This window comes from Manis pentadactyla, chromosome 3, assembly GCF_030020395.1.
Source record: "Manis pentadactyla isolate mManPen7 chromosome 3, mManPen7.hap1, whole genome shotgun sequence".
Lineage (NCBI taxonomy): Eukaryota > Metazoa > Chordata > Mammalia > Pholidota > Manidae > Manis > Manis pentadactyla.
In genome coordinates this window covers 158,930,403-159,074,581 of record NC_080021.1, presented here as the reverse complement: position 1 = coordinate 159,074,581, position 144,179 = coordinate 158,930,403, and the positions used below count along the sequence as shown (strand labels likewise).

The 144,179-nt window shown below is 40.0% G+C and overlaps 1 protein-coding gene across 5 annotated transcripts; it reads right to left on the bottom strand.

Annotated features, from left to right (window-relative positions):
* Positions 1 to 44,385: 44,385 nt before the first annotated feature.
* RCL1 (RNA terminal phosphate cyclase like 1) lies at positions 44,386 to 120,431 on the bottom strand. 5 transcript variants are annotated; one of them, XM_036928389.2, is made up of 10 exons: positions 120,107 to 120,429; positions 102,091 to 102,162; positions 93,532 to 93,707; positions 88,425 to 88,499; positions 87,510 to 87,634; positions 68,277 to 68,402; positions 64,348 to 64,504; positions 60,066 to 60,169; positions 57,638 to 57,675; positions 44,386 to 49,034 (listed from the first exon to the last, which is right to left on the bottom strand). In XM_036928389.2, the coding sequence occupies exons 1-9, from the start codon at positions 120,240 to 120,242 to the stop codon at positions 57,669 to 57,671; spliced, it is 978 nt and encodes a 325-aa protein (XP_036784284.1). In that variant the 5' UTR covers positions 120,243 to 120,429; the 3' UTR covers positions 44,386 to 49,034; positions 57,638 to 57,668. The 5 variants fall into 5 exon arrangements, with proteins under 5 accessions (XP_036784284.1, XP_036784282.1, XP_057354624.1 ...); XM_036928388.2 differs by lacking the exon at positions 44,386 to 49,034 and adding an exon at positions 49,918 to 50,046; XM_036928387.2 differs by lacking the exon at positions 57,638 to 57,675 and having other exon boundaries at positions 44,386 to 50,046; positions 120,107 to 120,425.
* Between the last annotated feature and the right edge of the window lie 23,748 nt (positions 120,432 to 144,179).

Here is a 144,179-nt window from a genome sequence, read left to right as displayed (position 1 = left end):
AGTCTAACATCACAATTATCAAAATTGGAAAAAGAAGAACAAATGAGGCCTAAAGTCAGCAGAAGGAGGGACATAATAAAGATCAGAGAAGAAATAAACAAAATTGAGAAGAATAAAACAATACAAAAAAAATCAATGAAACCAACAGTGGTTCTTTGAGAAAATAAACAAAATAGATAAGCCTCTAACCAGAGTTATTAAGAAAAAAAGAGAATCAACACACATCAACAGAATCAGAAACAAGAAAGGAAACATCACGACGGACCTAACAGAAATACAAAGAATAATTAGAGACCACTATGAAAACCTGTATGGTAAGAAGCTGGAAAACCTAGAAGAAATGGACAACTTCCTAGAAAAATACAACCTTCCAGGACTGACCAAGGAAGAAACACAAAATCTAAACAAACCAATTACCAGCAAAGAAATTGAAGCGGTAATCAAAAAACTACCAAGAAAACAAACCCCAGGCGAGATGGATTTACATTGGAATTTTATCAGACATACACAGAAGACATAATACCCATTCTCCTTAAAGTTTTCCAAAAAATAGAAGAAGAGGGAATACTCCCAAACTCATTCTACGAAGCCAACATCACCCTAATACCAAAACCAGGCAAAGACCCAACCAAAAAAGAAAATTACAGACCAATAACCCTGATGAACATAGATACAAAAATACTCAACAAAATATTAGCAACCCGAATTCAAAAATATATCAAAAGGATCATACAGCACGACCAAGTGGGATTCATCCCAGGGATGCAAGGATGGTACAACATCGAAAAATCCATCAACGTCAACCACCACATAAACAAAAAGAAGGACAAAAACCACATGATCATCTCCATAGATGCTGAAAAAGCATTCGACAAAATTCAACATCCATTCATGATAAAAACTCTCAACAAAATGGGTATAGAGGGTAAGTACCTCAACATAATAAAGGCCATATATGATAAACCCACAGCCAACATCATACTTTGGGCAGGATGAAAGCTTTTCCTCTGAGATTGGGAACAAGACAGGGGTGCCCACTCTCCCCTCTGTTATTCAACATAGTACTGGAGGTCCTGGCCGCGGCAATTAGACAAAACAAAGAAATACAAGGAATCCAAATTGGTAAAGAAGAAGTTAAACTGTCACTATTTGAAGATGACATGATATTGTACATAAGAAATTCTAAAGACTCCACTCCAAAACTACGAGAACTGATATCGGAATACAGCAAAGTTGCAGGATACAAAATTAATACACAGAAATCTGTGGCTTTCCGATACACTATCAATGAACTAATAGAAAGAGAGTTCAGGAAAACAATTCCATTCACAATGGTATAAAAAAGAATAAAATACTTATGAATAAACCTTACCAAGGAAATGCAAGATCTATACCCTGAAAACTATAAGACACTCTTATGAGAAATTAAAGAGGACACTAACAAATGAAAACTCATTCCATGCTCTTGGCTAGGAAGAATTAGTTTCATCAAAATGGTCATCCTGCACAAAGAAATATACAGATTTGATGCAATCCCTATCAAATTACCAACAACATTCTTCAACGAACTAGAAAATTCATATGGAAACACCAAAGACCTCGAATAGCCAAAGCAATCCTGAGAAGGAAGAAGAAAGTTGGGGGGATCTCGCTCCCCAACTTCAAGTTCTACTACAAAGCCATAGTAATCAAGACAATTTGGTACTGGCACAGGAACAGAGCCACAGACCAATGGAACAGACTAGAGAATCCAGACATTAACCGAGACATAAATGGTCAATTAATATTTGATAAAGGAGCCATGGACATACAATGGCAAAATGACAGTCTCTTCAACAGATGGTGCTGGCAAAACTGGACTACATGTAGGAAAATGAAACTGGACCATTGTCTAACCCCATATACAAAAGTAAACTCAAAATGGATCAAAGACCTGAATGTAAGTCACGAAACCATTAAACTCTTGGAAGAAAACATAGGCAAAAACCTCTTAGACATAAACATGAGTGACCTCTTCTTGAACATATCTCCCCGGGCAAGGAAAACAACAGCAAAAATGAACAAGTGGGACTATATTAAGCTGAAAAGCTTCTGTACAGCAAAAGACACCATCAATAGAACAAAACGGAACCCTACAGTATGGGAGAATATATTTGAAAATGACACATCCGATAAAGGCTTGACGCCCAGAATATATAAAGAGCTCACGCACCTCAACAAACAAAAAACAAATAACCCAATTAAAAAATGGGCAGCGGAACTGAACAGACGGTTCTCCAAAAAAGAAATACAGATGGCCAACAGACACATGAAAAGATGCTCCACATCGCTAATTATCAGAGCAATGCAAATTAAAACTACAATGAGGTATCACCTCACACCAGTAAGGATGGCTGAAATCCAAAACACAAACAACAACAAATGTTGGCAAGGCTGTGGATAAAGGGGAACCATCCTACACTGCTGGTGGGAATGTAAATTAGTTTAACCATTGTGGAAAGCAGTATGGAGGTACATCAAAATGCTCAAAACAGACTTACCATTTGACCCAGGAATTGCACTCCTAGGAATTTACCCTAAGAATGCAGCAATCAAGTTTGACAAAGACCAATGCACCCCTATGTTTATTGCAGCACTATTTACAATAGCCAGGAATTGGAAGCAACCTAAATGTCCATCGATAGATGAATGGATAAAGAAGATGTGGTACATATACACAATGGAATACTACTCAGCCATAAGAAAAGGGCAAATCCTACCATTTGCAGCAACATGGATGGAGCTGGAGGGTATTATGCTCAGTGAAATACGCCAAGTGGAGAAAGAGAAATACCAAATGATTTCACTCATCTGTGGAATATAAGTACAAAGGAAAAACTGAAGGAACAAAACAGCAGCAGAATCACAGAACTCAAGAATGGACTAACAGGTACCAAAGGGAAAGGGACTGGGGAGGATGGGTGGGTAGGGAGGGATAAGGGGGGGAAGAAGAAGGGGGGTATTAAGATTAGCATGCATGGGGGGTAGGAGAAAGGGGAGGGCTGTACAACACAGAGAAGGCAAGTAGTGATTCTACAACATTTTGCTATGCTGATGGACAATGACTGTAAAGGGGTTTATAGGGGGGACCTGGTATAGGGGAGAGCCTATTAAACATAATATTCATCATGTAAGTGTAGATTAATGATACCAAAAAAAAAAAAAAAGCCAGTCCCTATGTGGTGACCTCCAATGAGTTCTACACAAGGGTATAAAGGGCATATAAAAGTGTAGGCAAAGGGCCTGTTTGTGTTTATACAGAGGATCAAAGCCTAATTTGGCTACCCCAAAAATCAACTAAGATATGATATGAAAAAGAACTTCCAACATCAGCACTCTCTGGAAGACTCATGCCAGAAGATGATCATCAAAAAACCACAACAAAGATCCACGCACTGCTACAGGTGCAGATGCACTCATCCCACCAGTTCCTGGACTCGCCATGGGAATGAGGAAGGAGATATCTAAGCTGGCCTGTGCATACAGTAAAACAACAAATTTGACTGGATCTATACTGTTGGAACTCAACCAAGAATTAGGAGAAGTGCAAATTGTAGCACTCCAAAATCTTACAACTATAGACTATCTACTGTTAAAAGAACATATGGGATGTGAACAGTCCCAGGAATGGGTTGTTTTAATTTGTCTGATTTCTCTCAGACTGTTCAAGTTGAGTTGGACAATATCCACCATATCATAGATAAGTTTTCACAATTGCCTAAGGTGCCTTAATGGTTTTCTTGGTTTCACTGGAGATGGCTGGTAATTACAGGTATGCTTTGGTTATGTAACTATACTCCTATTATGTTAATGTGTGTGCGCAATTTAATTAGTAGTTTAAAACCTATACATGCTGAAGTTACTCTACAAGAAGATATGTCAAAGAAATAATCAATCTTCCCATGTTTTCTTCTGCCTGCTACTTCTATAGCTTTTCTTCTTCCTTCCTAATTACAACCCTTAAATAGAATTCGTGCCTCATATCAAATTTACCGAGTATTATAATTCTTCCAAGTGGTAAAGATACCTCAAGACAAATGCTGGGCATAGAAGCCACAGGGCATAAATATGCAAAGAAGTAAAAAGCTAACCTTTTCAAACAATAAGGCTTCTCTCTCACTTACCAACTTTACATTTCCCTGTATGGCCCCGGAAGATGACTGGTTAGCCAGAGACGGGTAAGATTCCTCAAGGGAGGAACAACCTAAGACAGGCACAGTCGCAGGGGGGCCATCAGGTGAGAAATTGGGGATCAACAGAGGTGAGGCTTAGAACCTCACCCCCCCTGTTCTGAGAGAAATCTTCTGCATACGTGGATGTTTTATTGCCCTTGTCTAGCTTGGATTAACACATAGTCTACAGGCACACACCTGATCATCTACATTTGCTCTCTTGCAACACTAAACTATGTTTTCTACCTTTATCTTGTATCTACCTACCACTTCAGCATTTTATTAAAAATAATAATAATAAAGAGAGAAATGTGGTATCCACATATAAATCAAGTATAAAAATCAAATAATTATTCATATTTGAACTGACTGTTTAGAGTTCATAATGCATGAGCAAAACTGAAAGTTTCTGTGATGACTGCCCTTGTACTGTTCACCATGTAACTTATTCACTATGTAAGAATTTGTTCTCCATGTAAGAACTTGTTCGTTATGCTTCAGAAGATTGGAGACTGACGAAAATTAGGCTTGGGGTGGATTAATGATTGTACATTGAGCATTGACTCCCCTATACAGAATTTTATTGTTATTAACAACCATTTGATCAATAAATATGAGAGATGCCCTCACAAAAAAAAAAAAAAAAAAAAAAGTACACACTTCCAATTGTAAAATAAATAAGTAACCGGATGTAATGTATAGCATAAAGAATATAGTCAAAATATTGTAACAACTTGGTATGGTGATAGCTGCTACCTAGAATTATCATGTATATAAATGTTGAATCACTGTGTTGTACACCTGAAACTAATGTAATGTAATACTGTGTGTCAACTACCCTTCAATAAAAAATAATTATCTACAAAAAAAAAAAAAAATATATATATATATATATATATATATATATATATATATATATAGTAGAGATGACTCCATATAATACAGAGAAAATTTCCTCATTCATTTGTATAATGGTTATGAGACATCTTTTTGAAACACACATATCAGATGATGGGGATTCAATCTTTTTAAAGGCTTCTCATTGAACCTAGAATAAGATCTAGACTCCTGACCATAGTTCTCAAAGCCTTATTTATATGGACCTGCTAGTAACTGCTAACTCCCCTCATTGTCTGCTCCCTCTACACCCTACTGTTTCTCAACCCTACCTATACATTAGAATCATCTGGGTTAAAGAAAAAATTTCTCTGGCCTCAAGACCAATTAAATCAGAACCTCTGGAGGGTAAGACTTAGGCATTAGAATGTTTTAAAACAATAGTTCTCACATTTTAACATATATCAGAATTACTTGAAAGGCTTGTGAAACAGATTCCTAGATCCCACCACCAGAGATTATGATTTAGCAGAGCTAGGACCTAAGAATTTGTATTTCTAAAGTTCTTAAAATACCACAAAATTAGATGTAACCCACTATACCAACAAGCTAAGTGAATGAAAAATTCACATGAGCATATCAATTGATGCAGAAAAAGCACTTGACAAAATCTAACACCTATTTTTAAAAACTCAGCAAACTAGCAATAGAGAAACTTCCTCATGTGATAAACAACATTTGCAAAAAATCTACATCCAACATAATACCTGATGGTGAGAAACTAGATGCTTTTCCCCAAAGACAAAAACAAGGCAAGGATGTCCTTTCTCTTTGGTCCTATTCAACATAGTACTGGAAGTTCTAGGTTTTGGAATAGATAAGAAAAGGAAATGAAAGTCATACTGGGAAGGAATAGAGGAAAAAAACCTGTCTTTATTCACAGATGTCATGATTGTTTATATAGAAAATCAGAAAGAATAAAAAACAACAAAAAACTGAAATTAGTGAGTGATTAATGCAAGGTTGCCAGATATAAGGTTAATATGCAAAATGCAATTGCTTTCTGTATTCATCAATGAACAAACAAGTAGAATTTGGAATTAAAAAGTCAGTACCATTTACAGTAGCACCCCAAAAATGAAATACTTAAGTATAAATTTAACAAAATCTGTATGAGAAAAAACACAAAACTCAGACAAATTAAATCAAAGAACTAAATAAATGGAAAGATAGTCTATGTTTATGTACAGTTATCATCAAGATATCAGTTCTTCACAACTTGATCTATAGATTCAATGCAATCTCAATAAGCTCCCATAAGTTATTTTGTAGCTATCAACAAAGTGATCCTAAAGTTTATATGGAGAGGCAAAAAAACCCAGAACAGCCAACATAACTTTGAAGTAACAGAATAAAGTCAGAGAACCAACATTACCTGATATCAAAACTTACTATAAAGCTATAGTAATTGAGACAGTGTGGCACTAACAAAAGAGTAGACAACTATATCAATGGACTAGAATAGAAAGCCCAGAAATAGACCCACATAAACATAGGCAACTAATTTTGGCAAAGGGACAAGTTAAAACAATGGAGAAAAGATAATCTTTGCAACAAATGGTGCCAGAACAACTTGATATCCACATGCCAAAAAATGACTCTAGACACAGACTTTAGATCCTTCATAAAATAACTCAAAATATGTCACACACCTAAATATAAAACTGTAAAATTACATAAATCCTAGAAGATAACATAGGAGGAAAAAAAGATGAACTTGGTTTAGATAAAATACCAAATGCACAATCCATAAAAGTAACAATTGATAAGCTTATCTTCTTTAAATTAAAAACTTCTACTGTGTGAAAGACTCTTTCAAGGGAATGAGAAGAGAAGCCACACTGGAAGAAAATATTTGCAAAAGACATAACTGATAAAGGATAATCATCCGAAGTATGCAAAGAACTCTTAAAACTCAACAGTATGGAAACAATCCAATTAAAAACGGACAAAGAATCTGCATAGGCACCTCTCATGAAAGACAATATGGTAAAAATGCATATGCAAATATGTTCAACATTATTCATCATTAGGAAATTGGAAATTGAAAAATATAATAAGGTATACTACATACCTAATAGAATGGCCAAAATTAAAAAAAAATCCAACAATACCAAATGGTGATGAGAATGTAAAGCAAAGGAAACACTTATTAATTGCTAATGGAAACATAAAATGGCACTTTGGAAGACAATTTGGCAGGGACTTACAAAAGCAAATAGTCTTATCATGCAATCCAACAATCATGGTCCTAGTTACTTACACAACTGATTTGAAAACTTGTGTGCACACAAAATGTGAATGTGAATATTTAGAGCAGCTTTATTCATAATAGCTAAAAATTTGAAGTAGTCAAGATGTCCTTCAAGAGATGAATGGATAAACAAACTGTGGCACATACATACAATGGAATGGAATTCAGCAATAAAAAGAAATGAGCTATCAAATATGAAAAGATATAGATGAATCTTAAACACATATTGCTAAGGGAAAGAGGCCGGTCTGCAAAGGCTATATACTGTATGGCCCCTTATATGACATTCTAGAAAAGCCAAAATAAAAATTTTTTTTTTCAGTGGTTCACAGAAATTCCAAAGGGAGGGGAAGGATATTTGAATAGATGAAGCACAGGGGACTTTTTGGGGTAAAATTATTCTGTATGATATAGTAATTCTCGATATATAACATTATGCATATATCAAAATCTACTGACTTACACAGCACAAATAATTAATCTTAATGTATTCAAATTACAAAAATCATTTAGGAGGTCAAGGGAGTCCCAGAACATAATGCAGAATGTGACAAAAACATCTGCTATGTTATAAATCTGTGAAACAACTTGACTGAAGCAAATGGAGGAAAGGTACTGTCAAAACTACTTTGGAAATGACTAGAGTCTGTAAAAGTAAGAGGAAAAGAACCTATATATAGCACTGAACTCTGATCGTTAAAATTATATTCCATGGGGCATGGGTTAACAATTCTAATACTGTTATACATGTATACTGTAATTGAACAATTAAGGAAATGGATGGCAAATGGTGGGAATCCAGACAGATAAACAAGGGGGGCAAGCTAGAATGCTAGATCTAAGAAGACTAAGTGTGATTTGGTCTCCTGGATGGGATTCTGGAAAAGTAAGAGGACATTAGATAAAAACTAAGGAAATTTTAATAAAGTTAGTTAATGGACTTTAGTCAATAATGATTTATCAATACTGGCTCATTAATTTTAACAAATGTAGCACACTAATATAAGATGTTAATGATAGGAGAAACTAAGAGAGTATATGGGATTTCTGTATTTTCATTGCAATCCTTATGTAAATCTAGAACTGTTCTAAAAATTAAATTTATTGAAAAAAATTTTATACCCATATAGTTATAAATTTTTAAATATTATTTTAAATAACTTTGGGCAAAAGAGAATATGGAAAGAATAATTACAAACAATTTAGAAACACAACCTAAACATACTATCTCTAAGATCTGCAAAATGGACAAAGCAATACGCAGAGAAAAATTTAAACTTATAGCCTTAAATGCTTTAGAAAGTAATAAATTTTGAAATTAATTAAGCATAGAATTGAAGAAAAAGAGTAATATAAAGTAATATATGAAATAAATAAATAAATATAAAATTAATGTAATATAAAGAATATAAAAGGAAGGAAAAAGAAAAACCTAAAGAAAATAAAACTCTGCAAAATCACTGGAGTTTTGGTCAATAAAACTATGTTTTTAAAAACCAGTAACTATAGGCAACTATGAATTTAAAAAGAAAGCATAAAAAGATACCATATTAGAAAGAAAAATGGAGATTTAACTGCAGGTACAGAGAGATTTTTGCAATTATAAGAGAATTCTCTGTATTATCTCTACCCGTACATTGAAATTTTAGGAAGTTTGTTAGTCAAGACTGCTTTGGCCATAAATGATGGGCACTCAATTCAAACTAGATAAAGCAAAAGAAGATGCTATAGTGACACATATACCTGAGAAGCCCATAGGGTGGTGCTGGCTCCAACACGGTTGAGTCCAAGTGCTCAGTATCTCTCCCACTACCTCCCCAGCTCAGCTTCTCTCTCAGCTCATGCAGGTTCTTTTCATGTGTCAGAAAAAATGGCCACAAACAGCCATAAAAAATCTCATCTTCTTAGTTTATAACCCAAAGTAGAAAAAGGAAAATTTCTCCTTTTGAAGTATTGTATATCAATCCAGGGGAAGATTCTGATTGGCTCTATTAAGGTCTTGTGTCTATCCCTGTGATCAAATGGTGAGCAGGACCACTGGATTAGAAGCCATTCTGGTACCACTATGAATGGAAAGGCAGCTTCCTAAAGGATGTGAGGGCATTAAGCAAAAACAAATCACCAATTACCACAACAAAAATGTGATTTATCAAAATTGCCTTAGAAAATCTGAATAGGCCACTAACTATGAACTAAACTGAAAAAGCTATCAGTTACCTGCTACTTCTAAAATGCACCAGTCCTAGACTGTTCAAACAACTTATAAAGAATATATCATTCCTCTGTTATTTAAATTGCTACAGATGATAGGAAAAAGAAAGAGTATGTTATTCAACAAGATTAGCCTTGTTCTACCGCCAAAACCGAACAAGAAGGAGGAGGGGAGGAGATTATAAACAAATCTAGCTTATGCAGAGAAATATAACAAATCCTTAATAAGATATTAGCAAATTGAATCCAGAAAAGTATTAAAAGAATAATACAGAATAATACAACATAATCAAGTAACATTTATCCTAATATATTATTAAAGAATCTTAATACAATTCACTAATTTAATAGATAAAAGGAACTATTTTGAACATTGCAATAATTTCCAGAATGTTTTTATTAAATTCAATACCCAAACATGATGTTTTTTTTCTTTTAAGTTCTTAGTAAGCTAGAAAGAGAATGACACTTTCTTAATATGGTAAAGAGAGTCAGAAAAATAAACATCACATTTAATACTTAATCACTATAAGTATTTCTTTTAAACAAACAAGAGGATGTACTCATCACTATCTTTGAACACTGTAGTAGAGTTAATAGTCAATGTAATAAGACAAGAAAAGGTAAATATTGTGGAGGAAAAAAATTTATTAATTGCAAATATCAAACTTTTAAAAATCTAAGAGAATTAACTGAAAAAGTATCTACACTGATTAAATAACTTAATGAAATAGCAAGATTCAAGACAAGCAATATAAAAATTACTAGTTTTTCCCTACACTAGCAATAACCAATATGGATATAAAATTAAGTCAGTTTGCAGGACTCAAGATTGGTCACCATAACAAGCAATACAAAACTGTTATGTTTTATTATGATTAGCATGTATAATGTGGAGTGGGGGCACAGGGAGGGCTGTACAACACAGAGAAGACAAGTAGTGATTCTACAGCATCTTACTATGCTGATGGACAGTGACTGTAATGGGGTATGTGGGGGGGACTTGGTGATGGGGGAGTCTAGTAAACATAATGTTCCTCATGTAATTGTAGATTAACAATACCAAAAAAAAAGTTTTATGTTTTACGAAAATTTAGATTTGAAATACCTCTACTTACCTCACTGCCACTACCAGCATCTGCCACACTTTGACTTGTCACCAAAACCTCATTGTCAATTAGCTTATTTAGATCTTTATCCCCTTTGGTAGGGAGAGATTCCTAACAATAATCACAGCATATCCTATCCCTATTTAATTGTCCCATTATTTTTTGCATCAAAATTGTTTGTGTGAGTACTCTTATTTCCTCTACTAGATGACCTGTTAACTTCCTCTTTGCACTCCATCCCCACAATACCTTGTATACAGTAGCTACACAATGATTACTGACTTGAATATAGTCAGAAGGTATGGAAAGTGAAAGAAAAGGAGAACAAATTAAAGAGGAGAAGAATAATAAGAAGTTAGAAAAGATTGGTGGACACAAGTAACTGGAGCCTTTCCATTCACTCCTTTCCATGGGTTAATCATCATTATTTGAATTCCTTTAATTTCAAAATGGTAAAAATTCTAGAGCAGAGTATTCAATATTCGAGGAATTTCCAGTGACTAGGAACTAACTATCCCCCATATAATATAGCTCAAGTATGGAGAGCACTCCTGATTTTTTTCAGGATTTGAATTTAATTCTTCCTTTCCCATTCTCCACAAATACTCACAAATATCCCCTTTCTCTTTCCTTGGCCTCATCTCTGTTTTGCTTTTCTTCTCTTCTGTTTCCTTCACCTCCTTCTTTCTTCTCTCCTAAAACTAGAGGTTCCTCCCTCCTCTTCAATTAAGCCTGTTGTCACAGGGGGCTGAGGAGGCCCTGCATTTTGTGTGTAACTTGGCCATGTCATCTGTGGTATAGGAATGAAGGAGTCAGAAGTGACTAGATATTTACTGAGCACATCCCATGTCTGTAATGAGTGAACATTTGGAAATTAAATAGAACAGGGCTGAAATCAGCTTCCACACTTATAATCTCTGAGCCTCAGTGTTTTCATGAGGAAAATGAGGCCAGCTTCTTTAGAGAGTTTTATGGATTAAATAAGATATTGTTTGTACAATGCCCAGTTCAAAGTACACACTCAGCAAATAATACCTATTAGGGAACTATGGTCAAGAAACAAGAGAGGGAGTAGGAACTTTTTTCTCCCACTTTTCTCCCCTCTAACCTAAAATAATTGTAGTAGGGAGAAGAAAGAAGGTGGGAAGGTGAGTGTGTGGGCAAAGCAATACTAAATCTTAAATCTTGAACCTGAATTTAGCTGCTGGATTAAAATCAAAGATATTGACATAACAGTTTTATTTCCTATGCCTGATGTTATCATTTATTCCAGAAAAATTATCTAAAAGCACTAATTTACCATATTTAGAATAAAAAATCTCAAAGATGAAAATGCTCTTAGACCAGAACTCCAGAGAAACTGACACACCCAGATTACTCACTGGCTTCTCAAGAGAAACAAAAATCTAATGATGTCATTTATCCCCTTGCCCACTTCAATATCAATAAAGTTCCAAATCCTCATAAGGTAAAAAAGTTATTGTCTTTCACCCAATAAGTAAACAAGGCAAACCCCACAAAGTTCATAGGGGTACTGTGCTTAAAGGAGAGGCAATTTTATCTACTTAGTCATTTTCTGGATATTTTATATTTGTTCTGCATAAAAAATATGAATGTCTGTTGTAGATCATTTATTCCTAGTGGTAAGTAATCATAACTCACTTGGAAAGCATCTTCAATCAGGTAGACACATTTTTCAAAACATCAAACTACTGTATAAATATTGCTATACTTATATTATCATTCCTCTGATGAAAAAAAGCAGGGAGCAAGTTTCATCACAGTCCTCTAAGAAAACGCTTCATTTCCCTGTCACCATTCAGCCTTGGCCATATCTGATTTTGGTGTTAGTGAATCTACTGCACTTTTAAATAATAAAAGAAAAGAACACATTCTGATTACTGCTGAGAAGATATTTCATCACTCTTCCTGTTAATATGAGTCACTGCAGAGAAGAATTTGATGATCTGCAAGAAGAAACCACAGTCCACTAATAAGCACTGCAAGCTTTTATGTCACAAGAGAATGGAATCAGCAACAATATTTACTCTACATTTTTCTTTGAATGCGTACTGTGTACTAGCACTGTTTCAGGATTTATGAACACTCTTTAAAACAAATACAGAATATAGTGTCTGACTTAAGGAGTCCATAACCCAAAATTTTCTTTATAGGAAATCATTATTCCTTTTATGAGTTCTCTGAAGTCAAGATTAAATAGACAATCCAAAGAGCTCAGCTTTCACTCACCTTTAGGACAATAATAATAATACCCAAATGTCATCAGCTCCAAGCCTCCCATTTGCTTGCTCACAGGAAGTCCAATCTTGCAGACTCTCCCCTTCAAAGTCATTTCCTGGAGCCTGCAAAGGTGCCTACAAACTTCCACAAACCTTGAGGCTGCCAATGGCTTCTCTGAGTCTCCATAATGAACCTCTAGTGCATTAATGGTCTCTATAAAGATCCCTCCCCAGTACAAAGGAGAGACAAGGTCCTGGGAAGGAGAACTAAAAAACTTTGTGCTGTCTTCACAAAAGCAGCAGTTCCCAAAAACTTGAATCCAAATGTACCAGAATCTCTGGGGAGCTTTTCAGACATAGATTCTTGTGCCCTTTATATAGACAGTTATTAGGTAAATATTCTAACTTGGTAGGTCTGAGATAGGGCTTAGAAATCTATATATTTTTTAATGATGGGCAGTATGCATACAGAAAAATATAAAAATTATGTATGCATAGCTTGAAGAATTTTTCACATAGTGAACATACCTAGTTAACTGATAGTATCAAGAATAGAACATACTAGCATACCAGAATCTCTTTCATGTTCTTTTTCCAGACTGCCTCTTCCCCCGAGCATTAACTGACAGTATCTTGACTTCCAACAGCACAGATTGGCTTTGCCTTTTCTCGAGCTTCATACAAATGGAACTATACAATATATGCTTTTCTGTCTGGCTTTCTTTCCTCAACATCACGTTTGTGAAATGTATGTAGTCACTGTATTTTTGGTTTGTTCATTCTCAATGTTCTGTTGGACATTGAGGTTCTTTCCAGTTAGGGGCTATTACAAATAGCACTGCATGAGCATTCATCTATATGTCTTTTGGCACACACATTTTTGCATTTCTGTTGAGTACATATCTAGGAACAAAATTGCTGGACCAAAGAATAGTCATACATTTAGCATTAGTAGATAGTGTCAAACAGGTTTTAAATATGGTTGTATCAAATACGAATATTTTAAACTATTTCCCAGTTGATTTGATGCCACGTTTGGTAACTGCTGAATGAAAGCATAAGCATTTGAAAGCAGCCACTATATTGACCTCTTTCTACTGCTCCCATTGTATTGTATAGTATCTTACACATGATATCAACAAATGTCTGTTGGATTAAATTTTCCACAAGTATTAATAATAAGTGAGGAACAACAAAGCTCTCCACTCTATTTTTTATCTTTTCTTAAAATTTTAAAGAATTGTAATTGTAACCAAATGAGAATGTAAAAAAGGAGACATTATCCCAACCGAATTAGTCAGTCACTTTTTCTCACTTCATTGAGCCCACCCCTAATAGGGTCAAATTCTCTAAGATCCATCCAGAAAAAAATCTTTAGGACTAATCCTGGCTGAATTCAGACATAACTCTGTTATGAACGGAATGTTTGTGTCCCCCCAGAATTCATATGTTGAAGCCTTAACCTCAGTGTAGCTGTATTTGGGAGAAGGGGCCTCTAAGGAAGTAATAAGGTCAAATGCGGTCATAAGAGGAGGACCCTGATCTGACAGGATTAATGTCTTCATAAAGAAAAAACCCTAAAAATCTCCGTTCACCATCCCAAACTCCCCCACTCCCACATACACACCCACACAAGGACAAAAGATGCACTGAGAAGGCAGTCAGCTGGCCATCTTCAGCCTGAGTGGAGAGCCGTCACCAAACATGACCGCGACCTCAGACATCCACCCTCCAGAACTGCGGGAGAATAAATCTGTGTTGTTGAAGTCATGCAGGTTGTGGTGTTCTGTTAAGGCAGAGTGAGCAGACTAACACACATTCCAGTGCAATACAATAAGCCTACAGGGTTTGAATGACATTTTAATAATTTACATAGGTTCCAAAAGACAAGTGGGAGTTAACTTTCAGAGGAACACCTTATCAGACTATTTTAAAGCATCTGTTCACTGATTTCCAGGGAAAGTGTATTCTCATTTCTGCCTTCATCCAGGAAACAAACCCTCCTGAGCTATGTTTAGGTTGGTCCAAATCTTGCTCCAATACCCGGAGTTGGCAATAATGACGGCTGATGTCAGCAAGAGCTCCCCAGGGAAAATGATTCCATGCAGAAAGACTGAAAATGCGGACTAAACATGCTTATGACTAAAATAGCAAAGGAAAATTTCAAAACAATACATACAGTACAATCACAATCTTATTTTTTAAAGTCTGTTTATCTATTTCTGTATGTCCACACTTACACCTGTAAACAGCAGAGGGTGGGGAGCCTAAATTGGGAAACAGAGAGTCTCCTATAGTCAATTGGACTGGAAATTGGTTAAGCTTTTATGAAGCAATTTGACAAACAGCTTTCAAATTTTAAATGCATGTACGCTTTGAACCAGTAATTCTAATTCTGGGATTAGCTTATAGATGTGTTAGCACATGAGCCCATGCACAAAAGTAAGATGTTTATTGAAGCATTGCTGGTAATTTTTTAAAAAATGAAAACAATCTAAATGTTCATCAATAATGGATAAATGGTGATACACTATACAATGGAAAACTATTCCATCTTCAATAGGAATCTGGAAGGCAGTTCTCTATATGTACTGACGTGGAAAGCTGTCTATAATGTAATGTTGAAATGAAAGAGCAGCATCACAGAGCACATTTATAGTAAGGTCCCATATGTATAAACAAAGAACTTCCTATATATTGACTATGTATGTGCAAAAGCATCAGAAATAAGTCTGGAGGAACAGTGGTGGTCATGGTTAGCTGGGGGCGAACAGTGGAATAAAGGATAAAGGGTTTGTATTAGTTTGTTAGGGTAGCCACAACAAAATACACTGTACTGAGGATTTGTGTTATCTCATTTAATCTTCCCAACAATCCAGTGAAGTAAGTATGATTATCATCACCCTTTATGAATCAGAAAGACTGGTAGCTTAACCGACAGAAACTCATTTTCTCAGTTTTGGAGGATAAAAGATCAAGGTGTCCACAGGTTTATTCTGAGGCTTCTTTCTTTGGCTTGTAGATAGCCACCTATTTGCAGTGTCTTTACATAGCCTTTTTTGATGTATGTATCCTATGCATTGTCTATGTGCCCAAATTTCCTCTTAACAGGACACCAGTCAGATAAGATTAGGGCCCACACTAACAGCTTCACTTTAACTGAATCACCTTTTTAAACGCCCTATCTCCAAATAATCATATTGTGAGGAATGGGGTGGGGGGTTTACAACTCCAACATATGAATCTGGGGAGGCATAATTCAGCCCATAATAGGGTGAGACTTCCACATTTTGCCTGTATTGTCTCAATTTTTTATGATGACCATGTATTTCTTTTGTAATTTTAAAAACAATAGAGAAGGAAAAAATTGACTGGAAGACAAATTGACTGGAAGCAAAATACTAACAGTAGTTATCTGTAGGATTATAGGTGTTCCTTATTTGTTTCCCTGTGTTTCCTAATGTTTCTCTCTAATTTTCTTCAATGAAGTTGTATTATATTCTAATTGGAAACATAATAAATATTATTTTTGAATGAAATAAGCCCAATAGCTTCCCCTTCAAAGCCTGGAAACTGGACTTAATTAGGGAAAGTGTCTACCTTTAGGAATGGCTTGTGTCTTTTAATGATTTGCAATGACATTTTACTTATAATAAGCTATTTTAAATGTATGATCATTCAGAGATGGCATGCGACTCTTAGGTTATGAAAACTAGCATGCCTTCTCTTAGTTTTCCAGGTTACAGTAAAAAAGTGAATCTATCTACTCTTGCACATTTTTTTCTTAATTTACTAATAAATTTCATTAAGTAATGAGTCTTAATCCCAACACCAATAATAATAATAATAACCTGTGTATTTCTATTAAGACTATCTTTTCCAAAAGATGTATAGCATAATCATTAATTATATAATCTCATTATGTTATGAAATCACCAACAGAGAAATGTGTAAAGAGTAAGAAGATAAATAGCATATGACTCCAGTACTTACCTGTTTTGCCTCAGGGTTTAGAGCTCAGTCAGCAACACCCATGAGATTCGCTGACTTCCGAGTTCAGTAACTTTTCCTCAGAGCTGAGGTCAGGTGATGAGTTTGCCCGTCTAGCTCTCAGAAGAGCTCCAGTCTGCAGGCAGAGAGGCATAGGATCCTTCTGACAGAGTTCCCTAACCAGAAAATGGCTGCACGCTCCCCAGGTGGTCATTTGAAGGATGAATCAGTGATGTCTTCCCAAGCAGCATCTTCTATTTTTTCTCCTTTTTTCCTTAGAAACTGCCTTCTGTGCTGGGAAGAGTGGATTTCCCAGAGATAGAAAGCAATCTAAAGTAACAAATAACTGGAAATTTTTAAGTTTTTCTTTTTGTGGTCAGTAGCCCCAATAGTTTTCTTCCCGTAGGGAGCCACTTATGACCCCTGACTACCCATTCATCCCCTGGAATGTAGCAGATTCGGAAATTCCTAACTTCCATTCTTGTCAGGGATCCATTTCTCTCCAAGCAAAGTTTTGTCAACCACAGTGGGTGGTTTGCATTTACCAGTGGTTTTAGAAATGGGCAGGGTTTCTTTCTCCTTCACATTTTTAGGAGCAATAATTCACACACTTTGGAGAATGACGATAAATGGAAGATGATGGAAGGGTGGATGGCTTCCAGCAGCAGTACATCAATCAATGCAATGTTCCACAAACTCTTTGGCAATCACAATATTGCATTTACAAATACTTACTTTCTGTAAATTTTAAACTAAAAGTTGGCTTAAATTAGCAATTATCTAAGCATCTTTTTTAACTATCCCACATTCAAGTTGTGAAGGTTAATCATGTTTGTCTACCTGCTGGAAAGAGTGGGAGTGAGAAGAAATGGCCAATTGCCAAGTGGTAGAGAGCTCCTGTTTGTGTTTGGATTCAATTCTCCTTCATCTCTCAAGTATAGAATCTATTCCATTTTGTCCCCACAGAATAAGAAGTGGGCTCTTCGGCACAACTGGGGAGGCACCTTGTATTACTGGACTAGCAAAGGGGGTTCCTATAGGCAAAATTGAGCAGCACAGTTTAAATGAGAGGGACTGAGAGAAGACAAAGGAAGAAAGGTGAGACAAGGCTGCTGGGAAGGTGTGTACTCGATTTGGGCTCCTCTTCCTTGTTCCCACCCTGGCAAGCAGTGAGGTGAACCCTTGCTCACCAACACTAGCAAGTCCTTTACAGTTTACCAAGCACTTGTGTATACAAGAAATCAATTGGCTTTCTTAATATCCCTATACTGACGAAATGGCTGCTATATACAGTAAATACTATTTTGTATCATATCCCATCAGTTGTCAGGCTTTGGAGTCAGACTGTTGGGCTTCAGATCTTAACCCAGTCTCTTCCAGGCTGGATGACCTTAAGTAAGGCAATTACCTTCCCTGTGCTCATTTTTCTGATTTATATAGGGTGATAACAATCATACCTATTTCACAAGATTGATGGGAAGATTAAGTAACACAAATCCTCAGTACATGGCCCAGCATATAATAAGCCCTTAATAGATGTTAACCTATTGTTTGTAATCAGTGTTTGCTGTATGGTTTCTGTCTTTTGCATTATGCCTGGGAACTTCTTTCCCTCCCTAAGATCATATATGCATTCATATTTTCTTTGATGATCTTTTGTTTTACATTTAAATCTTAGAATTTATTTGGGTATATGGGAATAAGGAAGGAATCTAACTTTAGGAATTTAACTTTTTGCCAGCTGGTTACAGAGCATAATATTTTAAACAACAAAATCATGCAATACACTATTCCCAGCAAGAACAAGGAAAAGGCAGCTCTTCTATAATGAGATCAGGTTAATTTTATTAAAAAATACACTCTATAAAGGGTGCTTTTTCTTTTCCAAAAGGCTATGAGATAATTGGATTTTCTTAGTTCATCCTGGTTTCTGTCATCAAAACTAACAAAATACTTATTTATCTTCTCAAAATATTAGTGAACGAAGAACGTGCCAAAAGGGAATGGAAATAAAATGAGAAAAATCATGACATGCCAGTGGCAACAATTAACTCCTGCCTATGGCTGGGAGGAAGGAGCTGTGAAAACCTCTACTTCTATACAAGTATCAAATACTTATCTTGTACACCTGAAGCTAATATAATGTTAAAAGTCAATTACACCTCAATTTTCTAAAATCTATACTTCCAGATATTTAAGGACAAAGCAACATAATGAGGAGAGGAGAAGGCATACCACAAGCAAAATAACTATTTTATTTGCTTAAACCTACTTTTTTTAAATTAATGTGGCTTAACAAAAATATATAATATATAAAATAAGTTAGAAGTGCATAAGAAAGATGAGGCAAAAGAAAAATAAGAGTAAGAGCAGAAATAGGAAGCAGGAATTAAGCTAATCAAAAAATACCACTGAATTCTGTGCATTTGCCATGAATGGGCCACAAATTTATCTCTGAGCTTTTGACTGTCAGTGTAGAATCAAAATAATCCCAGTCATAAAATGGGAAGTATCTATAAGAAAAATCTAGGCAATTTATCAAAGCATGATACACAGAGGTAGATATTGTTAGTATCTTGCCAGAATCCCTTCATCCTGTCTAACAAAACCTTTATTTTGTCCAGGTATCTACCCCTTCCTCATGCAGCATTTCTGATTGAAGGAATCTGACCCCAAGGTAGACTGATTAGTATAAGCCAGTAAGTGACTGGTTCAGGAATGAGTATATGATTGCATCTCAGCTGCTGAGACACAAAGAGATGGTTGCTGAAGACTTCTGGGAAAGTTCTTTCCTGGCCTTAAGAGAGACAAATGAGAGGCCAGAGCTTACCTACTGAACATGAAAAGATGCTGCAGCTGCTGATGGCATCCATCTTAAAACCATGAGGAAAATCAGCTTGACAACAGACAGAACATATGAGAAGAGCCAAGACATTGAAGAGGAATAGATCAAAAGCTCTGATCACACTGCACCTGAAGTCCACATTACTACTAGATGTCTACCTATATGTGCCTCATTGTTTACCAGTTTGACCCTGGTACCTGAAATCTGTAATCCAAAACGGGCTATGCACACACACTCAAGTGTATGAAAACTTGCTCTCTTTCCTAAACTAATCATCTAAGTATAACATTGTATAACAACACACCCTCTCCCATTCAACCACCCATACCACAATAGTTCTTTAGCATCTATTACATGCCAGTCTATTGTGCTAAATTCTGGAAATGTAATGATGGAATGGTGATATAATATATGTATGAAAGAATACTTCCTACTCCAGGAAGAAGATCTAATCCATTCTGGGAGCAAGAGGCCTCCATAGGAAGTTCAGCTACAAATGAGACCTGAAGGAAGAGGAGGCATCTGACAGAAGAAAGAAATTTAGGGGCAAGAATATTCCAGGCACAGGAAACAGCATGCATGTCACACATAGAGGGATTCAAATTATTCCAGCAGAACTGGAGATAGGAAACGGAGAACAGGATGAAATGGAGATGAGACAGAAAGGTGTCTCCTAAACTACATGAAGGCTTTGGATCTTTATCCTAATGGTAATGGAATATCCTAGAAGAATTTTAAGCAGGGCGATATAATGTATTTGCATTTTTTAAATTCATTTTATTATCATGAATCTACAATTACATGAAGGACATTATGTTTACTAGGCAACCCCCTTCACCAAGTCCCCCCCACATACCCCTTCACAGTCACTGTCCATCAACGTAGTAAGATGCTGTAAAATCACTACTTGTCTTCTCTGTGTTGCACAGCCCACCCCATGCCCCCCGCACACTATACATGTTAAACGTAATGCCCCCTTTCTTTTTTCCCACGCTTATCCCTCCCTTCCCACCCGTGCTCCCCAGTCCCTTTCCCTTTGGTAACTGTTATTCCACTCTTGGGTTCTGTGATTCTGCTGCTATTTTGTTCCTTCAGATTTCCTTTGTTCTTATACACCACATATGAGTGAAATCGTTTGGTACTTGTCTTTCTCTGCCTGGCTTATTTCACTGAGCATAATACCCTCTAGCTCCATCCATGTTGTTGCAAATGGTAGGATTTGTTTTCTTCTTATGGCTGAATAATATTCCATTGTGTATATGTACCACATCTTCTTTATCCATTCATCTATTGATGGACACTTAGGTTGCTTCCATTTCTTGGCTATTGTAAATAATGCTGCAAAAAACATAGGGGTGCATATGTCTTTTTCAAACTGGAGTGATGCATTCATAGGGTAAATTCCTAAAAGTGGAATTTCTGGGTCAAATAGAATTTCTATTTTTAGCTTTTTGAGGAACCTCCATACTGCTTTCCACAATGGTTGAATTAATTTGCATTCCCACCAGCAGTGCAGGAGGGTTCCCCTTTCTCCGCAACCTCACCAACATTTGCTGTTGTTTGTTTTTTGGATGGTGGTGATCCTTACTGGTGTGAGGTGATATCTCATTGTGGTTTTAATTTGCATTTCTCTGATGACAAGGAATGTGGAGCATCTTCTCATGTGTCTGATGGCCATCTGAATTTCTTCTTTGGAGAACTGTCTGTTCAGCTACTCTGACCATTTTTTAATTGGATTGTTCACTTTTTGTTTGTTGAGGTGCGTGAGCTCTTTATATATTTTGGATGTCAAGCCTTTATAGGACCTATCATTTATGAATATATTCTCCCATACAGTAGGGTGCCTTTTTGTTCTATTGATGGTGTCCTTTGCTGTACAGAAGCTTTTCAGCTTGATATACTCCCATTTGTTCATTTTTGCTTTTGTTGCCCTTGCCTGAGGAGATATGTTCATGATGAAGTCGCTCATGTTTATGTCCAAGAGATTTTTGCCTGTATTTTTCTAAGAGTTTTATGGTTTCATGACTTACATTCAGGTTTTGATCCATTTTGAATTCACTTTTGTGTATGGGGTTAGACAGTGATCCAGTTTCATTCTCTTACATGTAGCTGTTCAGTTTTGCCAGCACCATCTGTTGAAGAGATGGTCATTTCCCCATTGTATGTCCATGGCTCCTTTATCATATATTAATTGACCATATATGTTTGGGTTAATGTCTGGAGTCTCTATTCTGTTCCACTGGTCTGTGTCTCTGTTCTTGTGCCAGTACCAAACTGTCTTGATTACTGTGGCTTTGTAGTAGAACTTGAAGTTGGAGAGTGAGATCCCCCCAACTTTCCTCTTCCTTCTCAGGATTGCTTTGGCTATTTGGGGTCTTTGGTGTTTCCATATGAATTTTCTGAACTATTTGTTCTAGTTCGTTGAAGAATGTTGTTGGTAATTTGATAGGGATTGCATTGAATCTCTATATTGCTTTGGGAAGGATGGCCATTTTGATGATATTAATTCTTCCTAGCCAAGAGCATGGGATGAGTTTCCATTTGTTAGTGTCCTCCTTAATTTCTCATAAGAGTGTCTTATAGTTTTCAGGGTATAGATCTTGCATTTCCTTGGTAAGGTTTATTCCTAAGTATTTTTTACTTTTTCATGCAATTGTGAATGGAATTGTTTTCCTGATTTCTCTTTTTATTAGTTCATTGATAGTGTATCAGAAAGCCAAAGATTTCTATGTATTAATTTTGTATCCTGCAACTTTGCTGTATTCCGATATCAGTTCTCGTAGTTTTGGAGTGGAGTCTTTAGAATTTCTTATGTACAATATCATGTCATCTCCAAATAGTGACAGTTTAACTTCTTCTTTACCAATTTGGATTCCTTGTATTTCTTTGTTTTGTCTAATTACCGTGGCCAGGACCTCCAGTACTATGTTGAATAAAAGAGGGTAGAGGGGGCATCCCTGTCTTGTTCCCGAGCTCAGAGGAAAAGCTTTCAGCTTTTCACTGCTCAGTATGATGTTGGCTGTGAGTTTATCATATATGGCCTTTATTATGTTGAGGAACCGGCCCTCTATACCCATTTTGTTGAGAGTTTTTATCATGAATGGATGTTGAATTTTGTCGAATGCTTTTTCAGCATCTATGGAGATGATCATGTGGTTTTTGTCCTTTTTGTTTATGTGGTGGATGATGTTGATGGATTTTTGGATGTTGTACCATCCTTGCATCCCTGGGATGAATTCCCCTTGGTCGTGGTGTATGATCCTTTTGATATATTTTTGAATTTGGTTTGCTAATATTTTGTTGAGTATTTTTGCATCTACATTCATCAGGGATATTGGTCTGTAGTTTTCTTTTTTGGTGGGGTCTTTGCCTGGTTTTGGTATTAGGGTGATGTTGGCTTCAGAGAATGAGTTTGGGAGTATTCCCTCCTCTTCTATTTTTTGGAAAAATTTAAGGAGAATGGGTATTATGTCTTCTCTGTATGTCTGATAAAACTCTGAGGTAAATACATCTGGTCTGGGGTTTTGATCTTAGGTAGTTTTTTGATTACCACTTCAATTTCATTGCTGGTAATTGGTCTGTTTAGATTTTCTGTTTCTTTCTGGGTCAGTCTTGGAAGGTTGTATTTTTTTAGGAAGTTGTCCGTTTCTCCTAGGTTTCCCAGGTTGTTAGCATATAGGTTTTCATAGTACTAATAATTCTTTGTATTTCTGTGGGGTCCGTCGTGATTTTACCATTCTCATTTCTGACTCTGTTGATGTGTGTTGACTCTCTTTTCCTCTTAATAACTCTGGTTAGAGGCTTATCTATTTTGTTTATTTTTTTTGAAGAACCAGCTCTTGCTTTCATTGATTTTTGGTATTGTTTTATTCTTCTCAATTTTGTTTCTTCTCTGATCTTTATTATGTCCCTCCTTCTGCTCACCTTAGTCCTCATTTGTTCTTCTTCCAATTTCGATAATTGTGACATTAGATCATTCATTTGGGATTGTTCTTCCTTCTTTAAATATGCCTGGATTGGTATATACTTTCCTCTGAAGACTGCTTTTGCTGCGTCCCACAGTAGTTGGGGCTTTGTGTTGTTGTTGTCATTTATTGCCATATATTGCTGTATCTCCATTTTAATTTGGTCATTGATCCATTGACTATTTAGGAGCGTGTTGTTAAGCCTCCATGTGTTTGTGAGCCTTTTTGCTTTCTTTGAACAATTTATTTCTAGTTTTATACCTTTGTGGTCTGAAAAGTTGGTTGGTAGAATTTCAATCTTTTTGAATTTACTGAGGCTCTTTTTGTGGCCTAGTATGTGGTCTATTCTGGAGAATGTTCCATGTGCACTTGAGAAGAATGTGTATCCTGTTGCTTTTGGGTGTAGAGTTCTACAGATGTCTATTAGGTCCATCTGTTCTAGTGTGTTGTTCAGTGCCTCTGTGTCCTTACTAATTTTCTGTCTGGTGGATCTGTCCTTTGGAGTGAGTGGTGTGTTAAAGTCTCCTAAAATGAAAGCATTGCATTCTATTTCCTCCTTCAGTTCTGTTAGTATTTGTTTTACATATGGTGGTGCTCCTGTGTTGGGGGCATTTATATTTATAATGTTTATATCCTCTTGTTGCACTGAGCCCTTTGTCATTATGTAATGTCCTTCTCTATCTCATTACTTTCTTTGTTTTGAAGTCTATTTTGTCTGATACTAGAACTGCAACACCTGCTTTTTTCTCCCTATTGTTTGCATGAAATATCTTTTTCCATCCCTTGACTTTTAGTCTGTGCATGTCTTTGGGTTTGAGGTGAGTCTCATGGAAGCAGCATATAGATGGGTCTTGTTTTTTTATCCATTCAGTTACTCTATGTCTTTTGATTGGTGCATTCAGTCCATTTACATTTAGGGTGATTATCGATAGGTATGTACTTATTGCTATTTCAGGCTTTAGATTCGTGGTTACCAAAGTTTCCAGGTTACTTTCCTTTCTATGAAGGAGTCTAACTTAACTCAGTTAGTACGCTGTTACAAACACAATCTAAAGGTTCTTTTCTATTTCTCCTCCTTTTTCTTCCTCCTTCATTCTTTATATATTAGGTATCAAATTCTGTACTTTTTGTCTATCCCTTGATTGACTTTGGGGATAGTCAATTAAATTTTGCATTTGCCTCGCAACCAGCTGCTCCACCCTTCCTACTGTGGTTTTACTACCCCTGGTGACAGCTATCCAACCCTAGGAACACTTCCATCTATAGCTTTCCCTCCAAAATAGACTGCAGAGATGGTTTGTGGGAGGTAAACTCTCTTAGCTTTTGCTTATCTGGAAATTGTTTAATCCCTACTTCAAATTTAAATAATAGTCTTGCTGGATAAAGTAATCTTGGTTCCAGGCCCTTCTGCTTCATGGTATTAAATACATCATGCGACTCCCTTCTGGCCTGTAAGGTTTTTGCTGAGAAGTCTGATGTTAGCCTGATGGGCTTTCCTTTGTATGTGATCTTATTTCTGCCTCTGGCTGCTTTTAATGGTCTGTCCTTATCCTTGATCTTTCCCATTTTAACTACTATGTGTCTTGGTGTTGTCTTCCTTGGGTTCCTTGTGTTGGGAGATCTGTGGATCTCCATGGCCTGAGAGACTATCTCCTTCCCCAGATTGGAGAAGTTTTCAGCAACTACCTCCTCAAAGACATTTTCTGTCCCTTTCTCTCTCTCTTCTTCTTCTGGTATCCCTATAATGCGAACATTGTTCTGCTTGGATTGGTCACACAGTTCTCTCAATATTCTTTCATTTTTAGAGATCCTTTTTTCTCTCTGTGCTTCAGCTTCTTTGTATTCCTCTTCTCCAGTTTCTATTTCATTTAATGTCTCCTCCACCGTATCCAACCTGCTTTTAATACCCTCCATCGTGCTCTTCAATGATTGGATCTCTGACCTGAATTCATTCTTGTGTTCTTGGATAGCTTTCCGTACCTCAATTGGAATGTTGATGATTTTTATTTTGAACTCCCTTTCAGGAAGTCACGAGGTCCATATCATTTACATGTTTCTTGGGAGTTGCATTAACAATTTTACTCTGGACAAGGTTCCTTTGGTGTTTAATGGTTGTATATGGTGCCCTCTAGTGTCCATAACTCTATTCTGGAGCTGCCCAGCTCCTGAAGCAATGTCGGGGGTTGCAGGGGAACGGTAGTGGTGCTTTGGGGGAGGAAAGAGCTGTTCCCCTCATCCTGGCTCCTGTGCCTGTCTCCACTGCCTGAGCCAGTGGGCCAGGCACACAGGTATAAGTTTTTGTCCCAGAGCAGCTGGATATGGATCCCTGCTTTCCACAAGTGGCCAAAATCCCAGTCTCCCCAGGAACTCTGCCTGTATTAACTTTCCAACCTGATAGTCATGCAAGTCTCATGAATGCACCATGAAATGTAGGTTTGTGCTCCCAGAGCAGATCTCTGGAGCTAGGTATTCAGCAGTCCCAAGCCTTCCACTCCCTCCCTGTTCCATTTCTCTTCCTCCCACTGGTGAGCTGGGGTGGGGGAAGGGCTCGGGTCCTGTGGAGCCACAGCTCTGGTACGTTATCCCATTCGGTGAGGTCTGCTCTTTTCTCTAGGTGTATGCAGTCTGACACCATCCTCTTTCTTGTTGCTCTCTCAGGATTAGTTGCGCCAACTAAATTTTCTATTTGTATCCAGTTTTAAGAGGGAGCCTCTGTCTCTCCTATCACACTGCCATCTTTAATCCTCTCTGTATTTGCATTTTTAAAAGTATGTTCTGACACGGAGTGGACAGTGGATTGGAAATCGGAAATAGTGGCTGCTGGAAGTCACAGTAGCAGGCTCATGCAGTAGCCAATGTGATACATGATGATGGCTGGACTAGATTGGCAGGTATGACGAAAAAAGTACACTGACAGGAAAACAATGTGTAGAAAATCTAATCTACAATGTTTGATGATAATTTGGATATGAAGACTGAGGAAAAAAAGAGAGGAGTAAAGAATGAGTCCCACGTTTGTGATCTGTACAATCAGGTAAAAGACGGTGACATTCAATAAAAGAAACAGGAGATTGAGAGTAGACTTGAAGGGAGAAGGAGTGATCACAAGTTCAATTCAGGCTGTTATTTTTTTTGAACACTTTATTACCAAAATGTTCAGACATACAGAAAAATTAGAGGAACTGTACAGTTTACATGCATATACCTACCACCTATGTCCTATAATGTTTTATTGTATTTTCTTTAAGTTGCACAAATCAGAACATTTAACCCCTAAACCATTCAGCATGCATACCATCAGTTAAATGTTTATGGCTTTTTTTAAGGTAAAGTTTACATACAGTGAAATGCACATATCTTACGTGTATAATTCAATGAATCATATGTGTTGTATATATTGGACAATATATACACCTGTGGGACCTACACCCCTATCATGATACAGAACATTACCATTACTCTAGAAAGTTTCCTTATGTTAACTTCCCAACAAGTTCAATCCCCATCACCCTAGAGGCAAACACCCTTATGATTATTTTTACTATTGATCTGCCTTTTGCCTGTTCTATAATTTCATTGAAAATGAAATCATAGTATTTAATCTCTCGTGTCTAGCTTTTATCACTCAGCATAATGTTCCTGAGATTCATTCATGTTGGTACATGATTAACAGGTCATCCTTTTAGTCACTGAGTAGTATTCCATTGTATGAATAGTACTATTTATTTTTTGTTTGCCCTCTCTGTTTAGTGTATCTCTTTTCATCCATTCCTGCCTTCTTCTATGTTAATTGAGGAGTTTTTAGACTGCCATTATAATTCATCTATTAGTTTCTTTTGTATATTTCTTTACATCATTTCCTTTGTGATTGGGCTAGGAATTAAACATCCTGAACCTCCCTTAATTCTATTTAAAGTTAATATTATACACCTTATGTAAGATTTACAAATCTTATAACTCTGTTTAGTTACATCCCATTTGTCCTTAATGTTATAACTGTCATATGTATTAATCTAGGTTATCATTTATTTTTCTTTCAATACTTCAAAGGTATCATTGGCCTCCATGGTTTCTAATGATGTGTCCAGCCATTGGATCTTTATTCCCCTATATGTAATGTGTCATTTTCCTCTGAATGTTCTCAATTTATTTTCCCTTTATGTTTCATTTTCAAAGTTTGACTATGATGTGCCCACACGGCTTTTTGTGCATTTATCCTGACTTGGGGTTCTTTCTGAATCTCTCAATATATGTCTTTTTGCAAATTTGGGAATTTTTTGTCATTTATTTGCTTAAATATATTTTAGGCCCCATTTTTACTCTGCCTGGGCTCCAATTACATGTATGTTAGACCTTTTTACATTGTTCCATAGGTTACTGTAACTTAGATCATTTTTTAAATATTTTACCTATCTTTTCTTCAAATTGGATAGTTTTGATTGCTGTATCTTCAAGTTAACTGACTTCAGGTACCTCTGTTCTGCTATTAAGGTCTCCAGTAAATTTTTATTTAAGATATCATACTTTTTATTTCTAGAAGTTCCATTTTGTTTTATTTTGATTTCATTTTTCTGCTGAGATTTTCTATTTGTTCTTCTATGATAAGCATATTTTTAACTCCATGAGTTATTATAAGAGTAATAACAGCTGTTTTAAGATATTTATCTGCTAAATCCAATACTTGCATCATTTAAGTTAGCCTCCAATGATTCTCTTTTTGAGTATGGAATCATTTTCTTATTTCTTGGTAAATCTAGAAATTTTGGATTTTATGTGGACAGTATGAACATTGTAGAGGCTCTGGATTCTGTTATATTCCTCTGAAGAGTGTTGATTTTTGTTTGTTTTATCAGGCAGTTAACTTAGATGAATGCTTTGTCTGAACTCTGCCTCTCCTGTCATGGACAGTTGCTAACGTTTTGTTCAGTACTTCTAGCCTTAGCTGACCTGCTTGGAGTCTATCTAATGTGAAGATGTCAAGTAGTTGTTTAGTTGAATACATGGATTCAGATCTCAGGAATGAGATCTGAATGAGATGAAAGATTGAAAGGAATAAGCATATAGATGGTAAATAAAGCCATTGGAATGTACTCAAGCATGAAATTACTCAATTTAGCTGAAATTACTCAAGCATAAAGTGAGAAGAAAGAGGGGTGTATTGGTTGGTTAGGGCTACCATAACAAAGTACCACAGACTGGGCATCTTTAACAATAGAAATTTGTTTTCTCACAATTCTGTAGGCTAGAGAGTCTGAGATCAAGGTGTTGATAGAGTTGGTTTCTTCTGAGGTCATTCTCCCTGGCTTGGAGATTGCCATCTTCTCTTTATGTCTTCCCTCTTTACCCATGTGTATTCAAATTTCCTCTTCTTATAAGGATGACATTTATATTAGATTAGGGCTGACTCTAATGACCTCATTTTAACTTAATTACCTTTTTAAAGACCCCATCTCCAAATACAGTCACATGCTAATGTACTAGGGATTAGGGCATCAACATATGAATTTGGGAGGGGACATAATTCAGCCCATAATAGAATGCATCAACAAAAGCCAAAGGAACTCCAGGTCAGGAAGTGGAAGAGAAGCCACCAAAAGAGACTTGAAAAAATTTGCCAGGAAGGAAGGAAGGTAATCAGTAGAGTATCCTAGGTGCCAAAATTAGAATTTCCAGGAGGGCATAGTCAACAATACATTATGGTGCTATGAGGTTAAACCTGATAAGGACCAAAAGATATCCAATTGGCTTAGTGAAAGGGAAATCCCTGGCGACTTTGGTGAGGACTGCTGTGGTTGCATGGTAGAGGAGAATCTCATTAAAATGCACTGAGTAGTGAGTAAGAAAGGAGAAAATGGAGGCATCTAATTTCTCTGCAGTTGAAAACTGAGAGGAGGGAATAGGAAAGATGTCAGGCTTCACCTACAGCGCATTGGCTCATTAAGCCCCCACTCTAACCCCCTTTTAGCTTCTTTTACTGTACTATATTCATTAATTTATTGAGTCAATAGTTAGTGCAAACCTAATATATGTCAGACACTGTTTTAAGAGCCTGGAGTACATGTATGGACACAACAAATAACCCTATTCTTACAGAGCTTAAATTCTTGTAGAACGAGACTATGAGCATCAAACATAATAATAAATATACTATAAACATAAACAGTAAAATATAAGTTATGTGATATATTAGAGGTAGAAGCACTGTGAAAAAAAAGTGATCAGAGTAAGGGGATTGGGAATTCTAGGAAATGGGAAGGGGAGGAACTTAGTAGCATTAAATATCAAATAATAGGGGCAAATGTAATGAAAAATGTGTAAGATTTCTACACTTAGAACCACCCAAAAATCTGACAAATTTTAAAAGAGCAGATACATAGACAGATGTAGCACTGTGTAGGGCTTTTCCATACAAACGACCTATTCTCCGATTCTTTGGAGTGTCCAAAATTCAATTCTAACAATAAATATCTAGAGTTAGCATCAGGTACCATAACTTAACAGCTCAGACTGCCCCCACTTCGGACACCAGTCTCCAGCTTTCCATACTTCTAGCTGACCTACTATGAATTGGTGGTTCCCATGAACACCAACTTGGGTTTGAGAATTTGCTAGAAGTTTCACAGAACTCAAGAAAACACGTAACTTATGATTAATAGTTTATTGCAAAGGATATTATAAAGGATACAAGTGAACAGTCAGATAAAGTTGTACTTATGTCAAACTTTAGAAGTGTCCCAAGTACAGGAGCTTCTATCTCTAGGGAGTTAGAGCGCACCACATGGATGTGTGCCCCAACCTGGAAGTTCACCAAACCCCATAGTTTAGGGGGTTTCATACAATTGTCATTAAGTAGGCACGGTTGATTAAATCACTGGAGAAGTTCTTGTGCCAGGAACTAGGGAGAAAGCCCAAATGTATGTTTACTATGTCACAATATCACAACCATGTTCATAGACTGGATAACTCAGTATCATTAAAGTATCAGTCCTCCCCACATTGGTCAACAGATTCAGTGTAATCACAATCAAAATCTTAACGGGCTTATTTTTGTAGAAACTGACAATCTAATTTTAAAATTTACATGCAAATGTGAAAATTTAGATTAGCCAAGATAATCTTGAAGAAAAAAAAAAAAAAAAAAAAGCTGGAGGACGTCAACTACTGAATTTCAAAACTTACTATAAAGCAATAGAACCATATCCTAACTGCTAGTCTCCCTTACAATACAACTGAAATGGGTATATCTGTTCCCCATACAACAACTGTCTTTCATGAGGTGAGAGAACATCACATAGACAACCTGAATTGAATCAAAGCCTCCCAAAAAATACAAATTGACTAAATACACCTTAATGTTACCATTTGGTAATGCTGTTCACACTAGAGAGCACAGCCAAAGCACTAAGAAAGTTCTTGATCCCAAAAGAAAATTATTGGCCTACTATATAGATTGATTTTCCAATTCTGTTTACCTTAATCCTTACTTCCCAAGTGTATTACTTGGTAATGGTTTTTCAAAACAAGGAAAGGAAGGAAGGCAAGGAAGAAGTGGGGGAGGGAGGGAGAAGGAAGGAGAGGAAGGTAATCCTTAACTAAGTAAATTTGAGGATTGCTGAATTCAACAAACTTTCATTTCTTGTCACAGGACTTTCCAGAATATTTAATATGCTAATGTGCACTGCAAGTCTCCAAGATGGCAGAGAGCAGACTTTTGTATTTGAAACCCTTTTAACAATTAACTAGTATTCAATGAAACAACGTATCTTAGGCCAATGGAAAAATGCTACAAATAGAACTACTACTTTCCTCTCTGACTGAAAAGGGAAGAGCTAAATTCAAGCTTATTATGGCAGCCCTTATGCTTTAAGTGATATGAAATATTACTTTTTAACAACAATAACAAAAAAACCCACATAAGATTAGAAGCTAGGAGATGTGCTCTTCTAAACAGACATATGACCTTGAGAAAGTATCACTTTTTTAATCCTTTCTAATCCAACCTCTTTCCAAAAGCTGCAAAAGCAGAAATCCCCTGGTCACAGAGTTCTTTGTGTGGTGGCTGAATATACATGTATTTGAGTAAGATAGAATTAAAGAGTTATTTAGGATGCTAGGATGGAAATCCCCAGACTGTTCAGTTAGAAATTCCCTCCTTCTGTCCTGATCTTACTCTTTTGACTACTGACCACAGTTTGATGTTGGGCTTGGTTCCAGCATCCCCACAGGCAGAGTAAACTCAAAGGCACACAAAGCCACAGGGATGAGGCAAATCAGCAAAGGCAGTGAAGAAGGGTCCACTTAGTGGGTCTTCCCCCTCATGGCCATGCTCATTCAAATGTTCCCTCCTTAACCAGGTCTATGGGAATAACTGTGAGGGAAAAAAGCCAGGGAGTGATCTTTAAAGAACCTAAAGTTATGAAAATCCAGAATAATCCAGATGATAAACCATAGAAGGAAACTGTCCAAAAAAGGCTAAAAAGGGTGAGAGTGTGAGCTGAAAAATATCTTTCACTATACATATATATGTGTGTGTGTGTGTGTGTGTGTGTGTGTATATATATATATATAAAATCTTGTTAATGATGAATTCTACCAATTAGAGATTCACTTAATATAGTGCATTTTAGAAAATTGGAAATACCTCCAGGAAAGTTAAAGAACTATTATTAAACATTCGGCTTGAGTATGAATTCACTCAATCATTACACTTTCCTCTTAATACCTGAAGTTATCTGCACTGTAACTGGCAGTGCAGGGAAGTTAAGATCCTGGTGTGGGGTGGGGCAGGGGGTGTGTGATGCAGTAGTTGGACAGGGCATGGTGGGGAACAGGTGCAGAGCAGGCACTCATACATTGTGACTGACAAGTGTGAAAGAGGAAGATGTTTATGACAAATTACCCAATTCCAAATGGCTCCAAAAGCCTGTCCTTCCATTTCTTCTTCCTCCCTCCTTTATCTTATGTCCCCCTGCTCAAGGGAACCAGGAAAGCTGGGACAAGAGTTAGGCCACATATCCTGGGTGAACTTGGTTTTGATAAGCTAGTCTGACACGCTAAACACTACCTATCATTGTGATGACCAAATTTCAAAGGAATCCCTTACAAGAGAAATCTTTTGGGATATAACCTGTTCGTGAGTTGGGAGTTTCCAATTACATCCAATCAGTAAACATTTACCAGGTGCCTACTATGTGCAGGCATTGTTAGGTGCTGAAGACACAACGGAGAATGAGAGACACCATCTCTTTTCTCACAAAGCTTAATGATCCTATTTGTATTCCAAAGGTCACTAAGAAGTGCAGAAAGTGGGATGGAAGCAAATATAACTGGAGCCAGGAAGCAGCTTCAGAAATGCAACAGAGGACTTGGTACTTAATCTTCACTGAACGTTTCTGAGTAGAAGGAAATTAGCAAGATCATAGTCTTTTGGGTTTTCAGGAGAACTTGGTTTTTGATTAATGGAATAATGTTCATTGTTCAACTCTAGGTTTATAACCAATAATTGGTTTGGTTTTAATATTCTGCACCAACACTTGTCAGTCTTTGGTTGAAGATTGCTCCCTCTACAGCAGGAGGGGCCACAGGAAGCCCTCACGCAGAACATTCAGGTGCTGGCAGTTTGAGGTTCTGTCCTGCACTGAAGTGATAAGATAAGGTAAGATGGTATGGGTAGGGCATACATATCTGCTGTCCCCCACTGAAGCAGAAAGTGACTTCTAGATTCCCCTTCAGGTTATGAGAGGACCATGGAACCAGGACACTGTTTTGAGCCCAAACCCTTGGACACCTCGTTCAGCTATTTCTAACCATCTTCCTGAGTATTTCACATACTCTGATGATCCAGAGTTTGAGAAACACAGCTTGACTTCTTTCCATAGTGTCTAGCAAATAATAAACATTGGTTGAAGAGCAGATATATAGTTTATGAAAAGAGCATATGTTCATGTTCTCCATAATGTCTCTTCCTTTCATGTTTTCAATTTTTCTTCCCTGTTAGTACTTGTCCTCCCATGCTTAAGAAGTCTGGCTTCTTTTAATGCATTATCATTTTCCCATCCTTCCTCTAGGTCCTGACACCCCAAGATATCACTGATACTTTGATTCAATTTAGAAAATATTCTCAAGTACCACTCTATGTAAAACTCTGCTTTTAGTGCTGTGGGGGCTACAAAAATGACTAGAAGGAAAACGGGCCCTTCCTTCAAAGAGTATTACTTTTGACCTTTTCTGGCTCCATTGAAATTTTCTTTAATCTTTTGTTATTAATTCCCTAGTTCTGCCCTATTTCCCATTGCCTCTGAAACAACAGACTGATAGACTGTTAACATTAATGGCCCCAAATGTATCCTACCCCAATGAACACCATTCCCTAGTGTAGCCCCCTCGCACATTGACTCTGCTACCTGAGGAGCTTTAGAAGTGTTAAAGGGATTCCTTGGGATCCTGTAAGCATTGAAGATTTGGACAGTAGAAAGAAGGCATTCCACTTTGCCATCCTTCCATGGATCTCCAGACCAACACACAGCCTCTGACAAACAGAAGTGTTAGCAGGGGCTACACTCCCGTTCCACCGTGGAGAGGTGGGTGGCATTGACAGTAGTGACAGCTTCATAGTCAACAGTGACAAAATGAAAGGTCAGCAAACCTCTGGATCTTAGCTGTGGTGCAATGACCTTCAGACCAAAGTCCAGGGGACTTCCTCTTCTCCAGTTCTTCCAATGATTTTATAAATACCTCATTGCTTGTCCTAAATCCCTTACTGCTTGACATACCTGGAGGAGTGACTGTTACCTGCACTGACCCCTAATACACAGTCCCACCCCAGACCTAATGGGGCAGCTATAGAACCTAGTGATGGTATCACAGTGGGTGACTGTGAGGCTCATGTGAGAGCCTACAGTCTAAAAAAAAAAAAAAAAAGGCGCTTGGCATAGATAACACTCTCAATAAATTAAATATTAACTCAATTATTGGGATTATTGGGTTAAGTCATTGAGATTATTACTGAACAAGAGTAAGAATCTATGGAAGCCTACGTGCCTGGTGTAAACACACACTCCTTTTAAAAAATGTCAACCGAACGCATTCTTTCTATCTATATTCCTATGGCCTGTGCTATCACCATCAGCTGAAGCCAAACATCTGCGTTAGCCACAGCTGTCTGGGCCAGAGACTGGTGAAGAAGGTTAAGGGCACCAGACTTGGCTGGGCAGGAGGGAGGCCAACTGCCCTGGAGCAATTTCATTTGGTCTCAGCCAACCTTGCCCAATAGCCCTGCCCACGTGGTCTCTCATGTGGGCTCAGCCTGCTATATATAGTCCCTTCTCTACAGTAATATTTTAAACTTGAAAATCAAACCATATCACTTCTCTTCAGTGGCTTCTCATTGTACTTGGGATCAAACTGCAGACTTTCAAAAAGCATAGCCAATAAGGCCCCTATGAACTACTCTCAACTGGGTTTTCTGGTCTAATCTCACACTGCTCTTCTCACACTCATGCCTCAGATTAAGTTGGGTTCCCTATTACATGCACCTTGTACTTTTTCACTGGAACCACCTTCACAGTTGTAATTATTTAATACTTCTCTCCCATACTAGATATAAGCTCAATGAGAGCGAGATTTTGTATCTTGTCCATTATTCAATCTGTGGTGCCTGGCTTGGTGATGGCACATAGTATTTGCTCAATTACTGTTTATAAATAAAAAAATGAACAAATACATGTTCATACCCTCATTACTGAGTATGGTGGCTCCTCAGGAAAGCATCAGTCAGTGCAACCTTAGGTTTCTGTGGAAGTCCTTTCGGGTCAGAGCCAGTCAACCTGTTTGACCTGCAGGTTGATGATGCTCAGGGTAAAACAAGATCCTGGCAGCTGTGATGGGCAGGTGGCAGAGGCTAGTGATCCGGGGGCCACTGGGCTGAGAGACCTAGTTCAGGTGCAGTTTTTAACTTAGCCTCAGAGTTAAGACCAGAAACTAGTCCTATTGGGTCTCTGCTTCCTTGTCTACCACTGCAGGTGCCCTGTCAGGTACTTGCCACCCTCCCCTCAGGAGGCTGTTAAGAGAACTGTGCAACACCTTAGGAACTGAAGGGTTTGGAAAAAATTAACCTGTGTCTGGTGGCAAGCATTATTACCATAGGTATCCACTTACAAAGAACAGATTCATAAAATACAAATAAATTGTACTTTTTGTGTGGTTGTGCATTTCAAAAGATTTTCATTTACAAGGAATTAGAAGTTCCCACAGTTTTTACACCCAAATCCACCCTTATCTCAGCTTAGAGGATCCCAGGACATTTCCATAGCCCTTCTAAATCTCCTCAGAGAACAACACTCATCAGTGCCTTCCTGAAAATTCTATAAACCCTTGCTCTGGAACGAGAACCAAGTGAGGTTCTCGATTCCTGTGAGAGCTCCTCACCCATGGCCCCTTTACGGAACATACAGTGTCTGACTGGTCTCTGAACCAATGCAAAGAATGAGACCCAAAACTGTCTTAAAGGGACCAGTCCTTTGACAGGATATTTCTTACTCTGTATAACCAAGTTCCTTGCCTACAGTACCAACTCCAAAGACTTCCAGTGAGGTTTAAAGGAGACAGTGCCCAGAGGCTGGGTTAGCTGGATGAGAGCTGCTCCGAAATGTTGGCCATTACAAGCATTATTGAGACTAAACATGCTAGAACCTCACCCCCCAAAATTATTTCTGAAATAACCTTCATTTCAGACACTTTTTTCCTAATCTATTAGAATTCACAAAAGTAAGACAAACCCCCCTCCAATTTATGGTACTCTGCCACAGCATCCCCAGGCAATGAATACAGGCCCCGCCCCAAACCACGGACTGCTAGTTGGGTGATGGCTGCAGGCGCAGAAGGTGCTGCATGCCTTTCATCGGGTTGTAATTTTGTTTAGGTCAGAACAACTCTCCTTAGACCACCTTCCTACTCTACTACTTGAAAGGGTATCTCGCCGCGACCCTCCTTACCCAGAATGACTCAGGAGACACGGGCCCACGCAAGAGACTTTATTATCTGAAGGAGAGAGTGGCTGCCCCAGACAGGGGTGGGGAGAGAGAGAGAGAGCGAGAGAGGGAGAGAGAGAGAGAGCAGCAGGACAGAGAGACAGAGACAAAGAGAAGGCAGCAGAGAGAGAGAGAGAGAGAGAGAGAGAGAGAGAGAGCGACAGAGAGACCAGTGGGATGCAGAGAGCAGAGAGAGAGAGAGAGGGAGAGAGGGCAAGGGGACAGAGAGACAGACAGGGAGAGAGAGCAGCGAGACAGACAGACACACAGAGACAGAGAGAGAGGGCAGCAGCGTGGTGCCTTTTATTGTAGTGGATCCACTCAGCCTGTTGCTTTGGGGGAGGGTCGGGATGTTTTGAGATAAGGCGGGGTAAGCCCAGCAAGCCCCAGGCAAGCCCAGGCATAATTCTCACCGGCTTCTGTGCTTGGGACCATGGGGCAAAAGGAGGATAAATTATATATTCTTACACTACTCACCTTTCACAACTTGTTTTCCTTTTGCTCTAAGGAAATTGGAGGCCTAGATGTTAATTCTGATAGGGTGGCCAGCAGTTTTTCCTTTCCTTCCCACACCCCACCATGCTCTACCCATGCCTCGGGGTGCTGCCCAGCCCCCATTCTGCTCTTCACTCACCTCAGAGCCTGACCTGAGACCTCAGCTTTTGAAAATCTCTGGGCGCCTGGGTGTAGGGAAGATGAGGAAGCTGTGGATAGGATCACACCACACCAAATTCTTCGCCAGCTTGAGAAAGGTTGGTATCTCCAAGGCCACCAAAGACAGTTCGTCAGTGGAGATTGTCATGGAGGGAAGAAATGGAATGGTGGCTCTGGGATTTTGTTATTCCTATTTGTATTTTTGCCACTGCTTTCAGTTTTGGATATATCACTTAAAAGGGTGTCAAATCTTGAAGCTGTAATTATCCTTAAGGGCAACCCACTCCCACACCATACCATGTGCCAGCATTGCTGAAGACCCAATGGATATTCAGTCAAAAAACCTCAGGGGGACACATAGCAGTTCCTGGCCAGCTGCTTCCACCCTCTTGTGCCCCATGCCTACTCCTCTGGGCATCTCTCTTTAAACAGGTTTAGAGTCTCAACTTCCTTCAGATCTATCTACTTTACAGTTTTCTAACGGGTTTTGCTTATGTTGATAAGGGAAAACAGGGAAGAAAAAAGAAAAAAATAACTCCATTTCTCCCCCTTACCATCCCTTGCTTTCTTGAAGACTCCCTAAGAAAATCCTCAGTGGCCCAGAATTACAGCACCCATGTACCAATAATTCAGAAGGATACGTCTATGGCCACTGCCAGTCCAGTCACTGTAGATTTTACTTAGCAAAAAAAAAAAAAAAAAAAAGAAAGGACCAAGTAAAGGTGGGGATGGACTCTGGCCCCCTTCTGGGAAGCAATCACCAGGAAGAGAGAAGAGCAGGAAAGGAAGTTTCAAATATAGCTGGGGCCACAGACATTCTCAGGTCAGTGGTGTGGAGGACATCCCTGCTTTTGCAAATGAATGGCATCTTCATCAAAGTAATCACCTGGGAAGGTGAGATCCTTATTTCAACAGAGAAGCTATTTGTTATAAATATTTAGGAAATCCTCTGTTGCCTTTAGGATTTACACTTTATTATTCTAGATGTCTTGAGATTTTTCAACAGCAAATCTTTTCAGGACACATTTGATGAGAGGAATAGTGCGAAGTTATTTGGAGAGAAGCTGAGCCAGTAAGCTGGGCAATTCCATTTTAAGTCAAAATCTAGGTGTGGCCAGTTTGATTATTTTTCTCTTGTGCCTGTAAAATTGCCCAAAAGGAAGCAGGCCAGGCTGGTGGGGTGGTGATCACCACACCCACTGGTCAACAGGGTCCTGACAGTGCCAGGGTGCAGGGTACCAAGTGCTATTGACTAGCATGGTCAGTGCCACTGAGAGACCAAGTCCATATCCTCAGAAGACCCTAACTTTTCTGGGTTCATGGCAGCGTTGTGTTTGGGTCCTGAGTCTTCTCTACAAACCTATCTGCCACCCAGCTCCCCATCAGAGCTACTCTTCCAGTCCAAGTGATTCCCTAGTTGTCTCACTGTAGCTGAAGTGCCTCCCTCCCTCCCTCAAAATCACTCCAGCAATACAGAATAAATAAAGTGAAAACTGAATGGCCCTTCCTCAATCTCCCTGCTAGGCTACTCTTATTAACCACCCAGTGAGTTTGCTCCCAGATGGTTTCTCTGTGGGGACTCCTAAGTATGCTTTTACCTAAGTCAGTACATATACGAATGCTAGACAGAGTGCGCTGCAGCGGTCACACTGACACACGCTCCACAGAGCCTTAACCAGGTTGTGAATGCCTAATGCCAAACGCTTAATGAAGATCTCTCAGTGCAGCCACAACACACAGCAACCTCAGTCTTGAACCCCAGTGGGCTGTGGGACAAGCAAGGCCGTGCTTCTGGGCTTGCCTAAGTGCTTGTTGGCTCCAGCAGCCAACAGCCTAGGGCAAGGATCTGGGCCGAACTCTGCCCTGTCCTGGACAGAATCCCTCTGCTCTCCAACTTCCTCACCTGGTGAAGGCAGAGTTGGAATAAGAGGGAACCAGTTGGGAAGGTGCCCAAGGACTCGATCTATAATGTAAGGGAACAGAGAAAACTGTATGGATCAGCACTCTGCATGGATCAGCACTCTGCTCAGCTGCTGGATGTTAAGAACACAGAAGAACATTTCTATGACACACATCCGTTGCCTTGACCTGCCCGGAATCCATTTTGTTATCTTTTGGCATCAGAGCCATCTTAATTTGGGAAACCACCTCCCCTGCTTTCAGTGCGTATGGTTGGGAGTTTGACTCCCATAGGGTTTGACTCCACAAGGCTCTAAGAGTCAGCTTGTGACCCAAGTGTGGCCAATCGGAATAACCAATCCCTCTGGTTACAGTAAGTGACTGCTGGCTGGGCAAATGACCAAAGTCAATTCCATGATATTCAACTCTTTGGGGATACTTTTGGGAACCATTAGACAGACAGACCCTTTTTGCTGGGGCTGCCGAGAGGACAGGCTGTCAGTCAAGAGCCCCTGACCACCTCTTGCCAAGGTCAGTGGGGAGACCCTGCTGGAGAATGAAATGGAAAGACCAGAGACAAGGCATGAGATGACGAGTCTCAACATCCGTGTAAGCCCTGGATCCAGCTAGGCCCAGAGTGAGAAGCCTCCCTGGACCTTTCATTTCAATGAGTCAATACACTCCCACTTTGGCTTACGTCTGTGTTTCCAGTTACTTATACTAAAAAAAAAAAAAAAATCCTGATTAATACAACTCCCAAGGAAAATGCCTGGGCAAAAGATGAGAAAGCAGGGCTTTACGTATACTGAGATGTGAAAAATGGATGCTCCTCTTCTACCCTTTCCTCACAGTGTTCATCCCCTCACCTCTAAATAAATATTCAACAAATATTTCAAGAATACTCATCTGAAAGGGCACCAAGGTATGGCCTGCTGGAGACAATCATATGTCATGGCTCAGAGCTAATGGAACCAGAAGTTTTGTGTTCATATTCCAGTTCCTCCACTGATCATGTGACCGTAAGTCCCATAGCATCTGTAAGCCTAAACACATGCTTATGAGTCTGAAATGAGGCAATATTCATGCAAGTGTTTGGAAATCCTAAAGCAGTCCTAATTGTGATTCAAGGCAAATCTCAACTTTTGCCACCCTGGCATTTGCACCTTAAAAGGTTGTGGAGAAAACATCCTCAGGGAAGAAAGCAGCACTTTATCTCAAGGTGAGGAGGCTCAGCTTGGACATATTAGTATCAGCAGATCAATGATGCCAAACAGAACTTCATCTCTCTGAATGATGGCAGATAATGGCTCAGTAACTGAACTGACCTCCAGTCTCCCTACTATCTCCTACACTACCCACCCAACAACACAAGCAGACAGTCAAGGTTTGTGCCAAGAAGTTCAAACCTTCTGGAACATTCCGAGAGGAATCACATGACCAAAGTTGGTAACCAACAGGAGACTATATTACACAATTGCATAATGACACAATATAACACGTATTCCAACCTTTCCAAGAAAGCATGGGACCTCTTTTAAACATCTCCAATTTTCACAGACCTGTCTCTACATGAGATCTGCTCACTGAAGTACTTGATGGAATAAGTACGAAATCAGTAATGCTTTAAAGTGAATTTATTATTCATAACAGCAGTAGTTCCTAACATTTGGAAAGAAAGTCACACAAGAATGTACAAGTCATTTTATGTGTTCAGTGTTCACAGTCATCTTGGGGCACATGGATTCCAGGCAAACAGATAAGACAAGTAGGACAGCCCCTGAGGGACTGGGGCAGCTGGTTCACTGCCATTCTTTCAGCAGCCCCCCCCGTTTTGCCAAAGCTGTTTTCTTGGTATTGTTAACAAAGGCAATTGCCACACACTCCTTCAATCGGAGGTTAAGCTGTTCTCCATTCCTTTTACACTCTTCTTCCAAGCAGGTAGGTGGACAGGAAGTTCAGATTCTCTTTATTATTTCCAAACCAGGGTCAAATTCAGGACTCTGACTGAGCCTCTGCTGCTATTTCACTTTCTGAACTCCCAGAAGACAAAACTCAAGCCTGAAAATAGTAACACCCACTCACGTTGTCAAGAACTACAAAAGTTTATCCTTGACATATACATTTTAAAGAAGACACTAAGAATATCCGGGCGAGCTCTTTTCTGAAAAGCCCATCAGCAGAGTAGCAGGGCCAGAGGGTCTTATTTTAAGTGCAAGAGTCTCTTTTTAAAATCCCATTTAAAAAGCCAAGCTGTCTCACCATTCCCATGTCACTACCTCAAGGACCCCCTCCTTGCATCTTAGGGACAGCTGCTGGCAGGTTGACGCCCCAGAGTTTTCTGAAAAACCAGGTGTCTGGGGACTCAGGCTTGGCCCAGAAGTATGGGCAACCATTCCTCTAGGGTCCCCCCACTCTGGTTTCTTTCTGACCCATTACTAAGACTTGGGCTAAGCTTCCACAAAGCACTGGCACTCTCCCTGGGCCCCCAACCTACAGTCAGTGGAATCTACACATCTTCCGACCTCCTCTTGCTGATAGCCCAAGTGGGCCCCACTGCCGTGTTAAGGTTTGGAGCGAAGAAGAAAAGGTCAGTATGAGTCTCAAGAAACTGCGGGCATTGTAATTATCACATGATGAAAAAAAGCCCCAACTGTTCGCTCACCTGACCCCTCTAATTCCTAGGCCAGACATGAAAGGAAGATGGTGCAGGGCTGGGTAGGACTGGTGGCCACTGATCTGAAGCTCTTATGTGTGGGTGGTTGATGCCATACAGGTGGGGCAAGGGTTAGACATGAGCCTGGATCTTCTCCCAGGTTCCCTACAACTGCACAGCTTCTCACAAACACTCCAATCAAGAATGGAAGAGTTTATGTTTTCCTAAAAAATCCTACTAGACCAGGAACCCCCAAAATATGATTTGCAGAAGACTACTACGTGGAACACTTTTGGTGTTTGGCAGGGTATGGAAGGTTCCATGGTCAGGTCAGTCTGAAAACTGGTAGGCTAAACAAGAGTCTCAACTGCAGGCCTTCTCCAAGCTTTTGCTATGTTAATGTGCACTGTGACACTCCAACCCTCAGCTGGATATTACAGCACTGTCTCCACCTCTGGTAAGTCCTTTCCAGAGAAAGCATCTCATGATGCTAGTGTACCACGGAATGTGCTCTGGCAAGCATTACAGTGGACCTACATGAGCTAATTTGGAGGTGAATGTAGTGCTCTGACCCAGAACCCTGCTGCCAGCCCTGGAAGAAAGAGAAGATGCAGAAGTCTGATCCACATACCTAGCATCAGGGGCAGGCCCTGGATGCCCAACTTTCAGGCCCCAGCCACACCACACATAAGTTGCCTGTGTGGGTTTTTTCTCTTTATCTGGAAGGTGTGGATGAGTGGGACAAAGAGGATGCCCCATCTTTATTTGCCTTGGAGCTCATGGAAAATCACAGGAGTTATACTTGAGATACTTAAAAAATATATACATATATACAAACAGGTGTGTGTGTGTGTGTGTGTGTGTGTGTGTGTGTGTGTGTGTGTGTGTGAATAAAACTGTAAAATAAAATAGTCCAAATTATTTGGAAATGAGAGAAAATACCTATCATGCCCCCATCCTAACACTCTACCATCACATATATGTCTTCATTATATATACTCTTCCAGAGGTAGCTCTTTTATGTTATCATTCTAATTCTTGTATCCCTGGCAAAAGAAAAAAAAGCCTTGGTCTTCCTCCTCTCTCCTGAATGTTTTCCCAGAGGTTGGGAAAGGTAGAACCATGATGGAGGGCATCAAGGGGGACTCTTTCTTCCATTTAGGCCAGCCCCCTACTCTTTCTCCTCGCCCACAACCCACATAGTGCTCCCACCCCTGGAACTGATCATTGTCATTTCTCCTCCTTGTGTTACCATCCCGGATGGTATCATAGGCTCTCCTTCCTGCCCAAGAATACCAGCTAAAATGATAAACTTTCACCCAGTGTCCACGCTAACTTTGGCCTTCCAGATACAGTGATCTTGCCTATGTTGGGCACTGTCTGTCGAATTGAATTCATCTTTGTCCAACTCTATATTATAACACTAGGTTTTGGATGGTGAGATGGTGATAGGCAGTACTGTGGAACATCCTTCTAAAAATATTCAAGGAATTAGGTAATGCAGTCTACAGTCAACTGTTGTTTCTACCTTCCCCGTAACCATTCTCTGTGTAAGAGCATTCAAATTTTACTTTGGAAATCATCTCTTCCTTTTCTCTTAACCCAAACACTCTGGGTGAAGCTGACATTATTACCCCTCCAAGGATGAGCCAAGACCCAGATATGGTTAATTAAAATGTCCTGAGGTCAGCAGAGAGAGATACAATTCTGTTTTTGTTTGTTTAAAGAAGTATTGGGTAGGGAGAATCTGTGTCCACTAGAGTGGCTGAGAGAATAGAAAACTAAAGAGAATGCTTGCTGGATAAGGAAGACAACACAGAAGACAGCAGAGCTGAGACATGGGAGAACTGAATTCTGCTGACACTGTAGTTCCTCAGTTTGGTTTGGTACACAATAGCTCTAGAATCTCTAGAATCTGACAGCCCTGAGGTAGCCTGACTTGTCCCTTCCCCCTGATTGGATGTGTCTGTGTTGGAACATGATGAACGTCAGAGTAGCCTGTAGGTCCTCTTCTTAAATCTGTAACATTTGTCATGGGGCAGTTTGACCGCAACGCAAGTGCAAGTGCCGTATCTTGACTCTGGTCTTCTGGCTGAGTATATCCAAGTACAGATGTTAAGATAAACCCTGTGACTCATGCTTACCTTAACTTGTTAAGTAGAGACTGCTTTAAGACTGCTTCGTAAAGGACTGAACAGCTAAAAAGAATCCTAAGCATTTCATATACAACCATTATGCTTAATAAATCCAGGGTGGATGGTAGATTTTCCCACTTTGCAGATGAGGAAGCTCATTTCAGGTGGAGGACCTGCCCAATGCCACTGACACTGCTAAAATTCAAACACAGGTCTCATTCCTAACTCTTGTTACTTTCCACCACAGTGTTCTACTGAAACCAAAGAAACCAAAAGCTTTCCTCATAAATGACCGAATTATTTTTTCTTTTTAATAAAGGTTTTCAAATACCACTTTATAATCATAGTCACACTAAATCTTAAAAGACAAACCAGTCCAAGGTAAACAACTGGTTAACAGAGACGAGAATGAAGCAACAACTGACCGAGTGCGGTGAGTGCTAAGATAGGGGAGGCACCCAGGGGTCTGTGAGTACATGGTGGAGGTGGGGTACACTGTGGGGTGGGGGACCCTCAGGAACTGCTCAGGCTTTCAGACTGAGAGGCCAGCTTAGTGGGCGAGGCTGCTTTGGTTTTACTTTCTAGGCCCCTTATGACAGCATTATCAAACCACACATTAAAATGCAGCCATATCTCAGATTTTTATAATTTTCCCTCTTAAATTGCTCGGTGACTAGCAACTCATGTAATAGAAGATTAGCTATGATTGCTTGGCAATCATGTGCTTGAAAATGCTTGTGAAGAAAGAAACTCTCACCTATACTGTTCTATTTTAACAACTAAGTTGAGAAATGTTTCATCTTGTAGATAATTATTTTTGCTCTTTTCTTTACATAATTTGGAGCCAGTATTTTTTCCTGGTGATTTGCAAACATTTCCATTGGCTCTTCAAATCTTAACAGATCTTGGCCACAATGCCTGTAATACCTAACAAGTAAAAGAGCAGACGTCAAAAAGAGCCTGGGACAGAGAGGAGAACGCAGGAAGGTCCAGGCCCAAGTGCACTCAGCACCAGAACAACCTGACGTTGGTGGTCACCACCTGAAGCTGGATCCAGGCACCATTTCAAAATGCATGGTCCCCACCAATATCTTCCCCTAAAGACTATGAAGAGCTGCAAGATGTCCTACCATTCCCAGATACAGGAAGAGGTAGCTGCCCCTACCATTCCCCCTCCTTGGGGGCATCACCTGTTCCCAAGACAGAGGTTGGTGCCCACATGGCCACCAGTGAGCCCAGCATCAGTGAGTCGCACCACTCTCACAGCCATGGTGACATGGTATTCATAAAGCAGACACATGAAGTTGTCACATGTGTCATTGCTGGGCTGGTACATTATCCTTTGTCTTTAAGTTGGCCTCTAGAAACTCACCTACCTTCATCAGTTTGAATATTTCCCAAGTCACAGCAGAAATTAACAAATTAACCAATCTGAATATTTTTTTATATAATGCTCTTTAGAGGGTTTGACTGAGGAAACAGGAATAAAAAGTATCCTAAGACCTCAAGAGAAACATCTCAATATCAAAAAAAAAAAAAGAAAACACCTCACACCAACTAACCTACCTGCTACCCCAAATAAACATATGACAATGGGGGAGGGACAGAAGAAGCAATGATGGGCATCTGTCTGATTTTTCTCATACTACCTCAAATATTCACCCTAATTCCACAGAGGAAACACAAATGTGAGGAGGTGAATTAGTTAATGTCCTAATAGCTCATTAGTAGCCAAGCTGTGCCAGAAAACAAGCTGGGCCACACTTACCTCCTGAGATCAATATCGCTTGCCCTGTAGACCCAGCAGATGGGTCTCGGCAGAGCAGGACCCACGTGCAGAAACACTAGCATCAGGACCAGGAAAAGAGGGAGGAGTGGCCCACGTATCAAAACTCCAAGCTGGTGGTCCATCAACAGGTGCTGATCCCAGGCCTGGGTTAGCTAAGCTTGGAGTCAGACTATCTGACAGGTATGGGCCAAATGTGACATGGAATTAGAGTAGCCCCCCAGACCCAGGCAGCCCCTGACAAAATGACAGCTTTTATTTACTTGAGTAAAGGAGAAAAGTGGGCTTGGCCTCCTTAAGATGCCTACCACTGATAAACTGTTCCACTCCAATGGCTGCTTAGGCCTAGCCACCTGGAGTATGAAAAGACCCGGCTTGCCTTATTAATGAACTGTAAGTCACTTCTAAAGAACAGAGCAGGGTCATCTGAACAGGGGAACTCTCAGCTGGGTGTAGAGCAGTGCAGACCCAGGAGGGGCACAGAGCCTGAGGCACTGCTGTCCCCCATTCAGCAGCTGGCTAAAATCACCCGTGGCACATCCACAGGTCTCCAAGAATACCAACGGGTAAAGCCAATGGAATCCCTCATTCTAATCCTCACACCATGACCAGAGCCCCCAATAAATACATTTCTTTACCCACCTTCACCCCTCCCTCCCCCACTGTGGCATTCCTTACTCCCCTGGTGTTTCCTTTCCTCCATCTACCTTTATTCCATCCACTTCTTCAAGCCTCCTTACTCCATCCTGCTTACTTCTGCCCCTGCCTTTAGCATCAATTCTTCCACTTAGTCACCATGAAACTGCCTGCCGGTAGTGGCCTTACCTAGGAGCCTCCCCACACAGAAGCCCTAGCAGGAAATGGCCCCCTCATGGGCTTTTGTTGTCACATGACAGTGAGAGGACAGGCACCATGGGGCAACTTTACGTTTTGGGGTTTTTTTGTTGCTATTGTTGGTCTCTAATCGATGATTACACCACTTCACCACTTTTTATCAGAAAAGATTTAAGAAAACAAACAGACCATGAGGTTTAGGTATCCTATGAGGGCAATTTGGATTTCAGCAGGGCCTCCTCCTGCTCTTTCCCCATCAGTGTGTCATGTTGCAATATCCTAGCTTCCTCCCATCCTTTATCAACTGTCTTGAAAAATATGGTTAAGTATTATGATGAGGGATGCTGACTGGTGTTTGCACAAAATGCAGTTAAAGGGTGTTGAAAGACACATGTAAGACCTGACATACGACAGGAAGGCAAAGGAAATGATTCTGTCTGCCTTAAAAAGAAACAAAGTCACTTGTCTCACTGAGCTTAGCATGATGTGTCTCTATCAGCAGAAGGCAGTATACAGTCCAGGACAGAACACCAAACCCCAAATGCTGGAATCTCCCATCACACTACCCCAGGGAAGCTGGACCAACCAGGAGCTAAGCTAAGAACAAGGTAGAGACTAGAGGGTCTGAATGTCACTAAGATGTAGCAGCAATCTGCACAGGATGGATTCTGCCCAAGGAATGGAATTACTTCTCTCGGGCATTTGCGAAGGGGCTGGGAGCAGGCTGTTTCAATATAGAATTTGTTCTCCTTTTGGCAACATCACCACTTCTACCACCAGATGGTCCCACTCCCAAAGCAGCTGTGCCAGGTGGAAGGCTGGAAACCACCAGACACTTCTTTGTTTAGAACAGATAGAGGCACAAGGTCCTTCTATTGCTTGCAATGATCTGCCTGGAGTCTACTTGCCACCCTAAATTGACCAATAGTACCATTTCCAAAGCTTGCTCCAAGGGACAGAAAACCCCTGTAGGACAGCATTTGTCATCCCAAGCTATGTGGCCCCTTAATTTGGTATCTGAGCATGGGTGATATGGGTTCAAACATTAGCAGCACTAAGTAAGACTGCAGCATGTATGGTGGGCAGAAATCTCAGATGGCCTTCCAAAGTTCCTAGTCCCTGGCTATTCACACACAAATCTAGGTACTGCTGTGATCAGGTGACCTTAAAATAGGAAGATTATCCAGGTCGGATTATGATATGTTACTTAAAAGTAAGTAAAGTAATGAGTCATGTAAGTTTTCTTCAGCTAGTGCCACAAGAGGAAGTCAGATTCAAGGCATGAGGACTCCATGCAACAGAAGGATCTGATGAACCATTGCTAGCTTGAGCACGGAGGGTTCCAAGCTACGAGGAATGAGGACAGCCTCTAATAAAATCAGATTTGTCCCCAGCTGACAGCCAGCCAGAAATGGAGACACCAGACTCACAACCTGAATTTTGCCAACAACCTAAATGAGGTGGAAGCACATTCTTTCCCAGAGCAGAACTCAGCTGATACCCTGACATCAGCCTGGTGAGACCCCACCAAGAGAACAGAACAGAGAGCACAACCAAGCCTACCAGGACCTCTGACCTACAGAACTGTGAAATGATACATGGGTGTTGTTTTAATCTGCTAAATTGTGGTAATTTGTTATGTGCAACAGAAAACTAGCACAGTGTGTACAGTGCTCAGTAAGTAGAGCGCCACAGTTCAAAATGGCCTGGCTTTCTTCAGTGTTTTCCTCTCCACATCCCCCCGACAGCCCTCAGGCTTGAGAGCACAGACCTCCTTTGGCCCCCTTCCACTGTAAAAGGAAAAGGTATCCACAGGATTAGGGAGGCAAAGACCTTCCCTTACTTCAAAAGCCCTCCCCAGGTAGAGAATACCATTTGGAATGCTAGTAGAAAGAAGCAGACCTTTCCCCTACAACCAACTCCAATCCTGTACACATACCAAATGTAGACTCTATTAGTTGGCAGGGGGAATCTGCTACCGGCCCTGAGAGTTCCTGCACCTTCTCGCTGGGAAAGCCTTTAGCTGGGCTGTTTCTCATAACTGTGTTCACAGCAAGCAATCCAGAGGATGAAGTAATGTCCCCATCTGGAACAAAGAGCAGGCTTGCTGTAAGAGGTGAAGTCTTCAAGAGGGCATGTTCTTTGGCTATGATGCAAACTTGCTACATGCATGGCATCTACCTGGGGCCACTTCACATCACCAATGCAGGGCTTGGGAGGACAGAGGAAACCAATACTAACACGAAGCTCAGGCTTCTTGCTGTGCTCTGAGTAATAAAGTTATTTGTCTCTGACCTGGAATTCTCACGTCTTCTGCTAGCATCTGTTGAAACAGTAATAATCTAACTTATTAATTTGCAAGCAGAGTAAAATTCCAGACTCTGACACTATTATTACACTTAGATCTTTAAATTGGGAGATCTCATGCAATTACATTATAAATTTCAAAGGAACAAAATACCCTTTTTTACTTTTATTGAGGAGGTAATAAGATCTACATCACAGGTCTGTGAGAATAAAATAAAATTATAGCACACCTGGGATAAAAAAAACATCCACTACCTTTCACTGGACTCCTGCCCTCCCCAGGGACAATATATACATACAATGAACCACACAGGGAGCAGTACCTGTCTCCCAGAGAGCAGTCCATTCAGAAGACAAGGGATAAAACAGTCTATTATGCCAACTGCAGACACTTGTATGAGTACTGCCCTACTCATGAAAAATTTGCATCCATATTTTCTCATTTAATCCCTACACAGAAACCAAGGCTCAAAGAGGTGAGTCCTGGCAGAAAAAACAGTGATGGACCCCAGACAATAGCCACAGACAGAAGCCCAGGGGTGTGGGCTGAGGAGGCATTGCTGAAATGCAGCAGAGATGTGGTTCTAGCATCACGATGGTGTCCTGAAGGCACACTCTTCATCCAGGAAAGCCAAGGGGGGACTTCTTGTCATGACTGGGCCCCCTAAGGAATTTCAATGCCACTGGAGAGACAGCTAAAAACCACATGATATAGAGATGTCTTTTATTTGGATATTCTGATTTTTTTTTAATGGAAAATTGAGACGTCCTTCATATGAGGCTAGCATGTCACGGGTGAATCTGGAGTTGGTCCCTCTGGTGTCAAAGGCAGCTTCTGCTTTGTCAGTAGGCAGTGGGGCCTTATCTTGTAATATTATCACTTGAGGGTCTTGCTAAGGTTGGAGAAGCCAATGCCAACACAGGTCATCAGCACTTTATCCCCACCCTTGAGTTCTTCACCACATGGCTTGGTTTCAATTTTAAACATAATCTGGAAAAAGCTCTTCAAATGCCGCAAAAATTCTATCCTAAAAAAAAAAAAATGGAGGGAGGAATGAAAAAGGAATTCTGTGTTTGTTTTTAATTCTCCTTGCCCCACCTAGAACCCAAACTTTTAATTTTACAAATTAAGAGGAATGACTAAAAGCTGATTCAAGTATTTATTCACAGCCAGCCAGTTTCCAAAGAGGACTGAGCCTGCAGAGATGCACACAATACAAGATAAACTAAATAAATAAATAAGTAAATAGGGCTAGAGGTTAGTACACAACGACTAAGTCATTTAGTCCTATACATTGTTAGAGTGGACAAAAATATGGTGTTAATCTTTCAACAACTCAGGCAAGGGAGAAACATGTACTCCCACGATTCATAGCATCATAAGGTAAAACTAGGCAGAATGATTGCTGCTGACGCTGGAGAAGTCTGTTGTCTTCATTTCTCAACTTTTGACAATACCGTTCCACCCACTCTAGAAATACTTGAGTGCCAGTATGTACTAGGCACTGTTCTTGGCACTAGGGATGTTGCAGTCAACTAAAAATCCTTTCTCTCATGAAGTTTTCAATCTAGTGGGCAGTCAAGGTAAGTTAAATATTCTTGAGAAGTATGGAAATTTAAATAAGCAAGATGGATGGGGAGGAAATGTGGGCATAACAAATATGAGTGGATATGGCAATATATGTATATATTAAGTGGGGTGGCCAGGCTGGAGTTCACAGTAAACAGGGCGAGGAGTTTCACGGGGCTGTTTGTCATCTCCCTCAAGACAGAGGGATGGCTTGACCCTAAGAGTACCTTGGGAACGGCAATTCTATGGAAGGCCTGCAGCACAAGTGTGCAGGCTTGTACTGATCTGCCTAGGAGATTCATCACCATCCCATCTGGCCTGGACCATAAGACTCACCTAGAGAGTTCATTAAACATACAGGTTCCTGAAGGTTCTGATCAATTGGCAATTGGTAGGGAAGAAGCATCACATGGTAGAGCCCAGAACCATAGGCCACATACAAAGACATCCCATCCCCACTCCTTACCAGATCCTGCCTCCCCAGTGCACAGGGACCAGAAATCTATTGTTAACAAACATCCCTCATGGCTCTTATCCTGAAAATTTGGGAACACTGGTTTAGTTGAGAACAGATGGTCTGCACATCTGTAATGAAGTATTCCAGTAACCTGTATTGGGCTGCCTTTCAGCCGAAGCATGCCAACTCCCAATCCTAGCCAGACGGTTCTCAACTTTGCACATAAAATCACCTGAGGAACTTTCAAGATATTGATCCTAGTCAAGATACTGATCCTAGACAAGATCAATGGGACAGAATTGAGAGTCAAGAAATAAACCCACACATTTATGATCAACTGATTTTCAAACAGGGTACCAAGATAATTCAATGGGAAAAGAATAATCTTTTCAACAAATGGTGCTGGAACAATTCCACATGCATACCTACATGCAAAAGAATGAAGTTGGACCCTTTCCTCACAGTGTACACAAATATTAGCTCAAAGTGGACCAAAGATCTGGACGTTCAGAGCTAAAACTATGAAACTCAAAGAATGAAAGATATCAGTAAATTTTCATGATCTCAGGCTAGACAGCAGTTTCTTAGATACACCATAAGCAGAGTGATAAAAGAAAAAACAGATGAATCAGACTTCACCAAAATTAAAATCTTTCGGGCATCACTATCAAGAAAGTGAAAAGACAACCCACAGGATGGAAAAGATTTGCAAATGCATATATCTGATAAGGGTTTAGTATCTAGAATATATAAAGAATTCTTACAAGTCAATAATAAAAAAACAGACAACCCAATCAACAATGGGCAAAGGATCTGAACAGACATTTCTCCAAAGAAGATAACACAAATAGCTAACAAGCACATGAAAAGATGCTCAACATCATTAGTCATTAGGGAAATGAGTATCAAAACTATGAGATACCACTTCACCACCAAGTGAACGGCTATAATCCAAAACACAGATAATAACATAAGTGGAGTGAGGAAATTAAAAAAATTGGAACCCTCATACACTGAAATTTGCAATGTGGAATGCTGTGATCACTGTGGAAAACAGTCTGACAGTTCCTCAAAATGTTAAACAAGGAGTTAACATATGATCCAGTAATTCCCCTCTTAGGTATGTACACAAGAGAAATGAAACATATACCCACACAAAAACTTGCAGACAAATGTTCCTAACAACATTATTCATAACAGTCAAAAAGCAAAAACAACCCAAATGCCCATCAACTGATACATGCATAAACAAAACATGGTATATGTGGAAATGGAGTATTATTTGACCTTAAAAAGAAATAAAGTACTGATACATGCTACAGCATGCATTCACTTTGAAAACATTATGCAACATAAAAGAAGCCAGTCACAAAGCACCACATACTGTATGAGTCCATTTATATGAAATGGCCAGAATAAATCTATTATAGAGGCAGAAAGCAGATTAACAGTTTCCTGGGACTCAGGAGTGGGAGGGATGAGGAACAACCATAAATAGGCCAAGGGTTCCTTTCTGGAATCATGAATATATTCCAAAAGTAGATTGTAGTTATGGTTACACAGCTTTGTGAATGTACTAAAAACCACTGAACTGTATACTTTAAATAGGTGAACTGTGTGTATGTGAATTGTATCTCAATAAAACTTTAATAGATAGATAGATAAATAAACAAATAAATAAATAAATCTGTGAAGTTAAAAAAAAGGACTGAACAGGGCTCCCCCCCTCACACAGTATACACCAAACGAGCCTCTGTCCAAGCTTATCTAGTCAAAGGAGGGAAAAGGCAAAAAGGAGAGAAAGGGGCTGAAAAATTCCTCACCCTGTGTGGCTGGCATGTCAGGGACGAAGAAGTTAAACAGTAGCTACCCTGGTAAGTAGGAGTCGTGGTGAGTGCCCCATGCCCACAGAAAAATTCCTCCCTAGGTTGCTTTCACTTCCACCTAGAATCGTGCCACTTCATCTCCACCTTTAAAAGAACATCCCATTTGCCAACTCTTCTGCAAAGCCTTCCCTGGCCAATAACCCCTCTGGTTTCCTATAGCATTGGCTCTGTTCATGGTGTCTAATTGAATGCTTATGTTTAGTTCTCTCACAATGGCACCCTCCGCCTGGGTAGATTATATAAGCACCTCAAGGGCAAAGACCTTTTTGAAACCCATGATTCTCCCTAAACACTACATAAGACACCCAGTAAGTAGGCACTGAAGAGAATTTAGGAGCTAGAGCTAATTTTGAGAAATTAACTTCAGTGTTCTTAGCAATGAAAGGAAGTCAGTTCCTGCTGGCCTCCCCGGCTGGCCCTCCTGTCCTAATAACCAGTTGAAATTTTCAGTTTTCTGTTCTCTGTCCCAGCATCACAACCTCCCCCACCCTGTCCTAGAAAAAAAAAAGAAAACAAACATATCAAACCCACAGATAAACAGTCCACACCTGCGGGCAAAGCTTCCAGCTGGCAGCAATGCAGAAAGAGCCAGTCATCTCACCCACTTCTCTGCATTCTGAGGAGAAAACAGCCTGTTCTCTCTGTGCTTGAGCTCTAATACAGGCCTGGAGCACGCTCTGCTCCCAGAGTCTCCCCAGCCTACTTCACTCTGAATCATTCAGCTGTGCTAGAAAAACCAGACACCCTCCCCGACTGGCGGAATTCCTATGGGGCCTCAGCCTGCTTACAAGCTCTTGGAGAAGGATGGGAGAAACACAGGGGTGAGTGTACAGGCCTACATATTTGCAGTTTTCTGCTATTTGTAGCCTTTGGAATAGTTAGAAAAAGCAAAGTCAGTTATACTTTTACATGATGTTCTGCCAGCCCCTCAGCCTGTCTGAAGAAGACTGTATAAAGGGACTGGATGGAGGTATGATTCAGAATGTTCTCCCACCACCAGCCCTGTTCTCTGTCTCCTATAGCTGGGATATCAAAAAGCAAACATGCTCAGAGACTGAGAAATAACCACAGACGATATTAAATTCTAACAGTCTCCTTTAAGAAAATGGAAAATAAACCTGTCCAGATCTACTTGCGGTTGAACAAAGTCACGTCTGGAGCTGATCCACACCCTTCGCAGCCCCCCAGCTCTCCTGGCTACAGCTGCACACAGGCCCCAGGAGGCACCACCACCTAAGTGCAGAATGCTTCCCTCTCCTTCTCTTCCAGTACTCTCCCACAATGTAGGTCCACACTTCCCAGACACCACACGGCCACACAAGTCAGGCAAAAGAGAGACCCATGGCATGCTGAGGGCAACTCCCTCCTCAACAGATGACTCTGCCCGCTTGGTGTAAGTGGCAGGGTTTCAGACTAAGTATTTTAGGTAACTGGTTCTATACAACTCCTGTGTGAAGGATTTGAACTCCTGACTTAGAGAACTACATCTGCAGTGAGCTTTTTTTTTCCAAAAAAAAATTGTTTTCAGACAATAAAACAAACAAAAACCAAAAACAGCAATCACTTTTCTATGAAAGCTTCAAGTCTAAATGACAGGCGGGGATTCAAAGAACTCTAGATCATATATATCTTTTTTCCTGTGTATTTCTAAAGGGTTGATTATTCCTACTACCACTGTTGGTCAACACGTGAAGGCCACTGGGCTCACAATTATCTGCCCACTGAATTCCAACTGCCCATAACTTGCCAGGTTGTCCAGTCTGCTCTTTGGATATAGGTCCTCTCATCCGGCACCCTTTCTGAAGCTTGGTAGAGAGTGCAATCTTGGATGCCACTCTGGTAGCTCCACAGATATAAACCACCACAGAGGGTCCTGCCTTCTGCTCCACCTAGCCAGTTAAATATTGGGGTTACCTACTTCTCAGGTCTAAGGAGTTACTCTACAAGTTGAAGGGAAAGATCTGGGGATGAGAAGAGAATCTGCTCAACAGAGCCCCCTGTAGTCATTACACAGCAGCTTTTTAAAAATACATTGGCGATGTTTTTTCTGCCAAATAGCAGCTTTCCCAAAGCCCCTTGGCCTCTGTTCCACAAATGAACATTTTTCCTGTGTATTTCTAAAGGGTTGATTATTCCTACTACTTACAGTGAATTCTGGGCCAAGCTTGGCCTGGGACCCATGTCTCCCCCCAGCCTAGCTTTGCTTCCTGCTGCCTTTATAACTTTATAATTTACCAACTTTACTCTTGGAGCACAGGTCAGGTTTTTCATCTGAAAAGTAAAGGTATCACTTATTTTTACCATATACCAAATATGTTCTGGGACTCAAACAGCACAGTAAAGGTGGCAAAGCTCTGCAGTATTTAAAGCACTTCCCAAATGTAAGGTGGAATAGTATTGTGCTAGCTCACAGAGATCAGTTAAGCGACTATGCCCAAATGATGGGAGGCTTGGCCAACAGTTCCCCATTTCCCCAGGCACTGTCACATTTGATCCTCACACTGCTATGCTTCATACTGGGTGAGCCCCGATCAGTCAGTGTTCAACAAGGACGCTGGGCTCTCACCCCCTAGTACTTCACAAGTAGTGCGAAGAGGTCATTTGTTAAAGTTAGAAAAAAAACAAAGTGGCATGGTTTATTTTAGACTTCCAACTAAAGATAGAAGGAGATCACTTTACAGCAGAATTTGAAACGAGGACTCGGAAAAGATGTAGCACGGCATCCTGCCTGAGGCAGAGAGGTGCCTGGAGTCCAATAATATGGATGGAATTCCAGCTCTTACATAAGAGCACAGTGGGTCAGGGAGACATGGACTCTGGATGAGACTGTCTGGGTCTGAAGCCCACTTGCTGACATGTGACCCTGAGCATGAGGATAAAACTCCTTGTGCCTCAGTACCCTCACCTCTAAAACAGAGCACATAAGAGCACCTGCCTTTATCACCCTCATAAGGTTATTGTGAAAACTGAATGAGTTCATATCTGTAAAGTGCTTAAAGCAACATTCAGCCAATAGTAAATACTATGACTATCTGTTAAATAAACACCTACCTGACAGAATTTTGGGGAACAGTAAATAAGATGTGTGGTTTGGTATCACAGAAGTTAATCATACATTTTAAAATAAATGGGATATAGATTTAGAGATAGCTGAGCAGAAAATTTATAATGACTCAAGCTTGAGATCATGCAAAGCAAGTTTACTAGCCGTCCTGGTGTTCAAAGTGACCTTAATGGGAGGCCATACTTCCCAGATCCAGGAGGCATCCAGGCAAGAACCTCTGCCTGGCTGGGCTCTGGCAGGTGCATTGCGCTGCTGACACACAAAGGCCCTGACCTCAGTGACGCCTACCTCCATTCCCACAAACCCATGATGCGGTGAGATGGAAGCTCAGAGGTGCTAAATACCTTGTCCCTGGTCTCCCAGAGTTCCAGGATTGAGGCAGAACTGGTACCTGGACAGGTTAGTGAGCTGGGCACTGGCAGGATACAGACAGTGCACTATCCACACTCTCTGATCAAACACTTTCTGAAAGTGCTAGTTAAGAAGCTCTTAATACATATTTTTCTTGCTGTTTACCCTACTTTTAAATAAAGTACAAGTCTTCCCTAATTTGAAATTAACCTTTTTTTTTTCCAGTATCATTAATCTACAACTACATGAGCAACATTATGGTTACTAGATTCCCCCCATTATCAAGTCCCCACCACATACCCCATTACAGTCACTATCCATCAGTGTAGTAAGATGCTATAGAGTCACTATTTGTCTTCTCTATGTTGTACAGCCTTCCCTGTGTCCCTCCCCCCACATTATGTCTGTTAATCGTAATGTGCCTTCTTCTCCCATATCCCTCCCTTCCCACCCATCCTCCCCAGTTCCTTTCCCTTTGGTAACTGTTAGTCCATTCTTGGGTTCTATGAGTCTGCTGCTATTTTGTTCCTTCAGTTTTTTTCTTTGTTCTTATATGCCACAGATGAGTGAGATCATTTGATACTTGTCTTTTTCCGCCTGGCTTATTTCACTGAGCATAATACCCTCTAACTCCATCCATGTTGTTGCAAATGGTAGGATTTGTTTTCTTCTTATGGCTGAATAATACTCCATTGTGTATATGTACCACATCTTCTTTATCCATTCATCTACTGATGGACACTTAGGTTGCTTCCATTTCTTGGCTATTGTAAATAGTGCTGTGATAAACATAGGGGTGCATATGTCTTTTTCAAACTGGGCTGCTGCATTCTTAGGGTAAATTCCTAGGAGTGGAATTCCTGGGTCAAATGGTATTTCTATTTTGCGTTTTTTGAGGTACCTCCATACTGCTTTCCACAATGGTTGAACTAATTTACATTCCCACCAGCAGTGTAGGAGGGTTCCCCTTTCTCCACATCCTCGCCAACATTTGTTGTTGTTTGTCTTTTGGATGGTGGCCATCCTAACTGGTGTGAAGTGATACCTCATTTTGGTTTTATTAGCCTTTCTCTGATGATTAGCAATGTGGAGCACCTTTTCATATGCCTGAAATTTAACTTTTTGAGGGGGAGGCGGAACCACTGTTACCAACTGCAAACCACCTAAAACTCAACAAATCACACACACATAGATTCCCCACATTCTGGCCATGTTATCCAATAATATTTAATTCTACTGAAAAAAAAAATCTCTCTGGTCTTCCCCAAGAATTTCATACATGTAGGCTTACCTTCTCAAGTAACACAAAAAACCACTGACAGCTATCTCCTGAAGATGGAGGAAAGATGAGAGAAAGGAAGAACATAGAGCCTTATTTTCCAGAAAGGGTTTGAAAGCAACATTGCAAGAAAAGACATAATCCTTAATTCTAGGGCTTTATAAACACACATTTGAAAAGCTGTTTATATAAATCAGAGTGTACAAACTGCCATAATACACACATTTCTTTAAGCCAAGAAGGATCTTACTTCTGGTTTTTGTTAGAAATCTGAGGTTTCAGGAAACATATTTTTATGACTTTAATTGCACATAAAAGTAAGTGTGATAGTTTGGGCTCCAAAGCTCTTGAATTCCATTAGAATAAACTGTTTGCCCCACTATGATTGTCCTGCTTGGATTCTGTCCCTTTTTCACCCTTAATTATACACACAAATATGATGTTAGCTTTGCCTGTCTGGCTCCTGAAGGATGTATATTTCTTACCACCTTTGCCCTTCATCACTTAGGTTCCCAAACAGATAGAGCTTTCAAAAATAAACGCCATGACCCCCACATTCGTACTAGTTTACCAAAAAGAGGGTCAGCTGCCCCTGCCCACTGCAGGGCAGCCCCTCTTGCATGAAGCCCTGGGAGCCAGATAATCCACAGGAGGAGTGTCCTGCAAGCTCCAGCCCTGAGCCTCACAATATAATTTTGCAATCTGTCCCACTCCTGTAAAGCTTCATTCAGAGCAGACCATTTGTTTTCCCAGGAGATGTTGTAATTTTAGAAAAGTTTCTGGGAGACAAGACACTGCAATTAATGTTTGGTGAGGGGGTGTGTCGAGGAGAAACTTTAAAAAAATGTCCAGTCACATCTTGACCATCTCCACAGGGGCTGCTGACTTGGAAAGATTATAAAGGCCCTGTAGCCAAACTGGAAAAAAAAAAAAAAAAGTCTCCAAAAGCAACCAAAAAAAGTGTCAAGAAAAAATAAGATACACTCCATTTTTCACATAATGTTCTGCCAAACCCCATGCCCCACTACCACACACATTTCCAGACACCGCCTCATGCTGCATAAGCAGTCAGGCCTTCCACTGCTCTGAAGCAGAGGCTAGGAGAGCAGCAGCAGAAGGCCGGCTAAACGCTGAAGGGGACCGTGGCAGTCACAGAGCTACCAGCTGTTTTCAGCAAACTCTAGGGGAAGCGAATCTCTGCACTCAAGAAGTTGTACTCCCAAGACCTTACCTCATCTCTGAGAGCCTTAACTGTGAAGTCTACTTTAGCAATGTTGATTCCTCAATTTCAGGTTTCCTGTCCTGTGAAATACTTCACACAAGTTATCAGGAGATAATGTGGTCCCCACCAGTTTCTTGCTTATCAGTCTTACCCCACAACTAACAGAATGTATTCTCTTCTATTTCCTTGTTCCAAAAACACCTCCCATCAACAACTCAAAAAACTTAAAAAGCCTCCAAAAGGATCTCCTTCAAGCTCCTGGTCTCCATGCCCTTCAAGCCCCGGTCCGATGGCACACTGCCCTTTGGCAGTGCTTGCCCCATTCTCAATGTGATGGCACCACCATTCTTCAGTTATCACAGTACTGTACCTTTCAGATATACAGCATCGGTACCATGATAACCGAAAAAGGACAGTTCAGTCTCACATCTACCTGAATAATCCTCCCACATAAGGTCCATTCACCCCTACTCCCCACCCACAGATGGCCACATAATGTTCTCAAGTATGTAAGCACATGTGCTCAACCCCCCACCCTCCCCACTCCCAACACACACACACACACACACACACACACACACATAATGCTAATGCCCAACAGGGCGATTACAGCAACCTCATTTACTATCAATGGTTATTGCTCCTCTCACTGTGCTGTTTATAATTCAAGTCTTCCGATGAGGTGTTATTTTTGGAGAGTGCCAGCTTTAAAACCTCAGCAGTCAACTTCTGATAATATCCAATGGCCTGGAACTAATGTCTACAATTTCCCTACCGTTCAGTAACATTACCGTGGACTTTGCCTCCTCTGTCACCTTTCCAGCCAGCTCCTACCCTACCATCTTGGGCAAAAAGACAGTCCTTTTTGCCACAGCTAGAGAAAAAGAGGGATTAAAAAACTAACAACAAAACCCAAGCTCTAATGGGACCAGGAGTTTATCTCAAAAATGGGAACGAAATCTAATGCACAGACAAAAGAACTGTCCAGTATGTAGCATATAGCCTTAGTGATATGGGAATGAGGAAACCACAGGGAATGATGGAAGGCAAAGTCCTTGTTGAACAACAGGTAAAGAGCAACAACCTCGAGCTCATTTAGGCACCAGCACAAGCAGGCGTTCACAGTGATAGGCTGTGCATGGCACACCACTTTGTCGCTCTGTGCAGCTGGAAGATTAAACTGGACAGTGTAATGGGAGGTGAAAGAAAATAACTCACGTGTAGGGAGAAAGTGGTCCTAGAAGGACTTTGGAAACATCCTGCTGTCCAAGGGTCATGAGCAATAGAGCCAGGCTCTGGTTGGTTGAGTCCACACATCCACCCTGTAAACATACACACTTCAAAGATTAATCATTGTACCAACCAGAAAATAGAAAACCAATAAAACTGTAGGAAAAAAATAACCACAGATGCCCAGAATATCAGAACCACTGAAGAGCAGATTACAAAGTCCAAGCAATAATAAAACAGAGCATGGGTCTTTTAAGAGTAATTCTAACTAACTTTCAAGAGTAATCAACTAACATTAGGGGGTTAAACTAATGATCATTCAAAACAATTGTAATAGCTGAGACCAACAGAATGAATAGACATTCAAGTTTCCTGAGATCTATCTAGTGAAAAATAAAATTTTCCCCTCATAATTAAAGCAGCATCAGGATACAGAAGCAAAAAGGCATAATCGGTTCTAGGAAATGCATAGGTAAGTGAGTAAGAGTAAGTGAGTGCCACTTCTATTTATTTAATCTGCAACAGAACACCACAGTCAATCTGACATGAAAGGACCTTTATCTTTCAAAGGCCTTACCCATACCATTTAGTCAACTGCATTCAGAAACAACTTGCCATGTGGTACTGGTCTCTTCCTCTGTTCTTACTACTTATACATTATTTCTCCCTCCCCTTTCCTTCCTTTTCTTCCAAATTAATAAACAGAACAGAATTCTTTTCAACAACTTTCTCCTGAAGTACACTGCTTTGGTTGCCTTTCTTCTTTCATTCTTGCACTTCTCAACCATTTCAGCCGTTTTGCTTCTATCAATTGCCTGCATTACTGTTGTTTACATTTGTGCCTTTTAAAAATGTCTTTATTTCTGATCATTCTTTCTAGGATAACTTTATGGGAAATAATTCAAACTGCTATTATACATGTGAAAACAGGATGACCCTGAATTTCTATGTACTTTGCATGTCACAAGAAGAAGCCCAGTTTCTAACAATGGCACGTCACTGTCCAAAGCTAGTCTCCCAGACTGAATGGAAGAGGCAGTCCCCTGCAGCTGTTCATGTGGGTGCCCCTCTCTGCTTTTTCAATGCAGGTAGCACAGTGAAAAAAAATCAATTCCCAGGAGCAGACATTCATTCTCTACTGTCAGACTTAATTCATGGCAATGTGAGTAGGAAAATAAGAGGGTTTATCCTCCTGCTAGCCTTTATGAAAAATCTACTGTTCTTCCCAAACTTCCTGAGTTAATATAAAGGACAGCATTTATCTCCCTTAGCAAGTGTTAGGACAAGAAGAACTACAGCATATGTATTTCCATCCAAAAAGCAAGTGCTGACCCATGAAAATATGAACCAACAAAACAAATTCCGTTTACAGAACTTGCCCCCTTTCATAAAGTTGAGTAAAATTTTCTCTTCAGTATCTGTCTCCTGTCATTATGTTACTATTCTACCATTCTCACTGATTTTTTGTGTGTGTTGGACTGATATTTTAGTGCAGTAAATATGTTAGGGTCTATGTATAGAATCCCACAGAGGGGGTGGTGGAGCCAACCGCACCGCCGAGGATGCAATCCTTGTGCTGAGTGGCTTCAACCTCACTGCAAGGATGAGATATGAGCAGGAACCAGAAAGAATTCAAGGTGGAGCTAAAGCTATGTAGCACATGAGAACAGTGGGCACTGGGACCACCAAGGTGGACGGGGGGAAGGGGTCGTCACTCACATGGCACCAAAGGCGGCTTTGGGAAGGTGGGGACTTGAGCTGGCTCTGGAGGGCTGAACAGAGTTCAAAGGGGGAGAAAGAGCAGGAAGACAGGGGAAAAAATGGCCCAGGGCCAACGAGAAACAGCCAGGAGGCCAGCCTGAAAGTGGCTGCATGCTGTCTGGAGAAGAGGTACATAACCTGTAGGGAGCAGGTGCAGTAGGGCAGGCAGATTGAGGGAGGGCTTTTCTAACTGGGTCAAGGGTTTGGACTTCATGTTTGGAAAGTGAAGAACTAGGAAAGGTCTCAGAACAGGAGTGAAAAGATCAGATTAGTATTTTAGGGGGAGATTTAGACCGAAGAGAACATTGGAGAGGGAGGTGGAAAGTAAAAAGAAAAGAAGGGACACGAACTCAACAGTCCAAGCAGGTTTATTGCCAAACCTGAGAGGGACCTCTCTGTTGCGAGCAGAACAAAGAAGGCCTCTCTTATAGGCTAAGAGGCTTTTTATAGCGTCTTTTTGGTGGGGTTTTTGGCCCCCCAGCTGTGCCTGTGGGCTCCCACTGGGCTATTTAATCTGCAGTGCCAGGCTTTCACTTCCCCCAGGCCTACTGGGAAGAGAAGGAAGTGTCCCCCACAGTCAGAGACAGGGCCCACCAGCCACCAAGGCACAAGGAAGGGACACCTGCACAAGCCAACAGGGGTTTTAGGGATACACGTTATCACACACACATTCTTTCCTCACAAATGTCTATATGACAAAGTTCCTGAACTAAGTAAGTAGGAGGACAAACCTTTGATCATTTACTTCCAACTTTTAGTTACTACTGATCTACCAAAAATCACAAAATTCTGCATCAAACATCTGGCTGACCTAACGTCAAAAAAGCTGAGGCCAGATCTTGACCACACAAGAATGTGAGAAGATACTTCCTCCTCCAGGATGATTTCATTTGATAGGCTATTTCCCTCCTACACCATTTGCTAGCTGAATGGTGAGTAAAGGGGATGCAGTCACTCTACTAAAGACAAAATGACAGATTCTTTGTCTACTATTAGACATTAAATAATGCCATCTGAGAGCTGGAAATTTTAATTAACTATGAAACAGTTCATTCCTACTCGTTCCACCTTGTGAGCAATGAGATATTTTCAAGAAGGCTAACTTGGCTCTGAGGAGTAGACTGTGTTAATGAGCTGTTCTCCTTAGTAAGGTCTGTGCAGGGATCAATACCCATGACCCAGGCATCACCCTACCACAGTGATTAATAAATTACAGAGACAAAAGGAAAATTAAAAGAAAAATAAAATCACCAGTGTACCTGCCTTACTGCTTTTATTGCACTAGGCTCTCGTGATTTTTGTTACTATCAACAGGGCAAAACTTTCTTGGCAACTTCAGGAAAGAACCACAGAGATGTCTACTAACTGAGAATAAACACACAGATAAACAAAGATGTAAAAGGCTCTTCAGTTCTTTAGCTGAAAAAAAAAGACAATTCAGAAACATTGTACACCGTCCAATCGCAAAGCACCCAGAGAAAAGTTCTTGTTAGTGCTCAGTTCAAGAATCTGGGGCCTAACACACTGCAGAGAAATGACCAACCCTCAGAGCCTGAACTGGATTCCACACATCATGGAAAAGGTTTCCTACCTAATGTGGAACCTAAGGTGAGAGAGAGTGCAAAATAACAGAGATCTTGGAGCCAGATTTGTGACTCTCTTCTAACCAAATACATAGGATCTCACAGAATGTATTTTCAGGTAGCTTCGCCTCATTTCTCCTGCCATCTTTCCTTCCCTCCCAATTCCTTCCTTGATATTTTTAGGTCCCCTCAATTACTTTGTGAAACAGTAAAAGTGTGTGTGTGCCTAAGTGCATGTTGCTCTAATGGATCCACACAAAATATGTCAACTGAGAGGACAGGTGGTCTGAGCTGTGTTCTGCCAGCAGAGCTGCAGAAGCAAAACAGCAATAGCTGAGGTCTTGTCTCCAGGATCCTATTGCTCTTTGTTCTATGTTCTCATCTTTCCAAACCCTTACCCTGCTCCCTACAGGCCTGCCTTCCCCAGACAGTCTTCTGTGCTCTAAAGTACACTGCAAAATCTAGCCTGTTGTCATCATTTCTATCTGAATTAATTGTCACTGCAAATCCAGATTCCCAGCTTCTCTTGAAAATTCTGAAAACAATGAGCCCCCTGTGACCCAATAGCAATGACAGGGAGCTGAGAGACAGTATCTGCTTTGGTTGGGGTGGCATGTGCTCTTCAACTGGCCTGTCCCAACCTAACCTGCTTCATTTTTCACTTCCTCTCCCTGTAGACTCTGTTCCAGTTCTTTCCACTCCCCACCATGAAACTTTTCCTGCTCTGTGTACGAAATCAGTGCAGCTAAACTATTCACTGACTAGTTTAGCCAATCCATTAAACTAGTCAATGCTAAACTGTTTAATAGGAAGAGGTTAACTCCTTGACTTAAGACCTTGGAAGAGAAGAAAGTTATTAAGAATGACAATCAATGAACTGCTTCCTGATGGCTCCTCTCCCAGACCTGCAGAGGCTGACGACATACCCTGTAGACTTCTTCGAGCAGCAGCCTGGCACAGTCCCTGCCGAGGTCCTCTGGAAGCACAGCTTCTCCCTGGCCCTGGGGATTGGAGGCCAGCTCCGCACTGAGGAAGGTGCCATTGGTGGTCTCAGCGACCAGTGACAACCCAAAGCCTGGAGACCTGGGAAGTCAAAGGACAAACACTGAGTGGGGTCAATGAAGTGGAGGGTTCACATTCACCAGCAAAAGGAAAGAAAATACAAATCTTTTTAATGGTGTTTCACCTGGTTACATTGGCCTTATTAGGGCTCCTCCCAGCTTCTACTAGAAATATATACAACTTAGTGAGGGCACACATGGCAGAACCAGAGGAGTTGCAAGTCTGCACTGCTTTTCCTATTGGCCTCCTACACTGTACAAGACCCTCCTGTGAGTCTGTAATGGCCAGCATATATAGTAACATTAATAAGGGCTACCAGATACTGAGCCAGGGGCTTTGACACTACAGCTCTGCAGAGATGTAAATATTACCATTTCCATTTTATAAATGAGGAAGTGGACAAGTTAAGGTCAAATCCACCAAGTCCACATGGCTAGAAAAGTGACTGGGATGCATTTTGGAGCCTTCCAGACCCCAAAGCCCACCCAAGTTTTCCGGCACAGCACTCATTCAGCCCTCACACCCAGTCCAGCAGGTATAAGTGGTCTGGAGACCACCTACCTCATCACAGCTCTTGAAAACATCAGGCTGCTCCTCTGTAATGAAAAATACCACACAAGCCAGAAAGGGCCCTGAGAAGGCACACCTGCATGTTTTTGTCCCCAAGTGACATCCCTAATTCAGAATTCAATAATCAATGAGCTGGCACTATGTTCTCTCCCACTGCGTTTCTGCCAGCCAACCGGCGGACCCTCACACCCTCCTTGACTACAGCCGACTCATTCACTCACACGTCGGACAAACATTTGGGAAAAGCGTCTACGGCCAGGACCCGGGGCACCGCAGTCAACACAAGAGTTTCTACTCTCATAGAGCTGAGAGACAAGCACTCAGACACAGAACAAAATCACTTCACAGACAATAAAAACAAGCACCTCTCCACAAAATTTCCAGATCTGACATTTCCCCTCTATTTTGCCGAGTGCCTTTTAAACAAATACGTACTTCCCAGCAGTCCATTCCACGTGCAAAACAATACAGACCTGCCTCCTTTAACACAATTCAACACATGTTTGTGAAGTACTTTCTGTGGGTCCAGTACAAAACTAGTCAAAACATTTCTTTCAGAAAAACTATGTTTAAAATTAATAATGTTTAAAATGCACTATGTGGTCTCACTGTAGGGAGTAACTATACTGGTCAGTTCTTAATTTCTTTAAAACATTTTGATTGTCTGTGCAGCCAAGGGTAGTAACACCTGCCAAGGGAAGGGGGTGCAGTGCAAACAAAGTTCTGGGGTCCTCTGAGTCATGCCTAACAATCTAGCACGGTGACACCCAGCCATCATCATGGGACATTTTATTTTAGCACAATCTCAAGTTGCCTTTAAATCACTTGACCAGGAGGAGGGAGGGGGCATTCAGCCCCGCAGCAGGGCTGGTGGCAGCAAAAATGAAGAGCAGAGAGAGTGGAGGGCAGGGAGAGAGCTAGAAGAAAAGCTACCACCACTGCTTTAACCCACTTACCTGCATTTCCCAAGAACTTCCAGATTTTTCCATCCATGGGAAACTTTTGGGGTGCATGTACTTGTTAATACAATCAACTTTAAATTTAATCAAGATTGTTCCATTTAACATTATATTTGTTTTACAGAACACAAAGAACATGGTAACATACTAAGCTCTTTGTGCATTACTACTATTTCCTCCCACCAAGTTGGGATGTGTGTGTTATCAGGCCTAGTTCCAGTTATGCTGACAACGCAGCTGGTCACCAGGTAAACTCACTGAAGATGTACAATTAGTACAGTTTGCAAATGACAGCCTCCAAAACTTCCTAGTGGGTAATACTAGATTTTTAAAAAATGTCATGACTATGAGAATCAAAGTGAGACCACACTGGACAAATGTGCACACTGGCCAACAACTGACACGGGCCACCAGGAGCTGCAGGCCCCCTCAGTTTCCAGGTCACGGCCACAACATAAACTCTCACTCCAAGACTTCAATGAGCCTAACTTACGTGATTACTCCACTGAATTAGAAAAGGAAAATACCCACCCATGACTTTACAATTTCTTAACAGAGAAGGAAAAGCATGGTTTGTTATCTGTAACTTGAGATCCAGAAAGGTAACACAAACCTACCATCATCCATTGGCTATATATGAATTTTTTAAGTGGAATTTGGAGTTGACCTATGAGCCTATATCAGGCCTACATCTTGATCCACATGTGAGCTTCCTACTCACCATTAGCAATATGAGACCAGTCCACACATTAGGGTCACCTGAGTCGACGGCCTCATACAAAGCCATACTACAGGTGGGGGCGGCATGGCCCTTTGGCACAGCGAGAGGCCAGACAGAGAAGGCACCAGCAAGCTCAGGCCACTCGGGCTGCTGCTGCCTACCCTCCCCATCCCTCTGTAAGCCCCTCTGCCCAGGGAGGAGCTGACACACAATTCCAGAACTGTGGCCAAGTGAGAGAAAGGGAAGAATAGCATTAGCAGTTACCACTTCCATAGGATCTACTATGTTCCAGGCACTGTTTTAGTGGCTTACATACGTGACCATTTAATCTTTATTTTATAGTAACCTAGGAATGCAGGCATTATCACTCCCACAGTATGAATTAGGAAAACACTGATGATATTTGAGCAATATACCAAAGGTTTGGGACCATCACTGACCTTTCCAACTCTCAGAAAAGGGCCAACTTTGCACACAAATCCTTTCCCAACTCTCTAACCTCTGACACCACGACTTCTGTTGCTTTGGACTATGAGCCACCTGTACTTCTGAAATCACCTTCCTCTTTTCCTTGTACCTCAGGAAGGTCAAACTCTCACCCCCTCCTTTGCTCTCCTTTTCCTTCTACTGGAGAAGTTAATAAGACAGCTCAGGTGGAAGAGCTATGAAAAACAAAGAGCTGTGGCACTACTTAAAAAAAAATTGATTTCTTAACCCGTAACAGTCAATCTCTGATGTTATTTTTAGGAGACACAATCTGAAAACATAAGATTCAAAGTGCAGTGATACCATTATTCACATTGAAATTGTTCAGCAAAAACAAAAACAAAGAAAACCCACATACAATTTGGCAGAATACTCATTGTTAACTCTTGAATAGTAGGAATACACAGGTGTTCATTGTGCTATTCTTTTAACTTTTCTGTATGCTTAACATTTTCACATAAAAAAATTAGTTTTTAATTTCTTCCCTAACTTACTGGTTTCTAAATATACAATCAAAGCCTAAATCACAAACTTTCATAACAGATCATCATTAATTTTTCATTTTGGGTGAGGTTTTCCACAAAGGCTTTAGCTAACGAGATTCACATCTGCAGTAACAACCTTCCTTGGCCGCAGGGGTGTTGTTCCCCCTGATGCAGGGAAGCCTACTGGCACTCAGACCAACAAAGGACTTTTTCCCCAAACTATTTATTCAGGGCAGAAGAACTTATTTACTGTAATTTTTTGTGGAAACAGGGTCAGATGGGATTCGAAGCTTGCAGCACTATTTATTAATAGCTGGGTTTGAGCTCCCCTAGGCTAGGGTCTGAACTCTTAACCTCCCAGCACTGGGCACTGTGATGCTTCCCATGTTACAGGCACTCAAAAGATGCCTTCGGTGACAATGGCAGTAAGTCAGAAGAAAATTAAATCTGAAACCTTTCTTCCTCTAGCTGCCCAACCTCAGAGCTGACAGCTTCCACATCAATCACCACGGGAGTATGAAAAAGGCCGGGGTAGCTGTGAAATTAGGCTCCAAAACTTCACAGACACTTACTTCCCAGAGCTGACTCCTTTCATGTGGTCTGTGTAAATATAGATATCAGGGATAAGCTTGTTGAGGATGCTCCTTGCAGAATCCACAATCCGGTTTGCCATCTGAGGAGATACACGCACAGAGTAGCTGCAACCCAGAGTTAAGGGTGCTGTTCTGCTCGGACTCCAGAATGGAAAGAGTCAGTTACAAAGCTAGTGAGTGCTTGTGGAACTGTGAGAAACTGGGACTTCTAATGCCATTCTATTTTCCAACTGTATTTCATTACTTAATTTTACAGTGCCATCACTCAATTTGTTATTATTTTTATTTGTTATTATTGTATTATTACATAATCTTTATATTATTTGTATGAAAGGCTCATGGTGAAAAACGCAAAAAATATAGAAAGTTAAAAAGCATAGAATAAAAGTTCCCAACCCTGCTCCCCTAGAAATGGTTCAACTCAATTTTGGAACAAGTGAGGGCAACTGTTTCTCTGTATGGCATCGGGCGGGCTTCCTTTGAAGCATTCTCCAACCAACCGCATGACTGCAACCAACAAGTCTTTCTCTTAAGATCCTAAAGCCAGAACAGATACCATGTGAGGGCTGAACTGGCCCAATCTCAATCTACCCCCTGGGTCTGTGGACAGAGAAAAGCAGAAAAAATTACTAAAGAGCACGGTGGCTGCTATTTATAAAGATCTATACAGTTTGTTCATTTTTTTTTTAAACTTACAGAACCTATTTTCAATTATTTAAGTATCAATTACTCCACCTGTAGATAATTACAGGCTTCTCATCACTGCTCCCTCATGGCCAAAACTTTCACATAGTAATAATCATCAGCACTTTTACAGCAGGGCACCCCCAGAAAGGAAAGGAGTCAGCAACTAAGTGAGCAGGCTGGTGCTTAAGGAAGTGGAAACTACTACCTAAAATTAGACTTTATTATAGAGACTGCTATTCCTCAACCCCAGGAATCAAATAAAAAATACATACTGAGCATTTTTAATGTGCAATGTATGGTCAAGAGGCAGCTGCATTGGGATGAGTGACTAAGAAACAGAGAAGTGACAACATATGACCTTCCCACCACCCACGTGGCAAATCCAAAAGGGAAAACAAGGTGTACGGTCTGTCCATTCCAGTCCAAATGTTCAAAAATTACATCGCACTGTGCAAAGAATCTAACTGGCATCTAGTTCCCCTTTCTGATGCATCCTGAATACTTCACTAAAAGATCAATCTTCCTCATGTGAGTGAGAATCTCCCAGTAACTCCAGGCCCTGCCAGATCCTGCTACCAGACTGCTCACTGTTCCCCCCCAACCTGGCACCGTCACCTCCTCCATCCACCCAAACTGTCCCAGTTCTTCAACCTGAACTGCCTTACTCCATTCTTCCAGTCCAGAGGTCCCTCTCTCTCACCTGAAACCCTGCAGCCAACACACGACCATGGTCTCCACTTGGACTTACCGGACATCTCCCTTCAGGACACACGCTGTCTTTGCTCGCCAATGAAACCACACATCCCATAAGGAAAGGGGCTCTGCTTTTGTATCCCTCACATCTCTCTCATACACTACTTTTGTACTCAGAAATACTCGATAAATATTTGACTTGACTCAAAGGACAACCCCAAAATGAGGAAAGAGCAAAGAGGGATTTTTCAATACACACACAAATCCCAGTTACATCACCACCTCCTCTGTCCAGAACGTACTTTTGACCACAGGTAACCTAGACAAACAGTTCCGGGTCTCATACCCTTTGGACCAGGTGGGTGCTGTCCTTCTGAGGCCTGAGGCTGCCCACTCTCTCCAGAAGAGGACAGATGACACTATCCTGACACATAATTCCATAGCATCTGGGGCTCCCAAAGTTCCTTTAGGTATGTTACCAACTTATTTTATGCCCACAGTAATCCCGTGGCAAGGGCCATGGGCTCCTGGTCCTAGGGTTTACACTGAGAGCAGCTAGCCACAGAACTAAGCTTCAAAACTAAACAGATATGACTTCACAAAGACAACCTCCCTTCACCCTTCCAGAGATATGGACACCAGGTGGGAAACTACTGATTCAGGAGCAGTGGAAGCCTGTACTAGAATCCAGGCAGTGAAGTGAAGAAAGAAAAGAGCCTTAAAGTCAGCCACATCCCAGAGTCACCGTGGAGCCACCTAGCGTGGGGTGGAGGCCCTACCAAGGAATGGCTGAGAGTTCTAGAATCACATATTTGTGTTCAAATCCCACCTCCAGCAACAGCATCATTCTGGGTGCCTGTTCTCAGTGCCTCCACTTCCACATCCGTAAGAGAAGGATAGCCATGACACTCTCTTCCCAGGGTGCATAGGCTCAAATGAAACAGTGTTACGTAAAGTACTTGGGATGCCTGGTGTGTGGTAGGAGCCCAGTGTTAGCTATTGCTTTTCTTACTGTTAGTCCAAGATCCAAATTCCAAAGCAGAGGTTCTTGTCTTTTCAGAAATCAGAGACCCCTCTGAGAATTGGATGATCCTGTGGACTCTCCCTTAAGAAACATGCATACAGAGTTCTGCAGACAATTTCAATAACTTTCTGAAGCCCACTTATGAATACCATATTAAGAACTCATATTCAAGAGACAATTTCATAGCTATAGTCCATATGGAATTCCCACCTTTCACCTTCCCGGGTATTCCAGATCAGAGAAAGCTAATGAGTATGAGTGAGTGTGTGTGTGTGTGTATGGAGAGCGAGAGGCTGAGATATTTATCCTTTACGTACCTTCCCTACAGTCAGAGAAAGGAAACCAGGTCCCACAAATTCCAACTCACCCCCACCTTCTGCCTCTACCCCAGCTTCTTCATTTAACTCCTATTACCAAATCATGAGCTACTGCTGGGACAGTGCCACAAAACTAAAACAGAGTGCTCCTTTCTTCCCCTCCCTCCCCACATCAGTGTGTGTGTGTGTGGCGGGGGGTGGGGGGTGGCGGAGAATGAGAGTAGGTGGCATTAAATAAAAGGTAACCACACTGTCCAGTCACAGCTGCTGGCAGGAACCAACATTAGCTCCCTCCCACGCCCTGGCCAGGCAATCAGAGAGGGGAAAGATGTATTATGTGTGTGTGTTGGGGTGGGAGGCACTCAGTTAAAATCCACATGCACAAGAGAATAGGCTAGGGCTCTTTTCTGGGGAGTAAAATCTCCAAGCTCAGCCCAACAGTTAACTAGCCTTACAAGTAAAAAACCACAAAGCCAGGTAGAGCTATTTCCAAAGGTGGCTCTTTTCCCCAGGCTCAAAAAGTGGCTAAAAGGTGATCTCAATTCAAACCCACATTCCTCTGAGGTGTTTGTGAAATGGGCAGTTCTGCTGCCCAGCAGCTGGAATGTTTGGTTTTCAGACAGGAATCTGAGCAAGGACACTGTGTCAACCTCCCTGGGGAGTTGAGAGGAAGGCTCTATAAGTCAGGTATGTTGTGTTGTATCCTTAGCCTCAAACAAGGGGAAGAGCTTGGGAACCTCACTAGTGTTCTCCTGGCTCAGATTTTACATAGGGAAGGCTTGAAGGACACTGAAGAGAGAAGCCAGGGAGGAAGAAAGTTAGACCCTGGGTGTTTAGGGCACCAAAGCTCTTTCAGCCTTCATGTTCTCCTCTGTAAAAGCCCCAAGGTTTCCCCATTTCCCAGCGCCATCATCAAAGGCTTACTCACAGGGCTTCTGCACACCCAGTACAGAGAGCACTGTGCAGCCCAGACTGACAGCCTCCATGAAACCCATGTTGTTTCCACAAGACAATGTCAAACAAACAGAGCACATGATGGAAATCACATTCCAGACAACAGAGAACGGATCTGAAGCACAGTTCACTACTAAGACAGTATCAAAGAAACAAATGAGAAAAAACAAACTGAAACAGTCCTCAAAGTACATAGATCTCATGTACAAAGTCATTAACCATAGCATTTTTTAGCAAAAGCAAAAATTGGAAAATAACTTGGTGGCCATCAGTAGGGTTGAATTTGGGTTCTTTATATGGTGAAATACAATGCACATGTTAACAGGATTGAGGCTGAGGTATAAGTAACTGACATGGATCAAACAGAAAAGCCATATTTCATTAAAAGAAAAACAACTCTGCCTATCCGCACAACATTTTCATTTCTCTATAACCCGTTTCTACCTCCTCAGAATCAGAGAACACTGGCATGCCTTGTTTTATCTACACTTTGCAGATACTGCATTTTGTGCAAATTGGAGGTCTGTGGCAACCTCGCATCAAGCAAATTTGTTGGCACCATTTTTCCAACAGCATTTGCTCACTTTGTGTTTCTGTTACATTTTGATAACTCTTATAGTATTTCACACTTTCTCATTATTACTATATTTGTTATGGTGACTTGCGATCAGTGATCTTTCATGTTATTGTTGTAACTGTTTGAAGGTACCACAACCCACACTCCTATAAAATGGCAAGCTTAAATAATGGGTGTGTTCTAACTATAGATACAGTAATAAAAGCAAGAGAACTTCAACGAGAAGTGGAGCCTGAAAATGTGATTGAACGGCTAGTGGTAATGATAAACTTTAACAGATGAGGAGCTGCTTCTTATAGATGAGCAAAGAAAGTAGTTTCTTGAGATGAAATCTACTCCTGGTGAAGATGCTGTGAAGATTGTTAAAATTGTTATAAAGCAGTGGTAAAATGTGAGAGGATTGGCTCCAATTCTGAAAGAAGTTCTATAAAGAAACTGTTTCTGAAAGGAAGAGCCAATTGATGAACCAAACTTCACTGTTGTCATATTTTAAGAAATTGCCCAGCCACCCCAACCATCAGCAACCACCACCCTGACCAGTCAGCAGCCATCAGTATCAAGGCAAGAAGATCATCATATAAAAATAAAAGGGTCAATTCAACAAAAAAGTATAACAATTATAAATGCATATGCACTCAACATCAGAGCACCTAAATATATAAAGCAAACATAAACAGATCTGAATGGAGAAACAGACAGTAATACAGTAATAATAGGAGACTTCATACCCCATTTTCAATAATGGACAGAATATCCAGAAGGAAAATCAGTAAGGCAACAGCAGACTTGAAAAATACTATAAACCAAATAGAACTAATAGATACATGCAGAATATTCCACCCAACAGTAGCAGAATATCCATTCTACTCAAGCACACATGGAACATTCTCCAAGATCACATGGAGACACAAACCAAGTCTTAATAAATTAAGAAGGCTGAAATCACCCAAGTATCTTTTCCAGGCACAATGGAATGAAACTAGACATCAATAATATCAAGAAAATGGGAAAATACATGAAAATTAACAAACTATTATACAAACATTGAGTCAAAGAAGAAATCAAGAGGGAAATTAGAACCTTTTGTGGAGAGAAACAAAAATGAAAAACCCAGAACCAGATGACTTCATCAGATGAATTTACTGGTGAATTCTATAAAACATTTAGAGAACTGATACCAATCCTTAAACTTCCAAAATACAGATGAGGGAACACTTCCAAACTCATTTTTTAAGGCCAGCATTACCCTGATACCAAAGCCAAAGACACTATAAGAAAAAAAAAAAACTACAGGCAATTATCCCTAATTAACATGGATTCAAAAATCTTCAAATAATATTAGCAAACTGAATTCAACAGTACAGAGATACTGTGGGTTCAATTCCAGAACCACAATAATAAAGCAAGTATCACATAGTGAAGTGAGTCAAATGAATGTTTTTGCTCCTCAGTGCATATAAAAGTTATGGTTATTATATATTGTAGTTTACTAAATGTGCAGCTATATTATGTCTAAAAAAAGCAAGTACCTACCTTAATTTAAACATACTTTGTTGCTAAAAAATGCTAACCATCACCTGAACTTTCAGCAAATCATAACCTTTTTGCTGGTGGAGAGTCTTGCCTCTAGGTTGATGGCTGCTGACTGATCAGGGTGGTGGCTGCTGCAGGTTGAGGTGGCTGTAGCAATTTCTTTAAATAAAACAAAAGGGCTTGTGGAAAGATGGCAGAATAGGAAGGCAAGGTGGAAAACTCCTACCAAAAACACATAAAAGAGGCAAATGCAACTAGACCTGAAAACAACCTGAAGACTGCAGAACAGACACCCCTGCACCTGAGGAGGAAGAGAAAGGGTGAGGCAGCAGAGCCAGGATCGAGAGGGACCCAAACCCTCCCCCCACACCAGCCTAGAGGTGAGAGAAAGAGGAACAGAGCGGGGAGGGGGAAGGAGCCCCGGAGTGCTACATACCTGGCTCTGGAGATCTGCTCTGGGGATGTGAGCCCACATTACACTGGGTTCGGGAGATTATCGGGGCTGGACACCAGGGGCAGGCAGAACACTCTGGGAGGTCGAGACTCCAGCCAGTGTGGAGGGCAGGCACACTTGCCAGTCCTGATACCCAAAGCAGAGGCAACAGTTTGAAAGACTTGCCAGCAGTGGGAGGGGTACCAGAGGTAATGACGGTTGGACAGAACTCTCTCCTCAAGAGAAAGGGCAAGTGGAGGATACACTCCCCAGGCCTTCCTCAGCCCAACAGTTCAGGAACTCCCAAGATCCCAGATGCTCCATCCCCTTGCTGACAAGGCAGCCCCAAGGCACTGCCCTGCGCCTGCAACCCACTTGGCCCAGTGGCAGCATCTGATTTTGCTGCCTGGAAGCATAGGGAGACTCTCCAAGCTTGCCTGGCTCCATTTCAGCCGAATCAGAGAGATGCCTGGAAGAGCCAGCTCCAAGAGCTCCTTACCCCCTGCAGGTGTCCAAGCTCAGTGCTGCGGCATCCAGCCATGGCACATCAGTCCGCACACCCCATAATCGTGCAGCACCCCTATATTTGCATGTCAGGCAAAGAGCGGCCCTAACCACAGCAAGCTCAGCAGAGATTCCTGAGCTGATCACAAAGGCAGCAGCTCAAGCAAACTGCCCACCCAGACTCAGACCACAACAGAAGCCAGGCAGGAAGGCAACCCACCCATAGCACTCCAACTGGGGCTGCACAAAACAGAACCAGGCACTAGAGAGTAAAGAATCTTGAGCTTCTGAGCACCACAGCATACCTTCTTCATAAAGCTATTACTCCTTAGACCAGAAAGCATAGCAGAGACACAGGAAAAAACACAGAATCCCTGACAAAATGAGCAGATAGATCCAAACTTGATCCAATCAAAACTATAAGACAGAACCTCAGAAAAAGGGCTAAATGAAACAGAGACCACCAATCTTCTTGATAAATTATCCAAAATAACAATCATAAACATGCTCACAGATTTACAGAAAAATACTTAAGATCTTAAGGAGGACTTCAACAAAGAGACAGAAAATCTGAAAAAGAGTCATTCAGAGCTGAAAAATACAAGTTCAAAAATGAAACATACAATGGAGGGATTTAAAAGTAAATTAGATTATGCAGAGGAGAAGTAAATGAAATAGAAATTACAGAACAGGAAAACAAAGAAGCTGAGGAACAGAGAGAAAAAAAAATCTCTAGGAATGAAAGAATGATAAGAGAGCTGTGTAACCAATCCAAAAGAAACAATATTCACATAATAGGGGTACCAGAAGGAGAAGACGAAGACAAAAGGATAGAAAGTCTCTTTAAGGAAATAATTGTTGAAAACTTTACCAATCTGGGAAAGGAAATAGACACTCGGGTGATGGAAATGGAGAGATCCCCTAACAAAAGGAACCTCAGAAAGACAACACCAAGAAATATAAAAATTAAAATGGAAAAGACCAAGGGTAAGGAGAGAGTGTTGAAAGCAGTCAGAGAGAAAAAAGATTACTTATAAAGAAAATCCCATCAGGCTATAGCAGACCAACAGACACTCTTAGTGGCATGACATATTTAATGTACTGAAACAAAAGGACCTCCAAGCAAGAATCCTTTACTCAGTATGATTATCATTTAAATTTAAAGCAAGAATTAAACAATTTCCAGATAAACAAAAGTGGAAGGGATTCACCACCACTATGCCAATATTGCATGATATGTTAAAGGGATTATGGAAATGACCTTAAGGCTAAAGAGCTTTCACCAGGGAAAATAAACCCACAGTAAATGCAGTTGACCAAGTAAATATGAAATTAAAACAAAAGAAGCAAAATCAACTATACACAAAATCAGACAAGGGATATACAAAAAGTGCAGATTATAACATCTAATATGAATAATGTGGTAGGAAAAAGAAGGGGAAAAAAAGTACCTTTATATTTTTAGATTGTGTTTTAAATAGAGTAATTAGCCAATATAAGACACACTACTATAGTAAAGAAGCCATCCTTGAACATTTGGTAACTACAAAACTAAAGCCTACAATAAATACATACACACAAAAAAATAAGTAAGTTTTAAAAAGCCAAACAAATCCAATTACATTAAAGAAAACTATCCATAACCAGAGAAAAATATAAGACAGGAAGAAAGGAACAGAGAAGAGATACAAAAACAGCAGAAAACAATTAATAAAATGGCAATAAGTAATCTCTATCAATAATCACCTTAAGTGCAAATACAACAAATGAACCAATCAAAAGACACAGAGTGGCAGAATAGATAAGGAAACAAGATCCATCTATATGCTACCTTCAAGAGACTTCAGACCCAAAGACATACACAGACAAAGTGAAGGGATAGAAAAAGACATTCCATGCAAATAATAGGGAGGAAAAGGCAGGAGAAGCAGGACTTATATCAGACAAAATTGATTTCAAAACATAAAATGTAACAACAGCCAAAGAAGAACATTACATAATGATAAAAGGGCTCAGTCCAACAAGAGGATATAACCATTATAAATATCTGAGCACCCAACATAGGAGCACCTAAATATGTGAAACAAATAATAACAGAATTAAAGGAAGAAATAGAATGCAATGCATTCTTTTTAGGAGACTTTAACACACCACTCACATCAACAGACAGATCAACCAGAAAGAAAATATGGAAACAGAGGCACTGAAAAATGCATCAGATTAGGTGTACTTAATAGGCATCTATAGAACACTCCACCCAAAACCAGCAGGACACACATTTTTGTCAACTGTACATGGAACTTTCTCCAGAACAAATCACATACTAGGCTACAAAAGCCTCAATAAATCCAAAAAGATTGAAACTGTATCAAACAGCATCTCAGACCACAGTGGCATGAAACTAGAAATAAATTACACCAAGGAAACAAGAAGACCTACAAACACATGGATGCTAGCAACATGCTTTTACATAATCAATGATTGAATAAATACATTAAAACAGAAAATAAAGCATTACATGGAGACAAATGAAAACAAAAACACAACAGCCCAAAATCTGTGGGAAACAGCAAAGGCAGTTCTGAGAGGAAAGTACATAGCAATACAGACTTATCTCAAGTAAAAAGAACAATCCCAAATAAACAGTCTAAAATCACAATTAATGAAACTAGAAAAAGAAGAACAAATGAGGCCCAAAGTCAGTAGAAGGAGGGACATAATAAAGATCAGAGTATAAATAAATAAAATTGAGAAGACTAAAACAATAGAACCCGTGAAACCAGGAGCTAGTTCTTTGAGAAAATAAACAAAACAGATAAACCCCAAGTCAGATTTATCAAGAAAAAAAGAGAGTGCACACATATAAACAGACTCAGAAACGAAAAAGGAATAATCACAATGGATACTGCAAAAATACAAATAATTATTAGAGAATACTATGAAAAGTTTATATGCCAATAAATTGGACAACTTTTTAGAAAAATACAACCTTACAAGACTGACCCAAGAAGAAACATAAAATCTGAACAAACCAATTAACAGCAATGGAATCAAACTGGTAATCAAAAAACTCCCCAAAAAACAAAAGTTAAGGTCCAGAAGGCTTCACAGCTGAGTTCTGACAAACATTTAAAGAAGAACTAACACTCACCCTTTTCAAAGTATTCCAAAAGTAAAAGAGAAGGGAATATTTCCAAACTTATTCTATGAGGCCAGCATCACTCAAGTAACAAAATCAGACAAAGACACAATAAAAAAAGAAAATCACAGACCAATATCCCTGATGAAAGAGATGCAAAAATCCTCAACAAAATATAAGCAAACAAATTCAATACATCAAATAGATCATACATCATGAAGTGGGATTTATTCCAGGGATGCAAGGATGGTACAATATTCATAAGTCACTCAATATCATACACCACATTAACAAAAAGGATAAAAACCACAAATCATCTCAAGAGATGCTGAAAAAGCATTTGACAAAACTCAACATCTATTCATGATAAATTCTTAACACAATGAGTACATACCCCAACATAACAAAAGGCCATGTAAGAGAAACCCATAGCCAACATTGTACTTAGTAGCAGAAAGTTAAAAGCTTTTCCCCTAAGATCAGAAATGAGACAAGGATGCCCACTCTTACTACTTTTATTCAACATAGTACTGGTGGTCCTAGTCATAGCAATCAGACAACACAAAGAGATAGAAGGAATCCAAATGGGCAAGGAAGAAGTTAAACTGTCATTATTTGCAGATGACATGATAGTATACATAGAAAACCCTTAAGAATCCACCAAAAAAACTACTAGAATATCTGAGTTCAGAAAAGCTGCAGGATACAAGAGTAACACACAGAAATCTGTTACATTCCTATATACTAACAATGAATGAGCAGAAAGAGAAATCAGGAAACAACTCCATTTACAATTGCATTAAAAAGAAGTACCTGGAAATAAACCTAAGCAAGCAGGTGAAAGACATACTCTGAAAACTACAAGACTCTCATGAGAGAAATAAACGACACCAATAAATGGAAATATACCCTGTGCTCATCGATAAGAAAAATTAGTTTTGTCAAAATGGCCATCCTGCCCAAAACAATCTACACATTCATGCAATCCCTATCAAAATACCAACAGCATTCTTCAACGAACTAGAACAAATAGTTCTAAAATTCATATGGAACCACAAAAGACCCAGAATAGCCAGAGTAATCCTGAGAAAGAAGAAGAAAGCTGAGGGGATTATGTTCACTGACTTCAAGCTCTACTACAAAGCCATAGTAATCAAACAATTTAGTGCTGGCACAAGAACAGATCCATAGAGCAATGAATCAGAATAGAGAGCCCAGATATAAACCCGTGCATATATGGTCACTTAGTATACTATAAAGGAGCCATGAATATACAATAGGGAAAAGACAGACTATTCAACAACTGCTGTTGGCAAAACTGGAAAGCTACATATAAGAGAATGAAAGTAGATTATTCTCTAACCCCATACACAAAAGTAAACTCCAAATGGATGAAAGACCTAAATGTAAGTCATGAAACCATAAACCTCTCAAAAGAAAACATAGCCAAAAATCTCTTGACTATGGAAGAGAGGATTAAAGATGGCGGCATGAGAGGTGAGACAGAGGCCTCCTCCCAAAACCACATATAATACAAAAAAATAATTAATACAACTAATCCTGAAAGAGCAACAGGAAAGAAGGCTACACCAGACTGCATACACCTGGAGAAAAGAAGAGACTTCATGGAACAAGCTAATGCACCAAAGCCGTGACACAGCAGGATCCAAGCTCTTCCCCGACCCCAGCTCACCAGCAGGAGGAAGAGAAATGGAGCAGGGAGGGAGTGGAGGCCTAGGACTGCTGAACAGCCAGCCCTGGAGATCTGCTCGGGAGCGCAAACCTACATTGCATGGTGCTCTGGAGATTACTGGGGTTGGAAAGTTAAGACAGGTGGGTGAAATACCTGAAGAGACTGAGATGCGAGCCGCTTGTGGAAAATGGATCCACATCTGCCTGCTCTGGGACAAAAGAAAGGTGTGCAGCATGAGAGACTTCCTAATAGCAAGATGGCTACTAAAGGGGCAAGGACTGCACAGAGTAGACTACTCAGGAGAAAGGACAGGTAGACAAATTTGTCTGGGTACACTCTGCCAAGCAGGTTGGGAACTTTCAAGAGCTTCAGGCACTCCATCCACCTGGCTGGCTACACAACTCCAAGGCTCCCCACCATGATACGCAGCCTGCTGAGCCTTCCTCCCAGCCAGCCTGTACTTGGCTGGTAAACCAGCAACCCCTGCCCTGGAGTCAGGCAAGCCAGAGGGAAGCCCTGTCTATGGCAGCTACAAACGCAAAGAATAGAGGCTTACACCTGTGTGCTCGGCCCACTGATTCTGACAGTGGAGACAGGCATAGCAGCCAGGAAGCAGGAAACAGCTCTCTCCTCCCCTCATGTACCAGCGCCACTCCCCTATGACCCCCAACATCTCTCCAGGGGCTGAGCAGCTCCAGAGAGTAGAGAGCCCAGGCACTAGAGAGTGCCACATAGAAATATGAAACATCAAAGGAACCTGGTTCAAACCAAAATCCCACAAACAGCAGGAAAAGGGCCAAGTGAAACTGAACTCGTCTATCTTCCTGAAAGAGATTTCAAAATAAAAATCATAAACATGCTCATGGAGGTACAGAAAAATATCCAAGAACTCAGGGAAGAATTCGGACGAAGATTAAATCATTACGCAATATAGTATCAGAAAGGCCACATACAGTGGAGGGATATAAAAGCAAATTAGATACAGTGGAGGAGACAGTAAATGGAATAGAAATTAGAGAAGAGCAATACAAAGAAGCTGAGACACAGAGAGAAAAAATGATCTCTTGGAATGAAAGAATATTGAGAGAACTTTGTGACCAATCCAAATGGAACAATATTCTCATTATAGGGGTATCAGAATGAGAGAGAGAAAAGGGAATAGAAAGTGTCTTTGAGGAGGTAATTGTGGAAAACCCCCAATCTGGGGAAGGAGACAGTCTCTCAGGCCATGGAGGTACACAGATCTCCCAACGCAAGGGACCCAAGGAAGACAACACCAAGACATATAATAATTAAAATGGCAAAGATCAAGGATAAGGACAGATATATAAAAGCAGTCAGAGAGAGAAATAAGATCACATACAAAGGAAAACCAATCAGGCTATCATCAGACTTCTCAACAGAAACCTTACAGGACAGAAGGGAGTGGCTTGATATATTTAATGCAATGAAGCAGAAGGGCCTCGAACCAAGAATACTCTACCTAGTAAGATTGTCATTTAAATTTGAAGGAGGGATTAAACAATTTTCAGATAAGCAAAAGCTGAGAGAATTTACCTCCCATAAACCTTTTCTACAGTGTAGTTTGGAGGGACTGCTATAGATGGAAGTGTTCCTAAGGTTTAACAGCTGTCACCAGAGGTAATAAAACCACAGCAAAAAAAGTAAAACAGTTAATTATTAAGTAAATGCAAAATTAAATCAACTACCCCTAAAGTTAGTCAAGGGATAGACAAAGAGTACAGAATATGATACCTATTATATAAAGAATGGAGGAGGAAGAAAAAGGAAAGGAAAAAAAAAAAAAGGACCTTTAGATTGTGGTTGTAATAACATGCTAAGTGAGTTAAGTAAGACTGTTAGATAGTAAGGAAGTTACCCTTGAACCTTTGGTAATCACGAATCTAAAGCCTACAACGGCAATAAGTACATGCCTATTAATAATCACCCTAAATATAAATGGTCTGAGGCACCAATTAAAAGACATAGAGTCACTGAATGGATTAAAAAACAAGACCTGTCTATATACTGCCTACAAGAGACTCACTTCAAACCCAAAGACATACACAGACTAAAAGTGAAAGGATGGAAAAAGATATTTCATGCAACTACTAGGGAGAAAAAAGCAGGTGTTGCAGTATTTGTATCAGACAAAATAGACTTCAAAACAAAGAAAGTCACAAGAGACAAAGAAGGACATTACTTGAATGTAAGTCATGAAACCATAAAACTCTTAGAAGACAACATAGTCAAAAAATTTCCTGAATATAATCATCAGCAACTTTTTCCTGAACTCATCTCCTTGGGCAAGGGAATCAAAAGCAAACATGGACAAAGGGGACTACATCAAGCTAAAAAGCTTCTGTATAGCAAAGGACACCATCAACAGAACAAAAAGGCATCCTACAGTATGGGAGAATATATTTGTAAATGACATATCCAACAAGGGGTTAACATCCAAAATATATAAAAAACTCACATGCTTCAACAACCAAAAAGCAAATAATCCAATTAAAAAATGGGTGGAGGAAATGAACAGATAATTCTCCCAAGAAAATTCAGATGTCCAACGGGCACATGAAAAGATGCTCCACATCGCTAATTCTCAGGGAAATGCAAATTAAAATGACAATGAGGTATCACCTCACACCAGTTAGGATGGCCAGCATCAAAAAGACAAATGCTGACTAGGATGCAGAGAAAGAGGAACCCTCCTACACTGCTGGTGGGAATGTAAACTAGTTAAACCATTGTGGAAAGCAATATGGAGAATCCTCAAAAAAACTAAAAATAGAAATACCATTTGTCCCAGGAATTCCACTTCTAGGAATTTACCCTAAGAATGCAGCACTCCAGTTTGAAAAAGACAGATGCACCCCTATGTTTATCGCAGCACTATTTACAATAGCCAAGATATGGAAGCAACCTAAGTGTTCATCAGTAGATGAACGGATAAAGAAGAGGTGGTACATATATACAATGGAATACTATTCAACCGTAAGAAAAAAACAAATCCTACCATTTGCAACAACATGGATGGAGCGTACGGTATTATGGTCAGTGAAATAAGCCAAGCAGAGAAAGACAAGTACCAAATGATTTCCCTTATTTCTGGAGTATAACAACGAAGCATAACTGAAGGAAGAAAACAGCTGCAGACCACAGACTACAAGAAGGGACTAGTGGTTACCAAAGGGAAGGGGTGGGGGAGGGTGGGTGGTGAGGGAGGGAGAAGGGATTGGCATACATGGTGTTGGGGGATCATGACAAAGACAGTGCAGCACAGAGAAGACAAGTAGTGACTCTGTGGCATCTTACTACACTGATGGACAGTGACTGCAATGGGGTATGGGTAGGGACTTGACATAAATGTAGTAACCACACTGTTTTTCATGTGAAACCTTTATAAGAGTGTATATCAATAACATCTTAATAAAAAAATTGTATAAAAAAATCTCTTGACTATAAGCATCAGCAATCTTTGCTGGACTTGTCTCTTTGGGCAAGGGAAACAAATTCAAAAGTGAACAAGTGGAACTACATCAAACTAAAAAGCTTCTGTAAAGCAAAGGACACCATCAGCAGAACAAAAAGGCATCCTACAATATGGGAGAATATATTCATAATCGACTCATCCAGTAAGGGGTTAACATCCAAAATAAAGAACTCATATGCCTCAACATCCAAAAAAACAAATAACTCAATTACAAAATGGGGATAGGACCTGAACAGACAGTTCTCCAAAGAAGAAATACAAATGGACAGTAGGCACATGAAATAATGCACCACAATGCTAATCATGAGGGAAATGCAAATTAAAATCACAATGAAGTATCACCTACCACCAGTCAGAATGGCCACTATCCAAAAGTCAAGGAACAACAAATGCTGGCGAGGATGCAGAGAAGTAAGAACCCTCCTACGCTGTTGGTGGGAAAACAAATTGGTGCAACTGCTGTGGAAAGCAGTATGGAGGATCCACAAAAAAATAAAAATAGAAATACCATTGACCAGTAATTCCACTCCTAGGATTTTACCTGAAGAAAACAAAATCCCTGATTCAAAAAGATACATGCATCCATATGTTTATTGCCACACTACTTGCAATAGCCAAGATTTGGAAGCGAGCTAAGTGTCCATCAACAGATAAATGGATAAAGATGTGGTACAAATATACCATGGAATGTTATTCAGCCATAAAAAGAAAAGAAATCCTGCCATTTGCAACAACATGGATGGAGCTAGAGGGTATTATGCTCAGTGAAATAAGCCAGGCAGAGAAAGACAAATGCCATATGATTTCACTGATCTATGGAACATAAAACAGAAGGAGAGTCATAGACACTGAGAAGACACTAGTGGTTACCAAAGGGGAGGTGTGGGAGCTGATACTGCAGGGAGGAAGAAGGGGATAAAAGGTCACAATAATTCACCATCACAAGATAAGCTGATCATAGGGACTGCTGAACCCCTGTGATGTATAGTTGAAACTAACATGATTGTATATTAATGATGTTTTAATTAACTAATTAATTGACTAATTAATTAATTAAACAATAGTTTGCCACAGAGTTGAATGCATTTTGAATGGCTAAATGAAGTCTGATACAGGGTTTTCACAAATTTTCAATTTGTAAAAAGGCAGTATCGGGAAAACACGATGAAGCAGGAAGCATTATAAGGATCATACATGACCAAGTTGAATTTATCCCTGGGATGCAAGGATGGCTTGACATATGCCAATCAATCAATATGACATACCATATTAACAGAATGAAGGACTGAAAACAAAAATTATGATTCCCTCAACAGATGCAGAAAAAGCATTTGACAAAATTCAACACCCATTCATGATAAAAATTCTAAACTAATCAAGTATAGAAAAAATTTTCCTCAACACAGCAGACACCATATATGAAAAGCCCACAGCTAACATTTTCACTGATGAAAAACTGAAAGCTTTTACTCTAAGATTTGGAACAAAGTAAGCATGCACGCTTTTGCCACTCCTATTGAACATGGTACTGGAAGTCTTAGCCCGAGAAATTAGACAAGAAAAAGAAATAAAAAGCATCCAAATTGGAAAGGAAGAAGTAAAATTATCTGTTTGAAGAAGACTGGATCTTGTAGAAACCATAAAGAAGACATACATACACAAACACACACACCCCACAATCAGAACTAATAAATGAATTCAAGTGGCAGGATACAAAATTAACATACAAAAATCAGTTGCATTTCTATATACTAACAACAGGTTATCTGAAAAGGAAATAAAGCTAACCTTCTTACTTACAAAAAAAAAAAAAAAAAGTAAATATTCAGGAATAAACTTAACCAAGGAGGTGAAAAATGTTGATGAAAGACATTTTAAAAGACATAAATAAACAGAAAAGACAATCCATATTCACAGACTGAAAGAACTAATACTGGTAAAATATGCAGACAACCCAAAGCAATCTACAGATTCAATGCATTCCCTACAAAATCCCAATGATTTTTTTTTTATAGAAACAGAAAAAACAATCTTAGCATTTATATGGAAACACAACAGACTCCAAATAGCCAAAACAATTTTGAACAAGAACAATGCTGGAGGCATCACAATTACTGATTTCAAAATATATTACAAAGCTATGGTAGTAAAAATAATGTGGTATTGGCATAAATACAGGCATATAAACCAATGGACCAAAACAGACAGCCCAAAAATAAACCTACACATATCTGCTCAACTCATCTTTGACTAAGGTGCCAAGAATACACAATGGGAGAGGCTAGACTCTTCAATAAACAGTGCTGAGAAAACTGACACCCACATGCAAAAGAATGACACTGGTCTCATCCTATACAAAAATCAACCTAAATGTGTCAAAGATCAACACAAGACCTGACACCATAAAACTCCTAGAAGAAAACATAAGAGAAAAGCATTTTAGCCTTGCCAATGATTTCTTGGGTATAATACCAATACAAGGCAAAAGAAACAACAAAGTGAAAAGGCAATCCATGAAATGATAGAAAATGTCTGCAATTCATATATCTAATATCCAAAATATATTAGGAGCTCATATAACTCAACAGAGAAAAATAATAATAACCCAACTAAAAAAAATGGGCAAAGGATCTAAATAGACATTCTCCAAAGAAGACACACAGATGTCCATACATACATATATAAAGGTACTCAATATTAATAATCATCAGAGAAATCAAATCAAAACCACAGCAAAATAATACTTCATGCCTCCTGGTATGACTATTAACAAAACAAAATAAAACAAAGAAAACAAATATTGGTGAAGGTACGGAAGAAAAAGAATTCTTATATACTGATAGTGGGAAGTTAAACTGGTACAACCACTATTGGAAACAGCATGGAAATTCCTCAAGAAATTAAAAAGAGAACTACCAATTGATCCAGCAATCCCACTTCTGGGTATATGCCCAAAGGAATTAAAACCAGGATCTCAAAGAGATACATACACTCCCTTCTTAATTCCAGTGTTATTCACAATAGCCAAGACATGAAAACAACCTAAATACACACCCACAGATGAATGGATAACGAAAACGTGATATTCACAAACAATGGAATATTATTCAGTCTTAAAAAAAAAAAAAGAAATGTTGTCACTTGTGAAAACATGGGTAAAAAATGGAGGACATTATGCTACGTGAAATAAGCTAGACACAGATGATAAACTACTACATGATCCCACTTCAATGTGGAATGCAAAATAGTCATACTCAAGCAGGAAGAATACCGGTTACCAGACGTTAGAGGCATTGGGAAACAGGGAGATGTCAAAGCATACAAAGTTTCAGTTACATAAGATGATTAAGACCTAGACATCTACCATGTCTGTATCGTATACTTAAATTTTGGTAAGAGGGCAAACCTTATGTTAAGTGTTATCATAAAAAATTTGAAAACTTTAAAAATATTAAGACAGTAGAAACTTGTGGAGGTGATGAATATGTTTATGGCATTGATGTCTGACGGTTTCATAGGAGTATACTTATCTCCAAACTCACCAAGTTGTACATATTAAATATGTACAGTTTTTTGTATGTTAATCATACCTCAACAAAGCACTTCTCAAAAACTAAACATAAATTAAGTACATAAAGTGATTATCATAGTGCATAAAAGTAATAGATATCATTCATTATTATTTCAGCCATCCTACATCCTCCAGACAAAATTCACCACTCTTTACTCCTAGTTCCCCTACCCCACTGCACATGCATTTATATCTTTACATATTATAACAATCAGAATTATGTGTTGGGTATTTGTTTCCTTCACCAGACAATGAGCTCTTCTGCAAGAGGGACTGCAGTGCATTGGTGGCCCCCAAGCCAAAACCCTTGGGAGGGTATCACATACACTGTAGCTGTCTGCTTAAGAATTAACTGGAAACAAAAGAATCAACCATCCAATGAACCACCAACCAATCTGTCAATCTAGTCACAGTAAGGCAGATAATAAATCATCTGATTGTAGCTAACAAGTACAATTTCACTGTTAAGAGTTTCCCAAGATCACTGTCTAAAATGTAAATAATCCCAGGAAGAAGTAAATTGTTATGAGTCATTTTTATCTTTGTGAGTCAAGAAAAAAATAAGAAACTTGAACCAAATGCAAAGGATACGCCATTCCTCTGATCCGTTTGATTTTCCCTGGATCTGTGAGCTGAATGGGCTTGAGGACCTTCCTCACAGGACATGAGAAAAACACTTCACCTCCTCCTCCAGGAGGCATTCCCCGTCGCACAATCTGCACACAGAGCAAGAAAAAAAAGGGTGAGGACTTAGCAAGAGAGGATGGCCTGACACCTAACCTGGTTGGTTCACACCAAGGGGCTCTTTCTTACAAGTCAGAGAGCTCTTTCACACCTAGCCTGTCAATCCCTTCAGGATCAAGAGCACCTTCAAGATCAACAGTGTGTCAGAAAGAGCAGTGGACACAGAGTCACCTTGTTCCAGTTAAAATTAGGCAGGTCACTTCTTATTTTCATCAGCAGAACCTGTTTCTTCATCCTTAAAATGAGTGACTGGCTTAGTTTAGTTCCTCAGACCATCCCTTTTCTTAACCATCAAAAACTATTTTCTCCTCCTATGCAATCAACTGATCTATCAAAACTCTACATTATTAAATGAACATGAAGCCATTTCCCCTGTTTAAAACATCAATTTGTAAAGCAGAAATGTTAAACAGCTTTAAGTATCCAGTGTTATCAGAGTTTCTTCCAGGTCGGGAGGCTCTGACCACAAATTATATCCAAATGATCTAAATCAGAGAAGCAATATGGCCAGAATACTGGCTCCACTACTTATTAAGTAGGAGAGTTAGTGTATGCAGAATGCCCACCACATTACCTATCCTAACACAGAGTAAGTGCAATACACCTGCTGGCTGCTATAGTCATCACTAAAGGGTCCCTTTCAGTCTAAAGTATGTAATGTTTGGTTCATGTGTCCTGTGGTCTTCTCAGATATGGTGACTTCAAATATTACATACACAGACACTGAGTCATATATACAGCCAACAACTTACATATTCTTACCTTTAGCTCAAATGATTCACCATCAATCCCAAACTGTTTCAACAGAGGGAGAGCTGTTGCCTTAAGGACATCAACCTGTAGAATTACGTCAGAAAAAGTTTAATTAAACCTTGAGAAGTAGAAAAAAGAAACAGCCCACAGAGCAAATTGAGGCTGAGCAAGCAGGTAGGTGATGCAGTCTGGTAAAAAAGACACTGGCTAACAACTGAGGGCATGAGCCAGATCTGCTCCCATGTAAGACCACGATTAAACAAAACACTGGCCTCTTTGAGCCCCTCTTTCCTCCTTTACAACATCATAAACCTACTTATGACTCACATGAGCATCACATGCACTATGCCAAAAGATTGAGAAACTGCTGGGCTCATACAGAAAACAAACTGGGACCTCTGTTCATTCTTATACATATAAACATTATGGAAGAAAATGATCAGCCTTTTTTATTACTGTTTCCAAAATCATTGTTTAATATTTGAGCTGGTGGTACTCCATGCCAAAACAAACTAAATGAGCTATTCAATCTAAGCTGAGGCTACCTAAGAATCCTGCTGATGCCCACCATACAGGCAGTTAGAGGTAAGTGGTGATACTACAAGGGAGCCAGGGCGGTCGGGGAATGACAGCCTCAAACTACATAAAGCAGTGCAAACCCCAATAGCCACAGTTAATGGCAACGCTGTGACAAGTGCTGCAATTATTGCCTCCCTGTTGAGGTCCTAGGAGGCCTGGGGTCCTTTCTGAAATATTTATGGATTCCTTATAAAGTATTAAGGGTGATATTCAAAGCATCTTATTTAACATGCAGTAAAGGTTGCCTCAACGGTAACTTGGGAAAAAAAATCACTCCCTTCCTTGTTCCCAGTGGAACAACAGATGCCTCGGTCCTGCAAGGGCTGACCCTATCAGCAGTCAGTGAGGGCAGCGAGGGCAGGCAGCATGAGCAGGGGGTGCAGGGAAAAGCCCTCGTCCTGGTGCAGGCTCTGCCTCCAGTTAACTGTGTGGCCTCAGAGGAGAAAATCCCCACTGTCTCTAAGGTAGGGGGCTCAACCTGTCTGTCTTCAAGTTGCTACTAGTAGCAACTTGCTTCAAGTAGAACTCTAACATGCTAAAAGTCGACGGAATACAACTCCAGTAAGGTTTTATAATAATGAAGAGACCCCAACTAAATTGTTTGATATCACAGAAAAATTAATTAGAGGGACAAATGATCTATGAAGCTTAGGAACATGTTCATAATGGATCGGGGGGGGCAGAAGCATTTACTAGGAAAACCCATTAAAGATTAGCTAATTTCATGAAATGCTAAAGCTAAACACCCAAAAATTTAAAATATGCATTTGAGATTGCCAGAACCAAGAATAATCCAGTCTGGGCTAGAATTAAGGACAGCTAGAGAAAAGCCAGATTCTGGAAAAAGTGGGGGATACAAGGATAGAGGTTACTCTGTCTACTTGATCCCTGGAACTAGATGGTCACTGGGGAAAATAAAGGTGAGAAAACACAGCATCCCTTCTGACTCATCCTACCTATACCTGACATAAAAAATTAAGTCAAACTGACACTGAGGGTCAGACAGAAGCCTAAGGATAAGCCCAGGTGTGGGGGCTGGACAGGGCACATTCCAGTCTCCTCCAGCTCAGACCACTCTTCTTTTAGCAGAATGAAGGTGGTCTGCAAGTTCTGCTTAAGAAAAACTGAGCTGTCACTCTGCATTTGGAGAGAAAAGGAAGTATGACTTGAGTGGCACCTCAGGACAAAGGTATACCCCTTCAGTTCAGCCAATCAATCAATCAGTCAATCTGATCAGGCCTGATCAGATCCAAACAGAATAGGTTAAAAACCTCCTCTCAGTCTCCTTGTCTGAAACTGATAAAAACACCCACCTCATAGAGTTGGTACAAGAATTAAATACAGACACATATATAGGTGCACATATACACCTAGAACAGTACCCAGCACACAACAAACATAATTGTACTTCTTTTCACCTTCCAGAAGGGCACCAAAAAAAAAAAAAAAGCAATCCTCATTAACTGTCTGACCAGCTTGTTGGCACCAATAAATATCTACCAGAGGCTCTGGTGCTGAATCATTGAGATTCAGAGACCTCCTGAACTTTTCTTCTCAAAATTTCTCCCCATTTCCTATCCTTTTGCCTCTGAGGAAGAATATCCCTATTCCTGTGTAAGGCTCATCGTTTCTGCTTTGGATACCCATTCCCTCTGGACTTGTGTAAGAGTAAGTCTTAAGTCCCCCCACCCTTTTAATTCTTTCTTCTCCACTATAAGCCTACAAGCAACCTCAAGTGTCCCTCGCTTAAAAAAAAAATTCCCACCCTCAGCTCTTAAAGAATCATCCCACCTAACCTTCTGGAAGAATCTCCTAATTTCTATTTCCCACTCATTCCTCAAGTTGTGCCTGTCCTTACACTCCAATGACACTGGTCTCCCAAGTCAATAAAACTTCCCCTGCCCAATCTCAAATCAACTTCTGCAAAGACTGACTCCATGGACCATCCTGCTAATTCTTAGAACTCAGTTACTGCATGGTTTCTCCAAACACTTCTACCTCCATAGTCACTGTGCCCATCTCCCCTTCCCCCACTCACACCTCTAACATTCATTTCTTCTTCTCTTCTGTCAAGCTCCAGCTATGGCTGTCATGGACAAACAGCCACCCCATGCTGCCACATGGACCTACCGTAATGTAAAACCTGGAGTTTCAAACACAAAAATCCCATTCGGATACACACACCACCACCTCCACCACCACCACACTGGACAGGCCAAAGGAAAAACACCAATAGGACTAATTCAGCCAAAAAGCTGCAATATTCATCCTTGGCACCGGTCAATCTCATTCTCCTAGGGCTCTAACTATCACTAGGTAAAGTCCTAATGACCTATCTCTGAGGCTCCAGACAGGAATTTCCAACCACCAAATGGACATCCCCATGTGGATGTACCTACCAGTACCTCAGGGAACAGGACCAGAATCAGACACCTCACCCATCATCCTGCCACAAGTTTCCTCACTCCTGTGCCAAACTCTTATCTGATCTCTATCCATCAAGTGGATGCCCCATCCCACCCCCAGTTGACTGCCAAGTTATGAAGACTCTCTCTCCATATCTGAAGACCTCTTTCATATCTGTCCATTCCTTTCAACTTTTATCTTCACAATGTCCAAACCAGTAGACACCTCTCCAATCCATCCTTCTCTCGCCTCCAGAGTTATCTCCCTAAAACCCAGACTGAATCTGGGTGTCCCTTCCTCTAGAAAAGCCTCCCAGAGCCTCAGTACTTTGTTTGTACCTCTGCAGAGCCCAGAGGTATCCATCCTTGTTGTCTCCCTAGCTGCATTAACAGCTGCCCACCCCATGAGACCAAGTTCCCTAAGGGCAGAACTCATCGTGCTCATCCTCGTGTACCTAGTAGATGCAGACATGAACCAATGGGGAAACACATAATAAAGGGAAAGCTTGAAATGAAGAAGCCATAGGCTAAAGAAGTTACTCTTTATCCAGGATTACGTATATTTATTTTATCCTGGGCTGGAGCCAGGTACTAACCAAGGTCATTTTGGTCATGCAGTTAGCTAAAGCAGACAGTCCTGCAGCATAGGGAAACAGATTTTTTTTTAATACTCTACATGAAAGAGTTAAGCACTATTTCTGGGGAATTCATCAACTAATCTTTGTCACTGTTAATATATAAAACTTCTAAAAATACTGCCAGTGATAACAGCTTTTAAGATTATTAGGATTACAGAAAGAATATACAAAACTGGGACACACAGTGCCAAAGTCTCCATATGCTGCTGCAGGGCCTTTTCCCATTATTCAAGGCACTCCCCCTAACTGTCGTCTAAAAATATAAAGGACTCATCTTTCACTTTTAACTCAAGGGCCCATTTCCTACAATCTTTCAGAAAATGCAAAAAAAAAGCAATCAAGTGAAAGTGAAATTAGTTTAAAATTCTAAACAGTTTATGCAACATTCCTTTATGAATACTGATTTGCACTGTACTCAGGATCCTAGGAAAAGAGTTAATGTACCTGAATTCCCAAGAATTGGGGAATAAGTCTTATAATATCTAAGAACACATTAACCATGTTTATAACCTAGCAGGTGTCTTGGTGAATACCAGCAGTCTCCGTTTTGGGGCTTACTACCCTACCTAATTCGTCTTTCCTGGTTAGGAAAGCCATATACTTCACTCTGCCTCAGAAGCCACCCACTCAGTGGTCTTGGTTGAAAATACATAGAGGTGAAGAAAAGTGCCCTCAGTTAGGACTCACATTGTGGTCCTCAAAGATACCTTCTCTGGACAGATATCTTTTAGCATCCAAAAGTGAGGACGCTTCCCTCCCTAAGAGAGGTCTAAGGCAGGCCTACACAGCATTACTCTGATACCTCTCTCTCTCTCTCTCTCTCTCTCTCTCTCTCACACACACACACTAAAAACTCACCCTAGACTGGCACTAAGACAACAGTGGTGGCCACAAAGAAAATTTCAGCTGTCTTTTAAACTACTTCCCCATACACACAGGAAAATAAGCACACTTAATAAAAGCTTGCTGGTGCCCACAAACTACCAAAGTTCACATTTATCTTCCCTGCCCTAATATGCTTTTTCTAAATCTGCAAACTCTTCTCAGAAGAAGAAAGTCCTCAAGTTTACACATGGCAAAAGTCTCAGTAAGTCAGGATTATGCTTTAGTTATGCCAAGGAGACATTATCTGTCAGCCGCCTTCTAGCCTCGGTTATCACATAACTCTTTAGAACTCCACCCTCACACACTTCAGCCAACAGACCCGTATTTTCATGTCAACCATGATGAGACTGCAAGCATCTGCTCTGGAAGTTCTTAGACACGACCATGAAAGGCACCTTGATGAAAGTTAACAGCTGTCACTCAATAGGATGACTACAAGTCTTGGTTCATCTGCCTCCTAGGGCGATCTGTATCTAAATCTCAAAAGTAAATAGCAAGGCAAATACATTCAACAATAAACCTGTGCTTTATCAGGAACTTGTTTCTCAAAAGCTGGGTTGTCACAAGAGACAGACAAAAATCACACCATGGTTTGGCTTCAGTACTCACCGAAGGGTCAACCTGGTCATTAGTTACTCCTCGGAGAACTATTCTTAACGGGTGTTTCATAAATGGAGCCAGGCAGAGAAGACTCTCCAGGTAATAGCCAATGCTGCGAAGGACACTACAGTCATGTTCCAAGGATCCACCATATAGGAGGCCAGGCTGATAATATAAGGTCGTTCCTTATAACAGAGGAAACAGAGCCACATTCAGCAGGAAAAAAATGAAAAACAAAAAACAAAACAAAAAGAACCCCTAAGTGTCACAAAGGCATTGAAGGCACTGAATCTCAAGGCTAAAGTCTGATAAGGGCATCCAAGAGAGTTCAAAATGCCATTCCTAAGGGCCCATACTTCACTCCAACAGCTGACTCATTACTTCAAACCCCTGTAACAATAATAAACTGTGAGTGTAATTTAATAAACAGTAATAAATTAAACCCCACCCTATGCCACTCGAACTGTCCAAGTCATGGCAGAGCACACAGGAGAGATCCTAACAGGCACCCTAGTCTCCTAATAGCACACTCTCAGACCTCTGATGGGGGTGGGGAGGACTTACACATTAACCTGAAACCATCACACCAGCACCCAGGTTTTTCTGGGCCCTTGAAATGAAATTTTCCATGTGCTGTATTTACTAAACAACATGCCCAGAGCACACAGGTACTTTATGATAATTCCATTAACAATAGCTATTTTCATTTAACAGTAACAAACAGGAATATCTGAAATTATTGAATAGCTTTAGTGGAAACTCTTCATTATTTTCACTCATTCTCATATATTCATACTACTCAAAAAATTTCCTACTGGCTTTCGTATTGGAAGAAAAAGTAAAATACTCTAAGTGATTTGGGGGGTATAAAGGTGTGAAATACTATACGGTATTTCTGCCGCTCAAAATCTTTTGCCATTGTCTTCTGGCACAATATACAAATAAATAAATTTAACGTTAGAGGAAAGAGATATGTTCAGACACTCAAAAGGAAAACTGTTCTTGGGGGTTTTATAAAATAAATGGACATTTTACTATATTAAAAACCAAAATCCCAGCAATCACAATCAGAATCATATTCTAATTAAAGTGGGAAAGATTCTACATCAGTTATTCTAAATATTATTGTCACAAAACCAATCCTTTAGGTCAAAAAGCCAAAAACAAAAGACTACAGATTCTCAAGATGCGGCATGAGTAGGGTGGCAAAAATCTCCTCCCAAAACCATATAAATATTGAAAATACAGCAAATACAACTATTCCTAAAAGAGTGATCAGAAGATACAGTACACAAGCCAGGCTACATCTGCGAGAACCCAACATCTCACGGAAAACGGTAAAATACAAAGTCGTGACCCAGTGGGACCTGAGCACTCTCCCCACCCCAGCTCACCAGCGGGAGGAAAAGAATCAGAGTGGGGAGGGAATGGAAGCACAGGACTGCTAAATACCCAGAAATCTGCCCTGGGACCACAGACACACATTGCATGGTGCTCTGGATATTAGAGGAGTGGAACAGCAAAATCTGAGACCAAGACTGCGAATAGCTTCCCATACCCAGCTGCCCTGGGACAAAAGAAAAGCAGGTGCTTTAAAAATCTTAAAGGGACAAGGGTTTAACAGGTGGTCAAAATAGCCCTGGCACACTCAGCCCAGCAGGCTGGGACCTTTAAGGAACTTCAGGCACCCTAACCCCCTGGGTGGCAACAGAGCACTGAAGCCCCTCATGGTAATAAGTAGCCTGCCATTCATTTCCCCCCAACCAGAACCGCAAGCAAACCAGCTGATCCGCCATTGCTGCGGAAAAGCCAGGGAGCAGCCCCACCCACAGCAACCACATAGCTTAAAACAGAGGCTTCTCCCTGCATAAGGCTAACCCGCCCAGAACCAGAGGCTGCTCCCTGCACACGGTTGACCGGCAGAGACAGCGGAGACTGGCGCAGAGTCCAGGATGCACAAAGGGGCTTTATTCTTGCGGCAGAACAAACACGGCTCGCCAGTGACCTCCACCAGTGCCCTAAGCCATCCTGAGGGCCGCTCCACCCACATCAGCTCAGGGGATTAATCCAGACACTGCTCCCTGCACGCGGTTGACCAGCAGACAGCGGAGATGGGTGCAGAGTTCAGGAAGCATGAAGGGGCTCTGTATTCGTGGCAGAACACATGCCGCTCACCTGTGGCCCCAGCCAGTGCCCTAGGCCACCACGAGGGCCATCCCACACATGGCAGCTCAGGGGATTGACTCAGAGGCTGCTCCATGTGCGCAGTTTACTGGCACAGACAGCGGAAACGGGCAAGGTGACCTGCAAGCAGGAAGGGACTTTGTTCTCCCAGCTGACACACATGCTATTCGCCGGCAACCACCCCCATCGCAATGAAATGGCAGAAGAACCTTGTTCAGTCCAAAATCCTTCAAACACCAGAGAGAGGGCATGGTAAGACTGAAATCACCAATCTTCCTGAAAAAGAATTCAAAATAAAGTCATAAGCATGCTGATGGAGCTACAGAGAAATATTCAAGAGCCAAGGGATGAATTCTGGAGGGAGATAACAGAAATGAAACAAACAATGGAAGGATTTAAGAGCAGACTAGATGAGGTGGAAGACACTGTTAATGGAATAGAAATCAGAAAACAGGAATACAGTGAAGCTGAGGCAGAGAGAGACAAAAGGGTCTCTGTAATGACAGAATACTAAGAGAACTGTGTGACCAAGCCAAACGGAACAATATCCGCATTATAGGGGTACAAGAAGAAGAGACAGAAAAAGGGATAGAAAGTGTCTTTGAAGAAATAACTGCTGAAAACTTCCCCAATCTGGGGAAGTAAATAGTCTCTCAGACCATGGAAGTGCACAGATGTCCCAACACAAGGGACCCAAGGAGGACAACACCAAGACACATAATAATTAAAATGGCAAAGATCAAGGACAAGGACAGAATATTAAAAGCAGCCAGAGAGAGAAAAAAAATCACCTACAAAGGAAAACCCATCAGGCTATCATCAGACTTCTCAACAGAAACCAACAGGCCAGAAGAGAATGGCATGATATATTTAATGCAATGAAACAGAAGGGCCTCGAAACAAGATGACTGTATCCAGCAAGGTAATCATTTAAATTTGAAGAAGGGATTAAACAATTCCCAGATGAGCAAAAGTTGAGGGAATTTACCTACCACAAACCATCTCTACAATGTACTTTAAAGGGACTGCTCTAGATGGAAGTATGACTTAGGCTAAACAGTTGTCACCAGAGAAAACAAAGCCAGAAAAAAGAAAGCAGACCAACCAAATACTAACTAAATACAAAATAAAGTCAGCTATCCATAAAATCAGTCCAGAGAAACACAAAGAGTACAGAATAAAACACCAAACATATAAAGAGCGGAGAAGAAAGAAAAAGGGAGAGAAACACAGAATCATCAGACAGTGTTTATAACAATGTAATAAGTGAGGTAAATTAGATAGTTAGATAGGAGAGAAGCTGCCCTTGAACCTTTGGTAAACAAGAATCCAAACCCTGCAATGGCAATAAGTACATATTTATCAATAATCACCCTAAATGTAAATGGAATGAATACACCAATGAAAAGACATAGAGTCAATGAATGGATAAAAAAGCAAGACCCATCTGTATGCAGCCTACAAGAGACCCACGTGAAACTCAAAGACATACACAGACTGAAAGTGAAGGGATGGAAAAACATATTTCATGCAAACAATAGGGAAAAAAAACAGGTGTTGCAGTACTTGTATCAGAAAAAATAGACTTCAAAACAAAGAAAGTAATATGACACAAAGAAGGACATTACATAATGATAAAGGGGTCAGTTCAACAAGTGGATATAACCATTATAAATAACTATGCACCCAACACAGGAGCACCTACACATGTGAAACAAATACTAACAGAATTAAAGGAGGAAATAGAATGCAATGCATTCATTTTAGGAGACTTCAACATACCACTCACTCCAAAGGACAGATCAACCAGACAGAAAATAAATAAGGAGACAGAGGCACTGAACAACACACTAGAACAGATAGACCTAAGAGACATCTACAGAACTCTATACCCAAACGCAGCAGGATATACATTCTTCTCTAGTGCACATGGGACATTTTCCAGAATAGACTACATACTAGGCCACAAAAAGAGCCTCAGTAAATTCAAAAAGACTGAAATTCTACCAACCAACTTCTCAGATCACAAAGGTATAAAACCAAAAATAAATTGTACTAAGAAAACAAAAAGGCTCACAAACACATGGAGGCTTAACAACATGCACCTAAATAATCAAAAGATCAATGACCAAATTAAAACAGAGATCAAGCAATATATGGAAACAAATGACAACAGCAGCACAATGCCCCAACTTCAGTGGGATGCAGTGAAGGCAGTTCTAAGAGAAAGTATATAGCAATCAAGGCCTGTTTAAAGAAGGAAGAACAATCCCCAATGAATAGTCTAATGTCACAATTATTGGAACTGGAAAAAGAAGAATGAGGGCCAAAGTCAGCAGAAGGAGGGATATAATAAAGATCAGAGAATAAATAAATAAAATTGAGAAGAAAAACACAATACAAAAAATTGATGAAACCAAAAGCTGGTTCTTTGAGAAAATAAACAAAAAGAAGAAGAGGAGGGAATACTCCCAAACTCATTCTATGAAGCCATCATCACTCTAATACCAAAAATAGGCAGAGACCCCACAAAAAAGAAAATTACAGAGCAATATGCCTGATGAACATAGATCCAAAAATACTCAACAAAATATTAGCAAACCAAATTCAAAAATACATCAAGAGGATCATACACAATGATCAAGTGGGATTCATCTCAGAGATGTAAGGATGGTACAACATTCGAAAATCCATCAACATCATCCACCACATTAACAAAAAGAAGGACAAAAACCACATGATCATCTCCATAGATGCTGAAAAAGCATTTGACAAAATTCAACATCCATTCATGAAAGAAACTCTCAACAAAATGGGTATAGAGGGCAGGTACCTCAACATAATAAAGGCCATATATGATAAACCCACAGCCAACATCATACTTAACAGCGAGAAGCTGAAAGCTTTTCCCCTAAGATCAGAAACAAGACAAGGATGCCCACTCTCTACACTTTTATTCAACATAGTACTGGATGAAGATCCTAGCCACTGCAATCAGACAACAGAAAGAAATAAAAGGCATCCAGATTGGTAAGAAAGAAGTCAAACTGTCACTGTTTGCAGATGACAGGATATTGTACATAAAAACTCTAAAGAATCCACTCCAAAACCACTAGAACTAATATCTGAATTCAGCAAAGTCGCAGGATACAAAATTAATACACAGAAATCTGTTGCATTCCTATACACTAACAATGAATTAGCAGAAAGAGAAATCAGGAAAGCAATTCCATTCACAATCATCAAAAAGAATAAAATACCTAGGAATAAACCTAACCAAGGAAATGAAAGACCTATACCCTGAAAACTACAAGACACTCTTAAGAGAAATTAAAGAGGACACTAAAAAATGGAAATTCATTTCACGATCTTGGCTAGAAAGAATTAATATTATCAAAAGGCCATCTTGCCTAAAGCGATCTACAGATTCAGTGCAATCCCTATCAAAATACCAACAGCATTCTTCAATGAACTGGAACAAATAGTTTTAAAATTCATATGGAACCACAAAAGACCCCAAATAGCCAAAACAATCCTGAGAAGGAAGAAGAAAGTAGGGGGTATCTCGCTTCCCAACTTCAAGCTCTACTACAAAGCCACAGTAATCAAGACAATTTGGTACTGGCATAAGAACAGACCCACAGACCAGTAGAACAGAATAGAGAGTCCAGATATTAACCCAAGCATACATGGTCAATTAATGTATGATAAAGGAGCCATGGATATACAATGGGGAAATGACAGCCTCTTCAACAGCTGGTGTTGGCAAAACTGGACAGCTACATGTAAGGGAATGAAACTGGATTACTGTCTAACTCCATACACAAAAGTAAACTCGAAATGGATCAAAGACCTGAATGTAAGTCATGAAGCCATAAAACTCTCAGAAGAAAATATAGGCAAAACTCTCTTGAATATAAACATAAGCAACTTCTTCATGAACATATCTCCCCGGGCAAGGAAATAAAAGCAAAAATGAACAAGTGGGACTATATCAAACTAAAAAGCTTCTGTTACAGCAAAGGACACACCATCAGTAGAACAAAAAGGCATCCTACAGTATGAGAGAATATATTCATAAAAGATATATCCGCTAAGGGGTTGACATCCAAAATACAGAAAGAGCTCACACACCTCAACAAACAAAAAGCAAATAATCCAATTAAAAAATGGGCAGAGGATCTGAACACTTCTCCAAAGAAGAAATTCAGATGGCCAACAGACACACGAAAAGATGCTCCACATTGCTAATCATCCGAGAAATGCAAATTAAAAACACAATGAGATATCACCTCATGCCAGTTAGGATGGCCAACACAGAAAAGACTAGGAACAATAAATGCTGGCGAAGATGTGGAGAAAGCGGAACCCTCCTACATTGCTGGTGGGAATGTAAACTAGTTCAACTATTGTGGAAAGCAGTATGGAGGTTCCTCAAAAAGCTAAAAATAGAAGTACCATTTGACCCAGGAATTCCACCTCTAGGAATTTACCCTAAGAATGCAGAATCCCAGTTTGAAAAAGACGTATTTGAAAAATATGTTTATCGCAGCACTATTTACAATAGCCAAGATATGGAAGCAACCTAAGTGTCCATCAGTAGATGAATGGATAAAGAAGATGTGGTACATATACACAATGGAATACTATTCAGCCATAAGAAGAAAACAAATTCTACCATTTGCAACAGCATGGTTGGAGCTAGAGAGTATTATGCTCAGTGAAATAAGCCAGGCAGAAAAAGACAAGTATCAAATGATCTCACTAATCTGTGGAGTATAGAAACAAAGAAAAAACTGAAGGAACAAAACAGCAGCAGACTCACAGAACCCAGGAATGGACTAACAGTTACCAAAGGGAAAGGGACTGGGGAGGATGGGTGGGAAGGGAGGGATAAGGGGAATAAGGGGCATTACGGTTAGCACACATAATGTACACAGGGGGCACAGGGAAAGCAGTATAGCACAGAGAAGACAAGTAGTAATTCTATAGCATTTTACTACGGACAGAGACTGTGTTGGGGTATGTGGTGGGGACTTGACAATGGGGGGAATCTAGTACCACAATGTTGCTCATATAATTTTATATTGATACCAAAATAAAAAAATTTTTTTTAATTTTAAAAGACTACATAACCACTAGTCAAACATAACTGCAAGTTAACCAAATGCGAACAGGTGTGTGTGTGTGTGTGTGTGCATGTGCGTATGCATGTGTTACATTATGTAAATGTCTCACTTCCCAGCTCAACCTACAGATGGGACTAGAAAAAACCAGAAGTACCTAACCTCTGAATCATCAATAAAACTTGCTGAAAAAATCTCTAGCAATTTCTAAGTAAATAAGGCAGAAAGACTAAGGGAATCATAACTTGCAAAGGGTATCTGAAGTTGCATGCCTGAAACCTGTTCTCTATCATTGAATGCAGCTACAGATCAAGTCTCATATGGTGTGAGACCACTCAGGAATCCAAGCTTGTCTTCTTTCTTTAGACAGCCAACATAGGGGAAAGTTCAGAGTTTCCTCTGTTGAATACATATACATAGGTACATAGTTCATGGAGCTGGCCAAAGGATGTCTGCCCTGGTCTCCTATACAATATAAAGGGCTTCTAATAGTAAACAAACAAAAAGTGAAAAACAACCTAAGTGTTTATCAGTAGGTAGCAGTTAAATGAATTCTCATGCATCAAAACAACAGAACACTATACCAGGCCCACTGAAATACTGAGATGGACTGCATGTGCCAGCAGGGAAAGTTCTGAGACATCTGTACAAATGAGAAAAGCTGGCTGCAGAATCATATGAAGAGCATGACCCTGTAGGTGGTTTGGAACACCGAAATGCCCATATAAGCACATGCATAAAAAGGAGACCAGGGGGACACACACCCCGGTCTGTGACCATGATTACCTCCGGGTGGGGTCCTGGTTGGGGGAGGGGGGGAAATGGAAGAGCAAACAAGTAAAGGGATTTTTTCATGTTTTGCAAATACTTGTGTAAACATATCGTAAAAAACAAAATAAATAAAATTCAGCACATATAATAACTACTACATAATTTCTTGTTAAGATGTTATTCTGACAATATAAATGAATGGACTTTGAAAAATTGTATGTAAATTTTAGGCATAAAATCTTATTGTTAAAAAAGAGGAGGTGCTTGTTTCTTGGTCTGAAATTTTCAGTCTCCCTACTTCCTTAAATCAAGTGTATGCCCCGTAAATTGACAGATTTCACATATACCTCCAGATAATTGTATCAAATAGGAAACTGGGTCTTTCCATCTGAATACAGTATTTATACCATCAAAAGGCATGAGAAATAGAAAAACATTTAAGTAGTACACATAGGTATTTTCAGGAATGGGAAGAAAAGGAGATTACCTGTTTGGTTTATTTCAATTCGAGAGCCATTAGTTATTTTATCCAAAAGCCTTATGAAGCTGGCTTCAAAATCTGTGGGCAGAAGAGAAAACCTTGTGAGGTCACCATTTCCAGAGAACACACCCATTCAGGCCCTGCAGCAGATGGTAGGTTACTTCCTGCATCACACCTGGGTTTTTCTCAGGACCTAGGTAGGATCACTGGATGAGGAACTTGAAGCAGTTACTAGCATGTATGTGTTTGGAGAACTACTAGAAACAATTCAGCTTTCATATTCCACATAAAAGAACAACTCACCAGCAATGGGACACTAACTTCAGCAGCATTAACACCCATAATGACCTGTTCTGACCTCGGGAGCACACACCAAATACAGGAGAAATAGAAGAAAGTAGGGAACAGTGTTAAAGTCAAATTCTTACTTGCTCTAGAATCCCCTAAGGGGCAGATTAAATCAAGGGCCACCCTCCAATTTCAGGAACAGTAAGAGGCCACAGTGTCTCTCCCAGTCAATAGTGCCCCTTCTCCCTTCCTCTACCATCTTACTGAATGACTGCTGTTTAACTGGATCAGTTTTTAATTTCATTACAAAGGTGCTTGAATGTAGTTTTACTGCCACCTTTTCTTAAATGCATGAAAAAAAGACTGGAACAAAAAACACTACATTTTAAAGCCAGGCAGAGAAAGACAAGTACCAAATGATTTCACTCGTATGTGGAATATAAGAACAAAGGAAAAACTGAAGGAACAAAACAGCAGTAGACTCACAGAACCCAAGAATGGACTAACAATTACCAAAGGGAAAGGGACTGGGGAGGATGGGTGGAAAGGGAGGGAGAAGAGGGGGGAGAAGAAAGGGGGCTTTACAATTAGCATGTATAATGTGGCGGGGGGCACAGGGAGGGCTGTGCAACACAGAGAAGACAAGCAGTGATTCTACAGCATCTTACTACGCTGATGGACAATGACTAATGGAGTACGTGGGGGGGACTTGGTGAAGGGGGGAGCCTAGTAAACATAATGTTCCTCATGTAATTGTAGATTAATGATACCAAAAAATAATAATAATAATGGAAAAAATAAATACATACATACACAAATAAATAAATGTAAGATCCTCTCCTCAAAAAAAAAAAAAAACACTACATTCTAATAAATGGATTTTTCCTCATGGTAGCACTTCATATGAATTTACTTTTCTTGTATAAATTTTAATGTCCAAATTTGCTTCAATTCCTTTTATGAACATATTGGTACTTAAAATATAAAAGCTGGTCATTATTTATGAGGGGGTGGGTGGAGAGAGGTATTTGATTTTAAATGTAAAATATGGAAGGAAGCAGAGTTGGGATTCACAGAGGAAAACAGGTCTTCTGGCCCTCTCCTGCGTTATCTCTCTCTTCAATCCCCTGCCCATGCACAAACACAGGAAGACAACCCTCTGTACTAAAGGCACTGTGACTGACTGCCTAATGCTTTTAGGCAGTTCTCACTCCCATAATAAACTAGCAAAGCTTCTGAGCACAAACCCTAGCAGTCACCGGAACTGATACCAAAGGGTGAGCAGAATCAGCTAAGCAATTCCCATCCACCTGTTCTGTTACTTAACATTCTCCCAGAACTCCTGTCATAGTAGATTCTGCAATTTGGACAAAGAGCACTGGACTAGAGAGAAACTCCAGTAAGTCCAAATACAAGTAATAATGTTTTAATAATGTTATAATAGTAACAGCGGCAGTACATTAATGCTTACCTTACAGCCAGCCATTCTCTCAATGCCAAGGCAGGAAGTTTAAGTCCCATTTCACAGACGACTGAGGCTCAAGAATGATGACTGGCAAGTGAGTTGGGCCCAGGTCTGCCCTTCTCCAAAATCCATGCTCTTAACCACACCATGACATTAGTTTGCCTAACTCACTTTAATCCCTCAGAGCCAACCACCTTCTAGAAAATCATGGTACCTTTTTAACTGCAGGCAGTGACTTACTGAAGGATCCTGCAGACAATTTAATGGGACCCCAATCAATACTTTTTAAATGATTAGAACAGAGTAAGTGATATCAGAGAAACTGTATATAGCAAGGGTAACTTCAGTCTCAGTTTCACATACGCTTGTATGCATACTAGACTGTGATGTAACTAGCATCACAGGAGTTTCAAAGTATCTCAACTACAAAACTGAACCAGAAATTAGTTCTGCAGTCTTTTTACGTAAAATAGTCTATTTTTAAAAATCAAGCATAATACATATCACAACACTACTTTCCTACTTACGTTTATGGCAAATGCAAGCTACTCTGCACAAAAAAGGAAAACACTTTCCTAAGTGGGGGAAAGAAACAAGCATTTATTAATAAAGCCCAACATTAAACTCCACAAGATCAAACTCCAGATTAAATCTGTAATTGTACAGATTAGGGAGATAAAAAGCATGACTTTAGGGAAAATTTCTTTTTTTTTTTTTTGCAATCTCCAAGTGCTCTTAAGCATGAACACAGTTAAAAATGCCCAGCAGAGGGGCATTAGTAGGAACAGAATGGGCACATAAAGAGACCTCCAGGCAGGACCATCCCCTGATCAGAGCAAATGGGTGCTTCAGAGCAGTGTTTCAAAGAAACAAACTCAGAGCTAGTTCTGGAATCCCGGCAACAGTGAAGATATAGCTCCATCACCTGGTACAAAAAAGATCTCAAGTCCATCTAACAATAGTTAAGACCTAAGTTCCCAAAATTCAGTAAGACAAGATGTACAGGATTCCTTGCCCCCTTACTTCCCTCACACCCTCTGTGACTCCTCTCTCTTCAAGACTGCTCCCAGGGTACAGAATTTCACATATCTAAAAAACATTAGCAGAAAAGTCCAAAAATAAGCACAATTTTACATTGTTTAGGAACGCATAATCAAATAATAAAGTTATAAAGACATCAACATGAACAGCATAATAGTCAGAAAAGTGGCTACCACTAAAGGGGCATGGAAGGGAGTATAAATGGAAGAGGCTCCATACATGTGGGCAGTGTTCTCTATTCATTGACCTGGAAGGGTCACACAGATGTACATTTTATAATCCTTTAAGCACTATTTTTATGTCTTACACATTGTTTAATGTTATTGTATTTCACATTTTAAAAAATTTGTACTGTAAGACAACCTCAGGATTCCTTAACTACCACCTCCCATGTCTAATACCATCCCCTCTCTGGCCCCCCAAAATGAGCTTATCATATTTTTAAAGGGTAACTAAAAGGTAGTGGCAGTCTTCAGCCTGACCCATGCCTCACTAAGAAAGGCAAAACCATGTCTCAAAGAAGGAAAGTGAGAGAAGGAATACAATATAAAAATCTATACTTAGAAACAAGGAGCAAATCTCACTCAATACAGTTTCAACTTAAAAGTATTATAACAACTTAAATATTTAAAAATTAGTCTGCCTACTGGCACATCTACATATCAGAACAATTTGCAGCCTTCATAAGGTTTTTTTATATACTGACATGAATCATCTCCATGGTATACCGAACAAAAAAAAAGTAATATGCAAAAGATCATTTGTGTGAAAAAGGAAAAACTGCATATATATTTGCTTATTTATGGAGAAAAATAAAAGCCCTAAAAAGAAACACAACAAACTTAATACAGGTTACTTCAAGGGAAGGAAGATTTGGAAAGACTCATAGAGACAGATTTTGTAAGCCCTTTTGTTCCCTTTGAATTTCATGCCATGTGTATGTGTTTCTTAAAATACATAAAATTTAAATAAAAAAGGACACATGAAAGTACTGTAACACAATTAAATTGCCAATAAACCTGCTCTCATTAAATAGCCTACAAAAGATCTTATAATACTATGCAGCCATTAATAGGATTTTTAAATATTCATTTAATTACATGAGGAAATGCTCACATTATACTAAGGAAAAAATTTAAAAGCAATATATGCAATGTGATGTCAATTTCTTTAGAGAAATAATCGAAAGATGACAAACTATTAACATGTGAAATTAGGGGTCATTGTTTTCCTCATTAAATCCAAAAAGGAAGAAATTACAAACACCGAATTCTGAGAATAAATTAAAAGCTGTCCACTCACTTGGAAGCAATGTATAAAAAATATGTATTTTTTGTATTTATGTATAATATGCAATTATATACCTGGTAAGTAAATTATATTTTAACTTAAACATATAAAACCTTTCCTAAATTATGAACACAAAAAGAAAAATAGTGCAGAGTGTAAAATATCTTGAACCAAATGTCAATTTCATCACAATATGAAGCAGTCTACCAAAAAAACTACATATCTTAGTAATAAAGAAAACGAAAAGCAAGAACAAAATGAACTCAGATTTTAGAAACAACAAAATTATAAGCCAAAAGAAAATAATCTCAAAAGAACACAAAGTGCAAAATGTAGGAAAAAAATCAAGTAATTAAGAAAACAACACAAGTCTCATTCATTAGTAAAAGGAAAGAAAATGTGAATAAACAGAAATAAAAATAACATAATTTTAAAAATTAAGAGCTTTTGTGACTAACTATTCTCTATTACTTCCTAATACATTTAGAATTAGGATATATAGCTATATAAAAATCTGACAAATCAAAAGCGATAAAACAAATAATAAAAACAAATGTGTAGAGATAACTTCAATTGTAAAACATTTCAGAGCAAGCACCACATGCAAAAAAATTAAATTATAAATTAACCTCATTTAATGAGAACAAATGAAAAATTCCAAATAAAATCTTAGAAAAGAGACTGGTATACTTTCTTTTTTTACTGTCCACTATGATTAAGAAGGATGCACCCCAGGGATGTACTACAGATAAAACAAAAGGAAAACTACAACATAATTAAATACAAAAACGGGGAAAAAAACAAGTAACTAGCTTAATAGCTATGGAAAAGGCACCTGGTAAAACTCCATATCGACTTCTCAGTAAAATTCTTTTTTAAAAAGTATGATGAATGAATTTATTTACTGTAATAGAGTTTATATATAAAAACAGAAGCCTTACCATCTGCCTACTTGAGAAGAGGGATCTGAGAGGCTGAGAAGCTTAGAGGGGCATTTGATAAATTTCAGGGCTCAGGAGACAAAAGACTACAGTCCAGGGCCCACCAGGGAAGGGAAGGTGCCTCATAAAACCCCATGCTTTGAGTTGGGAACTGAGAGATCTGAATTCTGAAATTCCTGGAATAAACACTGGTTCAAGATGTAATAATTTAATGAACTATTATATTCAATTTGTCCATGTTTTATTTAAAATTTCTCATAAGCAAAACTAGCCTACAAGATTGTTTTCCCTTTTAACTATTCTTTTATCATTTTGTGATTAAAATGATAATGTTCTCTTAAAAAAAACAAAAAAAACAGAAGCCTTACAAGTTCCAGGAGAATGTCTTCATGGCCTTGGGGTAGGCAAAGATTTCTTTAAAAGGACATAGGAATACTTATAAATTGGACTGCATTCAAGTAGATATTGCTCAACAAAAGACACCAGTAAGAGTGACTTGTGAAAACCCAAGTCTGAGAGTGGACAAGATATTTGCAATACTTTAACACAAAATACAAAAGTTGTGGCCTATTAATAAAATGTAGTATCATGATACAACAATGAAAATCAACAAACTACTGCTGCTACACAGAGATGAATCTCACAAACACAATACAGAACTAAAGAATCCAGGTGCACATGCAAAATACTTGCTCTAGGATTTCACTTATATAAATAATAGTTAATATTTCAGAAACCAACTCTCTGGTGTAAAAAGTCAATATACTGTTTACATTGGAGGTGGAAGGAAATGGTGTGATTGGGACAAAGCATGAGAAGTATTTTAGGGGGTGATGGTTGTTTTATTTCTTGACATGGCTACATGGGTATAACTCCCACTTGCAGTAGGTTCCCAGCTCCAGGCAAGTTCAGTTTGAATTTGATGAGACCAAATAACAATGGAAAGTTGGGGGTATAAGGGTTTATACCAAGCTTTATTCAGTGGCAGATCAAGTGCTAGGATCACATCCACATCCTGCAAGTCTGCATGCAGCAAGCCCATCTCCTTCTCTGCCTCTGCTCCAGGCTCTGCACCCAGCACTGAGTAGAGCACTTTATATAACAACACAGCCAATAATGGCTTATTGCCAATACATGGGCAAGCATGAGCCTGCACAGTAGGCCAAGTATTACATCATTACATGTGCACAGTGAGCAAGTAGATTAGGATCAGGTGAAAATCCTGGCCATGGAACTTCCATTTTTCCCTTACATGGGTATATCTACTTGGTAAATAATTCATCAACCATACACTTATAGTTTGTATACTTTTCTTAATATGTAGTATACCTTGATAAACATTTATTTTTTAAATGAAAAGCCAAAGAAATAATACTTTAAGAAATCTGAAAAAAAAAAAAAGAAAACCAATCCTTTCTTCATGAAATTTACTGTGGCACTAGAAATGCCTATAGATATATCTTAAGAAGAAAAAAATGACAAAAGATGTTAATACAAGGAAGAAATATCAATTAAGAGATAGGCTATCTTATAGAGGATTAAGCAAGAGGATTTCACATATTTTGACCCCACATTCCCATTTTTTTCTTTAAAGCATTGTCACTGACCTAGCAATTCCACATCTAGAACTCTAGTCTGCAGAAACAGAAGTACGCTAGGATACATGTACACAAATTTTTACTGGTGCTTTATTATAATAACACTGATTACTTTTTTGTCCCATACATTAAAATTTTTCCAGATATTCTGCTCTGTTTATATAAAAACCTGTAAAAGAAACAAAATCAACAAAGAGCAGCTTAATTCTCTGATTTTTATAACCATTTGCATCCAAATTCTTCAGTTCCAGTCCTCTTCTTCACAAACACACAGGGGTGAGGCAATCTCTTTCTAGCCCTAAGTCACTAGAGCATTTCCTCTACCTCAGAAAATTACTAGAAACAGAGCAGGACAACATTATATAATAATAAGAGTCAATCCACCAAAAAAACATTTAGCAAACCTAAATGTACCAAACAACAAAGTTGCAAAATATATAAAGCTAAAATTGCTCAAACTGAAAGGAGAAAGACAAATCCACAGTTACAGTTGAAGACTTCAATACTCTTCTCTCAATGATCAATAGAACTAGACAGAAAATCACAAGGACATGGAATTCAACAATGCCAACAACCAAATGGATCTAATCAACAATTATGGAACATTCTACCAGAATACACATTCTTTCCAAGTGCCCAAGGAATATATAACAAGATAGACTATATTTGGGCCATAAGAAAGAAAAAAAAACCTCAACATTTAGAAGAATTAAAATCATACAGAGCATGTTTTCCAACCATAATGGTATCAAATTAAAGTCAATCATAGAAAGGTAACAGGAAAATAAACCTACATTTGGAAACTAAACAATATACTTATAAATAATCCATGGATCAGAGAGGACATCTCAAAGGAAAGAAAAAACACAACAACCTAAATGAAAATTAAAAAACGACATGTCAAAATTTGTGGGACACAAGCAGTGTTGAAGGGGGAGTTTACTGCACTAAAGCATACTTTAGAAAAGAGAGTTCCCAAAAATCTAAGCCCCACCTCAAGAACTTAGAAGAAAGAGCAACATAAATCCAAAGTGAAGGAAGGAAATAATAAAAACAAGAGCAGAAATAGAAAGAAAAACAATACAGAAAAATCACTGAACGAAAGACATGGTTCTTTTAAAAGACTGATAAAACTGACTAACCTCCAGCAAGAATGACAAAAAAAAGAAACAAATCACCAATAACGGCAATGAACTAATGGATATCACTATAGATCCTGCAGATATTAAAAGGCTAATAAGGGAATGCTGTGAACAACTCTACCATAAAATTTAACAATTTAGATGAAATGGACCACTTCAACAAAAAACAATTACAATATACCATATGAAATTGATCATTTGAATAGTCCTATAACTATTCAGCAAACTAGATGCATAATTTTTTAAATCTCCCAAAAAGATCTCTATAGGTTCATATGACTCCACTGGAGAAATATGCCATTGAAAGAAGAATTAAAAATGATTCTACACAATCCCTTCCAGAAAACAGAAAAGGAAACAAAAACAGTTTCCAGTTAATTTGAAGCTAGTATAACTCTAATACCAAAACCAGACAAAGACAGTAAAAAGAAGGAAAACTACAGATCAGTATCACTTATGAATACATACCAAAAATCCTTAACATGATTCTAGCAAATAAAATTCAGCAACATGCAAAGAGAATTACACACCATGATGACCAAGGGGTTTATTCCAGGAACATTTGAAAATTGATCAATGCAATAACAACATATTAACAGGCTAAAGAAGAAAAATTATAAGATCACAACAATTGGTGCAGAAAAAGCACTGGACAAAATATAGCAACCATTCATAACTGTAAAAAAAAAGTTAGAAAAATAGGAATAGAAGGGAACTTCCTCAACTTGATAAAGAAAAAAATCTAAAAACATATATACAGCTAACATTATACTCAGTGGCAAAACACTGGATGCTTTCCCCCAACTGGATGCTTTCTGCTCTCATCACTCTTAACATAGTACTAGAAATTCTAGCCTGTGCAATAAGAAGAAAATAAAGGACATAAAGTTCAGAAAAGAAGAAATAAAACAACTCATATTTGCAGAAGACATGACTGTCTACATGGAAAATCCATAAGAATCTAAAAAAAAAAAACACCCAGAATAAGTAAATTCAGTAAAGTTGCAGAATATAAGATAAACATTTTTTAATGAATTGTATTTCTAAATAATAGCAACAAACACATGGAGATCAAAATTAAAATTATTATCCCATTAAAAAAGTGAAATATTTAGGTGTAAATCTAACAAAATGTGTACAGGGCTTGTATACTAAAATCTACACAATGCCAATAAAAGAAAGCACAGGCAATCGAAGTAAATGGAGAGAATCATATACTGTTTGTGGACTAGAAGACTCAGTGTAAGAAAGACGGCAATTCTCCCCAAATTGACATAGAGGTTTAACATAGTTCCTGTCAAAATCCTACCAATAATTTTTCCTAGAGATAGACAAGATCTTTCGAAAACTTATGTGGAAAGGTAAAGGAACTAGAATAGCTGAAATTATCATGAAAAATAAGAATAAAGTTGGAGGATCAGCCTACACAATTTCAAACCTATTCTATAGGTAAAGTAATCAAGACTGGTATTGGCAAGAGGACAAATAGATCAGTAGAACAGTATCAGAAAGAGACCCACACAAATATGTCCAGCTGATTTTGTGCAAATGTGACTAAATGGAAGAAACATAGCTGCTTCAACAAATGGTGCTAGAGAAATGGACATGCACAGGCAAAAAAAAAAAAAAAATTAACCTCCACCTAAGTTTTAAATCCCATGCAAAAATTAACTTAATAGAACCCTTAGAAGAAGACAAAATCTTCAAGATCTAGGACTACCCAAAGAGTTCTTAGACTCGACACCAAAAGCACAAACCCAAAAAGAAAAATTTGATAAATTCTATTTCATTAAATGAAAATTTTTCCTCTGCAAAAGACCATAGTAACAGAAAAGACAAGCTATAGTGTGGGATAAAATAATAGCCAACTACATGGAAAGTACTCTCAAAATTTAACAATAAAAATAAACAATCCTACTACAAAATGGGCAAAAGACAGGAAGACATTTCACCAAAGAGACTATGTACATGACAAACAAGCACATGGAAAGATGCTCAACAGCATTATCCATTAGGAATATACAAATTAACACTACAAGATAGGACTAATACACCTACCAGAATGGCTAAAATTTTTAAATAGTGACAACACCAAATGCTAGAGAGCATGTAGAGAAAATGGATCACTCATACATTGCTGGTGGCATAAAATGGTATATAAAATATAAAATTACAACACCACACTGGAAAACAGTTTGACAGGTTCTTAAACATGCCATAAAACCCAGCAACTGTACTCCTGGGCATTTATCCCAGAGAAAGACTTAATGTCCACATTAAAATCTGTATATCAATTTTATAGCAGCCTTATTCATAATGGAAAAAAAAAAAACCTGTAAGTAATCCAGATATCCTTCAGCAGGTGTATGGTTAAAAAAACAGTGGTACTTTCAAACCATGGAATACTACTGAGCAAGAAAAAGAAGCAAACTTGATAAAAACTACATCTTAAATCTCCAGAGAATGTCCAAAGAACCTTGCTGAGTGAAAAAAAACTAACTGCAAAAAAATTACTATTTAATTCCATCTACATACCATTCTTCAAATGACAAAATTACAGGAACAGAGAACAGATTAGTGACTGCTGAGTGTTAAAAAGTGGGTGGGGAAAGGAAGAAAGTGGGTGTGGCTATAAAAGGACAATCTGAGGAATCCTTGTGGTGATGGAAACAGTGTCTTCACGTATCAATGCCAGTATCTGGTTATGATACTGTACATCTTCCCAGATGTTACCATTCAGGAACTGGATAAAGTGTAGACAGATTCTCCAGATGATATTTATTAAAACTGCATGTGAATCTATAATTATCTCAAAATTAAAAGTTCAGTTTTTAAAAAAGATGGTACATAGTTGCATCTGGAATAGTAATTTACAGCTTCCAAGCAACAGTAGGTCTGGAATTTGACCATTAGAATTTTGGCATTTGTCTTTAAAATTTTTAAAGATGCATGTCTTGGTTTGGGCAGCCAAAAATAATCACATGAGAGCAAACTTTAACAATCAATAGAGGCACAGGAAAGCAGGTTCCTAATCAATGAGACAATATTCCATCTACTATCATTAGTATAGTCATCAGGCCTTTCCCAATTCCAGTTATCTATCAACAGCTCTGAGTCTCAGGCTATAGTGGAAGACATACAGGCACAACCTTGTAGTACCGTAAGACATGTATTCGTTTTTTGTTTCTGGTTCTTGGGACAGAGCTCCTGAAACCTGTGGAGGTTCCAAAATGATGGGTGTGTCCTTTACAAGTTACCCAGAAGGAGCCCCTTTTGAGCACACCAGAGTTTGTTCTGCTCAGGTGACTTAGGGAGGGGCCCCCTTTCCCTGTGGGATCTGATGTTATCTTGGTGTAGACGGTGTTAGAACTGAATTAACTTTGTAGGACACCCAGTGGATGTCGCTGGGAATTGGAAAATTGCTTTGTGCAGGAAAAAGCCATATATCTGATATCAAAAGTATTGAGAGTAGAGGAGAAAAATAAAGCTTTCCCTTATAATCCTTCTTTTAGAAGATTCAATTTATTAACAGCCAGATTTATCCCCAAAACAATGGGGATACCAAAAGATGTTTTCCTTTCAAAGGATCTCTCTGTAGCATGTTTCTGCAGCACATTTTCAAGAATTTTTTTTATTAAAACTCTCAAACTACACTTACCCCTCCTTTTTCAGAATTTCATCTGCTTAAGCCATGTGCAGCACTCCCATGGAACCAAGTAACTCCTCTCCAATTGCACAGGGGAAGACAGGCTTAGTCAGATGACCTCTTCAACTTGGGTAGTGGGAGTCCTGTGTCCTAACGAACTGCTAAAGCAGTGCTCCTTCCAAGTTCACCTTGCTGTGTTCCACTTTGAGCAAACAATTACATTCTTAATGTAATTATTTACATTTGGACCTCACCTTACATAGAACTTGTTAACTCAATCTAACCCTCCGAGACACCGTCATGAAATCCAGAGAGAGCCAGAGGCACTTCGGACAGCAGCTTTCTAACATGATGAAGAACATCCAAGTCTACAAGCAGTTAGGTGGGAAAACAGGTCCTCCAGGCCAGAGCTGGCTGCAGTCTCTTTCCAGCTCTGTCACTCGGTGGATGTTCAGCTTCACCAGCTTTCTTACTTAACTATGTCTTGGCTGCCTTACATTCAGTAAAAAACAACAAAGAAAGTATTTATTTTCTCACTGACAAGAGTAGACTGAGACAACATAATTGTTCAAGTTCCTCACAAGTGAAGTAAAAACTACACATGTGGCTGTATAATTAAAACTCATTCCAGGATCATCTTTCTTTGGGATTCAAATTCTTCTCATTGCTAGAGAACCAAGATGGTGGCGTGAGTAGAGCAGTGGAAATCTCCTCCCAAAACCATATATATTTTTGAAAATACAACAAATACAACTAATCCTAAAAGAGAGACCAGAAGACACAGGACAACAGCCAGACTACATCCACACCCACGAGAACCCAGTGCCTCGCGAAGGGGGTAAGATACGAGCCACGGCCCGGCAGGACCCGAGTGCCCCTCACCCCAGCTCCCGGCGGGAGGAGAGGAGTCAGAGCAGGGAGGGAGAGGGAGCCCAGGACTGCTAATCACCCAGCCCTAGCCATCTGCACCAGAGCGCAGACAAACAGTGCATGCGTGGGGTGCTGGATACTAGGGAAGCAGGACAGTAAGACCTGTGAGCGGGTCCTTGCAGCCGGCACATGGGGGACAAAGAAAAGCGAGTGCTTTTTGGAAGTCTTAAAGGGACAAGGACCCCACAGCTGGACGGAAGCATCCTGGGACACTTAGTCTAGCAGCTGTGAATCCTGGGGAACTCTGGGTGCCTGAACCCCCGCAGCGCAGCTCAGAGGCCCCCCACGGAGATAAACAGCCTCCTGCCTGTTCCCCCTCTGACGCGGCTCCGCCATATTGGGGCAGCAGCCTGAGGCAGGCCACGCCCACAGCAACAGCGGAGATAAACTCCATAGCGGCCGGGCAAGAATTAGAAGCCCCGTCTGCGCGCAGCTGCCCAGCACAAGCCACTAGAGGCCACTGTTCTCCCAGGAGAGGAAGGCCATAAACTGGCAAGAAGGGACTTTCTCTTATCCAACACACACGCCAGCTCCCCACAAATATATCTATTGCCATGAAAAGGCAGAAGAAATTGATACAGACCAAGATCACAGAGGCAAACCCTGAAAAGGAGATAGACCCAACCAGTCTTCCTGAAAAAGAATTAAAAATAAAGCTCATAACCATGCTGATGGAGCTGCAGAGAAATATGCAAGAGCTAAGGGATGAAGTCCGGAGGGAGGTTACAGACATTCGGAGGGAGATTACAGAAATGAAACAATCTCTGGAAGGATTTATAAGCAGAATGGATATGATGCAAGAGGCCACTGATGGAATAGAAACCAGAGAACAGGAACACAGAGAAGCTGACGCAGAGAGAGATAAAAGGATATCCAGGAATGAAACAATATTAAGAGAACTGTGTGACCAATCCAAAAGGAACAATATCCGCATTATAAGGGTACCAGAAGAAGAAGAGAGAGAAAAAGGAATAGAAAGAGTATTTGAAGAAATAATTGCTGAAAACTTCCCCAAACTGGGGGAGGAAATAATCGATCAGACCATAGAGTGTACAGAACTCCCAATAGAAAGGACCCAAGGAGGACAACACCAAGACACATAATAATTAAAATAGCAAAGATCAAGGACAAGGACAGAGTTTTAAAGGCAGCTAGAGAGAGGAGAAAAGTCACCTACAAAGGAAAACCCATCAGGCTATCATCAGACTTCTCAACAGAAACCTTACAGGCCAGAAGAGAATGGCATGATATATTTAATGCAATGAAAGAGAAGGGCCTTGAACCAAGGATACTGTATCCAGCACGACTATCATTTAAATATGAAGGAAGGATTAAACAATTCCCAGACAAGCAAAAGTTGAGGGAATTTGCCTCCCACAAACCACCTCTACAGGGTATTTTAGAGGGACTGCTCTAGATGGGAGCACTCCTAAGACTAAATAGACGTCACCAGAGAAAATAAAATCACAGCAAAGAAAGCAGACCAACCAAATACTAACTAAAGGCAAAAAATAAAATCAACTACCCACAAAAGCAGTTAAAAGAAGCACAAAAGAGCACAGAATAAAACAACCAACATATAAAGAACGGAGGAGGAGGAATAAGAAGGGAGAAAAATAAAGAATGACCAGAGAGTGTTTAAAATAGTTCAATAAGTGAGTTAAGTTAGACAGTAAGATACTAAAGAAGCTAACCTTGAACCTTTGGCAACCACAAATCTAAAGCCTGCAATGGCAGTAAGTACATATCTTTCAGTAATCACTCTAAATGTAAATGGACTGAATGCACCAATCAAAAGACACAGAATAATAGAATGGATAAAAAAGCAAGACCCATCTCTATGCTGCTTACAAGAGACACACCTCAAACCCAAAGACTATAGGAACAAAGAAAGACTGAAGGACCAAAACAGCAGCAGAATCATAGAACCTAAGAATGGACTAACAGTTACCAAAGGGAAAGGGACTGGGGAGAAAGGGAGGGAAGGGAGGGATAAGGGTGGGGAAAAAGAAAGGGGGCATTACAATTAGCATGTATAATGGGGGGGGGGGACACAGGGAGGGCTGTGCAACACAAAGAAGACAAGTAGTGATTCTACAGCATCTTACTACACTGATGGACAGTATAGTAATGGGGTTTGTGGGGGGGATTTGGTGAAGGGAGGACCCTAGTAAACATAATATTCTTCATGTAATTGTAGATTAATGACAACAAAAGAAAAAAGAAAAAAAAAAGAAAGAAAAATTCCTAGCAATAAAAAAAAAAATTCTTCTCATTATAGACAATCCCTCTGTGTTGGAAGGAGGCAGTTTTATTTAAGAAATTAACTTATTTGCCTGAAGTCACAGAGTTTGACCTGTGTCTCATCCCCTTCTAAATCCTCGTGTAGTTTTCTAGGTACCACATGCTGCTATTCCCAACCATTAGGGATATGGGGAAAAGAAAAGGCTTAATATTCAGAACTAAGTCCAGCAGGCCAGGGTTTTTCAACATCAGCACTACTGGCACTTTGAATAGAATAATTCTTTGTGTGGGGAGCTGTCTGGTGCATTATAGAATGTTTGGTGTCATCCTTGGGCTTGACCCCCTAGATGCCAGGAGCAGGCTCCTAGTTTGTGACAACTAAAAATGTCTCCAAATGTTGTCAAATGTCCCCTGGGGAACAAAAGTACCTCTGGTTGAAAACCACTACATTGTACATATAACACACAAATATTTGGAAGCTATCACCTAAAAGAAAACCTGTAGACTGAAAAGATAAGACAAAGAAAAGGAATAATTCTCTTTATATATTTGAAAAGTTTCCACATAGAAAGCAGGAACAGATTTCAGATGCTAGAGGGCAGAACTATACCCAAAGAAGTTGCATAATAATAAAACAACAAGCTAACAGCCATTCTTCCTACATGCCAGACACTGTTCAGTGTACTTTGAAATATTGTTTCATTTAATATTCACAATGACTCTGTGAAGTCAGTAGTACTGGCCTAACTTTACAGATGAAAAAACTGAGGCTCAGATATGTTGCTCAATGTTAAAGAGCTAATAGCAAAGCAGAACAAGAACTCAAATCAAGGTCTAACTCTGAGCCCAGGCTCTTAGCCATCAAGCTACTAAGACCATGACAAATTAAGGACTTTACCTCAAAATAATAAAGAAAATAACTTTTGGCTTAAAAGCTGTTTCTTTCACCAACAATGAATCCTGCAGTCACTATCTCAATCCTATCTGTCCAGATCAGAAGCAGATCCATAAAACCTTCCTTCATTTTCCCTGTGGAACTCTCTGCTCTAATTCTGCTGAGTCCCTCTAAAACATTCAGCTCTTCTTACAGCAAGTTACTCAAGCTACTCCTTCAAGCTCTTCCTTCTTAGAAAACTACTTGAGAGTGAGGCAACCAGCTTCTCACCTTTATATCCCCACAAAGATTTGCACATACTCAATAGACCTTTAAGGGGCTCAATAAACCTTTTCTGAATGACTGCCCCTGAAGCAGAAAGCCTTTGCCACCACCCTCCAAAGCCCACGCCAGGAGGGATGTTGAAGCAAGCACCTTCAAGAGATGTGAATTCTTACACTTGAGCTGAAGACTTTACTGAAACTGAATATGCACTGAGTTTTTTCCAACTCTCAGAATCTGAGTCAGGGATAGTCAGAAAGGAATAGAAGATGCCTGACAAGGCCCACTGGCTGCATCTCATCTAGCTACTAAGGACTCGCTTGACTGTGACTACGCATCATGTGTCAGAGGTGTATGTATTTATGTGCATGCGTGCATGTATATATGCATATATACATACATGCATGTATACATGTATATTTATGAATGCATGCATATATGCATATCTCAGTTCCCTCTATAAGAAATTAAACAAACATCAATAAGATTTCTGAGGCCTTGAAGCCAGCTCAAAGAGATCTAAATTAGGCGCCTCATTTTTTCCCTGGTATATTAATAAGGTAAGACAAATAATGTTCTACACAGTGTTTACCATAAAATAGCATATCTGCCAACAAGTACTACCTCCTCCAGGTACCAGGGTCTGGCATCCTTTCAGACAAGTGCCAAGTGGCAAAGTCCTGTTGCAAGAAATAGGAGTTTGCATCTGTGGCATTGAAGGGGGGAGAGAGGGATGATGCATACTTTGAACATTAAATATTAGTTCGGAGGACACCTGTCAGGAGACAAACACTAAATTGTACTGATTTCCCTGAGAAATCTCAGGTCTCCAGACTAAACCACATTTATTCCTCTAGAGAGAAAGAAAAAAAAAAAGCTATGTCCAGCGTTCATAGAAAAAGCCTGTCTTCTTACCATATCCAGCTAGTGCAAGTTCTCTAGGCTCACCTGGAGTGAGGGAGAGCTGGCTGCGAATGCCACAGAGTAGAGCCATCAAGTAACTGCTCTGCCCAAGCAGACTCAAAATAATAGCAAGAGATGTTGAGGGGAAGAGCATCTGGCATAAACCACTCTAGAGGTCCCTCCTTAGCTTCCCCAGTGTTTCTGCCCAGTAGAACAAGGACCAGAATCAGGTACCAACACAAGTCCTTCCTGGTCACCAGATTCCTCACCACAGTATGGAGGGGCTTCTGGTTCTTTCCTTCCTAACTTTCTATCCCCATCAATGACACGGCATTTTCCCCTTATGTGCAACCAATCACCACTGAAAAGAGGCAGAAATCAATAACTGTCCAGAAAATACATTCAGATGATGAAATGGACTGGCCGCCTACTGCAATGAGCCAGTGCAAAATTAAACATTTCCACACAACCAAGAAAGCTTCCAGGACCAACCACAAACCCTCTCCTTCAATTTGCAGATAGGTTTTTCCTTTTTTTCTTTAACTGGGTCTCCCAATTTGGGATAACTATACAGGAGCTTTAAATGCAGGGGGTCAGTTAAAATTCGGCACCATTTAACTCGATATGGGTTTAAATGGGGCCTATTTTTAATCTATCCATCTTTGTAGGGCGAAAGGGGGCTTGGAAACCTGTAGTTTAGCGCTTGTCACCAACCCTCTACTAAAGTCAAGGCAATTAGGCCCATAACTGTAAAAATTTCTCTCAAAGCTCCTGTCCTACGCACTTCAATCACAGTCACTGCTGAACAACAAACAGAGTTTTTAAATATTATTTAATCCACACCCAAGGAGAAAGGCTTGAGAGCAGCCAAGAAATCATGGCGACATGGACAGGCTGTGTCCAAGGCGGCAGCTGTTTCTGAGACCTGTTTTGGGACAGGGCACGGAACCAACCAGTGGTACTTTTCTCTCCAAATCTTCTCCATCTTTACATCTGTCCATTCAACACATTTAGGTCCAACAAACTGTTTTTCTCCTTTGAGCGGTTTATGGGGAGGGCAAGAGGGACTGAAGGCAAACGAGGGGCGACGCCTGGGATATACTGCAACACGCAACGCTGGAAAACGTGCAGCTGTTTACTACCAGCGTCCCGGAGACGCCGAGCGCTACGCGCACGTGAGCACACCTCCCCCGGGGCCGGACCCCGTCTCCCTTGAGCTTCGCGCTAGTTCGGAGGTGGGGGCGACAGGCCTCTCGCCCTACCCAACGCTCCGCGGAATGAGGACGCTCCCCGCGCGCCAGCCCCCGGGGCAGCAGTTCCGTCTCCCCTCGGTCCCCACCACCACCCCGCATGCCGCGCACCGCCCGCCGCGAGTTACCTCGAAGGCCAGGGTTGTCGTCTCTGGCCCGAATCTTTCGGATTTTGACAGGCCGTCCGCTCAGGGTGGACAGGACGAGACGTTGGCGCAAGAAGTTGCAGCCCGTGAAGCTGAGGGAGTGTGCCTGGGTCGCCATGTGCGCGCGCTCCGCAAAGGCGCGGGCCACCAGGACGCGGCGACTTCGAACGGGCGTTAAGGGTCGCGACCCGAGCAGCGGAGGCGACAGTGGCGGTGGCCACCCAAGTTCCCTCCCTCAGCCCCGCAGCCCCCGGCGCGTCCACGTGGTTTGGAACAGGAAGACGGAGAGACGAGACACCGGGTCAGAGGGGAGCGGGGCGGAGCCAGCGGTCACCTCCCCGCCTCCGCGCCCGGCTTGGGGCGGCCCCCGCGCGTGGCCACGCCGCTATTGGCCCGCACAGGAACAGGGCGGTGCCCTGCCGCGCTGCCATTGGGCCGCGCTGGGGCTGGGCGGTGTCTGGGCCACGCCGCCATTGGGCCGCTCTGGAGCTGGGTAGTGCGCGGGCCCCGGCAACAGCGCGCCACGGGAGGGAGCGCGTTGTGGGGCACCCTGCGAGCCAAGGCTCTGCAGCCTGTCTTCTCCAGCATCTTCGTGGGGTCGCTCCCGGCGTGGGGGGAAGGGGAGGCGACGAGCTGGTTCTGGGTCCTACTACTTATCCGCTATTTAACTTCACTACTTACGGCAACCCCTGAAATGTGGATGGTATTATCTCCCCCTCCTTTTTCTTGTTGAAAGACAAAACGGGATTGGCGCGCTTACCCTGTTGCAGACACCGTGCTGAGAGCGCTGCTGGCGCTATCCCCTCGCTCCCCACTTGTAACCCTTGGAGGTACTGGCATTCCCGCCTTATACATTGGGAAAGACTCCAGGATCATTGCAAAGCTGGAGGTGGCACGGTGCGCTAGAACCCGAGTCTTCCGAGATACCAAGCCATTGCTTATGTTATGAGACGCCAAGCTTTGCCTCTTTCACACCCTTCTCTTCATTTACATTCACCGCGCTTCATGCCAAGTGGGGTTCTCCCTTCTGACATGTTTCAAAATGGGGAGTTGTAATAACTTAAGGCACACACTGTTTTTCTTTATTTCCTGTCCTCTTACAATCCTGCACACCAAAATCTTCCTTAAGATTGGATTATGTCACTCTGCTCAAAAACATTCAAAGATGTTAACTATCAAATGACTACAAACTCAGGAGCATAATATCATCAGTAATAACATGGATTTGCAGCCGTTCTTGGACTTCACCAGATTATGAGTTCCAAAACACATTGCTGAGGTTAGGGGGTTCTGGAAGGGATGGAGTTTGTAGTATGATTAAGGAAGGTAACTCGCCTTACGTAGGTAAGACTCAGTTATGAGGAACCAAGAGGGGAGATCTGAGCTCCTATAGGGTAGCAGGTTATAGAGGTGTAGGTAGAATGGGCCCTGAAATCCATTCAGAGAGGTGGGTAATCCATGTATATTACTGCCATTCCTTGAGACTGCCTTTTAGGAAGCTGGCAGTGGTGATACGGGGAGTGTTGAAAGCTCCAGAATCTCTGAGGGCCTCCCATGAATCCCACCAGGGGGAATGCCAAAGCAAAGAGAGAAGCCACTGCACCAGGAGTAGATTTTTGTATATCATCTTACTTTAATTACTCAACCACTTTGAAAAGCAACTACTATCATCTGTAGCAAACTCTGTCAGTGCCCTGCTCATATCCCTTCAGCTCATACTATTTTCAGTGCAAACCTGTTTAATTTTTCTCCAATAGCACCTATATCTCTTTGTCTAAGTGTTTCTCCTGCCTTCGTGGAACTCAGAAGGCCAAAGGTGCTGGGAATTAATGCCCCCCAGAGTCCTCAACCAATGACTGATGGGACTTGATGTGTATATACCCCAGCTCCCTCAACCCTTGGTTCAGATAGGTCTGAGACATAGACTCTACATTGTTTTCTAGGGCTCCCCAGAGGTTTTAAGCTCTAGTTGCCTACACTGGTAACTTGCTTGATTAAGTACTTTTAAAGGCTTCCTTACCTCCTGTTTCCTTCCCAGTTCCATTTTGATAGATCCTGGGATTAACTCCCAAACAAGCTATTTTCACTAAAATTATTGCTTCAGGCTATTCTGAACAACCCCAAAATAAGTCCTAATTTTTACAATTTAGTAACTGAGATTCAGAGAGAATAAATGACCTATTTAAAGTAGTTAATAAATGGCAGAACCTGAATAGAAATTCCATCTGCCTCTCCCTCTCTCTTTCTCTTCTCTCTCAGGTCACATATCTTTGGAACCCTGAACCACCAATAAGTCTGGGTATAATGAAGCTGCCATGCCAGACAGACATGACCGTGAGCAAGTCTTCAGATGATTCCAGTCCCCAGCCAGCCTCCGACCAGTCTGGAGACGCCCTAGCTTACACCATATGGAGCACAGATGAGCTGTCCTCACTGAGCCTGGCCCAAATTGCATATTCCCGAGCTAAATGAAATGACTGTTAGTATTTTAAGCTATGGGTTTGGAGGTTGGTTGTTACCTAGTAATAGATGACAAAGCTACATATCCCTGAATCCCCTTCCCTATATAAATCTGGGCCAGCAAGCCATAAGAAAAATCTTGTATGAGACTTGGAAGGCAAAAGGGAAGTCACAGCCACATTTTTTATGTATGAAAGGTCACTTCAGGGCAGCTCACATACTTACCTTCTGCTGACCTTATTGGCATGGGGCAGCAGCCAGGCCCGAATCTCCTCCAGCTCCACCTGAGCCAACTTTAGGAACTCCAGCTGCTGGGCCAGCTGTGCATTTACTTCCACCATGAAGGACGCAGCCTTCTGCTGGTCACTCACATCACTGAAGCTGGAGAATTGGAGGCAGTAAGAAACTGATGCAGCTTTTAGCATATCCTGCTGATTTGGGGCTCTACCACCAGGCACAAAGACAACAGCCTCACACAGACTATGAAACCAGCTCCAACATTTGCATAAGGTCAAATCCCTATAGTAAACCCCTAGTGGTTCTGCTTTTTTGATCAAATCCTGACTGGTGCACAAGCCATTACTGAAAGTAAGGCTCTATGCTAACTGCTTTACATACCTGATCGTATTTGGTCCTCTACCTCAAAACTAGCCAAAAGTTGGACTATAAGTACATAGGAGTTTGATACAATTCTTTCTACTTTTGTTTGCATTTGAAATTGCCCATTACAAATTTGTTAATCTGCTCATGAATTCTTCTTTCATACTAAATGATAAATGACATATGCCTTGCCTTAAAGTCACTTCCACAAATACATCCATTTTAATAAGGATAAAAGTGTACTTGGCCAGCAGTGGGGCATTGGATTTGGGGACCATGGTAGGAGTGGATTCTTCCCAGTCCATAGAGAAAGTTGCCCACACTTCTACCCACACTGCTATCTCATCATCACCTTTGTTCAAACCATAAGGTTCTATGGAATTTTTCTCACTTCAGCCTGGAACTGATGCTTTTACTGCAGAAGTTTTAGGATGAATTTTGTATCCACTGCTCTTCCTCTGGGCTCTCAAAATAACTACTCACAACTACATTTTTGCATACATATCCTCTTATAACCTACTTATGTGGCAGCCTTTCTAATAACATCTTGTGATCCAGTAAGTACAAGAACTATGTCATATCACTTAAAGCAGGAATAGTGTCTTATCATTGTATCCACCAGTGCTTAGCACCCAGTAGGAGTTCAATAAGTGTGACTAGAATTAATTACTGAATCAATTAATTACAAGACTTATGGCTAGCCTAAGTCAATAAACTCAAAACTGGTTCTCAAACTTTAGTATGCATCAAAATTGCCTGGAGGGCTTGTAAAAACAGATTTCTGGGACTCATCCCCACAGTTTCTTCAATATATTTTAGGTAGGACCTAAGAATTTAACGTTTCTAGCAACTTCAAGGTGGTGTTTGTACTTCTGGCTTATGGACCATACTTGAGAAGCTTTAAAAATAAAAAATTACATATGGGATGCTTTCAAGTGTATCAACACATACATAATGGAAGTTCCAGAAAGAGCAGACAAAGAAAGAGGCAGAAAGGATATTTGAAGAAAATGTGAGCAAAAATCCCCAAATTTGATGAAATGCATAAACCTACGCATCCAAGTAGAGTAACTACTTAAAAGTTGAGTTTCCAGGTGAGAACCCAGTCCTGACTGACACCTTGATTCTAACCTTGTAAGGCCCTGAAGCACAGAACCCAGCTAAACCATGCCTGACTTCACCCACAGAAACTTTGAGATAATTAGTATGTGTTCAAGCCACTAAGTTTGTGGTCATTTGTTACACAGCTATGGAAAATAATACACTGAGTTTCAAACCCAGCTCTATCTGGTTTCCAAAGTCTATGCTCCTTTTTCTATACCTTATTAGCTAAATGTATTGTGAATAGTGTTAGCTGAGGAGTTGACGGAGATTACAGACTGTCAGAGTTCCAAGAAACTCACAGGTCATACAGTCCAGCCCCTTTATGACAAACAGATTCCCCTTCCCAAGGGAAGGTTGGGATACTGAGGTAGAAGACAGCAGCCTCAGTTCCATTTATATTTAGATGATGACCAGAGAGAACCATAACCAATACTTTTTATAGATTTCTTATGATTCTTGGAGAACCATTGATTGTGGTATTTACTCTGTTTTCCCATAATTATTAGCAGTAAAAACACTTCTAAAATCTGAAAACATTTGGGTGCTTGTTTCAGAGCCTTAAAGAGAAGGGCAGGTGAGGAATTGAGTCTTGCTTTACAGACAACCATAAACCATCTTCACTGACTGTGAAAATAAGAGAAGTGGATGACCAGCTGGTAATAAACACTCAAAACACAATTTTTTAGGCACCAATGGCCAAACTTGAAACCATCATATATAAAACATTATGATTTATCATTTTGAAACCTCAAAGATAAATTGAAGCCTAATAAACAAATGTGACATTGTCACATAAATGTTACATTCTTGATTTTCCAGGACTGTCTTGAGTTCCCATATTTATTCACTGTCTCCACCAAATCATACTCATTACTCATCAAGTCACATGTTCCAATATTTGATTCAGAACCATCTGTTACAACTTTTCATTGTTTCAAAAATGCTTAACTATAAAAAGGAATTTACTGATCCATTAAAAGTCAAGGGGTACCCAGATGTCCATTAACTGATGAGTGGATAAACAAAGTGAAGCGTACCCTTTCAGTGGGACATTATTCAGCAATAAAAAGGAATGAAGCAAGGATGTGGAGTGACAGGTAGTCTTCTTCACTGCTGATGAGTCAAAACATACATCCACTTTGGAAGACAGTTTGGCAGTTTCTTACAAAGCCAAACATCATCTTACCATAAGATTCAGCAATTGCATAACTACAATTACATTTGTATTTATCCAAATGAGTTGAAAACTTACGTCTGCACAAAAACCTGCAGATGAATGTTTATAGCAGTTTTACTCATAATTGCCAAAAATTAGAAGCAACCCAAGATGTCCTTCAATAAGTGAATGGATATAATCACAGAGGTACATCCAGACATGCAACGTAATTCAATATTAAAAGGAAATGAGCTGTCAAGCCACAAAAAGACATGGGGAAAGCTTAAAATCACTTATTACTGAATGAAAGAAGCCAATCTGAAAAGGTTAGATACTGTGTGATTCCAACTGTATGACATTCTAGAAAAGGCAAAACTATGCAGGCAGTAAAAAGACCAGTGGTCACCAGGCCTGGTCAGGGAGCACTGAGAAATGAGTTCAGGAGGAGAATTGAATAGCTGGAACACATGGGATATTTAAGGCAGCAGAAACTATTCTGTATGATACTATAATAGTGGATATATGATATTATACATTTGTCAAAACCCATAGAACTGTAAAACACAAACAGCGAACCCTACTGTAAACTATGATCATCAATTATAACAAATGTACCACCCCACTGCACTATATTAAAAATAGAGGAAATTGAAAAAAACAAAACAAAACAAAAAATGAATGAAGCACTGATATATTCTACCACATGGATGAACCATGAAAACACTATGCTAAATGACAGAAGCCATCCACCAAAGGAAAAACAAAATCCACATATTGTATGATTCTATTTATACGAAGGGTCAAAAATAGATAAATCTATTAAAACAGAAAGTAGATTAGGTGGAGGCAAAGATAGGTCATTAGAAAATCCAGACTCAGGTTCCACAAGCTTGGTAAACCCAGCATGAAGAAGCCACCTCTTTCCTAACGGCAAATCTCGAATAGAGTTTTATTGGGTCACTTACCCATTTTGAACCAATCAAAGTAGTCTGGGGGAATATGTACTCTGATTGGCCAGACCTGGGAAACATGCTCATTTTCTCTGTAGAGGAAGTAGTATCAGAGCCTCTCAAATTGTAAGAATGGAGCATGAAAGAAGAGTGGCTCCCCTAAAGAAAACTAAAGTGATATTGCCATAAGACATAACAGATGGTAGACAGGCAAAGACATCACATTACCACCTCACCAGACTCATACAGGGCCAAAGAGTCTTTGCACATAGAATCTCTTCACGACTTTGTGGAGTTAAAGCTTCACAGTACTTTCCCAACTCAGTTCAATTTCATACACGCTTATCTAACGCATACTAGAGTGTTAGGGTTGGCCAAGCCAGGAAAAGTATAAGGGTACAGAGTGAGAGACTAAGAATGTAGAGATGAGTAAGACTCAGACCTTGTTCTCAGGATGTTCACACCTAATCCAGTGGTTTTTGAGCTTTATCAAGCAAAAAAAAGTCACCTGGGGGGATCTTACTAAAGATGTACATTCCTGGGCCACAATCTGTGATTTTCCGATTTGATAGGTGTGGGTTTGGCTCTAGAAGTGTGTCTTTAAATAAGCACCTCAGGTGATCATGTAGCCTGTGTCCAGGAAACTACTACTTTTCGAGAGTCTCTGATATGATAGAGGAGAAAGACATGCAAAAAGGAACCTACAGCACATCTGAGAGTTGTTACAAAGCCAGAGTGAATGCTTCGGAGGTGGAGAGGAAGCAGTGTCCTTGTTTAGTTTGTATCAAGCGTTTTGCACAAGATATGATTTCCTATAAAGAAAATCACAGGATTATATCTAGCCTACTGTGGATGTTTCTGACTATAATGAGCCTGGGGATATTTGGGAGATGAGAAGCTAAGAGTTGGCTTTTGTCATTTGCTTATAAAAATCCTATACATTTGCTCTTCTTTAAGCGCATTGAGAATTTTTAGTGATACTGCAAATAAATTTATCCTTCAGAAGTTATCCTACCCTTCAGTACTTTCCTAACTAAAAATCTTTATCCTTCTGTGTTTCTTTCAAATTGTTTCAATATATCATTTTCACCTTTAAAAATAATTTACTATTACATATAATTAGAGTTCCATTTAGATCAATTCTCCTGATGAGGAAGGTGGCATCTTAACCTCAGGAGTGAAATGTAGCAGCAGCCCCTCAATATATTGAAAATAGACTGTGCAGTCTTTTTTATACTAGGATAAATTTCTGAGACTACAATTTCTTTCACTTCAGGTGTCATAGATCAGTAAAACCAAAAGGAAAAAAAAAGGATATCAACTGTGGTGGTTAAGAATATCCACCAATTCTTTAAAACGCCCTTTTATAGGTGGATCCTAATTCCCATCCCATGAGTATGGATTGGACTTAATGACTCATTTCTAATGAATAAAATATGGCAGAAGTGATAGTACAACTTCTAAGACCAGGTCACAAAAGGCATTGCAGGCTCCTGCTTATTCTTTCTCTTGGATTGCTTGCTGTGACAGTATCTAGCTGCCATGCCATTAGGACACTCTAGCAGCCCTGGAGAGAGGCATCATAACAATGAACTGAGGTCTCCCGCCAACAGCCTTGTAAGTGAGCCATCTTGAAAGAGGATCATTCAAGTACATTCAAGCCTTCAGGTGACTGTGGCCCAGCCACTATCTTGACTGCAGTTTGTGAGGTACTGAGTCAGAACCATCTGCCTGAGAGGCTGTCAGATTCCTGACACTCAGAAACTGTATGAGATTGCAGTTTGAACCTGCAAAATTTTGGAATAATTTTTGTGCACTAATAGATAGCTGAGAAAAAGATGCCACTGTTCTATTTCAAAGTAAATGACATATTTTTTAAAAATCTCAACTGTTATTACCACCAATTTATACAATAAATGATTAAAGTCTTTTAACTTTTTTTGTGCACAATTTTAACATACCAGAGTGAACCTTCCTGTACCTATCTACCCAATTCAATAATTATTAACTTACAGCCAATCTAATTTCATCTACACACACATCCATCCACCCATATCCATCTCAAATTATTTTGAAGGACATCTCAGACCATAATATTTCATCTGTAAATATTTCAGTATACATCTCCAAAAGATAAATACCACTCTAAAAGATAAGTACTCTCTTTTAAACATAACCATAGTAACATTGTAACACCTAAAAAGATAATTCCTTAGTATTGTCAAATATTCAGTTACTATTCAAAGGTTTGTACTTATTTATTTCAGTTTGTTTGAATCAGGATCGATTGATCTGTTACATAGGTCTCTTTTAGTTTAATGGTTTCCCCGTATATCTCTCTCTCCTTTGCAAGTTATTTATTGAAGAAACCAATTTGATTGTCTTGTATAGTTTCCCATGATCTGGATTTTATTGATTGTGTCCCTATGATGTCATTTGACATGTTTCTCTGTCCACTATATATAATTGTATATAAACTGATTATCTGATCTAAAGTGGCATTATTCAAGTTCAGCACTATTGACATTTGGGGACAAATAATTCTTCATTGTAGGGAATTGTCCTGTATGGTATAGGAGGGTCAGCAGCAACCCTGGCCTCTAACCAGTAGATGCTAGGAACACTCTCTCTCCCATGTGTGACAACCAAAAGTATCTCCAGACATTGCCAAACGTCTCTTATTCAGAGTATCACTGAAAAGATTCAGGGTCAAAACATTTTTTGGCAGGAGGCATACTTTGTAGGTTGGATGTATACTTCTGCATGAGGCATAAATGTCTAGACATCTCTTCTTTTTGTGTGTTGGCAGCCACTGATGATCATTGCCTACCTCCAATAATGCATTAGAGGTTGCAAAATATTGATAACATTCTAATTCAATTATTTCTTCTTCATGTATTAACTGGAATACTTTCATAAAGAAAAACTTCCTACCATCAACTATTTGGTTACCTGAGTACATTCATAGAAGAAAGATAAATCTGTTTGCTCCCTTTTATCTGAAAGCTTTCAAAATAGCAAGTTCTGCAAAGGTGTCTCTTGTGGATTTAGGACATATGAGTCTTTATGAGCTTATGAATTTAAGCATATTTGATGTATTTCAGTCAACTGCAGTTGGAATTCTTAATGTCCAAAGAATCCTCTGTCTCTAGGTAGAGACTCTTCAACTTGGCTGCTGAGCCTTTTTTTCCTCACCCTCCATCCCCATTGTCCAGGCTTTTTGTATGACTCAAGCATTCCCCCATAACATTCTTGCTTTCTTGAATGACACAATGTTTCAGGCTCAAATAATATTTTTTTTGTCTCTAATCTGGAATTAGCCAATTTTCTGAGGAAGCTCTGGTTTCTTTTAGTGGAAAGTGGTAACTAGAGACCATAATCTGGAAATTCCTTCATTCTGTGTCCTTGTTTCTGGATTTTTTTCAGTAGATAGAGATGGAAAATGCTTTTTTCATTTTTAGGATAAAATATGATATGAGTTCTAGTAGTACTTCCAATTCAAATTCAGAATTTAAGCTAATTAATTAACTGTATTGTTCTTAAATTTGTATCTCTTTGCTTCCACAGCACAAACTTGATTCCCAACAAAACTACTCAGTTGCTTTTATCCCACAAAACACACAAAAAAAGTCTTAGAACAATGCTGATGCTACTGGCAGCAGTATCATTACAGAAAAGAGTTTGTAACTTTTTTTGTCCTTAGGGTATACTCCTCAAGGAATTTTATAGTGAGATTTCTGTGTTTTAAAAGCAATTGAAGTAGTTCTTCTCTGTGTGGTTACTCCATCTATTCAATATAGATTCGGACTTATTGTTTCATTTTGCTTCTGTTACAGGTTGAGTTTATTCTCCTCGGTCCTTGTTCCTGCTACAATAAAGAATTGAGGAGGGGGCGGAAGATGGCGGCGTGAGTAGAGCAGCGGAAATCTCCTCCCAAAACAACATATATCTATGAAAATATAACAAAGACAACCCTTCCTAGAATAAAGACCAGAGGACACAGGACAATATCCAGACCACATCCGCACCTGAGAGAACCCAGCGCCTCGCGAAGGGGGTAAGATACAAGCCCCGGCCCCGCGGGAGCCGAGCGCCCCTCCCCCCAGCTCCCGGCGGGAGAAGAGCAGGCAGAGCGGGAGGGAGACGGAGCCCAGGGCTGCCGAACACCCAGCCCCAGCCATCCGGGCCAGAGTGCAGGGCCCTCGATACTGGGAAAACAGGGCAGCAAGAACAGTGAGCAGGCACTGGAGGCTGGGCGACAGAGGACATAAGAAAAGCGCGCGACCATTTTTTTTTTTTTGCTTTTTTGCTGCTTTGTTTTGGCGAGCGCTTTTTGGAAGTCTTAAAGGGACAGGGACCCCAATATTAGGGAAACAGGGCAGAAAGACCGGTGAGCAGAGGCCTGAGGCTGGCACCGGAGAATAAAGAAAAACGAACGACCACCTTTTTTTTTTTAATTAAAATTTTTTTTTTTTTTTTTAATTAAAAAAATTTTTTTTTCTTGTTTTTTTTTGTGGTCGTTGTTTTGTTTTGGCGGGTGCTTTTTGGAAGTCTTAAAGGGGCAGGGCGGGCCACTTAATCCAGAGGTAGGGAATCCGGGATCTCTGGGCACCCTAACACCTGGGCTGCAGGGAGCAGGCAGGCCCCTTACGGAGATAAATAGCCTCCCAGCAGCTCCTGCTCCAACGCGACTCCACCATTTTGGAGTAGCTGCCCGAGCCAGGCCACGCCCACAGCAACAGCGGAGATTAACTCCATAGCAGCCGGGCAGGAAGCAGAAACCCTGTCTGCGCGCAGCTGCGCAGCACAAGCCACTAGAGGCCGCTGTTCTCCCAGGAGAGGAGGGCCACAAACCAACAAGAAAGGAAGTCCTTCCAGCCGTCACTCGTCCCAGTTCTGCAGACTATTCCTATCACCATGAAAAGGCAAAGCTACAGGCAGACAAAGATCACAGAGACAACACAAGAGAAGGAGACAGACCTAACCAGTCTTCCTGACAAAGAATTCAAAATAATCATAAACATGCTGACAGAGATGCAGAGAAACACGCAAGAAAAATGGGATGAAGTCCGGAAAGAGATCACAGATGCCAGAAAGGAGATCGCAGAAATGAAACAAACTCTGGAAGGGTTTATAAGCAGAATGGATAGAATGCAAGAGGCCATTGATGGAATTGAAATCAGAGAACACGAACGCATAGAAGCTGACATAGAGACAAAAGGATCTCCAGGAATGAAACAATATTAAGAGAACTGTGTGACCAATCTAAAAGGAGCAATATCCGTATTATAGGGGTCCCAGAAGAAGAAGAGAGAGGCAAAGAGATGGAAAGTATCTTAGAAGAAATAATTGCTGAAAACTTCCCCACACTGGGGGAGGAAGTAATCAAACAGACCACGGAAATACACAGAACCCCCAACAGAAAGGATCCAAGAAGGGCAACACCAAGACACATAATAATTAAAATGGCAAAGATCAAGGACAAGGAAAGAGTGTTAAAGGCAGCTAGAGAGAAAAAGGTCACCTATAAAGGGAAACCCATCAGGCTAACGTCAGATTTCTCAACAGAAACCCTACAGGCCAGAAGAGAATGGCATGATATATTTAATACAATGAAACAGAAGGGCCTTGAACCAAGGATACTGTATCCAGCACGACTATCATTCAAATATGACGGTGGGATTAAACAATTCCCAGACAAACAAAAGCTGAGGGAATTTGCTTTCCACAAACCACCTCTACAGAACATCTTACAGGGACTGCTCTAGATGGGAGCACTCCTAGAAAGAGCACAGCACAAAACACCCAACATATGAAGAATCGAGGAGGAGGAACAAGAAGGGAGAGAAGAAAAGAATCTCCAGACAGTGTATATAACAGCTCAATAAGCAAGCTAAGTTAGGCAGTAAGATACTAAAGAGGCTAACCTTGAACCTTTGGTAACCACGAATTTAAAGCCTGCAATGGCAATAAGTACATATCTTTCAATAGTCACCCTAAATGTTAATGGGTTGAATGCACCAATCAAAAGACACAGAGTAACAGAATGGATAAAAAAGCAAGACCCATCTATATGCTGCTTACAAGAAACTCACCTCAAACCCAAAGACATGTACAGACTAAAAGTCAAGGGATGGAAAAACATATTTCAAGCAAACAACAGTGAGAAGAAAGCAGGGGTTGCAGTACTAATATCAGACAAAATAGACTTCAAAACAAAGAAAGTAACAAGAGATAAAGAAGGACACTACATAATGATAAAGGGCTCAGTCAAACAAGAGGATATAACCATTCTAAATATATATGCACCCAACACAGGAGCACCAGCATATGTGAAACAAATACTAACAGAACTAAAGGGGGATATAGACTGCAATGCATTCATTCTAGGAGACTTCAACACACCACTCACCCCAAAGGATAGATCCACTGGGCAGAAAATAAGTAAGGACACAGAAGCACTGAACAACACAGTAGAGCAGATGGACCTAATAGACATCTATAGAACTCTACATCCAAAAGCAGCGGGATATACATTCTTCTCAAGTGCACATGGAACATTCTCCAGAATAGACCACATACTAGGCCACAAAAAGAGCCTCAGAAAATTCCAAAAGATTGAAATCCTACCAACCAACTTTTCAGACCACAAAGGCATAAAACTAGAAATAAACTGTACAAAGAAAGCAAAGAGGCTCACAAACACATGGAGGCTTAACAACACACTCCTAAATAATCAATGGATCAATGACCAAATCAAAATGGAGATCCAGCAATATATGGAAACAAATGACAACAACAACACTAAGCCCCAACTTCTGTGGGACACAGCAAAAGCAGTCTTAAGAGGAAAGTATATAGCAATCCAAGCATATTTAAAAAAGGAAGAGCAATCCCAAATGAACGGTCTAATGTCACAATTATCGAAATTGGAAAAAGAAGAACAGATGAGGCCTAAGGTCAGCAGAAGGAGGGACATAATAAAGATCAGAGAAGAAATAAATAAAATTGAGAAGAATAAAACAATAGCAAAAATCAATGAAACCAAGAGCTGGTTCTTCGAGAAAATTAACAAAATAGATAAGCCTCTAGCCAGACTTATTAAGAAGAAAAGAGAGTCAACACAAATCAACAGTATCAGAAACGAGAAAGGAAAAATCACGACGGACCCCACGGAAATGCAAAGAATTATTGGAGAATACTATGAAAACCTATATGCTAACAAGCTGGGAAACCTAGGAGAAATGGACAACTTCCTAGAAAAATATAACCTTCCAAGATTGACCCAGGAAGAAACAGAAAATCTAAACAGACCAATTACCAGCAACGAAATTGAAGAGGTAATCAAAAAACTACCAAAGAACAAAACCCCCGGGCCAGATGGATTTACCTCGGAATTTTATCAGACATACAGGGAAGACATAATACCCATTCTCCTTAAAGTTTTCCAAAAAATAGAGGAGGAGGGGATACTCCCAAACTCATTCTATGAAGCTAACATCACCCTAATACCAAAACCAGGCAAAGACCCCACCAAAAAAGAAAACTACAGACCAATATCCCTGATGAACGTAGATGCAAAAATACTCAACAAAATATTAGCAAACCGAATTCAAAAATACATCAAAAGGATCATACACCATGACCAAGTGGGATTCATTCCAGGGATGCAAGGATGGTACAACATTCGAAAGTCCATCAACATCATCCACCACATCAACAAAAAGAAAGACAAAAACCACATGATCATCTCCATAGATGCTGAAAAAGCATTTGACAAAGTTCAACATCCATTCATGTTAAAAACTCTCAGCAAAATGGGAATAGAGGGCAAGTACCTCAACATAATAAAGGCCATCTATGATAAACCCACAGCCAACATTATATTGAACAGCGAGAAGCTGAAAGCATTTCCTCTGAGATCGGGAACTAGACAGGGATGCCCACTCTCTCCACTGTTATTTAACATAGTACTGGAGGTCCTAGCCACGGCAATCAGACAAAATAAAGAAATACAAGGAATCCAGATTGGTAAAGAAGAAGTTAAACTGTCACTATTTGCAGATGACATGATACTGTACATAAAAAACCCTAAAGACTCCACCCCAAAACTACTAGAACTGATATCGGAATACAGCAAAGTTGCAGGATACAAAATCAACACACAGAAATCTGTGGCTTTCCTATATACTAACAATGAACCAACAGAGAGAGAAATCAGGAAAACAACTCCATTCACAATTGCATCAAAAAAAATAAAATACCTAGGAATAAACCTAACCAAAGAAGTGAAAGACTTATACTCTGAAAACTACAAGTCACTCTTAAGAGAAATTAAAGGGGACACTAACAGATGGAAACTCATCCCATGCTCGTGGCTAGGAAGAATTAATATCGTTAAAATGGCCATCCTGCCCAAAGCAATATACAGATTTGATGCAATCCCTATGAAACTACCAGCAACATTCTTCAATGAACTGGAACAAATAATTCAAAAATTCATATGGAAACACCAAAGACCCCGAATAGCCAAAGCAATCCTGAGAAAGAAGAATAAAGTAGGGGGGATCTCACTCCCCAACTTCAAGCTCTACTATAAAGCCATAGTAATCAAGACAATTTGGTACTGGCACAAGAGCAGAGCCGCAGACCAATGGAACAGACTAGAGAATCCAGACATTAACCCAAACATATATGGTCAATTAATATTTGATAAAGGAGCCATGGACATACAATGGCGAAATGACAGTCTCTTCAACAGGTGGTGCTGGCAAAACTGGACAGCTACATGTAGGAGAATGAAACTGGACCATTGTCTAACCCCATATACAAAAGTAAACTCAAAATGGATCAAAGACCTGAATGTAAGCCATGAAACCATTAAACTCTTGGAAGAAAACATAGGCGAAAACCTCTTAGACATAAACATGAGTGACCTCTTCTTGAACATATCTCCCCGGGCAAGGAAAACAACAGCAAAAATGACTAAGTGGGACTATATTAAGCTGAAAAGCTTCTGTACAGCAAAAGACACCATCAATAGAACAAGAAGGATCCCTACAGTATGGGAGAATATATTTGAAAATGACACATCCGATAAAGGCTTGACGTCCAGAATATATAAGGAGCTCTCACGCCTCAACAAACAAAAAACAAATAACCCAATTAAAAAATGGGCAGAGGAACTGAACAGACAGTTCTCCAAAAAAGAAATACAGATGGCCAACAGACACATGAAAAGATGCTCCACATCGCTAATTATCAGAGAAATGCAAATTAAAACTACAATGAGGTATCACCTCACACCAGTAAGGATGGCTGCCATCCAAAAGACAAACAACAACAAATGTTGGCGAGGCTGTGGAGAAAGGGGAACCCTCCTACACTGCTGGTGGGAATGTAAGTTAGTTCAACCATTGTGGAAAGCAGTATGGAGGTACATCAAAATGCTCAAAACAGACTTACCATTTGACCCAGGAATTCCACTCCTAGGAATTTACCCTAAGAATGCAGCAATCAAGTTTTAGAAAGACAGATGCACCCCTATGTTTATTGCAGCACTATTTACAATAGCCAAGAATTGGAAGCAACCTAAATGTCCATCAATAGATGAATGGATAAAGAAGATGTGGTACATATACACAATGGAATACTACTCAGCTATAAGAAAAGGGCAAATCCAATCATTTGCAGCAACATGGATGGAGCTGGAGGGTATTATGCTCAGTGAAACAAGCCAAGCGGAGAAAGAGAAATACCAAATGATTTCACTTATCTGTGGAATATAAGAACAAAGGAAAAACTGAAGGAACAAAACAGCAGCAGAATCACAGAACTCAAGAATGGACTAACAGGTACCAAAGGGAAAGGGACTGGGGAGGATGGGTGGGTAGGGAGGGATAAGGGGGGGATAAAAAGGGGGGTATTAAGATTAGCATGCATGGGGGGTGGGAGAAAGGGGAGGGCTGTACAACACAGAGAAGGCAAGTAGTGATTCTACAACATTTTGCTATGCTGATGGACAGTGACTGTAAAGGGGTTTATAGGGGAGACCTGGTATAGGGGAGAGCCTAGTAAACATAATATTCGTCATGTAAGTATAGATTCGTGATAGCAAAAAAAAAAAAAAAAAAAAAAAGGGCAGTTCCTGTGTGGTAACCTCCAACGAGTTCTACACAAGGGTATAAAGGGCATATAAAAGTGTAGGCAAAGGGTCTGTTTGTGTTTATACAGAGGATCAAAGCCTAATTGGGCTACCCCGAAAATGAACTAAGATACGATATGAAAAAGAACTTCCAACATCTGCACCCTCTGGAAGACTCATGCCAGAAGATGATCATCAAAAAACCCCAACAAAGATCCACGCACTGCTACAGCTGTAGATGCACTCATCCCACCAGTTCCTGGACCTGCCATGGGAATGAGGAAGGAGATATCTAAGCTGGCCTGTGCATACAGTAAAACAACAAAATTGGACTGGATCTATACTGTTGGAACTCAACCAAGAATTAGGAGAAGTGCAAATTGTAGCGCTCCAAAGTCTTACAACTACAAACTATTTATTGTTAAAAGAACATATGGCATGTGAACAGTCCCCAGGAATGGGTTGTTTTAATTTGTCTGATTTCTCTCAGACTGTTCAAGTTCATTTGGACAATATCCACCATATCATAGATAAGTTTTCACAAATGCCTAAGGTGCCTAACTGGTTTTCTTGTTTTCACTGCAGATGGCTGGTAATTACAGATATGCTTTGGTTATGTAACTATACTCCTATTATGTTAATGTGTGTGTGCAATTTAAGTAGTAGCTTAAAACCTATACATGCTGAAGTTACTCTACAAGAAGATATATCAAAGAAATAATCAATCTTCCCATGTTTTCTTCCGCCTGCTACTTCTATAGCTTTTATTCTTCCTTCCTAATTACAACCCTTAAATAGAATTCGTGCCTCATATCAAATTTACCGAGTATCATAATTCTTCCAAGTGGTAAAGATACCTCAAGACAAATGCTGGGCATAGAAGCCACAGGGCATAAATATGCAAAGAAGTAAAAAGCTAACTTTTTCAAACAATAAGGCTTCTCTCTCACTTACCAACTTCACATTTCCTTGTATGGCCCCGGAAGATGACTGGTTAGCCAGAGACGGGTAAGATTCCTCAAGGGAGGAACAACCTAAGACAGGCACAGTCGCAGGGGGGCCATCAGGTGAGAAATTGGGGATCAACAGAGGTGAGGCTTAGAACCTCACCCCCCCGTTCTGAGAGAAATCTTCTGCATATGTGGATGTTTTATTGCCCTGGTCTAGCTTGGATTAACACATAGTCTACAGGCACACACCTGATCATCTACATGTGCTCTCTTACAACACTAAACTATGTTTTCTACCTTTATCTTGTATCTACCTACCACTTCAGCATTTTATTAAAAATAATAATAATAAAGAGAGAAATGTGGTATCCACATATAAATCAAGTATAAAAACCAAATGAGTATTCATATTTGAACTGACTGTTTAGAGTTCATAATGCATGAGCAAAACCGAAAGTTTCTGTGATGACTGCCCTTGTACTGTTCACTATGTAACTTATTCATTATGTAAGAATTTGTTCTACATGTAAAAACTTGTTTGTTATGCCTCAGAAGATTGGAGACTGACAAAAATTAGGCTTGGGGTGGAATAATGATTGTGCATTGAGCATTGACTCCCCTATACAGAATTTTATTGTCGTTAACAACCATTTGATCAATAAATATGAGAGATGCCCTCACAAAAAAAAAAAAAAAAAAAAAAAAAGAATTGAAAGGCAGAGACACGGTAGTGAAGCAGACTGGAAATTTTATTTAAATACACACCAAAGGAGGAGAGGGCCAGAATCAAGGCAGACAAAGGCAACTTCTTACTGTGAAGCTTCTTTTTATGGAGTTTTTGGAAGGGCAGAGAACTCCTTGATTGACAATCTTTGGCCTTGGAGGCCTGGTCTAATTGGTGAAATGGATGATGGGCTGTGCTCTGATTTCTGTGCCTGTCGTCTGATATTTTCTTTATCTGGGGAGTGTTTGGACATTCCAAGCAACTTCTAGTCTTTGAAACTTCAACTAACACCATGAGTCCTTTCTGGCTAGAGAAAAGACTTTTCTGGTTTTATCTGGTTAATTCTTTGAGTCCTTTTTAGTGGGCTCCATGGGCTTTATTTTCTCTCTACCTGCTTATGTCTACCTTTCTGCCTAACACTTCCAATTTTAGGGATTTTTTTAAACTTTATTTCATAATTATGCAAAATTCACAAAAACATATAAATATAAAGAGGAATGTAGGTACTATCTCCATCCTCTCTATCATCTTTCTTCCCTCCCCCTTTCAAGGGCTGATTTTTTTCTAAGATTTTGATTTAGTCTTATTTTTTAAAACATAATCATAAATCTATGAATTTATTCTCTCTCCCTTCAGCTTTCTTAGATAAGTAGTAGCAAACAACTGCAATATGTTCTTTCATATACAACAACAATAACAATATTACACACAGCAGTAATGGTAGCATAACTCCGTTTGGGTTCCCAGACCCAATTCCAGTGTGTGCAAGTATGTAGTAGGGGGTCTTCCCACACATAACACCAAGCAATTCTTGAACACCAAAAGGGTGTCCGAGAACTCAACTCAATTCCGATGCTATCCACCCAGAGACAGAACCAGATTCCCAGATTAAGGGCTCCGTCTAACAAGACTGCCCTCTACCCCCACTCAGACACTGGTCACAAGCCCCAGTTACCTGTGCTTCTGACCTACTGGCTACAGATCGGAGGTTCCAACCACCTCCCTGTTAGGTTCGATTAATTTGCTAGAGCAGCTCACAGAACTCAGGAAAACACTTATGTTTCCCAGTTTAATAAAGGATACCATAAAGGATACAGGTTAACAACCAGATGAAGAGATACATAGGGGGAGTCTCAAATAAAGCAGCCTTTATCCTGGTGGAGCTTGGGGCCTGGCTCTAGTGGCACATTGGAGGTGTTCTGCTTCCCCAAACATAGAAGCTCTCCCCGACTGAGAAGCAGGATCCAAGAGAGCAGAGAGTGATAAGCTCTTCACAGTAGTTTTTGCGAGGGCTTCATTATGTAGTCATGATTGACTAAATTACTGACCATTGGCAGATTCAGCCTCCAGCCCTTGCCCTTGGGTAGGGGTCCAAAAGTCTCTCATTAACATTATAAGACACCTATTTCACCTTTAAGACTCTGTAGTGTCTTCAGGAACTGCGTGGGAATGAAAAACAAATACACTTGGGAAATACATATTTGTCTGTCTGAATGACCAAGTATGTATTTCTTATGACTCATTATATTGCAGCCACACAATTTTCTTCATGTTTGATTTCAACTGACAGATACACATCTTAGAAATCACTCCATAGCAGCACATTGTTATTTCTCATTTCTCTTTACAGCTTTCTTTGTGTGAACGGGCCATATCTTAATCAACAGTCCACTACAAAATGAGTATATCCAGTGTTTTTCTATTACAGCACTGCAGCAAGTAACAGCTCTGTTCATACATCTTTTCATATTTTTGCCAGGATGACTTTGGGATATACTTCTAATAGTGGAATGACTGGGTCAAAGTTTAAATATGTATGTAATTTTTTTAGTACATATTGCCAAAGTACGTCTCATATGAGCAATATTGTTTTGCATTCCCACCTGTAACATATACAAGTGTTTTGTTTCTCCACAGCCTCACCAAAGGCATATACTGTTTAACCTTTCCAATTTTTGCAAATCTAACAGGTGACAAACTGCATTTCAGTGTATTTTTAGTTTACCAAAAAACTTTCTTTTCTCTCAAAAATAGTAAGGACACAATTTCAAAATAAACTACCACCTTTTGAATTGAACACAGAATTATGAAAACCTCACTGTCTTAGTCTGTTTGGGCAGCCACAATAAATTACCATAGACTGAGTGGCTTAAATAACAAACATTTATTTCTCATAGTTCTGGAGGCTGGATGTCTGACTTCTTGGTAAGTGCACTCTTTGCTGTGTCCTCACATGGTAGAAAGAGAGCTACCTAGCTTTCTGGCCTCTTCGCTGATCACGTTAATGAGAGCTCCACACTCATGACTTAGTCACCTCTCAAAACTACCACTTTCAAATACCACCACATTGGGATCAGGATTTCAACATGTGAATTTGGGGAAAATAAGCATTCAGTACATTGCACTGAGTAGATATTCCTTATTTTCCTCATTTTCTCTAGGCTGATGAAGACTTGCTTATAAACCAACATCAGTCCCCAGAACAGAGTATAAATACCATTGCTTTGGCCAGTGTGTCTCATAAAATTACAGTATTTGTAATTACTATTACCAATGGCACTCAGGAGCAGAAGAGTGAGGCTCCTGACCAATGACAACAGGCTCAGGAGCCTCACCACTGGTGACTCCACCCAGCTGCCCCAAGAATATCTCCACACACTTGGAGTCCATATTTGTTGCCAAGCTTTGTATTAGACAACAACTCCTACCCATGATACATGGATTCTTGTTAGTTTGCATCTCAGAAGTTTCCTTTTCCTAGCCTTAACCATTGAGTTAGGATTACATTGTATTCTGAGGCCTATAGCGTTTTGTCTACTAACTGCAATAATGTAGAAACTACTTAAGAAAAAAAAGAATGAGCTGTTACCAAGCCCAGTGAAGCATGTCACAAGTTCTATTCACATCTAAGTTTTTTGAAATTATAAATTACATACTTTTTATATTATAAATAATTTGTAATATTTGCCCATATATGCATTTTGTTTCCTACCTGATTTTAGGTGTGATCATGATTTTGCTTTGGCCAGTGAAATGTGATCAGAAGTTACCTGCATCACTTTCAAGCTGAAATTCTTCTTTCCCCTTGCCATGGTAACCAGCATTTCCCAGTTAGTAGATGCTCTGTCAGCCTGGGTCTTGGAGTGAGGACAAATATGATACAGCAGTCAGTCCACCATGGCCATGTAGCCTGAGTGAGAAATAGACCTGTTATTTTAAGCTACTGAGATTTGGGGGGTGCTTGTTAGTGTAACATAACCTAGCTTATCCTGACTATTAAAGAGTCTTTAATATGACTATATTATGGAAAACTGAGGTTTAAATGCAGTTGAAGACATCAAAGAAGTATACCTCTGAAACAGCTCAGATTCTGTGATTGAAAGACCAGTATTTATCATCTGTGGAATCAATATCAGTTTATAGGCCAATTAATTAATTAATTATTCATGGACTCATTGGTTTTGAGTTTGATAGGATCTTAGAGATAACCAAGTCCAATACTCTATCAAACACATAGCCCACCAAGGCCACCCCCAACACCTACCTGGTATCATTCCCAAGGAGTAGTCTCCCAGAATCTTCTTGAAAATCCCCATGGATAAACAGCTTATGTCTCATGAAGCAGTATGCTCCATTTCCCAATAACTCTAACTGATTAAAAGTCCTCTATATATCAAGTTGACCTCTTTCTCCCTCTTATCATAATACATTGGTTCTGTAAGTAAATTGAATCCCTCTTGCTATGAAGCCCTAACATAGTACCTTCACCTCCTGGTGAAACATACCCAGGTTTTTTGCACTGTTCCTCATGTCACTATTTCCAGATTGTTCTTTCCTAGCCACTTCATCTTATTCAGTCTAATAGAGAACTCTGAATTTGGCATTCACTATTCATTCCCCCCTTCCCCTCCCCAAGCTGATTGCTGCTGAAATGGAAGTCCTAACACAGTGAAACAAACCCTTAAAAGACACTTTGGATGTGACAGTCCCCTAAGAGATCAAAACCACATCGAGAAGAATAGCTAATAGTTCTGGGGCTGTAACAACAAATAAAGGACAAATCCCTGAATTTTGCCTTCAGGGAGAAGTATTGGAACAATGGGCTTATTGTATAATTTTATCCTAGTGATTTTTGGGACTAAAGCAGTCTGAAACCAGAGGAGGGAAACCAGCTGCAGGGAATTCCAAGAAACATCAACATGTGTGTCCTTCTTGGAGGGAAATTTCCAGTGATTTCTGGGAATATTTAGTAACTTCTGTGCTTACATATGTTTGGTGCATGAAGGCAAGTGCTTACCCTGAAGATATTCATTCAGAAGTTAACACAGTCAATCTTTATTTTTTTGTTTAAAAAAAGTGTCCTATTTTTTCCTGATTTATAAAAATACCTCATACTACCATAGGAAATTTGGAAAATATGAAAAAATACACTGAAGTAGAAATTAAATCAGTAATGACAGGTACACATATCACAAAATCTTTGCATAATGGAATACCTACCAACGATCATGTCTGATGTAACTAAACTATGGCTCAAAATTATTTAGCTGTGTCCTGAAAGTTTGTTTAACAGGATTTAGAATTTTAAAGCTTTAACTCTTTTTTGCAAGAATTATAGAATTTATTTCAATCCCTTGATTTTATAAATAAGAAAATCAAGAATAATAAATCCATGATTATTTCATGGCTGATCAAATTGTCAAAGAAGTTTCCCAATTTGACTGTTTTCAGTGGCCCATGGGAAATATTTACAGTCATTTCAAACTCTATATGTCTAGAAATTTAATTCATCTTTCGCTCAAATCTGAGGTTTTCCTTGTCACACCAATCTTTTTTAAAGAGATGAAGTAATGTTATTGTTCTGGTTCACCAGACTTATAAGCAACAACTCTTCTTCCCAACATATTCATGAAGATAGAACTTCCTCCTTTAAGCCCTCTCTGGGATTCCATCCCTTCCTCTTGAACTTTATGCCATTACCTTAGGCCCCATCAACTGGGAAGCTGGTAGTAAGGATTCTAATTAATGTTCATCCTTCTGCTTCCATTATTCCCCCTAATGTATCCTTATGTTTTCATTAAATGTGTGAAATTTTTTTGAAAATGTGTGATAACTCCTCATTGCTTTTGATTCAAATCTAAACTCTTTGGCCTAATGCCATTCATTGAAAAACTATCATCTACTGTATGCCAGGCACTGTGCTAGGTAGGAAGGATAACAATGATGCACTTAACAGACAAAATTCCCTGCTCTATGGTGCTACAATCTAACTGGGCAGATAGACAATAAAGGAAACAATGACAAAATAAAAATATAACTTGTGCCAAAAAAGTTCTCTGAAGGAAGTAACTGGGGTGCTTTGCCCAAGAATTACAGGGAGGGTGTACTGGTTGCTGGGTAATGTATAGACTGAGCTGGGGGTGGTGCTGAAAGAAAAAGAGAGACCAGTGAAGAGGCTCCTGATGCCTGGCCTCTGGCCTGATGGCTTCCCACCCCTCCAGGGAGCCCTCCCTGGACAAGCTAATGTCAGTGGTAATGGATTATTGTGGTAGCAGCAGAGAGAGGGGATATGAAAGGGTAAGGAAAAGGCTGAATCGAAGATCATGTCCAGCTTTCTGATTTAAACAATTGGGTAGATGGTGGTGCCAGTACTGAGATGAGGAATATGACAGGAAAGTGAATTTGGGGACTGAAATCAAGAGTTCCATGTTGGACCTAACCAACCATCTAAGAAGAAGGAATGAATCCTGAGGTCATAACAATTCTAATATCCACCAGGGAGCAGGCTCCTGTGACCATCCCCTTAAACCCAGCCTTCCCAGAGGAATCCAGTTCTCTGGGCAGCCAGTGGCTGATCCTCATCCCAGGTGGGGTCTCTGCCCCAGGGCAGCTTTGACCTTGGCCTAGCAGGTTTATCTTTAATAGCCTCCAGGGCAGTAAATCTAGCCACAGACCCTCCCCAGGAGC

What these genes read in the sequence shown, in the direction of transcription:
- RCL1 (XM_036928387.2), bottom strand. Translation starts at nt 120,242, where the DNA reads ATGGCGACCCAGGCACACTCCCTCAGCTTCACGGGCTGCAACTTCTTG. An exon ending in AATTGAAATAAACCAAACAG is followed by an intron (nt 93,708 to 102,090) that starts GTAATCTCCTTT and finishes CTCTGTTATAAG; the next exon opens with GAACGACCTTATATTATCAG. An exon ending in TGCTCGAAGAAGTCTACAGG is followed by an intron (nt 60,170 to 64,347) that starts GTATGTCGTCAG and finishes GTATGTTTACAG; the next exon opens with GGTGGATGTGTGGACTCAAC.